Source organism: Crassostrea angulata, chromosome 4 (assembly GCF_025612915.1).
Source record: "Crassostrea angulata isolate pt1a10 chromosome 4, ASM2561291v2, whole genome shotgun sequence".
In the NCBI taxonomy this organism is placed as follows: Eukaryota; Metazoa; Mollusca; class Bivalvia; order Ostreida; family Ostreidae; genus Magallana; species Magallana angulata.
The window spans coordinates 5,802,995-5,947,173 of NC_069114.1; the positions used below are offsets into that span (position 1 = coordinate 5,802,995).

The 144,179-nt window shown below is 33.8% G+C and overlaps 6 protein-coding genes, 1 long non-coding RNA gene and 2 pseudogenes across 9 annotated transcripts; 3 read left to right on the forward strand and 6 right to left on the reverse strand.

Annotated features, from left to right (window-relative positions):
- The first annotated feature begins 6,964 nt into the window (after positions 1-6,964).
- On the forward strand, positions 6,965-12,250 carry LOC128180160 (transmembrane protein 256 homolog). Its single transcript, XM_052848048.1, has 4 exons — positions 6,965-7,269; positions 10,900-10,940; positions 11,249-11,329; positions 11,965-12,250. The coding sequence occupies exons 1-4, from the start codon at positions 7,050-7,052 to the stop codon at positions 12,106-12,108; spliced, it is 486 nt and encodes a 161-aa protein (XP_052704008.1). The 5' UTR covers positions 6,965-7,049; the 3' UTR covers positions 12,109-12,250.
- Positions 12,251-19,281: 7,031 nt separating this feature from the next.
- Positions 19,282-46,981, reverse strand: LOC128180155 (uncharacterized). The gene is made up of 10 exons (XM_052848046.1): positions 46,854-46,981; positions 28,589-28,790; positions 28,128-28,309; positions 27,139-27,270; positions 26,255-26,340; positions 25,597-25,717; positions 25,026-25,106; positions 23,762-23,883; positions 22,478-22,717; positions 19,282-22,142 (listed from the first exon to the last, which is right to left on the reverse strand). Exons 1-10 carry the CDS (start codon positions 46,876-46,878, stop codon positions 21,993-21,995), a joined length of 1,341 nt encoding a protein of 446 aa, XP_052704006.1. The 5' UTR covers positions 46,879-46,981; the 3' UTR covers positions 19,282-21,992.
- Positions 46,982-50,453: 3,472 nt separating this feature from the next.
- LOC128180154 (RNA-binding protein FXR1-like) lies at positions 50,454-75,933 on the reverse strand. 2 transcript variants are annotated; one of them, XM_052848045.1, is made up of 18 exons: positions 75,827-75,933; positions 75,631-75,729; positions 71,632-71,684; positions 69,724-69,820; positions 69,060-69,214; positions 68,461-68,526; positions 68,156-68,249; positions 65,875-65,991; positions 65,338-65,505; positions 64,970-65,048; positions 64,449-64,558; positions 62,711-62,797; positions 62,330-62,433; positions 62,016-62,122; positions 60,648-60,839; positions 60,157-60,216; positions 59,893-60,000; positions 50,454-53,858 (listed from the first exon to the last, which is right to left on the reverse strand). In XM_052848045.1, the coding sequence occupies exons 2-18, from the start codon at positions 75,679-75,681 to the stop codon at positions 53,341-53,343; spliced, it is 2,166 nt and encodes a 721-aa protein (XP_052704005.1). In that variant the 5' UTR covers positions 75,682-75,729; positions 75,827-75,933; the 3' UTR covers positions 50,454-53,340. The 2 variants fall into 2 exon arrangements, with proteins under 2 accessions (XP_052704005.1, XP_052704004.1); XM_052848044.1 differs by having other exon boundaries at positions 64,434-64,558.
- LOC128180153 (WD repeat-containing protein 44-like) lies at positions 75,917-94,606 on the forward strand. Of its 2 annotated transcripts, XM_052848042.1 has the most exons (22): positions 75,917-76,089; positions 76,858-76,894; positions 77,830-77,894; positions 78,792-78,867; positions 79,656-80,225; positions 81,525-81,668; positions 82,277-82,789; positions 83,862-83,998; positions 85,719-85,805; positions 86,117-86,190; positions 87,143-87,204; positions 87,405-87,479; positions 88,161-88,199; positions 89,026-89,161; positions 89,267-89,346; positions 89,544-89,648; positions 91,146-91,268; positions 91,662-91,844; positions 92,544-92,645; positions 92,771-92,886; positions 93,051-93,178; positions 93,407-94,606. In XM_052848042.1, the coding sequence occupies exons 1-22, from the start codon at positions 76,031-76,033 to the stop codon at positions 93,586-93,588; spliced, it is 3,093 nt and encodes a 1,030-aa protein (XP_052704002.1). In that variant the 5' UTR covers positions 75,917-76,030; the 3' UTR covers positions 93,589-94,606. The 2 variants fall into 2 exon arrangements, with proteins under 2 accessions (XP_052704002.1, XP_052704003.1); XM_052848043.1 differs by lacking the exon at positions 88,161-88,199 and having other exon boundaries at positions 75,918-76,089.
- A 136-nt stretch (positions 94,607-94,742) lies between these two features.
- LOC128180156 (uncharacterized) lies at positions 94,743-103,926 on the reverse strand (annotated as a pseudogene).
- Positions 98,044-101,090, reverse strand: LOC128180159 (uncharacterized; annotated as a pseudogene).
- Positions 103,927-107,022: 3,096 nt separating the features above from the next.
- Positions 107,023-110,801, reverse strand: LOC128179250 (uncharacterized). Its single transcript, XM_052846617.1, has one exon. It carries the CDS (start codon positions 110,491-110,493, stop codon positions 108,445-108,447), a length of 2,049 nt encoding a protein of 682 aa, XP_052702577.1. The 5' UTR covers positions 110,494-110,801; the 3' UTR covers positions 107,023-108,444.
- A 9,128-nt stretch (positions 110,802-119,929) lies between these two features.
- LOC128181523 (uncharacterized) lies at positions 119,930-123,401 on the forward strand. Its single transcript, XR_008243330.1, has 3 exons — positions 119,930-120,023; positions 121,323-121,402; positions 122,085-123,401. It is a non-coding gene; the product is annotated as an uncharacterized LOC128181523 (long non-coding RNA).
- Positions 123,402-129,319: 5,918 nt separating this feature from the next.
- Positions 129,320-132,912, reverse strand: LOC128181199 (uncharacterized). The gene has a single exon (XM_052849504.1). The coding sequence runs from the start codon at positions 132,586-132,588 to the stop codon at positions 130,537-130,539; it is 2,052 nt and encodes a 683-aa protein (XP_052705464.1). The 5' UTR covers positions 132,589-132,912; the 3' UTR covers positions 129,320-130,536.
- Between the last annotated feature and the right edge of the window lie 11,267 nt (positions 132,913-144,179).

A 144,179-nucleotide genomic window follows, 5' to 3' on the forward strand; every position in this document is an offset into this window, starting at 1 on the left:
TAGGGCAAGTGAACTCAAATTTAGACATGCCCAAATCTTAAACTTGGTTGCCCGAATTCAGTAAGAAGAAAAAACACACTGTAAATCAATTTTATTGATATAAACAAGTAGTAATATGCCAATAATGTTATTCTACAGCACATAGGCAAGTGGATCTTGATAATCAGATTGTCATTCATGATATCATAATTTTTGGCACACAGTGCATACCATACCTGTGTCAGTATCAGGTAAACCTACCAGGGTACAAATTCAGATTTCCAAGAATCAACAAATCCCCGTTTTCTTTTAAGTTCGTATTTTTTTTTAATTTTCAGTAGAATCTTTTGATTCTTTTGATTTACTTTCATTTTGTTTCCCTCCAAAGTATTTAAAAAGAGAAGTCTGCGATGCCATGACGTTTAATAAAACCAAACTATCTCCGTTTCCATTAACACAGGTGTTTGTGAAATAATTAAGTCGTACGACAAATGCATTCAGAATATCGTGACATGCACATGGTTTGGCTTTTTATCATGACAGCACATACCGTAATACGAAAAAGAACTGTCATCGAGCACATGGATATATATTCGCGCGATCTGTAAATCAATGTAACAAGAATGTCATATGGAACGACTTACTTAAAATTAAACGCTAAGGTAATAGAAGACTTAAGAGTTCCAATTCGGAAGGGATGTTGATTTTATGATAAAAATTATTTGTAACCAAAACAAAAGATGTACTTCTATTCAGAAATTTTACTTGCCCGATCGGACAAGGCTACCCAGAGTTTCACTTGCCTGAATAGAGATTTTACTTGCCCCGGGCAATCGGGCAACCGTTAATGTCGATCCCTGGGTTGACAAGCTATGAAGCTTAGTAATTCAACCGTCTGTCTTGGGTGGTGTCGTGATATTAAACCAAAGTTCGTGCTAAAAATTAGATTATGCAAACAGACATGTGCACTTACTCTAACCCGAAAAACCAGTCTAACACACCCATTCATTCACTGATCCATCCGCCAAACATAACCACGTGACCTCTCATACTACTGTCCTGTCATACTATGAATGATTGTATGAATGAATGAAGCGGCGTGAATGTAAACAAATGAACAATGGGAAATGAAATCATGAAATGTTGCAATAAAAGAATGCAAATATGATTACTAATTAACTAAAATAATTAATCCTGTGACATCTTGTTAAAAGATTTCCAAATTTTTCTCAACATATTTTTAAGTTAAACAGTCATTTGAAAAAAGATTTTGAACAGATTTTCTCTATTTATTAAAATGTAAAGATTCACCCCCCCCCCTCCAAATTGTAGCCCCACCCTACCTCAGCAATCATGATTTGAAGTTAAATCTACACTATCTGAGGATGATTCCACACAAATTTAAGTCTTCTTTTAATTGGTTTTTGAAAAGAAGACTTTTATTGATTTTTCTTTACATATGAGGGTTGTTAGAAAAGTTCGAGGACAAAGTGAATTACCGCAAAATTACTGTGTACTTTGTAGGATGGCGTACGTTTTATTAAATGACTGTCAATTAAAAATAAAAATCATATGAATTTGAATTCTTCTTAAAAAGATACAGAAATTCTTCAATTAAGTTGAAACTTTCACAAAATGACCTTCATATGTCATTGTGATGTCATATGAAATATCGATAATTTTTCTGCACATAAACCGTACATTTTCTTAATAAGGACAAATGTGTACAAAAAATATAAAAAATTAATAATCTGACATGCTCCATGAAGCATATCGTATCAAAATATTTAAGCTGTATATCTTTTATGGTGCATTTAAAACATACAAATCTTTACATATTTCTTACAAAAAAAGTTTAAATCTGAAAAGTTTCGCTGTTATCATGCGTATATAGTCCACTCACAATCGAATTTGTCTGCGAACTTTTCTATGAACCCTCGTATATCTTCTTATGTAAAAATTTGACTCCCCCCTCCCCCCACGTATCATGATTTTAACAAACTTGAATCTTAACACCTACTGAGGTCAATGCTTCCACAAAGTTGACTTTTCTGGGTAATTGGTTTTAAGTTAAGAAGATTTTTCAAAGTTTTTTACTACACATTTCAATTGAAACAATTTACAATTTACAGTCAATCAATTTACGATTACACAGGACTAATTTAAGTAAATGGTCTTTGTGGCCAAACAAACTTTCGCATAGACTGGCTATTCCCAGGATAATGATTTGAGCAAACTTTAACTCTACCTGAGGTCAATTCCACATAAGATTCAGCTTTTCTGAAAAAAATGGTTTTTGAGAAGAAGATTTCTGAAAAATGCTTTCAAATTTTCAATAATTCTCTAAATTTTCTCCTTTTCATTTGAACACAATTGAATTCCCTTTCCTCAGTAATGCTTTGTGCCAAGTTTGGTTGAAACTGGCTCAGTGATTTTGATGGAGATGAAAATGTAAAAAGTTTACAAAGATATCTCTAATGACGTAGATGCCACAGCAGACAAATTTTGATCAGGAAAGCTCACTTGAACCGTCAGGTTAGGTGAGCAATAAAAAGTGGTTAAAAGAGTAGTTCATAATATGTGCAAACATTAATTTCTTCTCCGATATTCAAAATATAAACTTTTTTTTTCTTAGCCATTTGAGATGCAATAAAGCCCTGGAGTCTGGATATTACATATAGCTCATGCAGCAATGGAATTCCTTAATTTTTACCTGGTTTAGAAGATCCAGGAGAAGATCCATCAACAGGCTTGCCTGAACCAGATGATTCCGCACTCATTGTTGGTTTGTTGTGTTATAGCTAACCATCTGCAATAAACACATTTTCATTTTGAGTGGTAATCTGCTTTATTTTTGTTTTATCATAAAGGGATTAATATTTTAAGATATCAGAATTCAATCTCTAAAATTAACATCATGTGGTTTTTTTTTTTAATGCTTATGAGATTAAAATGACTTGCAATCACTTTTCAGTATACCTTGCAGGAAGTGATTAAGGGTCCTCAACACCTTTTGGCAAGCCAGAACTTATAAATTACTTTAGGATATGGATATTTAGCATGTGTTCAACTTGATAATGACAGAAAAATATTTATTTTTTGGAGATAAGATGAACTTTTAAAATTTTACCATTATTCACAAAAAAGTCCCTGCAGTATTTGAACTCGGAACGTGCGGGTCAGTAGAGCGAAGCTACACTCATTGTTTGCTACATAGCTAGGGTACCTATATTTGGCAATTAAAATCGCCATGTTGGGATGTATCATCTTAAAAAGTCAGGGATTTATCAGTACCTTCTCAGAGGCCAAAATTCAGCCCCATTCCCAATGGAAAATAAGTTAAATTTTTTCCAGTTTAGCATTATTTTTCCCAAATGGTGAATGATGCTTTTATTTAATTCTCTTGGAAAAATACTTCATAAAATAATCAAAATGTCCTTAATTTTTCTTTATTTAACTCAATTAACACTTAACAATTAAAGTGCAGTAAGAATATATTAACTAAAGTTTTATAACACCCTGGAAACATTACCAGCAACTTTAATCTGAGTTCTCTGCTGTTTTTCTACACATTGTAATAATTCGTATCATATTGTAAATGTATCAATGTAATTTTGATCGATTAATATTTAAATAAAAGTTAAGCATAAGGAGTTATTTCAAATGGAAAATTATATTTTAAATGCATTTAAAGAGACCAAGGGGAGTTGCGAAATTGTGTATTAAAGTTCCTTGAGGGAGTTAAATTTTATTCAGAAAAAGACTAATTCAAATGACAGAAACAGGAATCTCATACATAACTGTATGAAGTTGGTTCATAATTTAAAGTCTAGCTGTTTGGTTGTACCAATTCAGAAGTCTCACGTTATGTGGATTACACCCTGCCTGAAATTATGATGTATGCTTAACATACACAATTTTTCCCAATTTCATCAAATTGTCAATAAAATTATTCCAAATTCCCCAAAAATGGAATTTCCCACACTGGGCTGATCAATCCCTGAAAGTAGAATTCACCGGGTGTCTAGGATCCTTAATACCTTATACTATAAAGTCTGTCCCAAGTTTTTGCTTCCATCACTTTTTGATGATTTTTAATAAAAATACATATACCTGTGAAAAAAATGCTGTTGAAATCGATAAAAGGGAAAATATCCAAGATATCTTCATTGACAAATTATCACTTTTCACTCATAAAAGTTCACGGGAACACAACAAATTTCTTATGGAGATTTATAATGGGAAATGTTTACATCTTTTTTCTAATCAGAAGTACTCGGGATACCTCGCACAATTTTTCAACGTTATCATCCGGGCTTATTCATAGCTGATGCAATGCAAAATCCCCGTACTTAAGACTTTCTTTTTTGGGATGTATATTGAAACCTGAAACGGTAAAGGGGGCGTTTCAAAACAGATATTCTGGACATTTTAAACTCAACGGTATTTATGATTGTCGAAAAGTGGTGAAAGCAAAAAATCGGGACAGAGTATGGTCTGTACTCTGAAAGCAATTTCAATTTTTAAAGGGTACCTGCAGCCCAGCCGATGTGAAACATATGTTAAAGAGTTTATTTACCAAAATTTAATGCAAAAAACCGCATCGAAATCGGTGCAAAAATAATGAAGTTACGCCCCTTCAAAGTGGCTATTTTTACCTGCTTTGGGAAATCTAATCAAGAGAAAACAGAATTAGGCGATAACGAGGCTTCAGCGGAAGTGACGTCACGAGGTCAACACGACGGAAATTTCCTTACAAAGCTATACAAATTAAATTCGATTTTTCAGCCAAAATGATTGATATAGGTCTGATGTTTTGACGTATTTTGTTAATTTAAGTATTGTAGATCTAGAAATTTGTATCCGTTATTATTTTATTACAATCTGATTTCTTTTTAAACGATTTTAAAATTTGTTATTCTCGTCGCCTTTTTACCGATAAATACGATATCTTAAAACGCTAACATTGGCAAATTTATGTTCATTATTCATTTTATTGATTACATAATATCCTTTCACACACGAGTGATCCGAGATAATGACACAGGTAAACAGGTAAACTAACGAAGCCACTGCTCCAGACACACGTGTATCTGGGGTAAGGTACACGAGTCTGGTGAACAAAGAGAGGGTTTCACACCTCTAGACTGGTAAATTGATTTGTGTATAATTAGCTACTCAATTGTTAAAAGATAAAACAGAAAAATAAATTAGACTGTGTAAAATCAAGCATTCGTCAGCTAAAACATGTGTATAGTCCGACAATCAGTGATTAAAGAAGCATGCATGATACTATTGAATAGTAAAACTAATGTTCAAAGTAAATGCCTTTATTGTTACTTATCTTATCACTTAAATAATGACAAAAATTTACAATTCTGCAATTGAAACCTTTTTTATGTGATCAAGTAATTATTTCGGATTTATGATTTGTTATTTAATAAAGTGCAACTTTTTTTCGAGCGCTATGGTCAGCAATTAAACGCTTTATAACTCCGTATAGCTTAAATTGTAATACTGACAACGAATCATTATGAAATCTAAATAAACTGGAACATTTTGACAAAGGATGTAAATAAATGCAAAATTAAATTCCATTATCGTATTTTTAAAAGAATACGAGACAGACATAATCATGCATGCAGCCATCTTGGACTTTCGCCTTGATCCGTTTATAATCCCGTGTTTGTTTGTTAAAGAATGCATACTATTTTGATTGTTATTGGTCCGATATCAATATTATTGAATAATCGGGCGACATCATTTGTAATGTTATGCCTTATACGAGGAATAGACCCCGAGTTACCTTTTACGAAATATCATTATGTATCATCAATATTATTATTATAATCAGTTAATAAGGTCACTGAGAAATCATTCGAAAGAATGACAATATTAACAAAATATGTTTCGTATAACAATAATGCTTTGATTAATTGTCATTTTGCTACATATGGTGTGCATTTATATGTAAAATGTGTTACACATTTGACGAAATTCATGAAGCAAACAATTGTCCAAATTCGGCATTTTTGTTCGATAAAATACGGGTTAAACTCAAACGACAGTATAATTAGTCATCCAGGGTTGATACGGAAACAAAATAACAGAAAAAAATATTCATATATCGATTAAACAATGCAAGAAAACGAACAGTTTTCATACGATATTCCTGTTTCTCATACAGCGGCGTTGACCCCGTGACGTCACAGTTCATCTCGCGCCAAAATGGCTTGATTCAAAACTCGTTCAGGTGTGAAATCGGGTTTTCCCCAAATATCTCGAAAACTACTTATGCGATCGATGTAAAAATTTCAGGATGATGTTTTTACACATAGATCTCCATTATATCAAAAATTGACCGGCACTGCAGGTACCCTTTAATCTGATAGGCAAAAACGAAAGTTCATTTTTATTTAAAGACAATCTGTTCATCATAAAAAATTGTAAAATTTCAATGGTATTTATAGAATCTTTGTTCAGTATTTTGTTAAACATATTACAAAGATAAATTTATTTCACCATTCCAATACTTTCGGGAATACCGAGGTGAAAACGAAAGTAAAGTGAAACAAATACTTTTTTTTCTTTAATCTTCCAGCCGTTTCGTGACATGGCATTTAGTTTTATTAGTCTTTGGCAAAATCATTATGATTTCTCCATATGTATGTGCTTTAGAAAACAAATGTCAATATTCAATTTTCACTATTTTCAAGTGTCGCCTACTGTACTTACCTGAACAAGTAGAGGGGCTACTAAAACTGGTCACCAGTCACATGCATCAAATCGCCCAATCAAAAAGAGAATCAAAACGAAAGGTGTTTTCGCGGAAAAACTTCATATTTAGTTTTTCGACAATTAAAAATTAAAAGGTCTTGTTGAATGGTTTAATGCATAGCCTATAAATAATGTACTAAAATATTTCAATATCGTTTTACTTGGCGGAAAATTAAAATAATCGGGTTCGACATTTCTGCCATAAGCCAATCTGAAAGTGAAAGTAAAAAGTCCTGTTGGTTGCAACAAAAATCGAGCTGAAATTGGTTCAGGAAGATATATGATGTGACACGATGACGGAGATCTTGAATCTGGGATTATACTACCTTGACAAAGCAGTAACAAATCTTGGCTATCAGAGGAAAGATTTGGAGCAAACTGCCGGCGAAGTTACGGAAACTGTGAGAACCAAAGCAAGCGAGGCCATGACTTTTCATGGATCAAGGTTTTTCCTCAGAATCGGCGGTTTATCCGGTGCTGCGGCTGTTTCATTGGCCGCTTATGGTGCACATGGTAAATCAAAATAACTCTATAATATGTAAACGGTGTGACCGTTGGACCGAGCGCAGATTTAACACAGTGCAGTTTTTTGTAGAATAAAATTTATTTGAAATGCACACAGTAGGATCCGCCTGCCTACTCATACCATTCGTCAAAGTTAAACTAAACGTCGCGTGCTCAGTCTACATTATGACGTCATATTTCAGACGTAAAACGTTCAAGTTTTGTCTTCGGAAATAGCCGAAGAGAGTTACGTGATTCCGAATTTTTTAAATTTCTTTATTTATTGTTCATCAATTTAATTCATATGAATGCCGCTGTAATAAAATTGCATACTTTGTTCAGTGTCTAAAAGATCAGTTCCTTGACGTTAATGTTTTTATTTTCTATCTGATAATTGGATAAGACATACATAGAACAAGTCGTGTTTCTTTATTGAAGCTCTTTTGAAACTTATCTGGTTTCCTTTTTAATTTCTTTTAATTCAAATTACCTTCTATTGAAACACTGGAACTTATTAAATCGAGTTTAGGGGCAATAAACATCGGTAAGTACCAGTCAATCAATGATCGAACTAACTTTTTTAAAACAAAATGGCTGCCAATATGGCGGCGCCCATGGCTGGAAGAATTTTTTTTTTGCCTTAGTACCCCTGATTCAACTTTCATTTTTCACTGATTTTCTTACATATACGTGTTACCATTAATCCTCGCTTCGCGAGGCGGGCTTCGCCCGCCTCTCGCTGCGCTCGGTATAAGGTTTCTGTCATTTTACTGGGTTTTACGTAATTATTACAGATGATATACGTGTAACCTTGAACTTTAAATTCGAACAGCTGAGCTCCTTTTCTTTTTGTGATCGGCTTCGGCCGATCACTGTTGTGTCCATATGAAGCATCTGGCAAATGCTTCCACGTGCCCACACAGTTCGCTTGCATAAGTAGTTCTTATAAAAACTTGAAGTTTGGTTTAATATTAATATGTAAACGGTGTGACCGTTGGACCGAGCGCAGATTTAACACAATGCAGTTTCATTTTTTTGTGATAAAATCTATTTAAACAGGCACGTAGCATCAGGGGGGGCCAGGGGGGGCCTGGCCCCCCCACTTTTTCTCGCAGCAGCAAATTTTTTAAAATTTACATATAAAAAAATGAATTATAATGGAGTTGGCCCCCCCACTTTTTTGGAAGTTAGTAAAAAATTGGTATGAAAATTAGGAAATGAGTAGTTAAATTGAAGTTACCCCCCCCCCCCCCCCCCCCGCGGATTAGTAATTTCATGATTTGGAGGGAAAAAAAATTTGGTAGGGAAGAATTTTTTTTTTTAGCTGAGTCTACACCCCCCCCCCCCCCCCCCCCCCCCCCCACGGATTAGGATTTTGAAGATTTTTGGAAAACTTTAAATTTCCCTTTTTTTGCTTGTCAAGATTTTTTGGATGGGTCTGGCCCCCCCCCCCCCCCACTTTCAAAAACGATGCTACGTGCCTGTTAAAACGTACACAGTAGGATCCGCCTGCATGGTTGCCTACTCAAAGTTAAACTAAACGCCGCGTGCTCAGTCTACATTATGACGTCATATCTCAGACGTAAAACGTTCAAGTTTTGTCTACGGAAATAGCCGAAGAGAGTTACGTGATTCCAATTTTTTTTATTTCTTCTTTCATTGTTCATCAATTTAATTCATATGAATGCCGCTGTAATAAATTTGAATACTTTATTCAGTATCTAAAAGATTAGTTCCTTGACGTTAATGTTTTTATTTTCCATCTGATAATTGGATAAGACATACATAGAAAAAGTCGTGTTTCTTAATTGAAGCACTATGGAAACTTATCTGATTTCCTTTTTAATTTCCTTTAATTCAAATTACCTTCTATTGAAATACTGGAACTTATTTAATCGAGTTTAGGGGCAATAAACATCGATAAGTACCAGTCAATCAATGATCGAACTAACTTTTTAAAAACAAAATGGCTGCCAAGATGGCGGCGCCCAGGGCTGGAAGAAATTTTTTTTGGCCTTAGTACCCCTGATTCAACTTTCATTTTTCACTGATTTTCTTATATATACGTGTTACCATTAATCCTCGCTTCGCGAGGCGGGCTTTGCCCGCCTCTCGCTGCGCTCGGTAATATAACATTTTACTCAGTTTTATTTCAATTCATTTACCGTAAGAGATGCAAACAAACATAAAATACAGTTCGACCTGTTAATCCAAGAATGCACATTTTGTCTCTCGCGTAAGAATTTCGATAGAAAGATTCATTCAGTAATGCAGTTGACCTCGATGAACTGACCTCAATCATAAGAAGATGCTCCATGAACTGACCCCGATCTACTGATGTTGCATAATAGTAGCTAAGAAGACGGCTTGATTTATAAACAAGGTTACGTTATAATGCAACCTCAGTAGCAAGTTATGATGGCATTCAATGTTTTTCAGTCGCATTAAATTATTTTGATACAACTCTTTCTTTGTATACGTGTTAATGCTCTTTGAAGAGCCCTACAGTATTCTGAAGAAGAAGAAGATACATTAACATTTAATAATTACGTTGAAAATATAAAACTAGACAAGATGTTTACGAACGGCTTTCCTTTAATTTATTTCAAAATTAAATTTGTTGACGGTTTATGATGATGAAATATGGTGTACAGGTTCAAAATATTCTATATTTTGTAAAAAAAACAGCACTTTTTTAATTTTTTTTTTTTACATCAAACTGATCATGTTGATTGCTTCTAGCTATCAATATATCATTATTGCCGATCATTCCTTTAAAAGGAAGACTTGTTTCCTCTCGTGTTATTTTTTGTAGTAACATGTATAACATAGAACACTTTATTTTGTAATAAATGATTATTCTGAATAATGATCTACAAGGAATGTGTGGCAATATATGAGGGTCTGTGATTTAGGCAGTTACATGTAGGCCTACCACCTATATGTAGTGTAAAGCTTATTGGACCCCCAAAAAGTCATACAAAAATATCTGCCCCTGACACTGACTGGCAACCGAGCAGGTTACACAACAATCTCGAGGCTTGTTGGACAGAGTTGGTTTAATGATCCCCTGCAGTTACATGTATTTCCAATACATAGAACTTGTAACATGTAAAATGTTTGCAAGTACATGTACTCTCAAATCCCTACACTGGTAACAGGTTTTATATGACTTTCCTATTATTAATTCAGAGGAAAATAATTTGGGATAGTAGCTCGGGTAACCTTCAGATATATGTATGTTTTAGTGTCCTTAAAAAGTAACTTTTTGAAGTTCTAAAACTCTTATCCAATCAACCCAATTGATATATAATGATAACTATTATGCAAGTCGGTGTGAGGAATCTGTTTTAGGTGGGACTGACCAGTTTATAGGGCATAGGGATAAAATTGACCAACTTTTGAAATAACAAGAAAAATAGTTAAATCAAAGTGATTTTTTTACATTTATTAATAAACAATATAAAATACCACTATCATTAACATGTCCTAGTTAGATCCCCAACAGCATGCACATTAAAACTGCAGCAAAATAAAGTAAATTTTTACGGTAGTTTTTGTTCCAGTATCATAATTATATCATGTACATGCATATTACTACAACTGTTTCTTATACAGATTTTTTTTTGCAATTTTTAGCATTTAAAGCTGAAGATGAGAAAGGAGAACAATTGAAAAGGGTTTGTAGCCAGTAACATGTCACATTGTCATTTTGCTGATTAAACTAGAACAATGTTTAATGTAACATCTTGACATCAATGTAAACTGAAAACATTTTACATCTTTAAGTGTTGTATGTGTTTTTTTATTATTCTAAAAATGCTGAAATGTTGATGTCTTGATCGACCCCTAGGATTAACATAAAACAATGACAATAATTAAGTTGGTTTAAAACGAATAAGTCATGTTTCAATTAAGAATTTACTTGGAACAAGTCACAACTTTCATAAAAATAAATCACTGGTTTGTTTTCCTCCCTGATTTGCAGACTTTTGAAACTGGGAACAAGATGCATATGGTGCACTCCGTGGCTCTGATGTGTTCCCCACTGTGTGGCAGGCCCTACTTAGTAAGTGTGTCAAATTCCTCTGCAAAGAGGGAAATAGTGGGAAAGGATAAATGTTGAAATGTTTGTTTATATGCAGCTTTCATGACTTTATATGTTACTTTCCTGATGTAAAAGAAAGGGGTTTTAGTTATCATCAGAAATTTACAGTTTGTGTTACATAGTTACACTTACTGACCGTGAACCAACTGATGAGAAAGCAAAAATCTTTTATCTTTGAAGGTAGAAAAGGTAGAGATAATTTTATGAATGTATTGTGTATGAACATGTTTTTACGAGGTCAATTTTCATTCAAAAAAGTATGAAGGAGCAGATTGCAATACTGTATGAATAAAAGTAAAAATAAAAAGATAAAAATAAAAATTCTTTATCATTAAAACATTCAATTCTCATATAGAAAGATGAGATAAGTATTGCCACAACAAATGTGAGAACAATTCAGTATAATTTGTATAGTACATCTAAATCTGGTTGTATGTACGTGTAATAGTATCTTAAACATGATCCAGAGGTTATTATATTGATGAAAAGGAGTATAAGGCTTTATTTATTTTCAGAAGTTAAAATGGTTTAAAATGATGTCATAATATACTTTCTCCAGACAGAAATTTTTTTAAGATATATGATGTCTATTGTAGACAGGAACTCTGTTGACGGCTGGAATCCTGCTGTTCTCAGGGAGCTGTTACATCCACGCAATGACAGGGAACACAAAGATACGATACGTCACCCCCTACGGAGGATTCACGCTCATTTTTGCATGGCTGAGCATGCTGTTGTGATTTTTATATTACCAGTAATTGAACTTTATTATGGACAAAAATGATTTAAGAAGAAATTTCTTAAGATTGACATATAGAAACATGAGTGATGTTTTGAGGTGTTGTTTATGCACTAAATAAAGAGATTTTTTTTTATTAATTTTGTGTAGTGTTTGTTTGCTTTGATTTTAATCAACTCTCCTATGCAGTTACTCAGACAAACCGAAAGTGAAACAGTGTTTGGACCTCAGCACAAATCATTACCGCTGACAAGATTTAGTTCTTGAAAATAATTGATAAATTTGATGTAATATATGCTAAAGCATTGTTTTTTTTCAAGTAAACTTATTCATACAAGTAAATACCTTGAAAAATAGTAAGATTTTATAAGGTACGAACAATTTAAATATTTTTTGTAGTTGTATGTATTCCTACGCCAGAGTTCAATGTAGTCTTGTTCAACTCGACGCTTGGCTGTCTCCGTAAATCCTTGTCAGAGATTTACGGTGTCGGCAGAGCGTTTGGTTGAACGAGACTAGAGTTCAATATTGCTTGGATCCATACAATTTTCGAGAAATATTTCTATCACTGATACATAGTTTGATTGAATTAATTTTATCTTTAAATATTATTTAACATGATTCATATGGGGGTTTGTCACGGTGTGAAATTCAATCTTTCGGACTATTTTTAATTATTGTGTAAATTAACTTTTTCGGACTTTGTGTTAATTGCTATAAAAACTTTTCATCTATTTCGACAACTGTTTTATAAACGTTATAAATTTCGCGCAGCATTAATCCCACCTGAGGCACAATCAGTGATGGACAGCTTATTTTTTAATTGACTTCTGTTTATGTTTATTGACATTTAATCTTCTTTCATCTTATTAATCCTTTTATGGACATGCTGCTAAAATGTCCCGAGTTACTCAATAGCTGTTTGATAATTGATTTACTTACATCTGTACTTATTATGTAAATCCTTTATTGTGTTGTTCCATTGTTCTCTATATATTATTATAGTCAGTTGGAATCAGACCTTCGGTGCTGATGCATACCAAACTCATGTAAAAGTATATTTCATGTAAAATCTATATTAAAGTCTCAACACTAAATCGCGTGTTGGCTTGTTAGAGGTTTGATGAGGCTGGGTCCAACAACAAGAGAATAAGCTCACGGTTGGCCCAGTGTTAGTACTGCACGGGAGAGAGACCCCCGTAATAAAAGCCTCAACTTTTCCTCTGAATAAGGACACGTATTGCTATACTTTCTTAGGCACATTTGGCCAAACATATGTTAACTTTTTTGCAAGAGGTTCTTTTATCTTTAACGAAGACACAGACAGATTGATTCCTTATACAATACATGTATATAAATTGTCCCTAGTAATGTTAAAAAGAGTAAAATTCTTTGGGTTGCCCAAAACATAAAACATATTGCACATACTTATTACTAATATATTAAGCTGGACGATATGTTGATCTCAGCTCATTTTGAATCACGAGCTTTTCCAGTGTATATGATGATATATTAGATTTATTTGCTAAAAAGGTATTAAAGAAAGAGACAGACATATACTAGAATAGTTCTTCATGTCGTACACTGTTCCTAAGTATCTGATTGTATCTACGTTATCATATAAGCTTTTGACATCGATGTCTTTAAAGCCTAAAAACACCAGTTTTATAGTGCAGAAATATTTCTCCTCCCTCACTCAAACTTTGATTTGTAAGTATTTGTTGTATTTCACGAACTTGCAGGTCGGAGAAATCGGTAAATTAAGTATGAGTAAAAAAAAAACCCAGAAAGGTTTAGGAACAAGACGGATATTGAAAAGCATGATCACAGAATGTTTAAATAAGATACCGGTATACGCCTTAATAAGACAAAACGGAAAAAATTAACAATTTTTAGTAAAATATGGAAATGTTCTTGTTCCTCGTTTAAGGGGCGTGGTCACGGTTTTGGTCAAATTCTATTTTTCTGTTTTTATTATTTACAATGCTTTAGAAATGCATTCCTAATGATCAAATGAATTTTGAGAGTCATTCTTGGATTTAGGGCTCACAATTCTTTTTCATGTAAACAAGGCTCGTGCCCTGTTTTTGTTTACATATTTTGTTCAATATACCAGTAAAACCTTTTTTCAAGCTGATTTGTCTACCTTCTTATTCATTTTAAGCATAAATAAACAGTTTCTAACTTTAAACACTTTCATTTTAGGTCTAAAACTGGAATTTTCACTTCAACATTCAAAATGTAAACAAACGCTTTGTTTACATAGCAAAGAATTTCAAGCCCTGTAACTTACATATTATTCAACGAATGATACTCAAATTTCGGTCGCCTATTAAAAATGCCTTACTGAAGCATCGTAAATATTAAAATCGAAAAAATAATTTTTGACCAAAATCGTGACCATGCCCCTTTAAAGTGTTCCAATGTAATTTTTCATGTGCATATTTGTATAATGTAATACTTACATTTTTCATCTCCGTAAACGGCTTTGAAAGAGAATTATGAATTCTGGCTGTCGGCCATTTTGAAACGCCATTTTGACCCAAATACGCTATTTTTGTAAAAGTAAGCATAATTATATCGTCAAACTCAGTATACCCTTATTATGAATAAAACTTTTTTTGGATTGGACTATAATTGTTTTAATGCTTTGTTTCTTGTTAAAAAGCTTAGATAGAAAGTGATGAAATCTGGCTATATATAGGCCATTTTAAATCGCCGTTTTGACTTATTTTACGGAATTTCCGTCATAGCTAGCATATTTCTTAAGACTGAGCTAGTCTTAGTTATACTGATAGACTTTGCTGGACCAAATTCAACTTGTTGGTCTCATGCTTTTTTCCGTTTTAAGTTTAAATCGCCACTTTGACCTAATTAACCACATTTGTGGAAAGCCAGAATAATTCGAAAGACTCAGCACACATTGGATATGATGAAATACTATTTTGGATCAATTCATAAGTGTTTGTCATTTTTTTTTATCCATTGAAGAGACTGTAAGAAAAAAAATTGAAGATTGGCTGTCCGCCATTTTGAATCGCTATTTTGGCCTACTTAACGCCATATTTTCATGAAATCCAGCATATTTTTTCAGTATCAGCATACTTTAATTATGATTAAAAATCATGCTGGACCAAAAAAAAATTATTTGCCGTTAAAATGTATTTCTAGAGCTCTTTTTAGAAATAAGGACTAGACTATATGCATTCAATTTGAATTCAAGGTCAGATTTTTAAAAAAAGGTAAAACATGATATGAAAAACATTGAAGAGTATTCACTTGTGAATGACAGCCAAAATATGTATCTATCAAAACTAATGCATTTTGTTGGACACAATAAAGACATTTTTTGCTGATTGCATTTAGAGTTTTCACTCTCCAGTGTCTGCCGATTGACACTTTTGCAATCTTTGTGATTCTCATTTTAAAACAAGCAAGGATTTTGTTTGAGTAAAGGAGAAAGTAAATAAATGAAAAAACCTAAATGATTCTGAAATATGTTATAATATCAGATAATTTTCTAAATCTTTACCCTCAAATGGTAACCAAAAAAATGAACTATTTGAATTACATGGATTAGTCATTAGAGAGACTTTACAATTTATAAAATGATTCTGTTTAGAAGCAAGTTGTTTTCCAATTTATTTAGTTGTACTTGTTTTTACATTTATTAACTTATCTTCAAAGTTATGTTCAATCTAACAAATGAATCATTTCACTGCGTGTCAATCGTAATGGGGACCTAACTTTAAAGAGGATGTAATTAATGCATGCATTTTCCAATTTTATGTGTATAGATGCAATAAATATGGAAATTATCTTACTATGGAAAACAATGTATAGACAAGTCCATGTTTTATTTGAGTTATTTTCTCAAAATTAATTTTTGGGCATATAATGTGAATATCTGCTATACCATGATTCAATATATATCAAATACTTTAAAAAGCTTAAAATTGTATAATGTACTACTTTGCGTAAATATTATTGAAATGAGATTTGAACGATTTTTAGCTCATCTCGAATGGGGGGGGGGGGGGGGGAGCGCTTATGCAGTACCAACAAGGTGGTATAATAAAGTCTGTCTCGATGAGCTCTGTAATCTTTGATTACCTATGTTTTATTCACTTAGAAAAGACAGAAAAGAAATTAAATGTATTACTACATGTAACAATCTAATATAAATAAAACTTCCATCAAAATATTGACGTGTTAAGAGCGAGTCGACTCTCAGGCCCTTCGGGCCTTTGATTGTAATTTTTTAATGGTTACCTTCAAAATATTCTTCCTTAACAAACACACATAATTGATGTTCAAAATAATGTATCTGATATAGCCAATTTAACATTATACACATTTTTTCCGGATTGAGTTATAAAGTCATTCATTTTGAATTGTATAATTTGCTAGTAGTACGAGTTTCGTTATATATTTGCTAATTTACTAGAACACGGGGCATATATATTTACTAGAGTGGTATTTGTCATATGTTGAGTGTGTTTTGTTTGTTTATTCATAGCATCAACACTTATGTATTTTTTCTTTGTTTTTCCAGTTAATCACATCTAGTCACATCACGTGTTGTCCCATCAAGTCACGTCATCATGTCAATGTCATAAATCATCATACTAGGTTTTCAATGACTGAATAAAGATGTGCATTTGCAACAAGTTGCCACTTCATTGATGGTAGTCAGTACAGTATCCATGTTTCATCACCTCTAAAAATTTCCGATAAACGTCGTCCATACCAATTTGTGTAGATTTTAACGAGGCCGGGTCTAATTTGTTCTGCCCTAGATTTTTTAAATTAAACTTTTTACCTGAATTTCTACTGATATAATTATTATTTTAAGATTAAAAAATAAGACATTTACCACACCGTTTGTTTAGGGGGTCATTTCAAAGTTTGTTAATCTTTAACATAGGACCCTATGGGATTTCGCTTGAAATGTATCAACTTTGCACATTTTTTTAAACTTCTGCCCTAGTGATTTCCTTTTCTGTTCTACATATTAAAGTTATTGCTAAAAGGCATCAAATGGTCAAATAAAAAGAAACTTTTACCTCCTGGTTTGTTCCAGGGGTCTTATCAAAGTTGATTTTTGTATGCCCAATTTCCCAGATTTTTCAGATAATGGCTATTTAAAGGCGGAAAAAGTGTTCTTTATAGTATTATTAAAGCATTCAGACATATTTTAGTAATAAAAAAATATATAACATCACATGTTAAGGTTCATTAATATAAAATACATGGTTACTGTCTTGAAATATATGAATTAAGCTATATTTAGCGGGTTAAGAAAACGTGACAGAGGGTTAGGCCTGCTGAACCCTCTTCACGTTTTCGACCCGAGCCCAAATATAGCTTTTATGTTTATTTCACAATATAACATTAATTTTACGCATTAAACGAGCCATTTTCAACAAATTTCGCTGAATATCTGCAGTTGAAACTATCACGCCATGGCGTCAACCAAGCAAAAAGATGACATCACAATACAAATAAAACGCTGCGCGAAAGCGTGCGTACTCGTTCTGTACTCGACCTCGTTAAGTAGTTTTCTAAACATTTCAACCCGCAATCGTTTTTTGTTTTTCTGTACGATGATGAGGTATCAATTTTGCACTAAATCTTTCGAAGGCCAGAGTGTTTCTTTAAAATTGTAAATACTGTCCCTGATGAAATGCCTACTTAATCTGCTGTAATTTGTTTAATGGTTAAACAACCATCATTAGCAATGATATCGGTTATTTTTGCAAGCATTGGATCCGTTGAAGCCGCACGAGGTTCTCAAGAACGTTCCTTATCCTTAAGGTCTGTTTGGCCTTTTCTGAATTTGCTGACCCACCAATGACATACACTTGTTTCCATACACATCACACAGTTCTTGAAAGGGGCATGGTCACGATTCTGGTCAAATTATATTTTACTGTGTTTATTATTTACAATGCTTTAGAAATGCATTTCTTATGATCAAATTAAATGTGGGTGCCAGTCGATAAGTTTTCAGCAAGATACAGGGCATACAATTCTTCGTCATGTAAACAGGGCTCGTGTCCTGTTTTTGTTTACATAAGTTCAATATACCAGTTAAAAATCTTTTCAAGCTGATTTGTCTACCTTCTTATTCATTTTATGTTCCTCTTCAGTTTAAGCATAAATAAACAGTTCCTAACGTTTCACACATTCATTTGAGGTCTAAAACTGGAATTTTCACTTCAACATTCAAAATGTAAACAAAAGCTTTGTTAACATAGCGAAGAATTGCAAGCTCTGTAACTCGCTTATAACTCAACAAATGACTCTCAAATTGTGGTTGCCTATTAAAAATGCCTTACTGAAGCATTGTAAACATTAAAATCGAAAAAATAATTTTTGACCAAAATCATGACCATGCCCCTTTAAACAATTTTTTCGAGTCTTTACTTAGTCTGACACAACCTTTACGTAGCCTCTGGTTTTATCTTGGATGACGACTTACCAGACATATTTACATACAATTCCTCGAGTAGGGGTTATATTTATACTTCTTAAAGGAGTATTCGATGATGAAACGTGGTCAGATAAACGGCCATAGAAATAGAATATGAACCAAATCATGCGCGAAAATAAATCTAAAGGTCAATTGAACCCTGTATTTTACGTAATCTACCTGATTAGTGATACTATTTATTGAACACCCCTCGTATATCGCTCGCTCATATCCGAGAGGCATTGTCAGTCTAATATAACAGTGGTATCTCTCTAAATGTTATTCATTTATTTGATTAGAAAGCAACATTATTCAAATCTAAATGTTTATAGGTTTCATGTGATTCTTGTGCATAAAGCCGTAATTTTTCTCTTTCTCTCATTCACACATTTATCCAAAATTATGGACCACACAACTGAAATGCTTGTGATAAAATTTCTGACTTACTGCCAGTTTGCTCTCTCTCTCTCTCTCTCTCTCTCTCTCTCTCTCTCTCTCTCTCTCTCTCTCTCTCTCTCTCTCTCTCTCTCTCTCTCTCTCTCTCTCTCTCTCTCTCTCTCTCTCTCTCTCTCTCTCTCTCTCTCTCTCTCTTCCGAGGCCCTTTCTATCGAATCCAAACGCAGAGTACGTCACAGTTTTAAATCTATCTGTACGCAGAGGTATTCTCTCTAACGGTTAGTAACAACACAACCATTGATCTATACTGACATAGACTTGTTTATTGACAAGTAATGCACATTCATAGATTTGAGCTTACAATACATTGATGACGTAGGCGCTACTGGAGATCACAACCATTACTATGAAAACCAAGACAGTTTCCATAGAGATTTCAAAGATGTCCTAGCATTCAGATACATTATTTTTTTCTAGAAGGAAGAGTTATTTCATTTTGATTTTTAATATGAAGTGTATTTTATTAAAGGTTCCCTTTTTCCCCCGAATGAATTTTGTAAACTAGAATTTGTTTGATCTCCAGTGGACGAAATGCAAATTAAGAGAATATTTAATTAATATAATTATTAAAGAAATAAAAAAAATTAATTAAAGCTTATTTCTTATGCCAATTGATATACAAAATATTCAACAATTATCTGTGAATCAACTACAGTCCTGTAATTAAACAAAACCTTACTGACGTCATTAACACACTGGTTATGTTAAAAATAGATATATGCGAGTTAAACTTGCATCTCATTTCTGGGGACTAAACGATATACAAGTTTACTCGATAGTGATCAAACAACCAAACAAGATCTCAGAAAATTAAGCGGTTGATCGATTGACCGTGCATACCATGCTTTAGTTATTTCACATACAGCATTCCGTAAATCATCAAAAATGCGGAATGTTACAATGCGCTTACAAAACGAAGAAAATGTAATACTGAAGATGTATTGCGTAATAAAAAAAAATCATAATAAGATAGATATATATATACGCTGAAGAATGTGCTTGTTGGGCAAGTATTTTCCCACACGCACTGGTAATCTAACCTCGAAATACATGCATGAAAAAAAAATGTTATACACAATTAATAAATAAATGAAATTTATATGGCAACCATACATGGACTAGTAGAAGTTGAATATATATATATATAATAAGGTAATCGTCTCACTACATTTTCATCACAAGCTACGGGAACACGGTTAGTACACAGTATATGTTTATGTGGCATATGAACTCTATGTACACAGCACGTTGATTTCTATACAACGGACAACATCTTCAACAAGAGCTTCAAACAGTAAGATTTAATGTCCATAATCTGTGAACTCCATGACAACACTTTGGCAATATAAATCAGAACTCATTTTGTCATATTCCACAACTACACCACGATCACGTGACATTTTTCCTTTAAAACCAACAAAAAATTAAATACTGAAGAAAAAACCCAAAACGAAACTAAGACCTTTTATTTTTACTTTTACTGAAAAGTCGTTCCTTTGTTTTTAGATTACAAACATATAAGAACTACTTATTCTTTCAATATAAATAATTACTACAGCACTGTTCAAAACTAAATACAACCTTTGCATTGCATATCACTGACACAACATAATATGGAATAGACTTAGTAAATCTCGCTTGTGTATGTTTTGATTAATATTCAGAATCAAACATTTTTCAATCTTCTTTGTTTACCCTTTGACATCATTTACAACAGAAAATTCAGTAGCTTTTCCTAATTTTCCCACAACTATAATTGTTATCTCAATTTTGACACTAATAATTTTATAGAAAATAAAAACAAATTGACTTAAATAACCGACAAAACAACATGTTCTTGATAGCTAAAGTGTAAGTGTATACCGACATCATATAAAAAATTAACAAAAATGATTCAATACATTTACACACACAAGAAGTAAAAAAGAAAATATATCTGTATAAAAAACGGGGAAAGAGCAAAAGTGAAATAAAGTCTTGATAAAAAATAAAGTTCAAGGCAGCCATTACATGTTGTAGCTTCATTATTTTATTTTTACAATACGTAAACAACAGTTGATCCATTTTTAATGGATTCTGAGCGAGAATGCGCATGCGTGACAGAGAAATGAAGGCAATCAGAAACCGGTTAACAACGCTTTCTCTGTGAGTAATAACAAAACACATCCCAGGTTACCATGGTTACAAGCTATTCAAACAGTTTGGTGACGCTTTCAATATGAACTGTATGTCTGCTAAGTGAGAAAACAATTTATCAATAACAATGCACAAAAGCTGTGGTTAATGAAAACAAAATGAGTATTTTGAGGAAAGCATGATCGGTTTTCCCGACACTGGGCCCTGTTATTTCGATACAGTCAAAGCAAAAAGTTCAGAACCCATATAACGTGTGGCACTGGGTATTCCGGATCTAACTGTATTGGTAAACAACATATGCAATTTTAACGCCCTTGTTTTGTTTAGATATTGCACTTCCGTCATAAAATGAACAATTTGGTGTAATAATCGCAGGATTTCAATAAACAAATGTAGTGACCAGGTCCATAATGACACCGAAATGAAAAATGTGAAGGGAAAACCCCCAAGTTTTCTTAGCACTTTGTTGGGTTTTTTTTAAATCTTATTTTTCTCCGATTGTACGAATAAAAAAATGCCAAAAAATAATCCATCAAAACATTGGTCCTTTTTTATAAATTGTATCAATTTATATTAAAATATATATATATAAATTATCTATGAAACCATGACTAGTGTTCCGTGTAGCATCCCACGCAGTTTGTGTCTGAAATATAAATCAAAGTTTTACCCCCATTTCTTCTCATCAAAATCCTTATACTCCCGCAAATTCGCAATTAATTCTCACAACGTTATCGAATAATGTGGAATCTTATCAAAAATATGTCATGGCTAGATGACTACTGTTACAAGTCAAATTGAGATGTCGAGATTTCCGTCTATTTCGCGGTTTCCTCCGGCTTTGGTTCTGACTTTTCCTCTGTCTTCTTCTCTTCCTGTTTGCTTTCCTCTTTCTTCTCCTCCTCGCCATCCTTTTTCTCTTCTTTCACGTCCTCAATTTTCTCCGACTTCTCTTCTTCTTTTCCTTCCTAAAATGAATGAGGAATAAGTATATGAATTACGTCCCTTTGCTCAATTGCATCACATTTTAGAATCACATTAGGTACCAAAATTTTATCGAAAAGCACGCTACAAAATTGGATTACCTATATTTTTAATGCATCTTAATCCTTAAGTTTACCAAGATTAAAGATTTTAAAAAAATCTTAATCCTGTTTGCATGTTTTTATAAAACGTATTTTATCTGTACGAATTATGACTTTGAGTTAATTAAGTCTGTGACATTTTAAAGATTCTATGGTATGACCTTAACAACAATATCTCGCCAGATTACGATCATCTTACTTGTTTACGATCATCTTACCTTCTTAAGATCGTCTTCATTCTTGTCTTCATCCTTGACGTCACCGTTCTCCTTGGGCTTGTCCTCGCCCTCCGTCCCCTCGCCTTCCTCCTTCTTCTCCCCGTCTTCTTCCTGTTCTCCGCCCCCCGGGCCCTTGTATTTCTTTGTCTTCTTTATCAGCCCGGCCTCGATCAGACTGTAGGCCATCTCAATCAGTGTGTCCTTGATCTCGTGGGGGGTTATCTGAAGGACGTCCTTCATCTGAAAAAAAAACCCCACAGAGGTCATTTCTGGAACACAGAGGTCTCCAATAACGCAATGAAGTTATACATGTAATAGCAGACACATCATCATTTGAAAACCTTAAAGACAAATGACATCATTATTAATTGTTTTTAAAAAGTTTTAAGTTATAACTATGTTAACGAGATTACATTTATCTGTCCACCACGCTGTGTAATAATTACTAATAAGTTTTCCACTATGTTTTGATCCATCCTCTCAACTATACTACTATATCAAAATAATAGACTCGAAAATTTGGGCTTTTAATACCGAGAAATCGAAAGAGCACTGTCTTTTGTTTTATATACTAGTATATTGAACGTCATTGGTACTTGGAGATTACCAATTTGTTTTTATTTTTTCTCAATCAAGCTTCGCTACTTAATAATCAACGAAAAATCCTTTTAAAAATCCGTAAATCATCTGCATTTTTTGGATTTTACAATCTTGGGCATGCGTATTAAATTCACGCTAAATCATTGGAGGATCTTTAGTTTATGTTTCAACAATATCACATCTGCATGGATGAACTCAGATACGTGTTAATTTTCATGCTCTACCTCAGTGCATGTAATATGAAAAATCCCGAAAGTTCCGAATGTACATCCTGTGTAAATTAGAAGCGAGTAAAAAACGTTGGTGAAAAAGTGTTGAAATCTTCATTAATACGTGTATGAACTAAATTTTTAAGATGAAAGGTATTTACAGCCTCACAATGGTTTGTTATGATAATTTGACCGCTGTTTTCAATGCAGCTTGATTAATTTTCTCAAAAATCGTTTCGGAGCGATTCTGCAATTTTTTGCTACATTACAGGAGGCTGTTTAATTGTGGTGAAGGCTGTCAACAATATGGTGTGTCGATGTATCTATTCCGTAAATGTCCGATATCATATGCAAAGTCAACCCATGCACGCACGGGTCAAAGTTGAGTTTTGTAGATTGATAAACATGACATGTTAATTTTGTCTAAACTGACCCATTGAATTTATAGATCTTTATTTTTTTTTTCATAACTTACCCTTGTGTTATCGAACTTGTAGACCTTCCCTATATCGGGCATCACCATCTTGATGGTTCGGTCAAACAGACTGGTCAGCCACAGGATGGGGCCGGGGCAGTTCGCCGTGGGCACGTTGTAACCTTTAAAAAAAAAAGGAAACTCAATAATTATATTATGATGATTCGATAGATGAGAAGAGTTATCGTTCCTTAACCACGCAGTCAACGTAGACTTCTCTTGAGAATTTTTTTTTCGGTATTGAACTAGATGATGTACACACCGGAACATAAAGATAATGCTATCCTATCTGAAACTGTGTGTGTTATGTGATACAAGAATATATATCTCAACGAAGATTAGATACACTCCTTTACAGTGACTATTTTATTTTTTAAAAGATAATTACAGTTTTAAATACACAGTTCAAATTCTGAAGATATTTGTTTAGACTTGTATCCTCGTAGCTGATATTTATTCCAGTTTCCAAACATTTTTATTTTGCTTGCAAACAAACTCTGCTTTGTTTCAAATATGCTGTACACACCACTTGAAATGAAGAAGTGATGCTTTATATTACGCCACACAGTCGTGCCGGCGGGCTTCGTCCTATCTACGATCTCGATCTATATACTGTTAATTTTCTTATCATGAGGATGTATTTTTACTACCTTGATAAATATTGCAAGCTCGAAACGTGGGCGATTCAACGTCTTTATATACATTCATAAGTGCCAAATTTAACAGACATTATAAATACATTTCTGTCTGTGTTTTTACTTCTTTTTTGTGAAAATTTGAATCACAGTTTAATAGATTGTTATTCAAGGAACCTTTAGCTTAGGGAACATTTTTTGCGATAAGCTTATTTGTATGTACCGTGATATTAGCGTTAAACCTTCTTTTTTCAACAGATGTTTGTATTATCTATAAGAACCCTTAGGTATAAGTAATTTGAACGCATGCCTCAAGTTAAAATAAAATCTCCAATTTTTTTTCCTGTTCGTTTTCGAATAAACAGGAAATATTTTGGTTTTGTAAGAAAAAAAAAGGAAAAAAAACCGAACATCAAAAAAAAATAGATATTGTGTTTCATATTTGAAATGCACATATACACCTCTTTTTCAAACTGGTGTAAATAAAGAAATAAACAATATATACAATCGCTTTACTCTTAAAATAGGGGCAGCATAAAATGGTTATATTCTTTTAATATATAATATGTAAATATCACTCGTTAAAACGACTTGTAATTGTGTCTGTGTTTCTATGGTGATCTGGTTACCTTGTGTTTTGAACTCCTTGGATAAGATGGTCGCCATCTCCTTCATCCAGACATTAGAATTAACTATAAGGTGACGTTTACCTACAACAACAAAACGCCGCTATCATAAATGTATCCACGTAATAATGCACATTAGTCTCATCTCTAATTTTGAACAATAAATACCAACTTTAATAATTAATTAAACTACAGTGTATCAGATATTTTTGTTGTTTGCTTCATGAGACAGCAAGACATGTATCTCTCAACATGGTTCATGTGTACATGCGATTTGTTTTAAACTTTATATGCATAAATCATCATGTGCGGATCCAGAATATGTTTCGGGGGGGGGGGGGGTGTCGGAGGCATATTTTTGGTAATATTTTAGTGAAAACTCAAAGAAATGTGGATTTTACAGGGATGAGGCCCTAACCCCTAGATCCGCGCATGCATGATTAAAATATTATTTCAACGAAAGTCCTGGAAACTTAATAATGTATAAAGATAGACGGTAACTTCTGTAAAACCAAAATTTTATAATACATTATTTAGAAATGTGATCTGATGACGTCATATATTGAGTACTCACCAGCAGCGTCATCTAGCGTCATGGCTTTGATATGCGCAGCGGCAACATCGCGCACGTCCACAACGGGAAAGTTGAGCTTTGCAACAAATGGTTTCTCACGTTCTAGAAGCCGCTTAACAACCTACAGACAGAAAAAATATATAAGTGAACTAAGTGACGAAAAGATATGTTTGCAGAAGTGCTTATAAGTTTACAAGTAATGTTGTTTTTTTACACAGATAAGTGCGAACTGCAAGTGTTGGCTCTCAAAAGTCTTTACACAAGTCAAAAGTGTTTACATAATTCCCCGAGTCCAAAGTTCAATGTCAAGCTTACTATGCTATATAATACATACATAAATATGTTCTGGTTATAAATCGTTATGGTTCTACACCATTTACAGTTTATATTTGTGTATGTAGGTAAATGTAAGGCCAATTTCGTGTTCACAATGTGTGCCATATGTAATACTTTAACAATTAGGGGACAATTTTGAAAGAATTTAATAATCAGGGACGATATAATGAATATAATGAAGAATGCTGTGAAAATGAGATATCAAAACTCGCCAGGAATGTGGAGGAAACACACCCCCATCGCATTAGATAAATGATACGACAAACTCGAGTCAGATTGTGATATACAATTTGTTGTTTTTTTGTTTTGTTGACCTACTTACTTCAGAACTGGTACTCATTGACCCATTTATGACGGGTCCCATCACATATGCCGGGTTGATGACGGCCAGTTCTATTTTATCCTCGTCTGAAAGAATGAGAGAAAGAAAGCATCATAAAGTGACAGATCGAAAAAACGAGAGAAAGAAAACAAACATTATATACTGAGGAGAGGAAAAAATGCCGAAAGTGGAGTGTACGATTCCTATTACGTAACCAGCCTTGACAAGCGCTCACGCGCAATTGTCGAGATGACTTCGTAGCTGCCAATTTCATGTTGTCTGGTATATTTTTTTTAATAAATTCATCAGCATTTACAAACATGCGTGCAGTGGGGGTCTGTTTCTGTAACATTACGGTATCTCATTACAGATTAATTCTATTTTTAGACAGAAAGTTTTACACGTGCTGATCACTTATCTGGTCTCATTTCTTTTTTAAAAACATGATGTATAAATATATCTTCATTTAAAAAATAACCAGTAAGAGTTAATAAAACACATCTTTGTCATTTATAACCGTTATTACCAAAATTTCTATTATTCCATACTGATGCTGGGGGCTTTATTGTTTATTACTTATCGGTATCAATAAATGTTTGTATAGTCACAAGCAATTTGTCTACCACCCAAATCATATATCTGATCCAAATGAAGGACAATGTAATTTACCATATTATCCCAATAATTGAAGATGGCGGTCTCATCGAATTTGCAGTTACATGTATTTCATACGCAGAGCATATACATGTAATGAAATATTTCAACAAAACATAACGCATTTGAAATTTTAAAACTGATATGAAAGGTTGTAACTATAGATATGTTGATAATAATAGTATGACCAAACTGAAGTTGAAATTGTTGCCTGTTGGCTTGTGACGTACCCGGAAGTTCCTTGACGTAATCCCATGCGGCCTTCTCAGCCAGGGTCTTGCTTTTGCCGTAGGCGTTCAACTTCTCCGGTTCCATCCAATCCTCCTCAGTGAAAGTCTTTGTGGTGTCTGCCCCGGGACCCCCTGACAAAGAAAGAAACGATTATACAGGTGTGTGCGTCACTCGATATATGACGTCACCGGTCAAAGTATACCTGTAGGTGAGGAGAAAACGTGAAATTATATATTGTGATTGATAAACATCCACTCTCATGAATTGGGCATTTTTTGTTATCAGTGAGCATATAATATTATAATATAAAGTTAAGTATAAATAAATGTTTCAATTTTGGGGCATTTTACCTATAAAGACAAATGCTTTGCTTGAATATATACATGTTACAAATACATGTGTAGCTGGTGATTGGTTTGCATGTATATGGTAAACAACATCTGAAAATCGTAACATACTCTTTTTTAAAAATGTTTGTACATGTATCATATGTTTCTCCACACATCAATACTTTGTACATGTACATATTTCTTTATTTCTCTCAATTTGATTTTACACCTAACACCTGCTATATGTGGACATTTTTTGTGTTTTGTGGCACGCGGTCCTATGTTTATGGACCATTATGAATAATTCACCTACAGTCACCGGGACTGAACATGTCGCCGACTGTATGGGACCATCGATTTGTCCGCTGTGACAGCCAGCTAGCTTGCGTCATACCAATCACTGAATTGGCGTTTTTATCTTAATATCAACCTAACTCTTTTGGTATTTTGGTTTTCCTCGCTCAAAAAACGATAATAATCCACCATTGTTTTGCAAATATTTGTGATCCATTAAGAACAGTGGATTCAAATGTAATAAATTTCCGATACGGATGCTTTTTATTTTCCTCCGACCTTCAACAAAAATTGTAACTAGATGTGTATCTAGAGGAGCGGAAAGGGCGCTTGGGAGTGTGGGATTCTTCATCAAAGCTACTCACATCCTACTGCTGCACAGGAACTGGTCAGAACAACACGCTTGACTGACTTGGCGGCCACGCATGCCTTGAGCACGGCCTGAGTCCCCTCCACGGCGGGTTGGATGAGTTCGCTCTCCTCTTTCGGAGTCTGGGTGGGGAATGGACTGGCCACGTGGATCACGTATTTCACATCCTTCACAGCCCTGTAAACACAATATGTAACAGTTTAAACTTCGTGGATTTCGTTAAAACTCAATTTCTATGCGAAAACGTCGCTTCGAATATAAGTACATTGATATATCTATTGTTTTTACACGTGTACGTATACATGTAGATAGAATACATATGCATTTTGACCCTATTAACCAAAACATTTTATTCAAAGAGCAAAAATATCTCCCAAAGGATGGGAAACAATTCCTAGTTGCTTCGTGATCTCCCTTATTGGATGGACACTGTACAATCAGAAACCCAGTACTCACGGCTCCCAGGATTCCGGTTTGGTTAGATCCGCCTCCACCAGCTCCAGTTCGTGTTTGGCGTCCGGACAGAGCTCCTTCAGTTTCTTGATCCGCTCCTCGTCCTCCAGGGACCGGACTGTGCCCCTCACGCGGTACCCCTCCTCCTGGAGCTGCTTCACGATGTGGGTGGCGATGAACCCCCCGGCTCCCGTTACCAGCACCACTGTGGAGAGAAAAATAAAATATAGAGAAACACTTCCATATATAGTTGGATAACGTTTACAGCAATGGTTCGGAATTATCAAAACAAATTATAAAGAGGACCTTAACACAGCAGGATTTATAATGACAGATCATTTTAAATAACAAGGTTTTATGTAAAACATTCATCCATCCATTCATTCAAACCAAGATGATGCATCCCACACATTGCTGCGTTGCCGCCATTTTAGGCATCTGACAAACTAGAAACCGTTTGGTGAGGTAGTATTTGGAATTAACGCGTCGCTTAGATCAACTAAATGTGTGTTTAAAACTGTGGATACCATTTTAGATGGTAGCTGTTTTACAAATAGTTATTTCCTTTACTTAAAATCAGGCCCCGTAACAGCAATATCTTAAACTAATCGATAGGGATTATTCTGCATAATTTCTGTGTAATTGATAAAGCCAATGTGTTGAGTTTATCTAACCGACACCTGCTGGTTTCCAATCCGAAAAACCCCGTATTCAAAAAATACATAAAATTCATCCGAACGTGCGATAGAACCGCGCCAAATCCCCACATTCCATGCGGATTCTTTAAAACTGACTATCCTCGGGACATTTGGGTTCAATAGTAACGCACTCGCGTCAGTCAAAAAGCAAGCTAAGGGCCCTTACATTGCATACAGGAGGTACCAGTTAGACCCTCCTTTGATGCACTTTCTTTAGTGGGTTAATTAAATGAATTTATAACGATTCCATCGGTACATCCCTCGCTTTTGCACTTGTCCCGATGTATGTAACAGAAGAGCTGTGTGGCAGCTAGCGCCGGGAACTGAGTGCATACATTGGAGCCGATTCCTTGTTGCTGCCTGGCTGCACTATGGATTTTTGCAGTTTTCTTGCTGCACTGCTTTCTAATCTACAGACCATCGTCCCCTGCAAAATCTGCAGCCCCAGACCGCGATGAATCACTCACATTATTGCGCGCAGCCAGTCACAAGAAACATTCCACAGCATTAAAAGACTGCAGAACGGCGAGAACAAACGGGCTATGAATGGACGGAACATATTACTGTAATGCATTTAGAACCGTTTTGAAAAATAAATGTCAACTCTTTTAATCTTTAAGTGAGAAGCCAATTGGCATTTTGGATTTTCAGATTTTTTTCTGCTTCTTTTTTGAAATAAAACTTATCAATGGGAATATGGTAAACAGTGGTGTAATACCTCTTGTCTAATCTGCTTGTTGCACATCCGTGTCAAACACATTGTGGGCAATTAATGGCCACCTTGTTGTAAAAGTTATCGGCTTCATTCATTGATTACAAACATCCGAGACACGGTTTCCATAGCAAACTTGTCCAGACGATCTTTATTTTTGTCATCATTCTTCACAAACAAAAAAAAAACCCTCGGAACTGCATTGAAGTACTTGTTCGTTATGAAAAAGCAACCAGCGCTTCTTTCCAGAAAGTTCAAAATCAATAACCGACAATCTGTCTGTTTGAATTCCGTGATCCCGTACGCCATTTTGCGTAGCGGTGATCGCCATTAGACGGAGTTCTTGCTTTTCGAGGACGCGACTAAAGAGACTGCGAATTGGCTCTGCTCGAAAGACTTATAATGTCTGCTGTCATTTAATATGGCATTTTGTTTCAACCGCATTATTTCAAGGTCTATTCCTCTCTTACACATAAATCACAATCAATATCTATTTATGTAGAACATTGCATAAGGCCTTACCAAACTAATCTTGAATTAAAGCGAAATGACATCATATTTTCTTTTAATTGTTCTCTTCTACATTTTACCTTTGATAATTTTTCAATTCGTGCATGAATGAGAGAGAGAGAGAGAGAGAGAAAGAGAGAGAGAGAGAGAGAGAGAGAGAGAGAGAGAGAGAGAGAGAGAGAGAGAGAGAGAGAGGGGGGGATGTCTACTTTTATTACCATTGACTATGTTCAGTAACATGATCTTTAAGTAACATTGGTAGGACCATTGAATGTCCCCGGAAATAAATTCACTATTTCATAATTGCATCCTCAATCAAACAGTTTTGACATATGCGCCGTTTAACTATTAAGTTGGTCAAGTATATTTAGTGGTTTTGAAAATGGGCTTGTTTCTTTTCCTCCAAACTTCTCGACACGTAATTTACTTGTACACAACCATTTCTTAAGTGTCCAGAATTTTTTTTGACTTGCGACTGAATTTAGTACGGCAAACACTTTTTTTCCCCTCAAAACTATTTTTGATGTTCAAATATTCATTTGTCTCCAGACTTATATAAATAGATCATGTACCGGAAATGACGTTTTAAAGGATGCGTCTCGAGTAAGCAGTTATTTGCATAATCTATCTTTGAGATTTCTGTTGTATCAAAAGTTTTTGCCTGTCGGCTCTGGTAAAATTTCTGCATCGCTTCTCAGAGAAATCAATACTCCTTAGTATTGCTGCATTCAGCATTGCACAGTAATTTCACAGCAAATTTTATTCATTGGGGATCCATTTTTATCACATCAGCGAGACAGCATAGTCTGATTTTCATATCGACCTCCATTAAACCAGACCGTGTCTGAGCGACATTCCATAATCTATACGTTTCTCTCTGCTGGAGAATCCAGCAACAGGTCTGGTCTTCACACCTGTGGATTCGATGTATACCATTCTGTCGGCGGTTTGCTTTAACTTCAGCGACTACTTCGCGGAGTTCAGTTTTTATTTCTTTTATTTCATAACAATAACCATGGTCTTGCACTGTATATTTTCGTTCTCTTGGCATTGCGAATACAAATTTTGAAATAGCTGAATACATATGCCATTTACATACATCAGAAAGAATCACAACCGTTTATAAGGTGTAAAAGATTTAATCACTGAAAAATATCTGTTTCTTAAAAATTATCATTCCAGACACAAAACGAGACATAATAGCACCGGAACGATAAACAACAGTTTTTGGTTAGCTTGGTATAAGGTTTTTTCTTCTTCCAACACAGAAGACACTAAACAGAAGAGAAAGGGTTAGAGAATAATTGACGAGCACTTAGAATCTGTACAATTAACGACTGCCCCTCTCGGAATGTTTATGGAAGTGTAATTGCGACAGGCGCAAAGAATAACACAGAAAGCGCCTCCGATACAGTGATGTATACTCTGTTGCTCTGTTTATCATGAACACTAGTGAGCAAAGATGAATTTCTTTATATTGTCCTGCCCCCCCCCCCCCCACCCGAAAAAAAAAATCTTAAAGGATAAAACCTCGAAGAAGTTCTGCTTTTTATGTCCCGTGCATTCTCACAAGTAAATAATTGATGAATAATAAAGGAAATCGTGTGTTTTAGCTGTAATGAGAAAAGACTTTCTTTTAGTGCATAACTACACGCTGAATCGTCCAGGATTTGAAATACGGACACCTAGAAAGTGAGAAAATTTCCGCAGCCCTTTTGTAAAATTGCAAAAAGGAAACTTCAAATTGTATTTGAATAAATGTGAGAGAAAAGGAAATATTTATTTATATTCCAATTCATTCCCGTGCTGTCAGCTGCTCGTAGCTGAGCTTTACTTAGAGGGTGAAAAAGGTGTACTTGATTCCCAACAATCGGAGTGTCAACTGAAGGTGTACTTGATTGCACTACATGGGAATCACCGACTCGCAAAAAAAGAAAAAAAATCAGTGTTTAGTAGCACGTACAGCTAAATTCTAGTGCTATGGTGCACATAATAACGCACACATAAGAGCGTCCCTGGGAACCCAAACAATACAAGGGCTTCACAAGAACGAGCGATAACGACACTTGTCAAGAACGGCCTCTAAATGTGAGAATGCTGGCAAAGAAATAGCCAACCGTCTTCACACTTATTAGGTACCTAAAATTCCTTCAGATTCTTGCCCTATTTATAACACTCACACATAAAAACATCCCCTACTTTACCACACGATGGGCATATTGTTCTCTGGGAGGAGACGTTTCCGCGTCTTATATTTACATACACTTATGATGTCGATTTCTTCTGGTTTCCGCCTCAGACCTGCAGGGTGGGGCTGAGATGTCCGGTCAGACTATAAATTGTTGATTAGTGTCTCGTTAATTCGTCTCTCGCGGGTTTTATTGGTCTCGGTTTGAGGGCCACTCAATGCTTGTAATGTTGTTGTTTTTATGCTTGCCTGGGCGTTATGTTTCACGGGGTCATGGTCAATAGATCGGATAAACACGCTAGTTTATGTACGGTCATCTGAGGTTTCTACACAGAGAGAGAGAGAGAGAGAGAGAGAGAGAGAGAGAGAGAGAGAGAGAGAGAGAGAGAGAGAGAGAGAGAACTGACAAAAAATGTGTAAGGCAATTATCCAAGCACTTCCATGACAGTCAATGCCAATAAATGGATTGAGTGAGTCCTCCGCTCCGAGGGCGTGGTACCACAGACCCTGTACCTCATCCCTCCAGGTCCGCATCAGTCTCTGTCATCAGTCTCTTGGTTTCCTTCTAGATCTATCGCGGCGTTGTGTAATAATTGAAATAATTAAGTTTTATAAAGGTTCAAACTTTTTAAAAACAGGAAGTTCACATGAGTTCATTTTCGTACATTGGTCCATGTTACCATGTATAACGACAATAATACATTTGTTCTTAGTTTTTATGAAGTCAGATATCAAATGTATTGACATGTATCATTCATGTAGGGCATTGTATATTTATGTTATTGTAATATATTGTATATATAAAATGTGTTTATTCGCCAATCAAGGGCCCTCGGAGAGGGTTGGGGGGATCTATACATTTCCGTAGTAATCAATGAATATACATGTATATGGTATGTATCATTATAGCGCGTTTTTGTAAATATACTACAAATATGTTGATTATATATATATTGCATTTTCACGCAAATGTTCATACATTACTTATATTCAACAGATTATATCTGGATGTATGCTCCACACATGTACGTGCACAGTTGCTATATTATAATGTACGTCCGTGTGTTATATTTTGTATCAGTTGAACTGGTAGTAAAGATATTTGAAAACTAGAATTCAACATTGTAGAGATATATATTTCTTATAGTTTTCTAATTGTAAAGTCATTTGTTACATTTTGTACGAATTGTATATTTTGTTAAATGTTTGTATAATCTGTTTCTGTATGGGTCGTCATAATTACACGTAAAATGACTCAAGGTAAAAGAATTGAAGTGCTGTTTTGAGCTCTTTTCTGTTTTCTAAATATGGTTACAACCGTGAAACTTTGACCGCCGTGCACTGTCCGTATATATAACGTGTGAAGAGCGCATCATGTGGGATAGCACCCTCTGATGAATCATACAGTACCGTCAACGCGGATCCCGTATTTGACCGCGCTCCCCCCGCGGTTATTTAATCCTTTCCGCGTTACACCATCGCGGTTCATTCATCGCGGTCCTCGCTGCAGCCATGTTTAAACCGCGGCGGTGTGACCTACCGTTGAACAAGGTAATCGGAGATTTTTACCTGTATGCTATTAGACAATAAGACGGCCACCTAACACTGAGAGTCATTCTATACTGGCCATGTCTGATGTATTGTTTTCATTTCACATATTAAAATGATTACGTATTTTTAATGCACGTTTTCAAAACTCCTTATCAATTGTTTTAGAGATATTTTAATTAAAGAATCATCTGCACCCGTAATAATTTTCATGTTTAAAAATATTTAATCATTTTTATAATGTAATCTACATGACGGAGAGGGTTAGAAGTATAACATATTTTTTAATGATTTTAAACATTTCCGACTTCAAAAATGTTTTAATCCATATAAGTTTGTAGCTCGTTTTACGGCACTCTCTCAGTGCTCAAGACAATTAATCTAGTCCGTGACAGGCACATGCTACACGGAGAACGTTTACCTACGGTCAACGGCATGATATGAAAATTTTACTCAACCTTTAAAATACTAAATTATATTGACATAATTTTATGCGAGTTCAATATTAAGCTACAACACAAATGTACATGTAGTATCAGCTGCGAATACCGTTTTTCGTAACCGCCCCCCTTCACCTCTTCAACGTTTTAATGACTTTGAAAGTACATGTAAATTGTACTTAACTTTAGTCCCAATTATTTAACACAAAGGTGTGAAACCATCGCATTGACGGGAAATCACTCTACGCTTGAATGCACAGAATACACTGGTACATGTAAATGAGACAAGTGGATAATCCGTGTAACGAGTGACCATCAGGAATTTCATTTGTTTTTCAAACAATTTTACTAACAGTAATAACAATAAATAGTTATTCATTTTACTGTTATCTGTTTAACTGTTAAACGTGTTTAAGATGCACCCCCTCCGCAAAAAACCTAAAACCTTCAATATAGACTAAAAGAGAGAGAGAGAGAGAGAGAGAGAGAGAGAGAGAGACTGTCGTTACTCAAGACAATTAACGTAGTCCGTGACAGGCACATGCTACGCGTTGTACGTATACCATACGATCAACGGCAAAATGTGAAAATTTTACTTTACCCTTAAAATATAAAAAGATATTGATATCATTTTATGTGTGTTTAGTATGAGGCTACTACACATGTGTCGTATCAGTAGCGAATTATAACGGTGATGTACCCCCCCCCCCCCTCTTTCCAACGTTTTAATGACTGTCAAAGTTAACTGTGTCACACAAAGGTGTGAAACCATCGCACTGACAGGAAATCACTCTTCGCTTGAACGCACATGAGGTATGAGGCAGGTGGATATCCCTTGCAACAAGTGACAACCAGGAATCAAACAATTTATCTAACAGTAACAATAAATAATTGTTTCATTTTACTGCCTTCTTAAACTGTAAAAGGTGTTTAACATGTCTCTTCCCCCGAAAATAGAGAGAGAGAGAATTAGTTTTCTTTTTAAATAACGTTGTATACGAACTTAACTTCACAAACACCGTGTCAAGCATTAAATTAAACATCATAAACAGTGTTAAATACTTTATTGTTAGACAAACTTCTTTTTTTTCCCTTACCTGAAAACTAATAGAGCGAAACTGTTTTCCTTTATCAAGGAAGGAGCACGTTGTACAGCTCGCGTGCTGATTTGATTGACAGGTGAAGCACGTGGACTCAGACTGAAACTGCACATTGGACTCAATCACAATGTCCCTATTCTTTTATGAATTCTACACTTAGGAAATTTTTATATTAGTATATTTCAATTGAATGCAGTGGCGTCGTGGGGGGGGGGGGGGGGTTAAAGAGCATAACCCCCCCTCTCTCTCTCTCTCTCTCTCTCTCTCTCTCTCTCTCTCTCTCTCTCTCTCTCTCACACACACACACATAAAGATCGTAGATAAAATCAAGATCGGCGACACTCAATCAAGAAGCCTCCTCTGTAAGATAGTTGTACGGTTAGACGAAGCCGTACGCAATTTGGAGATTTTCTTTTGTCTTGAATAGGTGTGAAAACCCCTAGAGCATGTAGGTTTGTTAATCACTATACACAGGAAATGATCGCGACTATAATTAATAAACACAGTGAAGGAAATGTGTACAAAAATAGTTGACATTCGAAATTTTTAAAACTACTCGAGATGAATGCATTTAATAACATGTACAACTTCCCATGTAACAACCTCATTCCATTTCTTGTAAGTAAAAGTCTATCTTCACGCACACCAGAACGCCCAGCCATTGTTTTATGAAAATCACAGAATATACGTGTATATATCTTTTTAGGGCAACACTTAGTTTAAAACTGAATAAAACCCGTGCGATGTGAAGAATCATACAATTTTAATTATGAGTACCTTTTTCCTTTGTGTTTTAAGTAGGATAACTGATTTTCCTTTGAACATTTAATTTTGAGCATGTGTTTTTATAAGGATACAACTAGTCGGTCTACAGAGCTGGCTGAAATCAATTATCCGAACAAATTATAAAATTTTTATCAAAACAATGACGCTTGTTACAGTAATTATAAAGTCGTAAATTTCCATAATATGAGCGATTATTCCACTTTTAAAATTTGAATGAATTTTGAACGGTTTCATAGGATAAAATGATATTGAAAATAAAAATATACATACATAATTATTTATAGAGTAAAATATTTAATTTAAGTAAATAAATCTTATTAATTTTACATTTCTTTTGTTAGATTTTAAAATTTAATTTAATCGTATATCGATATATCAATAAGTTAGTAAAGCATAATTTTTCAACCACCTGTGGGCATGGCTCATTTCACCTTGGATTGTACAGATAACAGCTTTAAACGATTATAATTCAAATATTACCCAAGTATTACCAGATAAACAGCAAATATTAAAAAATAAATATTTACCTTTAAAATATGTGATTTTCTATAAAAGGATCATGATTATCTTTATGCATTTGTTAACTTACATTTATGTTTAATGCATGCTATATTTTTTTTAATCGAGGGCGATAACTCGTGTTCCTTTTCGATACTTTTTAACGCCTGTAATCGATCGTTCAAACCGCGGGGGTATTGCCATTATGGGTGATTGAACCGCGGGGGCACGCGGTTTTTACCTGAGACAGGTGTTTAAACCGCGTTGCAATTTGGACCGCGGGGGTGCGCGGAAAATACGGGATCCGCGTTGACGGTACTGTAGTCAACGAAATGAATGTCAATCGGAAACAGAGACAGAAATATCTCATTTTTCTCGATGGTGCAATTATCCTAGTGAGTATACTGCTGTCTGAGTTATTTACAGATAGTATAGTATACAGAGAGGACTGATTTAGAACGCACAGGTCGGGGTCAAGGGTCAACAGACCATCAATGGCGCCGACAGTTAGGTGAAACAGAATACGAACCGTGTCTGGTCCGAGTCCCGGGAGAGGCCTTTGTCTCAATTAATGTTTATGGCAATCAATAGGTACAGATGCTTAAACACTCTTTGCATTATCCCTCGGGGATTTGTAATGAGGATACGTATATATGTAGATAAAGGGGAGGGTATAACGACTCCTTTTTGGTTTGCCGATTCGTTGGATCAACAGTGTATGGAGTAAAATTGCCCCTAATCGCTTAGCCGTTGGTCGTCTTTGCAATATGGCTATTGATAAAACTACCGATACAAAGTACATTAATTTCATAAAATATTCATGCAGCAATGTTCCCCCGTTTCGTCTTTGTTTCGCTGCGCTATGACTGCGTAGTAATTATTTTTAATACAGAGAACATCGGCGGCGGAGTCCTTTTGACAGAACCACGCTAAAACGCGCGCTGCATCTCCACAGATCGATTCCGCGACCAAAGTCTATTTATGAGGTTAAAACACTAGTTCTGCATATCTGCATGCGAAAACAGATTGATGTCATGCGCAGAGATTTGACTCAAAATTTGTCAGTGTGTTCACAGATTGAAAATGAATTCCATTATTCAAAGGAGTGGTTTGTTTATGATATTATATATACAAAGGAGACCTAGACCCCATTTATTAACAAGTGTAATACAGCCCCGGCGTACACACTGAATGACCACAGGAATTCCTGCTACTGCTATATATATGGCTCACTCATTCATCATATTCTTTAATAAAAGAAAATATTTAAGCGATAAAAATGTATACTTTAACCAAAAATATTCGAGGAATGGAATTTCACTACCCCTGATCATCTTGTCTTATCACGAACTATGACCTTTGAACCACATAGTATACTACATAACTTCAAATCTTGGCCATCGCAAGAAAACAGCCATAATATGATCTCTCCCCTATTTGTACTCTCTACGTATACCCCCACAGACATCTGACGTCGTTATATATTTTTTTCTCATATAAAAATATACCCACTACCTTAATCATAGACACGGTATTATTAGGTAGAAAGTGTTGATTTTTAATATGCATGTATATCGCCAGATGCCTGTGTCCCTTAGTATCCTATGTACTGACTCCCCAGCATTAGTCCATTGCATCAAATACTAAGTAAACGTTTAAATGAAAGTCGGTCTTGATATCTTTACAACTCCGGGCTGACACATGCCTGTGTTCTGGTAACATTTATGCTGTCCTGCTGCCGTATCTTTGAGAATTTCTCTCCAGATGCTGTGTCGAGGGATGGGCTCGTGAGTCGCTTCGCCGGGGAATAGAATTCGTGACCTGATTAATACTGTGTCTCGTATCATAAGAATGTTATAGTAACTCGAGAGGCTCTCTCTCTCTCTCTCTCTCTCTCTCTCTCTCTCTCTCTCTCTCTCTCTCTCTCTCTCTCTCTCTCTCTCTCATTCTGTAAGTGTGTAGCATTCAACGCGATGAAAAAAGTTAAGAATTTATGGGAAATAATTGAATAAGTATTTAGATTTCCATTTCGATTCAGACCACATGACTCTCTCTCTCTCTCTCTCTCTCTCTCTCTCTCTCTCTCTCTCTCTCTCTCTCTCTCTCTCTCTCTCTCTCTCTCTCTCTCCTCACCACCCCCCCCCCCACATTGAGGTCTCTGTCACACACTCTGTGTCCCGGTGATATTTTTCACTCATGCTCTAGTAGACAGCAGCTATTTTCATTGTAGAAATCTGACCCACTCATTCCATTGAGCCGGAGTTTCAAAAATGAATTTTTGCTCCAGTTTCATTCATCCTGACGGTGACCCAGTTCTGGTTTTTTGAACGATCTAAAGTTTGGCACTATCAGATGTTTAATCGTATACAAAAAACGGCCTCTGGAATTTTACAATACAGGTAAAATCTTCACAGGGGATTTTAGAGACAGCGACAGTTTTTTTTACTGAAACGTACAGTAACTGATTTCCAAAAATAATGTAGATGTGGAATATTAAGGACCAAGTCTGCAAGAGGCAGATAATAAAGATACAAACCCACAGAAATAAGAACTATATCGTGTATATAGCGGGTCAGTCGTTATCCCTGTATCGCTATGGTTAACGGCCTCCATGATTTCGCTTCAAGAGCCAGCATTACCCTGGGGGTACCACTGATCAGTGGGGAGTCCTCAACTTCTAAATCTTGGTATCAGTAATGATGTGTAATCTACATATATTTACTGGAATTCGCCTTGATATGAAGGGTCTATCGATAAAGGGGGACATTCTGTTGATAATCATAATGCAAAATGTTTGGCAAAAAGCAACTCTGAAAAATATTTTATTCTGATTCAAGGTCGTAGAGTTGAATGCAGATTGAAGTCGACTAAAGTTAAGCATACAATATAGTAACATTGAACACATAGTTAAACAGCTTGAACCGGAGCTGTAAGACGTTAAATGAAATTCACCCATCGGATGTATGAACGTTACGTAAGTTTCATTTAAATATTCTCTTTGATGAACGGAATCTCCCGAAAGTTAATTGAATTCTTAATTTGGTGGGGTTTTTGATTTCATACATTTGTTTGAAAATTCTACAGAACTATTACAAAAGCAAAGAGGACTAACAAAAGACATGATAATTTTTAGAAAGCTAAAAAAAGCCCTTGGACTGAGATACGGATCGTTTTCAAGAATCAATATTTTTGTTATGAATTAAGCGTCCCTATTTTCATCGTTGACACCAACTTGAAGAGAGGCTGTCCCAAACACGTGCAGCATGTGCAGGCTCAAATGGCTTTCTATTTCAATTCGCGGAAACGCAATCCAAGTCAAAGTGATCAACATAATTGGTCAGACTCGGGGAGAACAGAGCTCCGAACCAGGCAGAACAGCGCCAATTATTCTCTCTATTAAAATCCAACATACGCCATTGGTGCTTTACAAATACTGGAGAAGAGGGGGGTTCATTCATCAGAGTTCGTTGACTTATAATATTGATAATTGGGTTGACAGGAAAATAGGTTTATATGATGTAAAATTCTTTGGAAGACGCAAATAAGACCAAAGGATGGAAATTACGACACCCAGAGAAGTGGGTGTGTACTAAACATGCAGCGGCCCTCTATGAAGGCTGGCATACCGACCTACATGTATTCTCACTAAAGAATTCAACGAAACACTTCGCAGAATCAATGTACGTTCAAAAAAACGTAAAACTGACCACAAGCACTGACCTCGGTTTGATTCGCACGTGTGCGGGGGCTCATGCTGATGGAATCCGCTATTCATCAGAGGCAGAAGCAGAGACAGCGCGGGGTTTTGTTGCCCGAGGCCGCGGGCCAAGGAGCAATGCAATGCATTATCTGCTCACGGGAGCGTGTCACGTGGTCAGTGTTGACAGTGGTAATGGCCGCTTTGACAGGTATGTCACCGCGGTCGCAGCCAAAACAAATACCAGGAGCAAGGAAGGCAGTCCACAGGAATTTGTTGCTAGAATTCTGAGAATGTTTACATTTAATGGTCTGTGGACACTCAGAAAGTTAAAGAGAAAGGAGGCTTTACGTCCAATTCATTATACAAACTCCCTCCCAACGAAAAAAAAACCCGGATTGCTGACGCATCCTTTGTTCATGGGTTTTAAAAAATAAAAAAAGCCCTATATATAATCCTATGAACATTGATATGTAATGTCAGATCTGTCTCTCAATATTTAAAGTACTCCAAAAGGGAAGTACTTGACTGTCACACAGACTTTTTATTGTGTTTTACATCATTTCCCACCTTTTGCGTTTTACTAAAGAACCCCCCCCCCCTTTTTTCCCCCAAGTAACGATCCTCAAGAAAACACCTGCAACATGCATGCATATCCAAGCGGAAACAATACGACGTTTTCTTAAGCAAATACACACAACATCGCAATTGAATAATTTCCGTTTTACACAATAATTTTACAGTACTTAATAAAGCCTCGAGGAAGTTTGTGAACTTTAAGAAATACTTAGTGAGAATTGCGTTTTTATGAAAATAACATAAATCTCATCCTGCAATCTAACGCAAATTAAGAGAAAGTAACTTTTTAAAAGTGTGCATGCCCTTAAGCGGCCCCGGGACCGTGTGCCGGACACGCATCAGATGCCGCTGATTGAAGCGTCTGGCCGAAATTAGAATTTGATAAGATCCAGGAAGATGTTTGAGTTTCATCAGAAGCAGACGATTATCACCAGCTCTCTGGGGTCGGGGTGGTTTGTGTCCATGTTTGACATCTGACAGAGGTATTCCATCAATGAGAGACTCTCCACGTGATAAAGAGATCTCGCTCGCAGACACATGCGACATTTTCCTGCAATCATCGGACTCAGAAACATAATCAAATACAAGGCTGTGCTCGAAATTGAATTATGCTGAGAGGGTTATTACATTTCTAGCACACACCACGATGTGTAAAAACGCTGAAAAGGTTAAATGTTACCCTGTTCGTATCATCTGTGGAGGTTGACCTCATGGGTTCTCATGAAGGTTCTCAACAATATCAAGAGATGCAAAACTCACATCTGATTTCTCTTATAGTTTCATGTTTCCCAGGGAACTTTGGCTTATCTTTGGTCGTTTTAAAATTGGCTGAATGGAAGTTGACAGATATTGAATGGCTGCATTTAACCCACTGGTTTAAAGAGATGGCCTAGTACATCTCCCCAACGACGTTGCAAACCCCCCCCCCCCCCACCCCAACACATGATTTTAAGTATCACCGAAACAAATTGTTGACGTCTTATTTGTACAGTGCCTGTCCTTATCAAAACATTATTACTGTACAGATGTTAAACCCCTCATCCTACACAACCCCCCCGGTGCGGTACAGCTATCGGCAGGCTCTGATATCACAACCAGTAGATTACAGATCATTAACCCTCACAACGACTCCAGCTCCCGAACAAAGAATGTCAAAGCTGTCTGTCCCGTCAACCATAATGAATTAAGGGGTGGGACGGGGGTGTAGGGTTCGATGGGGAGGGGGTAGGGATTAGTCTTTTAGACAAACGCTATTATTTTTCTCTGAGAGAGAGAGAGAGAGAGAGAGAGGGGGGGAGAGAGAGATTGAGAGATTATTACTCTAATCGTTTTCTTATCACTCTCTCCCCCATGCTGCTCTCTTTGAGACTGATGAACACGCTGCAGTGGATGTCAGAGATCTGTAGCTCCCGGATCCTTATCGTGTGATAAGCGTGCCCCCTCCCGGTCTCCCCCTCCACGAGTTGACAGGCTACCGTAAACAAACCAATATCAGATACTGATTCAGACAGACGAACGGACATTTATACTGACACCTGGCTCAGTCATGTCATTTTTCATGAGGGCCATTTAAGTCCGATTTGTGAACTGATCGTTAATGAGGTCATCAAACGGGGCTTTCAAACTTCTTTCTTCTGAATTCCTCAGTAACCGATATCTAATTTGTATACAGATTTGTAAGGTAATTGTTGCTGAGGATAGGAAACACTTCGCCTAATAAATCTTCTGTTTTGAGATCACAGTCATCGAAAACATCCAAACGGTTCCCACCCAAAAATTCTTGTAGAGAGCAAAGTGTGTTGACCTAGATTAACCTTAACTGATGGACGGCGTGATTCATAAGACAGTTAGTCACATAACCATTGTTTTAACCCACTGAAAAAGTGATAATGACACTCGTACCTCAGCCGTTAACCCACCCACACAATTCAAGAAGGAGCAAAAACCCACAGGCCAGAATCCGAACCTGGCCAATGATTCAGCACCGTAAACTTTACGCCCTGACGTCATTTGACGTGAAAATTTTTCTCTCTCTCTCTCTCTCTCTCTCTCTCTCTCATTATTTATTCAGCATTAATTGGTTTAAACACAGGTTCACTCACTAAAACAAGTGACGGAGTGTTGTTACACAGCCTGTGGTAATTTAACGACACGCAATATGCTCCATACTCAACGACCCTGCCCCAGCGGCCTTGGCAAGCTCAATACATTAGGGTGAACCAAACACTGTTAAATTGCCCGGATGTACACAAACGTCTTGACAAACTTCATTGGAAAATAAACATACGCCGGGGGATGCAACATTGCATGTGTCATGGAAGTTTCAAATATTTATACAAGCGGTGTCTGATTGGACTCTGATGGGTCGGGGTCGGCCCGTGATTGATACGTTACATCATACCGTCTGATAGGGGGCTTTCTCCGGAGTGAGAAATGGGGTGGGGGTAACCCATGAGGTGAGAGAGAGAGAGAAATAGAGAGAGAGAGAGAGAGAGAGAAAGAGAGTAGTTTAAACGGGAATAAGAAACGAAGTGCCAAAAACGGGCAAAAAATTGAAAGGGAGGTAGATGGGGGTACTTAAATGATGGGGAGGGGGTGTTGTATCAATTTAATTTTTTAGCTGGCAAAGTCGGAGATGAAAATGATGAACTCCCTGTGTTAAGTATCCTGCCAATCCCAAGGAATGCATTTTTGTAAGAAAAAATACATAAACAAGAAAGGGTTACAGCGCTTATCGAAAAATACGATAACTGTCGATCCATCGACTCAGCAGCTGAGTCACTGTGTGTGAATCATAGACTTTTCTTTTGAAATGACCTGTATTCATTAATTGTTTTATAGAGATCTTCAGTTTCTTAGATCCCTTCGAGGCTGATTACTATAAGTATATGACTGTTAGCAGACCAGTGACGAATTACTTTTTTCCCCTATCTCTTTTAGTCATAATGCTACAGTGAATTATTTTACTTCGGCTAATGGAGGGAGAGAAAAAAATTCCGAAAATGAGTCATTCGCTCTATGAATCTCGCTTCATATTGATTTGTCTGAGATTTCAAATTCTAACATATTCCTGAAAAAAACCCTAGACGTACGAAGCTGGATAGGGGAGCACAGTAAACCGAGTAGCATCGATAACGTATTGTTTTCCTCTTTGCATTGAACTTGTTATAATGGATTCTACCGCCCAAGCACCAGATCAACGTTTGCTTTAATGACTAATTAAAAATTCTGTTTATTAGCCGAAAGATGTAAAGGTGAAAGAGGGGATTTGAAATGAAACAGAAGAAAATCAATCAGCTAAACGTGATTTTAATATAAAAATCACTTAATTATATGGTGTTTATAAATTAAACATTTTTAATATGTTGACAATCGCAAATATCACAAAGATTCAAAACATGTTTAAATATGTTCATTTCAGTTCATAAAGAACTGAACTAAACTGAACAGTTCTTTATTAACTTAATTTTAAGCTGTACAATTTATCAGTGCGTGTATTCGTATGTATGCATGTATGTATTAGGCGTTTCTTTGTCCAGTCCTGAATTACGAAGACGTAAAATTACAATGGCGACACTTCATTGAAAACTTCAGCATGTGACTGCGGAGGAGGGCGACATTTTTAAGACGATTTATAAACAGCTTAATTAAAACGCGGAAGGAACCGATGCATACGGTAGCTTGAGGTCTAACAGTAAGTATTAACGAAGCAAGCTTTTCAATAACACAACCCTCTCAGAATAAGAAAAGAAGGAAAAAACTTGCCGTAATTATTACAGGGATACTTTTTAAAGCTTCTGTTTGAAGTGCAAAAAGCCCTACTTTATAATGAGTGGCACTTCATTCTTCACCGAGGTAGCTAGGAAGCGATTTTTTTTCCTTGCTCTCAAAACCGAGCACTCAATTATAAGTGTGTGTACTGTTACATAATTGAGGCTGTCATCGCAAAACTTCGCAATGAGAGAGAGAGAGAGAGAGAGAGAGAGAGAGAGAGAGAGAGAGAGAGAGAGAGAGAGAGAGAGAGAGGAGAGAGAGAGAGAGTTGTTGGGGGGGGGGGTGCGCCTGTCTTGTATTGAGTAGATGAGGTAAATGATACGGCGGGGAACATGAAATTTCTTACACGTGTCTTTCGTTAGAGTCTCGTAGAATGTGTAAACACGTCATGTGGTCTAAAGCGAAATGGAATTCTAAATATTTATCCAATTCCCATAAATTCTTAACTTTTTTCATCGCGTTGAAGGCTACACACTCACATATGCAGAGAGAGAGAGAGAGAGAGAGAGAGAGAGAGAGAGAGAGAGAGAGAGAGAGAGAGAGAGAGAGAGAGAGAGATATTATTTATTTCTGTCACATAGATATATAAACATATTAAGGTAATTTGTCCACATTCATTACTTAGTGTACATGCTGTAGTATTAGTAGTAATATATGTGGCCTACATCAATGGCTGACAGTGATTTCTGACCGCGGGGCGTAAACACACCAACCGTGTACAAATGCGATTCGATGCGAAGCAAATTGAATTAGAGTGATGGTATTACACGGCATTAGTACAGAATTTGTAATGTTTACAGCCTCAAGAAATCACCACATGACAGAAGTGATTCGCACCTCTGTCATAGGATAAGGACTACCCAACACCTCCATGACAAGTGGGCTCGAACACGTCAAATATTTCCTCCTTTTTTTACAATAAAATCCCAGCTTACATTTTTATAAGATTTTTTTCTCGCACCTTGTAATGCTTTCTGCGCGATGTATTAAAAAAAATAAATTGTAACATCACCCAAACGCACACAATATCGCTGTGTTAACACTGCATCGAGTAAAAATAAAATCCATGCACAAATTTAAAAAAAGAGAAAAGAAATCCTGCATCGCGCCCCATTGAATGTCGCCGACAAAATTGGTTGCATGTGAAACTGAACGGGACGGCAGCACGAAGCATCGTGGGGCGGGGGCTCTGCTTTGTGGTCTACAGCGCATACGCGTCGCTTGCATTTTTTTTTCTCGATCTCTCTTTCTCTGTCTCTTGCAAATAAAATCGATAAGAAAGACAGAATTCATCATTTTCTTTCCATAAGGAGAACAAAAAATCATGCAATAAGGCAATACATTCGCAGTCGTTGAATGGGAAGAATGGAGGAGAATGGCTATTTAGAATAGCGAATATTATATTCCATTATCCATCTTATGATAATAGTTTCCGCTCCGGGAAAAAAAAAAGTTGAAACACATTCCAAGAGCGCTTTAAATGTTTCCGCCTTAGTTGAAATGAATTTAAAATTTCCGCTTGATTTAACGCTGGTTGTCTAAAACCCAAATTAGGATTTTTTTAAAGAAAGAAAGAGCGAGAGAAAGAAAAAAATATTCAGATCTTAAAATCTTCAAAATACCCCGATATTCTTTCACCGTTATTCGGTCCATTATATATCTATCTACCTCACAGACTCATCACTTTGTCCATTTTTATCAAAATAAAATTCTATAATGCTTAAAAAAATTAACTTACATGTAGCGTCTGTTGCTTCTGCCATCTTGTTGTACGGAGAACTAGCAAATAGACTATGCGTCTGCTGCGCGGATCGAAAACGAGGCCGGAATTCCTCGCGAAACACACCCCCTTTTCATATATTGACATAATCAAGAATTTCACTAAGGGAACTAACTGGAAAATTTTGTCACATATGTCTGAATGTCTCGTTTTATTTCTTGCGTGATTTCTGTCGAATTTTTTTCTCCCTCAATATTTTTTCCTCCATGCTTCCGTTATGAAAAAATGCACAGATGTTTCAAAGAAAGCAGACATAGTTAAATGTATCATGTGTCATGTTCAAAAGACATGACTGCTTCATTAAATATTTTCATGAAATAGCTTTCATCTAAAAATTTGAATCGTTATTCTTTGTTTCTCTTATTTAAAAATGAAAAATCCAAACAACAAATTGTTGCAACATGACTACAAGATGAATATTATACGACAAGTTACAAATATAATGTACACAATTAGTTTTGAGGCGCCTGTATCATTTTAATCTCTCTGAGGCACCCATACATTGATATATCGATGTCTATGGACACATATGCACATCTATAATAGTATTTAAAAATACGAGAGCATAAACGGGCTTAATCTTAATAATTAGTTTGATACTTTAAAAGGTAAATTGATAATGGGATATTTTTACCCTTTTGACGTTTGAATTTTTTTCACTCCCTATCTGTAATTAGAATGAGTGTAAACGTTTTAATGGACAACAAATCTACTTTGAAAGTTGGTTGCTATAGGTTTTTTCCATACATGGGAGGGTGAATTAATTTTTTTTGAATAAATACACAGAAGGCCTGGAAACATTTGATTTTTTTAACATATAGGTCTGGCCGTGTGCAATCCTTACTCGTTTGTGTAGCTAGTAAGCGAGCGGATCTAACATCTAATCTTAATTCGATTGTGTGCAATATAAGCTGCTTCTCCACTACAGCCAGTCTGACCATTGTCACTTCACTGAAAATAAACATCATCCCATACCTACAATCAACTATGACTCACAGTAACAATCCTGATCCTACAGTAACAATCAACGCCCATTTCTTATAGTAACAAGTTACCTTGACCTCATCTTAACAACCAGTGACCTCATAGCAACGATCAACCTTGAAAGTTATAATAATAATAAACTTTGACCTCACGCAGTATCAACCAATCCAGACCTCTTAGTAACGATTCGGAGTGCGTAGGATGTTAGTGGCGTAACATCCAGCGGGCAGGCCTGAACCAATCCAGAGTCAAGAACCCGGATAACAAACATTATGTTTTATACACATTAACTTAATTTGCACTGACTGTTCAAATGACGTAAGATGCCAATCTCTAAAGAGCTATCACCGTTCGGTAACGTGGCGAAATAACGTTCACTGAAGTCAATTACCTAACGGGTTTGAAAAATTAATAAGGTTTCTGTTTCAAATATGCTATAAATCCAGTAATAAATAAATTGAGATCCATCAATATTCATAATACATTCGTTTAATTGGAAAGGCACGGAACATTATGCATATTCCATAAAACAAAGTCTTTTAAAAACTATTTTATTTCGCGTTTGCATTGTGTTCTGGACAACGCAAAATATAATATTGGGATTTATTACATTACATTTTGCATTGTTATTACATTTCACGTTGCTGCATGCATTCATTGTTTGTTAACCTTCTATTTAAATGTACTTCAATTTATATGTTAACCCAGCACAAATCATTTCATCTTATTTATATAGGACGTTAAAGATGTATTAACGAATCGCATCAATGACGTTAAATTATCAGTTTAAGGGGGCTCGATGGTCGTGGCCATTTTTATACTAATAGTATATTTATCTCCTTTTAAAGAAGAGCTCTGTATAAAAATATAGGGAAAACACAACGAATTCTAAAAGTAAAATATAATGTTATTTTTTCTACTTAATAATAATTTATCGCTTAACAAATCATAATATGATGATATCATCATAAAATTTGAGGCGGATCTGATGGTTGATTTGTTGACACCTTAAGATCGCCACAAAGAGACGGTCTTATGAACTTAAAGCTGCTTGGTCCGATTTTCTTGTAATTACAGTATCAATTTTTTTTTTCATACAAATCATTTATCTTAAAAAGTTATGGACTTTCTCCTATTTACACCAGCAGAATCAGTCTCCTTTCAAAGTTATAAATATTCAAAGTAAATAAAAATAATTTCTCTTTGGGCAAACGAAAAAACAAACCAAAATGCATCACGGGAATGTTTAGAAAGGAAACCCCTTGGTTTCGTCCCCCGAATGATTGGGGTTATTCAACCCGCATGCTATGCATCGATTGTAAAGAAAGCAGACTTTAGAAATGTTAGCGAACAAAATGTACACATGTTTATTTGTAATTTGTCTGATCATTTCGACCTTTATTTAAGGCGATTTCAAATTCGTAATACAACTATACCCGTCTCGTCGTCAGGGGTGAAATTCAACATGAGGCGAAATAACAAGGTACCTTTTAATGTCGTTTGTTTTGTTAGCAAATTTTGTACGTATTTTTCTTCATTGAAATTTGGCATAATTGACGGGTAAAACTACTGCAATGTCTTTTATTATACATATACTAAGCATAGCCATCGTTTAAAAGCGTGCATAAAAATTGATATGAAATCGGACCAAGCAGCTTTAATATATAAGGATATAAACTGTTTATAGAACAGGATGATGCTGCAATTACTGTTTTTAGACATAAGCTACTATTCTGAACAGTTTATCATATTTCAAACAAAATAATCAAATTTATAAAAATTTCATAATTTATATTTCATGACGTCACTTTAGTGAGTAGCCATGTTTTTGTTTCAGTCAAGAATAATTTGATGTTATGATATCAGTAAAACCAATCTGTTGTACAGATGATATGTGATTGATGTATTAAAATATAACTTCATATGTTTAATGTCTAAACATCATTAGTTGATCTTTGTTTTCAAGTTCTTAAAGACACAGAGTGTATTAAACAACCCTAGGAACAATTCTACTGACCAAAAGAAACACGGCCTTCTAAAGAATTCAGGATAAATCAAGGTCATTAGGAGTTGTCTGAAAGTTCAGTGTTTACTTTTATGAATATAATCGGGTGGGGTGGGGTGCCATATTGTGACCTTTGTGTGTTGTCAAACAAGTTCAATCGGTACTTTGTGATGAGTGATCGACACTTGACAGCACACATAGTGTAATGTATCCTTATAATGTTCTGTATGCAGTACTGAGAGAGAGAGAGAGAGAGAGAGAGAGAGAGAGAGAGAGAGAGAGCAAGAGAGAGAGAGACAGAGACAGACAGAGAGACAGACAGAGAGAGAGAGGAGAGACTGAGAGACAGACAGAGAGAGAGAGAGACAGACAGACAGACAGAGAGAGAGAGAGAGAGAGAGAGAGAGAGAGAGAGAGAGAGAGAGAGATATTTTCCTACATGTATACTTGTGAAATATAAGGTCAATAGTATTATTAGTTGAAATATTTTGAGACTGTGTTGGCTTTTCCACAATAATGGTTTTCTTTGACAATACAATCACAGATAAATCAATAATAAACAATTTAAACAATCTTAGCAATGTTTTATTAAAAAAGAAAAAAAAGAGAGAATAATTCGCATTGGATGGAAGGAAAACTACAAATGAATGGCCTAGAATGAGAAATAAATTAAGAAATGTCTGCAATCTTGCAATAAATTCACCTCACAAACTAAACTTAAGATGTCTACCACACACTCCATTCAGAGAATACAAAAAGCAGTGTTAACAACCTCACTAGTGATTTCAACATTACAAGTGTAATCAATTGCAATCATGTAATAACAATGTAACAAATGAAACAACTTGGTAACTGTACAAAACCCTGGGGTCTTGTAACAGTAAATACCCTCTGGTATAAACAGGCAGCCAATATACAATTACACACAGCCAGCCATTTGCTTTGAAAAGTTTGTTCACTAACAACTAAGATTAAATAACAACTAAGACAGTGATATGCTAATTTTTAAGCAGTTCCAATGGATGAATTTGAGATATATTTGTTGGGTACTGCATGAGTTAGCTGCCCTTGGCAGCATGAGTTTATCTCAACATTTATTCCCAATTAATGCCTTTCTAAGACTATTTTTTCACTTGAATTTAAAAACTACAAAATTTACAAATGATATTGCCTATGTCTGTACATTTCAGGTATTATACATGTATACTGGAGTATATCATTCATGCATTGTTAAGCATATTGATTTTAAGATGGTGAAGCATTATATACATTTAGTTAAACACATTGATCTTAACATGCAGAAGAATGAACTGACGGATTTCGACAAATATATGCTTAAGCATAAATTGACCTACTTTGACATTGACCCATTTTGATCTTGATATTACATGCATATCAAAAGCACAAATCAACCTATTTTGATGCATCAATTTCATTATGTTGAAGCATGAATCAACTAACAATGTTACATTGAATAAAATACATTTGAACAAATATTTTTTTTTTTTCATTTGAAGTTCCTGATAAATGTATCAATTAAACGATAAATGTATCAATTAAACTAATGTATATTAAGTAGAGTATACAAATCATGAAGAAGTCAATACTTATATGAAAAATATAGATTCAAATAATTCATCAATCATTCTACAATAACTTCATTGACCTCAAATTTAAAAGAAAAAAATAACAGTGCATTGTCTTTGGTTTGGAAACATTTCACACAAACAATTTAATAGAAAGGTCATGCATGCAAAATTACACCCCAAAATTATCAACTCTTTGTTTGCACAGAGGTTTTGTGAAAAAGTATACATCAACAAGACTTTAGTATGAAATGAAATGAAATCATTCTTTTTACTAAAACAAACCATTTCGAGTTTAAACACAAACCAAAGTTTTATCAGTAGAGAGTACCATGTTGATAGACACTGTTCATCACAGATCAACAAATATTTTTCTCAATTCATGCATCAAATGTAAGAAATTTCACATGTTTAGAAATAGACAAGGTCACAGTTCAAGGTTAATAAGACAAGTTTATGGTCAGATTTGGCTAAGGTGACCTTTATATTCTATAATATGGGTAATTCATTTTTTATCTACATTTCAATCAACAATAAACAGTAGAGAATGCACACAGCTTTCACATTTTTGGTTTCCCATAAAGACAAAGCAAAATACATTTACAAGTCAAAACTAATATGAATACATTCTTCTTTTTTTTGGTTTAATGGTAAAAAAAAAAAAAAAAATGAAAAATAACATGTCTAACATAAGTCACAAAACTTGTGCCTCAAATTTCAATACATCAATCAGGAAAATTTTCTTTAACACATTAAGTGTCTGGAGAAAACAAGTTTGAGTAGAATTCGGTGCAGTTATTATCATTTTGTAAAAATATACCCACGGTGTACCACAACATCCATCTTTGTACAAAAATAGGACCCCAATCTGAAATAGTTTGAATAGGAAGATTATTTATAGATGATTGTCAATTCTGAATCTGTGTGTGTGTAAACAATCAAGAAAAGCTGAACAGATTGAATTTAAAAAATAAAAGTTTGTGAATCAAATCACTTTCTCCACCAGCTTTAAATGCATATTCATGTACATATGTTGACACCCATAATCAAGATTTAAGAGCTTGACATCTAACTGTTGAAAGGGTTTTTTTTAAAATCACTTTTTATGATAAAGGTGTAATGTGTTTTTCAAAATCCATAATTGGAAACAAAGAAATTCCATATATTTTTCATAAAAAGATAAATGTTTATCATGTTTATAATAATTTCAGCTGTGCCACTATGAAAGTGCAAGACTTTTAATAATTTTTTTTACTCTTTTTGGACAGATCTGACATAAAATATAAAAACAAAAATTATCTTAACATGTATCATGTGTATAGTAAAATATCAGCAGTCTTACTTTCATTCAGTGTCACAAAAGTCACAACTTCCATGAACACCATAACAGTATCATTGTTTCTTAAAAGTTGATAGCAATTCAAAAATAATTCAAACATTTTACACATCATTTCTACAAAATATGAATTAACAACTTATTATGCAAAAACAATACATATACACATACTTTGGGACAGAAATTAATTCGAGTTAAAAAAAAAAAATGGAATTCCACAGGTTCAGAGGATAACTCACAAATATCATTTACGTGACGGAACAGTCTTTTGTCTCTTCTCTACATGAATTAATCTAACAAGACAGCAAGTCCCTTGGTAGACGTAAGGACAAATATTGCATAGCAAACATGGCCTCCCAATCAGGAGGACAGGAACCACAAACTGTAAACAATGTCTCATCTGGTTAATCTAGGCAACAAAGCGTTCTCCTGTGGAAGGAGGATAAAAAGGTACATACGAGTAGATGGCATGCTCAACTGTAAGAGCTAAAAATACTACTAATCTCGTCAGTTAAGTATCTCCATGGCACTTTGTTACTCTCCGTTGACCATCTGCTCCTTTGGTTTAGTACTAGAGGTTGGTTTACTACTAGCGGTTGGTTGACCACTAGCGGTTGGTTTACCACTAGGGGTATTGTTCTTGTTTTTAGCCGCTTTGGAGTCGGATTCCGACCCACTCGTCCCGTTCCGTGCTGAAGCAGAGTACTTGGGCGCAGCAGGTTTCCTCTGTTCCCTGGGCGGGGCTGAGCCTGGTTTCGGGCTCGGTTTACTTGACTGGCTGCTAGACTTTGCACTATTAATTCTATCAGAGTTATCTTCCTTGGACAGTCCAGGCGGTTTGGATTCAGGCTCAGTTTTAACTTTTGAGGGTTCAGTTTTCACTGAATTCACAAAGTTTGAGGAAGAGTCATTCTGAAACTGCGGGGGTCGGCCCCCTGAGGGTCGGTAATTTGATACACTATTGTCTGTTTCCGTCCCCGAGGCAGCACTACCGTTACCATAGGGACGGTTTCTATTCTTTCGTCTTCTCCTGGGCCTCTGATCTCTTTGGTCTACAGAGAAAAAAAAAAAACGCTTTTCAATCTGTATATCTAGAAGATATCGTATATCATTTCATTTTTTTTATTAGGATGAAAAAAAGAAAATGTAATGAATTGCGTCTACATTTTAGTAAATCAATGTAAGTATTTACACTATTATATCGTGAATATATTTACATTATTTACATTCCAATATTCCAATATTTACATTCCAAATATTTTTTGCATGTAAAGTGTGTGAAAAGATACTGCAGTTATAAGACTGCTAAAAAAAATTGAAAATCTGCCAATTTTTATCAACCTCTAATTTTTTGGTAAATACCAAGCCCCTTTTGTTGTTGTACCTGTAAGAAGATTTTTCTCTATTCCTATATACCCCCCCCCCCCCCCCCCCCCCACATTTCATGGCCCCATTTTTCTCTAGGGAATCATGGTTTCATCAGACTTAAATCTGCATAACCTTTGCTTTCACACTAAGTACTGAGTTTTGAACCGAACACTTTCCCAGAATAGTTTTAAAGATTTTCTCTTTATATTCCTATGTAAAAATTCAAACCGCCATCACGGTCCCGCCCTACCACTAGGGACTGTGATTTTGCAAACTTGAATTTACACTACCCGAGGATGCCTCTACACAAGTTTAAACCCTTTCTGGCCAAAAATTCTTTAAAAAGAAGATTTTTAAAGATTTCCTCTATATATTCCTAAGTAAAAATTCATCCCCCATTGTGGCCTCACCCTACCCCTTGACTATTATTTAAACAAACTTGAATCTATATGATCTGGGGATGCTTCCACTCAAATTTGGGCTTTCCTGACCTAATAATTTTGAGAAGAAGACTTTTAAAGATTTTCTCTATCTATAAAAATTCATCCCCCATTGTGACCTCGCCCTACCCCAACGGACCATGATTTGAACAAACTTGAATCTACACTTCCTAAGGATGGTTACATGCCAGTTTGAGATTTCTTGGCCAAATATTTTTGAGAAGAAAATTTTTAAAAGATTTCCTCTATATATTCCTATATAAAACTTGATCCCCCAATTGTGGCCCCACCCTACCCCCGGGGACCATGATTTGAACAAATTTGAATCTATACTATCTGAGGATGCTTCCACTCAAATTTGAGCTTTCCTGGCCTAATAGTTTTTGAGAAGAAGATTTTTAAAGATTTTCTCAATACAGTTAAATATCGATATCTCGAAGTTCGGGGGACCACGGAAAAACTTCGAGATATTCGGGTGTTCGAGATATCCGAAGTCGAAATTCTTCGACTCCATTAGCGTTTTTGTTTTTGTCCTGACATGTTAACACAGGAAGTCCTTATATGCACTATAATTTGAGAACCGGTATGAACGGAAAAAAAGACGGAATATTGAAACGATGTTTTATTTATAGACATTTATAGACATTGCACATATACACTTAAATAAGAATTTATATGAAACGTTACAATTATTTTAAATAACAGTTAATCAAACATACAAGCATAATGTACATGTATACATGCTGTGTTGAGACATGTTGTTGAATGATGTACAGAATTCTGTACCATCTTTCATAGCCAAAGACAAATGTGTTAATTGTTTGATTTTTGTTCACATTAGAAATAAAATTTGTTATATTTAAATCAGCGCGTTGGTAATTTATTATGATTTAGTGTGTGTTATTAAGGTCTTCCGTTTCCAACGGAAGACCTTATTGTTTTCGTTCGGTTTCTTTTTCCCTATTATTATTATTTTTCTTTTTTTTTCTTACAAATTTTGTGCACGCGATTTCTCAAAAACGGCTCGACCGATTTTCATGAAACTTTCAGATCTGATAGATAGTCATCTGAACCTTATAGGTTTTTGATTTTATTGATGACGTCACTTCCGTTTTTGAGAAACTGACGTTTTAGCGATTTTCAGAGGGGTGGCTTGTCCCTCTAAGTTCTCCTAAACTATAAAAGATATTGAGTTCAAACTTTCAGGGATAGTAGACGAAAGATTGTAGATTTGTAATTCTATTTTCATTTTGATCTAGCTTTAAAGGCGCCGAAGCTCGCCTGGACCCGAAAATTGAGATGAAAAAAACGTCGTAATTTTTTGTGGTTTTCTATGATAATCTCTTTTCTGAAAAATATTTTGTTAAAACATGTAATGTAAAAATAGTTTTTATTTACAAGACCTTTCTTTTGAAATCAAGAAAAAGGGGCTGGCCCCTCAAACAAGGGGACTAAAGGGCTCTAAATTCTTTTATCTGTAGCCCTTTACTGAACGATATTTTGTGAAATGTTATAGAAGGAAATATGTTTATCTCACAGTTATGTATCTACGCAATGTAATGATTTTATTATGTGTTACGTAATTAAGGGTTTTTAGGGGCCGAAAGTCCAAAATTTCGATCACCCATATCTCAGAAAGGAAAACTATTTTGAAATGCAGTACAGAAGAAAAGTTGTTCAAAATGATGTTCTTAACAATATGCAACCTTCAAAATTTCGTTAAACGGCCCCTAAAAGGAGATAAGGGATCGGCCCCTAAAACATTCTTTCTCATATATCTCCAGAACGGTAACAAATTTATAAACACTTGTTGAACAAAATGTGTTTAGAATTAAGTGACCTTTTATTTGATATCAAGAAAAAGGGGCTGGCCCCTAAAATTAAGGAACCAAAGGGCTCTAAAGTCTTTTATCTATAGCTCTTTACTGAGGGATATTTTGTAAAATGTTATAGAAGCGAATATGTTTATCTCACAGTTATGTATCTACGCGATGTAATGATTTACGTAATTAAGGGTTTTTAGGGGCCGAAAGTCCAAAATTTTGATCACTCATATCTCAGAAAGGAAAAATATTTTGAAATGCAGTACAGAAGAAAAGTTGTTCAAAATGATGTTCTTAACAATATGCAACCTTCAAAATTTCGTTAAACAGCCCCAAAAAGGAGAACGGTAACAAATTTTTAAACATTTGTTGATATAAATGTGTTTAGAATTAAATGACCTTCCATTTCATTTCAAGAAAAAGGGGCTGGCCCCTTAAATTACTGAATCAAACAGCTCTAAAGTCTTTAATCTATAGCGTTTTACTAAGAGCTATTTTGTGAAAGGTTATTTAAGCTGAATTAGGTATTATACGCTTATATATCCTAACAATATAATTATTTTCTCTTGCGTTACCTAATTAGGGTTTTTTAGGAGCCAGAGGTAAAAAAGTTTAATCTGTTCTATCTTAGTTTGAAGAAATGCAAGTATTTAAAAAAGCAATATAAGAGAAGTTATAAAATGCGATACAAAAAAGCATTAGTTCTTCACTCTTTTCCATATCATGTTTTTTTGTCGAAAATCAAAGTCGATGACGTCAAATTTCCTTCTCAAAATCGGACGGAAGACCTCCTTGTTGCTCGCAACGAGATCGTGTCTAGTTAAATATATATTTGGTATATTATTCATTAAGTAGAAGTTCACTTTGATCATGCATCGATATCGATTATATGATAATTTACGCTGCGCTATTTGGTAATTGAGTGACCGTGAACTTGTTTGCTTTATAAGTAGCGTGCATCATTATTCATATTATCGGTAATGTTAGGGGTGCTTACTTTTGGGAGCTGTGAACTTGTTTGTTTTATCAATCACCGGAGTATATACCCATGCTGTTATAATAATTACCGTGTCATCGATAGCTGCACTGGCTAAGCGTGGAGTTAATAGACTATCAGTCTTGAGAAAAGGTGTGAATTGCCGCGGGCGAGAATAACGAGGACACGACATGCGGGGTGCGATTAGCAGACCGGAAAATTGACTTCACTTCTACACTACCTGAGGATGCTTCCATTTTAATTTGAGCTTTCCTGGCCTAATTGTTTTTGAGAAGAAGATTTTTAAAGATTTACTCTGTATATTCCTATGTAAAACTTGATCTCCCAATTGTGGCCCCAGCCTACCCCCGGGGATCATGATTTGAACAAACTTGAATCTACACTACCTGAGGATGCTTCCATTTCAATTTGAGCTTTTCTGGCCTAATAGTTTTTGAGAAGATTTTCTCTATATATTCTTATGTAAAACATGACCCCCCTATTGTGGCCCCACCCTACCCCCGGGGACCATGATTTGAACAAACTTGAATCTACACTATCTGAGGATGCTTCCACTCAAATTTGAGCTTTCCTGGCCTAATAGTTTTTGAGAAGAAGACTTTGGTTCAGGTGAGCTAAAAAAGGTTAAGTTTACAATACAATAAGTTGTTAAAGTTGGTTTCTGGAAGAAGAGACTTTGAAAATGTTCTTAATAAATATTGACAATTTTTTTACTTTTTTAATCTTTAGTTTTTAAGATCTGTGTACAAACATAGAATTGTGAGCAAATCTCTGTATCTTGCTTATAATTCGAAGCTTAACACTCAAATATCGTTAGTAAATAGATATTGTAAACAATTAAAACACAAGAAACATGCACTATAACAAATAAAGAACACAATTTATTTTTTCGAAATGAATCATATATATACATGTACATGTATATACCTACATATTTCCGACAGCGATATCAAACTCTATTTAAACTGAATAAACTCGAGAAAATGCCGAGCATCTCAACAAAACCTATTGCATTAATCTACCATTACACAAAATATAATGCCGAATTACCGATATAATGAATTGTATTTCAGTACTTTTTTGATACATCAGATTTTGCTTAATTTGCGCAGGTAAACAGTTAACTGTTTGATTTACCGAAGTCTCTGTTTGATTTGATACGTAAAAATCACGAAATACAGACGATAGTTCCCAGGTTACAAAGCTTAAATAATGAAAACGAAACGAAAATCAGAACAAGCTAACACCAACGTCATGTGTGAAAACTGTCAACGCATTGAAATATTTAGCCTCAATTTACTTCACAAAATCGGCACCAATATATTTTGCATGTTTCAAAAATTTCCCTTCATTCGCGAACTGTTGCACAACAAGCAAATTCATCATAGTCAGATCGACCCTTTTTCGTATAATGTCATGGCTGCTTTAAACAAAGAACCTCGTTTTAGATGTATGGAATACAAGTCTTGGTAAAATGGGTATGCAAACCCGGGCCGTGGCAAAATAAAAGCCAAGGCAGATCGGCAATCGTCAATTCCAAATCAAATTATTTTGCAGCAATATTTACAGCAAATACAAATATACTGGTCCATCAAATATCCTGAAATTTTAATGAGATTGGCAGATTAATAACTGCCAATCTTTTGTTTTGCCCAGGCCAAGTCTTGTCTACCCATTTTACCGGATGCCGAATCCAAAGCTATTAAACTGATTGAAACACGCCTTTCCTTTATTATTATTTTCGTAATAACTCAGATTTGAAACAGAATTATACCTTAATTTTTGCAATTTTTATTTCCCTTCCCATAAGGATAATTTATGCTAAACTACGTTGAATTGGAATCAGTAGTTCTTGAGAAGAAGATTTTTTAAAATGCACCCCCCTTTTTCTACAGTTTCAAGGTTTTCTTCGCTTTGAATATAGATCGGACTTTTATTTCTGCAATTTATATTCGCCCTCCCATAAGGATGCTTTGTGCCAAATTTGGTTGAAATTGGATAAGCGGTTTAAGAGAAGAAGTTCTAAATGTAAAAAGTTTACAGACGGACAGACAGACGGACGGACGGACAGACAGACGGACAGATGGACGACGGACAAAAAGTGATCAGAATAGCTCACTTGAGCTTTTAGCTCATGTGAGCTAAAAATGTAAATATAATTTTTTGAAAGATACAGTCTCATAACTGCAGCGGTGTGTGCATACAAATTTTCATAACGCGATAGTGCGCGTTACTCAATTTGTTGCAATTATGAGACTATTTCTTTGAAAAAATAATGATTCAATGCTTAAATAATTCTATATAAGTTTATCAAAATATCAATATCCCTATTTGTGTGGTAAACTCTAGCTTAACTGGAGAGTGTTCTCATTGACTTATAACATGATGTATACTAGAAAAGAGAAAGGCCCCTCTCCATCCTAATATCAAACTCTAGACTTGTCCCTGTGTCACCCACCATCTTGGTCCTGACTGGTGACGCTGGCGTTGTCTAATACTGTATCGTCGTCATCCGTCATCCTCCGCCGCGAACGAAAGTCCCGTGATTCATCTGTATCGTATGCCACTGAAATGACAAGGATGAGGGTTGATATATGTCATCATCTGAACTCTACTTAGTATTCAAGAATGACATTTTAAAATTTAAGAATTAGTATCCTTTTTAAAACAAAGACTGATTTAGTTGACGACAGACAAGACATAAATGAAGCATGCCACGTACTATATCTGCTAGTGGAATAACTGGGTCTATCTGATCTATATCGACGCTGATCGTAAAAATCTGTCAAAAAATAAAAGGCATGCAACAGTTACAATCAAATTAACATTCCAAAGCAAAGCTTCTACGGATGTGCTGAAAAATTAAAATCAATTTGATATTATAAATGTACAGCATACATTAGGAAAATGAAGAAAATGTTAAGATACATGAGATGTTTTTAAGAAGTATCAATGTTAAAATATCTTGATCGGATGCTTGACTAATGAATAAAATTATGTTGATGAATCATGATGATGAAATTCCTCCTCATGAAAATATTAGTTGACCAGATGAAATACACTTATTTAGTACAAGGAAAAACAAAAATTAACATACAATGTGATATCTTCTACAGCTAAAAAAAGAAGGGATTAAACTAAAAAAATAAACAATTAAAAACCAAAAATAAAAAGCTTCAATTTGCAGCTGACGATCATGGTCGATTTCTGTACCTGATGACCTGTTGGAGGAGTAGCCCGATCCCCTGGGGTACCTGCCCCCTCTCCCCCGGGGCCGGTATCCCCCACCACCTCCCCTCGGTCCACGCCCGGTCAGGATACTGTCTGTGTAATAGCCCGACTGTCTGTTGTCCTCAGCGTTCATTTCTTCTGACCAATCAGCGATAGGGACAGGGGAGGACTCATCTACAGAACACAGTCAGCTTTGGTCAATATAACTTGTACTTGTTCATGAATCAGCATCAACATTGTTAAATTAAATTAACAAAATAAGTTATTATAAAAACATTATAAAGATAATGGTAATACTCATAATTTGTTTCTGATTTCAAACAAACATTCAAATTCAAAGTATCCATTCAAATTTCATAAAAATTCATATCATACAATTGGATACTTGATTCATACTTATATTTTTTGGGAGAAATAAACCTAACTCAGTTTATAGTGAATATCTATCAATCCCTCGGGTGAAAACAACTCCATTATATTGTACATCATATCATACATTTTAAGTCAACCACTTTAAAGTTTCGTCTACCGCCTACCGCTTTTATTAGAAAATTTACCCCTTTTATTAAAAAATCTACCCCTTTTCTTCAAAATATGTTCCTTGTTTTGATAGACAGCCATTTAGGAAGCCATTGTGGTCCAACAATCTCATCGAGTTCGAAATAAACATGTGACTTTGAATCGGAGGCACACAAAGGCTTTTTTAAATCGGGTGAATGATAAGTTTTCAAGCATGTGTTTTACATTGAACAATGAAAAAAGTCATTTCCTGTGATTATATTAATTACAAGAACATGTTGATATTATACTCGCCAAGGAAAAAGAGGGCTTTGCAATTCCACATGTGGCTTTAATGATGAATATGTTATAACTTGGCAATTACAGTTAAGGTGACTTGCATTTTATTGCAACGCTGCATGATTTTAAATACGAATTTAAACATTGATTTTGATTTTGAAAAAGAATAAACAATGTCCTTCTAGTTCTTTCTTCTCTTACATGTTAAATTTGGGAAATTTAGCCTATCAATACTGGACAAAGGCAATTGTGAAAGTCTCTGCACTCAAATATTTTTTTCCTCAAAAAAAATAACTTCATCAATTTGATATTAATTGACTGCAAACTTTTTTTATTGCATGTGTTGATGTTACTAAATTTCAAAAGTCTTTTAAAAATTTAGTTTATATTGTTAATTACTAATCAGAAACCCTAACTACATAAAGAATACATTAAATCTACACAAAAAGGCAGTGCAAAATGCTATCGCTTTTTGGTTCTAAATTTACCATCCTTTCACTACTGGAGGTTAACATGTATGATCATATAAGATAAACTCCCATTGGTCCCTACCTGTGTTGTAAGTGCGTCTCTCATTGGCCCATCTCCTCCCACCTCGGCCACGCCCCCTTCCTGTTCCTCGCCTCCCGCGGTCATCAGAAGACGGCTCATTACTTCCCCTGAAATCCACAAAATAATTCAATTAAACTTCAAATTTCTGATAATAAAAATTTTACTTATCTTTCACAAAACTTTTTTGTTTAATATAAAAGTTACAAATCTAATAGCAACTCATAATAGCATTTAACAGTGTTAATGACAAATTATAATTAACTGATTTATATCAGATTTGCCAGTATCTAAATCGTCAATGCTGATGTACTGACCTCCTTTCTCTTGGGGGTGGGAAGTAGGGTCCCGCCTGAGGTCCCGCTAAACTCTTCAGCTGTTGGTCGATTTCTAACTTCTCCAGTCGTAGCTTCTCTACCTCCTACAAAACGTGGTCAAAAAAATATAAACAATAAATTAAAATGTACAATCATAAACATATACAATAAATAAATGGAATTTGCAATGGGAAAATTGGTTGTTATAAAATAAATACTTTTCCTAACTATGTAAACATATCAAATGTGCATGAAAGAATAATTTGTTGATTTCGTCGGACTTCCCCCTTGTTCAATGAGAGAAGTGAGCATCAGATCATTTGTAGTCTATTGAGAACCAATAAGGTTTACAAATATTTCATAAGAACAGAATACATGTACCTTTAAATGGTCCAAGTTGTACTCTAGCAAGATTTTGGCATTTCCTGTACTCTCTTGTGTCCCAACAAATATAAAAGGCACTTGTCCCTGAAAAAGAGACCAAATATAAGATTAGGCTACTGGTATAACTGGAAGGTTAGATATATTGTCCAAAAGATCAGTGAGATATGTCCAGTCTGAGATATCTTGGCAGGAGGAAGAGATACAAAGAGTATAGGTGTTTATGTCCCTAATAATCCTGAAACCTGAGGCCCACTCTCAGATTGTAGGGGTAAGGGTTGAAGAGAGAGGATGTGAGCTTATCACTGTATAAAGTCTTTGATGTCTTGGAGTCTTTTTATGTATTTGCGAAGTAAAAATCAAATGAAGTCATTGTGGGTTTTTTTAGGGGTGGGGATGGGGGTCTTAAGGAGTATATCCTATCAGTGAGCAAGTTGAAACCATTTAAATTAAGATCCACAGTGTATGAAATAAAAAAACAACTTTTTTCTTTAAATGTTTCTTATTTTTTTTATCCAAAAGCCATGCATATAAAAAAGATCAGCTTTTTTATGCATGCAAAGCAATAGAATAAACGATTAAAAAATGGTTATAAAAGAACAAAAAGCAAACAGAAAAGGGTAACTCTATGTATTCTGTACTGTAAATTAGGACCCAAAATTCAAATATACATACATGTCATAAATACTATATTTATCATATATATATAAAAGGAAATTATTGTTCATATTCCAGAAATCTTCATATCAAACTTCGTGTTTGAAAAATATTTTCCATTTAGTGATAACAATATTACCGGTAAATGTTTTTATAGGAGTGGTAAAACTTAGAAAAGTTACTAGTAGAAATGTTAGAATTCATCCAAAGCTTAATGCATGTTACAGTGTTAGAAAATCATTAAATGCATTTGAAATTTGTGAAATTTTAATGTGAAATAATGCAAGATCCATCACATGGGTAGAACACAAAAAGAAAAACAAACTGACACATCAACTCAAAGGGAGCATGAAACTGTAGAGAACAAATCATTCCGAACCGACAAGACGCTCCAAAGCAAGACACATGTGACAGTATTCAATATCTGTTCAACAAGGCCATTTAGAGAAATTAAAATTAGATTTTTGTAAAAAAAAAAAAAAAAAAAAAAAAAAGAAAAAAAAAAAAAAAGAAATTTTAAATAACCCTGATAAAGAAAAGAAGCTCATTTATCAGAAAAAAAAAGACAATATCATATTTGAATAAAAATTCAATTTTGGAAAGGATGAGTGTCAGTTTTATAAAGATTTACAAAATACAAATTTCAGACAATTTAATTTAGCACAGTTTTGCACAAAACCGATACATTTTATTCACACCCATTTCAGCTGCACAATAACTCACAAGGCATTAGTTATTAGAACTGAAAAACAACATGCTCATCACTGTTGGCTTTTGTTTCATATACATGTATTTTAATATCTTTTTTCCAAAAAAAATAAATCTCAAAGATACAATAGTTAAAACCAAACTTGGTAAGACCAATGTTTCAAACAGTAATTATCCTAACAAATAAATTTCATAACCCTTGCCTGATGAAACATTATTCTTAAAATCAAATCCTACCCCTGAATCAAGCTTATGCCTTACCAACTGAAAAAGTTATGAGGTCAGAGATAACTTGGGTATTGTGCAGCTGTGATTGGTTGTTAAGTTTGATTGACATGTATCTTACTCCGCCTCTTACCAGTGACGCCATTACCTCCTGCCGAGGCGTCTCGTTTTCGTTATCTCCCTCGATCTTGACTCGCACGACTCCAGACTTGTCTACGATGTCCTGTATATTGCGACCATTTTTACCAATGACCTTAGCTACAACAGAAAATGATAATCAAGTTGAACATTAATTACAGGTAGACATTCAAACTCAGAGATATACAGATTTACACAGTGTTCCTGTCCTGATGGATGATAATGTTCCATTATCATATCATTATACATGATAGATTAAACAATGTACATTGTTTAATTTTGTATATCCTGACTTATTTACAAAAGGGTTTCAAAAACTATCAAGTTTAAACAAATAACAAACTGCAAAACAGTTTTGTCATATGATAAGACTACATAATTTTTTGAAAATCATATCAATCCATTTTATGCAAGTTTTTTGTGACACAGGCAAACCACTTTAAACAATATGAACTTTTTTTTAAGCCAATCATATAGCACATTACAGATTTGTTTGGGGCATTCCGCAAACTCCCAAGCCAAGTTACGTACCTACAAGTTCCCTCGGCACCTGAAAGGTTTCCTCCACGTACTCTAACAGGGCTCTGGCTTTCTTCACGGCTTCCTGAGACTACAATACAGATTACAAGAACTACATGTAGTTGCACCGATATACTATGAAATGAAACCAAGTTATTCTGACGAAGAATAAAATGAAACAATTAATTTACAGCAAAGTTTACTTTACATACATGTATGAGAGAGAAAAAGAAATAGAAAGAAAATCAGAAAGCAGATACTTTATATCAAAATAGAACCCAATAAATAACATTCCAGGGGGGAGGGGGGGGAAAGAGAACAAAAGATGATAAATTTCAGTTTCCAAGACACGGAATGACCTTGACCCTTCTATGACTGACCTCTCCATGAACTTTAAAAGTACATGTGTCCTCCTCCAGCTCTATGTTGGTGATGCCCTGTACGTGCCTGGCCTGCTGAATGTTAGCACCGTGGGTTCCGATGGCCAGGCCCATCAAGTCGTCCCGCACTCGGAACTCTTCTGTGTACCCTGAACGTATCTTGGTACTCTGGGGAGGTAAATTTCATCAAGTCATTTCATGACCAGTAAAGTTGCCTAATTCAGTAACTTGATATGTTACACAATGCATCATGTCATTGTTGTAGAAGCGAAAATTCAAACCAAAACAATATTTACCTGCATTGTCTAAGTCCAAAATTATTATATCTTATGGTTTACAATTTTTTTTCTCCAAAACATGCATTGGATGGTCCGAAAATAAAAATAAAAATAATTTTTGAAAATGTACTCACTTCCATATCAAATAGTAAGTAATGATTTGTTTTTATTGACACTGATTACCTTTTACATATTAAAGAGAATATACTTGGGCTTGGTGGTGATATTTCAGTACATCTATATACACAACAACCATTACCTGTAACCTCTGAACGGCTTCCTCTGTCCTCTTCTTCAGCATCAGTTTTTGACGGACATTTCTGAGGTGCATGTCTGCTAACATGGAGGCTCTCTTTATCACAGACTCGCTCAAAGACTACAAACACAGCAGACAGAGAATCAGTCTAATAACTTGAGTCAAGTTAATGCACAAAGTAGTTAATGAGGTGTGACCACCCTAATCATGTTTAGATAACAATTGAAATAGCCCCAAGAAGGATCTATTAAATCAGAACAATTATAAGCTCCAAACACAATTCATTGATTTCATTCAAATCATGAAGCAAGGTTCCCTCAAAGTTCTTTGGCTATTGCCGATGATATGATATATAAAATTTTAATCTCATTCCTATTGTTGAAAAATTATCAATAACAACAGAATGATTATGATGTTAATGGTGCAAGATTTCATACAAAGTCGTTAACTTCCAAGAAAAAACCTTTGTTTTCATAATTTAAATGACAGAGCTCTCTTAATAATTGCTTAATATGATTTAAATAAGCAGTAGAAATGATAAAATGTTATCTTATTAAGATTGAAATATAAAGTCTGAAATGTTCATATCATTCATATAATGAAAATACATTTTTAATAAAACCAAATTAACTTGAAGAGTTTATATGATATGTTCTGAAGAGGTACTATGCACATTTTAATGAATTTTTTTTTAAAGTAATCAATTATTAATCGACATGTTATAAAGTAATCACCGTAATGTCGCGTGTATAACACACACTTTTTTTCAGCCAAAATTTGATCAAAAGTGGGGGTTGCGTGTTGTACATAGGACAAAAATTTTACCCCATTTTTCAAGCCGTGATTCTTGATACCACGGGAGTAGTGACTGCCGATATAGCGTGTTATGCAAATTCAATGAGTGTATACTAAATTTACTGCATCAAAAATACCTTGTTCTTAGGTTTTTTTCCATATATTGAAATATTTATCCTCTCTTACCACTATTTCTTGCATCAAACAAGTTTAAATATCGCCAGTGTATTCGCCATTACGTAAGCAGCCACCTGTTGACTCGGCGCGTGGTCAATGTTTGTTTAACAATTTCTGGTGTCAGAAGCATGCTTCTATCTCGTGTCGGACTTCACTGGGTGTTTTCAAGTGCATGTAGATAAGCCAATTATTCTGATTTTATTAAACTTAATTACTTTGTGTCCAGTTATGCAGTTAAATGTTATTGCTTTACATAGACACTGCTAAAATTACATCGATCATTTGTATGACTTGATAATGCGATATACGACATACATACATTTCTTCACAATGTTTATTTAAACAACAATCAAAGGGGTTGACAATATTTAATCAATTAAATCATTTCTTTTGAAGTTTTTTTGGTTTATATCTGCAAACATTATTACTTTTAAGCACTAAGCTCGGTTGCCGTTCTTCTCTACGTATGATGATCCTCTACTTCAGAAACTCTTTACGAAGTCTCAAATGATATTTGATACCGCCCAGGTAAATCATGCCATTCTTTTTAAGTAAAATTGTAAGAACTTTGACCCTAATATCACTTAGGCCATGTTCCGATCACGAAATTACACTAATTACGCTTGGGTTATAAAATTATCATTAAACATCGATAGTTTTGGGGGAAATGGCGGCCGTTGATTTCGCTATGTTTTGGGTGTGTGTTTTTTGTTCAACTTTGGGGGTGCATATTATACACGAGTGCGTATTATACACGAGACATTACGGCAATTATAATGGATTACTGGACAAAAACGAGTGTAATCGATTAATTATCGATTACACAAAATTGCCTTATGTAAACGATTATTAATCGATTACATTTTTGAGTAATCAAGCCCATGCCTGAACTTGACTTGTTGAAAGACTAAAAACAAAGCAGACAGAGAATCAGTCTCTACACAAACATATACCCTAAACTGTTAAATAAGCAGCTTATGATGAGCAACTCTTGAAATTAAGCTCCTTATATTAGAATACAGATTCTACATGAAGTTATCATACACTTGATTATAAGCCGGTTACATGCAGATTCTGAGAAAATGACATGCAATGTTTTTATAATGATAGATTTTCTCTTTTGTTGTTCTTAAGGCACTAAGGTTTTTGGCAATAAAGCTTTTCAGCTTCAACTTTTGAAACAAATATTAAGACTAAACTTTATATCTATAATCAAATCAAACATTGTGATTGTAATTAAATCCTGTGAGAATTTTAACTTTTACCACGCTGTTTTGAACTTTCACTAAGATATGAAATGCAGGCGTCATACCAAGACATTGAGTGTTCCCTCCTGGTGATCAAAGCACACACATCCCCCTCCTATATGTTTCTTAAATTCAGCGTGTTCATGCTCATCCTGGCACCTAAAACACAAAGTCCAAGGTGTTAATGCAAATACATGTATCTCCAAACTATTTTTCAATTAAAGTTTAAACTTCTTATCTTCTAAATTTCTTTTCTTCTAAATTTCAAACATGACTTCTAATAGTTTTTCAGATCTTTACTCTCCACATCCTCACAACACCTAACACCCTGATTAAACTTGACTGACTACCCAGCTATTTGTATACTCACACTTCTCGTAGGTCTACAGGTACTTCTATAGAGAACTTATGAAATGTGTTCTTGTCTATGGGTGGGCTGAAATGAGGGAAAAACATGAACTACTAAGGCATTCAATTTATCAAATATATCTTCATTTCATAAAAATAATTCAATGTTCGAACAAGCACCCTGAACTTAAAGACTGAGCTTTTTTAACTTTCAGTTAACAAGTCTGAGTTCTTGAGGGAGACAATATGTACTTGATCGTCATAGACTTACTTTGAGTTGTAGACTTACTTTGAGTTGACAGGTCTGACCCTCTCTAAGAGGACTATGTGTACTTTGAGTTGTAGACTTACTTTGAGTCGTAGACTTACTTTGAGTTGTAGACTTACTTTGAGTTGACAGGTCTGACCCTCTCTAGGAGGACTATGTCTGTGTACTTTGAGTTGTAGACTTACTTTGAGTTGACAGGTCTGACCCTCTCTAGGGGGACTATGTCTGTGTACTTTGAGTTGTAGACTTACTTTGAGTCGTAGACTTACTTTGAGTTGTAGACTTACTTTGAGTTGACAGGTCTGACCCTCTCTAGGGGGACTATGTCTGTGTACTTTGAGTTGTAGACTTACTTTGAGTTGACAGGTCTGACCCTCTCTAGGGGGACTATGTCTGTGTACTTTGAGTCGTAGCCACTGTATTCTATCACTGCAAACTCGCCCTTCAGCATCTTCAGCAATGCCGGCCACCAGCCCATCTGTTCCTTCTCGTTGGAGCTTGTGAACACCTACAATGTTCAGAAAAAGTAATGTACGCTTTAAAAAAAATTTATGTACAATTTTTAGAGAAAGACCAATTTAGATATGGTTAAATATTAAGCTTATAAAATATCATTGCTTAGCAATTTCACTATACATTGATACCAAGCCTAAAGTAAAAAATTTTCATAAAGCTTTTAGTCAAATTAGTGTCATCAAAATAAAATCACCACGACACAATTATGGGTTCTACAATACTTCAATGCACCCATCCTATAAGAAAATTTTCACTTGATGACCTTTTGCCTTATATTCAGGAATAAATCATATCAAATATTTTATGCAGATCATCCTGGCTCAAAATTCTGAATGGAGGTTAATTTTAGCAAGTTGATAAAAATACAAGGTATTATTCCTGTGAGAAATGCTTCTCAATAATAAGTTAGTAGGTTAGCCAGTGCTCAGGTGAATATTTGACCATTATTTCCTTTTGATGTTATTGGTGTAAACTGACCCCCTCATGGTTATTTCCACAAACCTCAACGTTTTCGCCATCCCTGTAATCACGGTGTTTGCCCTGGTCGGGGAGTGGGAGGCGCGCGTTAGTAAACTTGACACGCTGCTCTGGTTGCCAGCTGTAATACAATGTAATCAATATGTAATCTTAAAACAAAAAACATGTAATGCATAAATTGTAACCATGTAAACATTAATCAGGACTCAATAGCCTAATTTAATGCCCTGCATGTATCCAACATGAAATCAACTTGATAGATCATAACACAATAGCTTGATGTAATATATAACATTTACCAATGCATTATTGTAATCTTCACTAATAACATGTAATACTTGACATGTACCTATGTAATCAATATGTAATGTAATGCAATTTTAACACAAGAGTTTCATGTAAACACAACATGTTGCTATGCAATCAATATAATTATTATAATTATGTGAACAGAGTTTTCTTAATAACTCATCAAAACTATAAAAGTTTTAAGAATTCACAAATCAATTGGCCACAGTATTTCCTATGGTGGCATGTACTTTCAATTACTATGTACTTATTTCATATACATCTCCCTGTCCATACTTGGTGCATCAAATACAACTAAATTGTGTACCCTACATTTTCTTATCATTTTCCCATGAGAGTTTTCTTTTTGTATGAAATGATTGCTCTAATTTGTATCCTCCTAATACTGATAGGGACAAACCAATAACATATTGTGGTTTGTCATATACCACAGTGTACAAGTCCGGCTAATTGTCTAACGCCCTCACTGACTACGACTGACTCGGTTCTTGAGATGACAGTCAGGGCTGCATTTTACAAAAGAACTTGCAACAAAGTTGTAAATATTTACAGTCTCATAAAATGATGTTTTAAGAACAAAAATGACATAAAACCATTGTTTACAAATATTTCAATTTCCCATCCATAAGAATAAATCATTGATTAGTCGGTGATTAATAAGCATTCACAAACTTGTCGTAAGTCCTAAGTTCTTTTGTAAAACGCAGCCCAGGTATTTTAGCATTATTTACTCCATCTCTACAATACTCGTACAAACTCTGCATTCCTCCCCCCCCCCCCCCCCCTTGATTGTATCTATCTACAGATAAGTACAACACCAATAAAATCCCTATAAACAACACTGTCAGTCTCCCTCCCTCAGTATCCTCATACTGATAAAGAGCCTCCCGAATATCTGATCCTAATTAGATAATTACCCAAAGAATCAACCTTCCATGGTTTGACATCATCCGTACGGTTTGTGCATAACCAACTTTGAGGTTTTACACATAGGATAACAATGTTTTTCTCCTAAGAAAATCCTTAACTTTGCTTCTTTTCCAAACATAAATACCCCTAGACTGGCCTAAATTATGTATTTCCTAGATATACAAGAGGTGGCTCTTTTGACCTTCAGCCTATTATCCTAAACACTCTCATTCCTGTCCATAAGATGGCTAACTTGTTTATGATATATGAATCTTTCTTTAACTGCTCGTGTGTATTGTCATACCATACAAAAGAACAGTGGACCCTCTACCCCATGAATGATAGAACACCATTCCCTTTTTAGAATGATAAAAGTGCATGCTCATTAAGCTATTTCATGATATATACTGACTGCTTAATGAATATAGTAGTATAATAGCATTACATAATTCACTTTTATATATAAGAAGTGTCCCTATGATGTAACATGTGTATCAATGTGTTTGTGGAATGCACACGTTTGCACTTTAGCCAAGAGGGGTGACAAGATTGAGAGTATACACATATATCTACATCACTCTGATCACCCCAGACTTTTACAGCCCCCCCCCCTTTTTCTCCCACAGGAATTCCCCCCAAACAGACAGATGCACTCTGGCTGGACGGCCTCCAGTGCATTTCCTGAATTTTACCATCAGACAAACAGTGACTCACTCGTTTTCAAAGGAGACCAGGATTTCATCTTCATGTACATTCTTCACAAATGCCTGAAAGAAAAAAAATAACATGTTATAGATACAGACATTGGGGTTAAGGAAGCTGTAAATATATCAACATTCCTATTTCTCTATATATATAAACTTTTAAAATAGCTCACTAAAACCTTGGTGAAACACATCAAATGAAGATTTAATTAGAAAGGGAAAATGTGCATTGTAAATGTTTCAACATTTCATTTTGGAGCCCCCTCTCCCTCCAAAAAAAAAAAAAAAATAAGGGAAAAAGAATAGAAATGGATGAGGGTCTCATTATTTTTTGCCTCCGAGCAGAAACTGTAGAAGCATGGTGAACTGGTGATGTGTTTGCCAAGAGGCTTATATCTATGAGTTGATAGTGATTTTCTGTTTATATACAGATCATTTAGAGATATTCAGGACACTCTTAACTTCTGGTGCTATTTATAGATCTCCCCAGCTGATGATTCTGACTCGGCAGAATTTCTCTTACCTCTCATTAATCACTGCCATCATCTTGTGTAAGCCACAGATTCACTTGATGAAGAATACACAATTACTGTTTCTTGCTAAGCAGATCAATCAGTGTTTTGTTGAACATGTATAAAACAGTAGTTTCTGGACTATATACGACCTCAGATTTCATTCCTCCCCCTCTCCTCTCTCTCTCTCTCTCTCTCTCTCTCTCTCTCTTGTGTAGAAACAACCCCTGCTCCAATTATTTGACCTGACAAATTCAAATTTACTTAGCTTATATGCTTCGTGTTTTAAGAGACACTACTGTTCACTCAGAACAGTCAATATATCATAAACAAAGTTTTTTAGTAATATTGTTACCCTGAAGCGAAATAATTAATGTCTCCTTAGTTTGATCTTAAAATGCTTCTGAATCAGATAAATTCATCATCTTATCTAGAATTACTGAAATACACCTATCCATCCACCCACCAACCAAATCAAAAAAAGATTAATTCAACTTTCTGGTAATCAAGAAATTAATGCCTGTGAGAGAAAAGCAGTATATTGTGTTAAAGTTTCATTTTATCTGCATGCATAAAACAAGCGCATGCATTCTCGCGAGCACATGCAACATGTAGGTGTACCTTAAAAATTGGATATCTTGATTCCACCACGATGTTTACTTAAAACATTTCATTATTCCATTATCTTGATTCTTCCATACACAGCATCACATTTCATGAGAACTTAATCATCAACTAATATCAGAGTTCCCACTCTTAAAACACAATTGCATTTTTCATTCCCTCCCTGATGGATGCAAAATCTCCTCGTAATATCAACACACAAACTTGCAAATATTAAAATCTCAGACTGGTATCAAATTTTCCACACCTACCCTAGATCTAGCCACCTGACCGTACTTTTTATTATTTTTATCACTACCAGGTACTTCTATGGTAATTTTCTTTTTTCAAATTACACATTAATTTACCCCATAAATGAAATACAAGTCCAATACATTAAGAAAACAAAGACTAACCCAACACATTCCTTTATACAAGTTGGGACCAATTGCCTAAATGGCATATAATAGCCCGTTCAGGATTTTATAGCCCAAATTTTAAGTGCAAAAAATAAAAAGAATTGATTTGTTAATTTTTGATATGAATCCGCATTATCAAATGCAACAACTTTTGGTTAACAAGTTTTCCTATATGTCTATATATATATAGTTTGATCCCCAAGAAGGTTTGGATATACCGAGGGATCAATCTCTGTAATAGTATGTTTACCAAAAAAGTTGTTTACCAAACGTTGTAACATTTCATCTATTCTAATGCTGATTTACCAAAATTTTAGCAAAATAAAAACTTTCTATTTTTTGCACTTCAAATTTATATTCCATTTGGGATATTATTTCCCAAGCAGGCTATTATAGCCCACTTGGGAGATTGGTCCCAATCTGCTATAGTTATACAAATAGGAAATCACTTGTTTAAGGCAAAAATTAGCAACCTCTTAATCCCTTGTTAGCAAGCTCAATTCCAACAGCTAAATTCCTGTAGATTTCAGTCAGACACTTAAGACATCTAACAGATGATAAACACTGCAGAATTTAGATTATCTACCATCACACTGAAAAAGTATTTTTCTCTTTGAAAATTCTTATCTTTCTTGAAGTGATAAGGTCTTGAGCAGATATCCACAATATATTCAAATTTATATCTTCTTGTTAATAAACTATATGGAAACAATCTGTCACTAATTGATAAATAAATAGATTGGAGTTTTCTGATCTAAAAGTTATTTCATTCTTACTGATCAAACATCACAAGGTCATAGGCAAAGTTTTGAATTTAAGCCGTGACTTCTGGCCAATTTTACATGAAAAATTAACTTTTTGCACTCTTTGTGTAGAGCTTACATACTTGCAGCATATGTTAAAAATTTGCTTAAGTGTTCTATTAGAACAACTTTGCTACACTTCAGTAATTCATTTTTTCTAATTTTCCTCTGTTAATAACTGAATTATCACTGTTGTTCTAAAGATTTTTTTTCCCTGTTGTATAAAAATGTAATGAAGCTCTCGATCAGTATTCTTAGATGACATATTTTTAAAAAACAAAGATTTTTGCTGATATTCAATCATCCTGAATCGCAAAAGCTGTATGTCAGATCAATACATTATTTTTACTTTAAAGAAAGGGTGGACTAGTTCACGACAAAAAAATTGATATTCAGTGAAATATATAGTTTCAAGATAACCAACATTACTGGGATATTACCATATATTGTCAAACTTTAGTGTGAATGACCTGAACATGTCTGCAGTCTATTTGAAAGCTTTTTTGACTACACAGGACATTCAGTCCTGTGTAACCAATAAATACACAGGACCGAACCAAATTTTGTCAGACGGAAAAATTTGATTTTGCGATCAGAAATTGAGTGACATTTTCTTGACTGAGTAAATTCTGGTCAGCGATGATTATTATCTGATTAAAATCGAAGTTTAAGTTATTTTTACCAAACTCTCGGTCAATGTTATGTTTGATAAATTAACTTATGAGTAAGTAGTTTAAATAAAGTGTCCCTAGGATTTAGATTAAACAGTGACAGCATGACGCAAAAAAAATAAAAAGAAAGCCTACATTATTGCAGTTTGGATTTACGAAGAAAAGAAAGAAAACTCGCAGCAATAAAAAAGATGGAGGATAAAAGTAAAAATAGTAAAGCTCAAGACTGGACACTGAGACATCGGACATTCCGGTCCGGTGTACAAAATGATGCATTGACCAGAGGCACTGCACATCGGTCAGGTTCGATATCTTTCGCAAAGACTGATGTCTTTCGATTCTTCTGAATAATCTAGTGACTAAAACTATTTCATAAAGTTTACAAATTATGTTTTATAATGGGTCTAGATCAAGAGTTAAATTATCCAGATATCCTTTAAGAAACATGGTCTCTTTTTCACAGGCATCGTTCAGAGCAGACTTGTGTTCGATATTTTGAAGATATAGAGGTTGTTATGAGCAAGTTTATTATCAGATAAAACTGAAACACATCATGATCTCCTTGTGTTTGTGTGCCATGAAGTGTGCATCACAGGAGCACCAAAATGGAACATGTTAAGACTCGATAAACAATGATAAGAAAACCATCTCAGACTCAACACCATGACTCACGCCTTCAACACTCTTGTAATCCCAACTATTTTGTTATAAAACACAGCCATAGATACTTTCGTAACCAAAACAATATAAAATTTCTCAGGAAAATAATTCGACTTGATTTTTTTCTTCAAAATATAACGTATGGATTCAGTGCGAGTGAAACACAACATTATCGACGGCAAGAAACGCACATGTATGAAAATCGGCATGTTTCTAAGAAATTTACTTTCAATATCAAAATCATCATAATCCATAATATGTCTTTAATTAACTCGCCTCTTGCTTCATTGTCTGTTAAATTTTCTTTTCCTGTGTGAAATAAACAATAAATAGTGAAATACCTTGTAATAAGTCCCGTTTGGACCGCAAACTTCGACCATAAGGTCCTCCATGTTGAAAAATATATCTGTTGAATTCTGGGAAATATTTTTTCTGTCGATCATGAGATTTCCATATAAGTTATACAACATTTGACAAGGAATTAAAACAATCCACAATAATTTGATTCGTTCAATAAATATATACTTCAAAATTTACCTCACAACCCAGAGTAAAATCGCATCAGGTTAGAAATTCTCGGATTTTCCAATATATGATAAACAACGAAAACTCTAGAGGACCCTCTAAATCATTGGAAAACTCCCGAGGCTTATTTACTCGAATGGCAGTGGGTTGTTGAGTCAGACAGAAATCCAGCAAAAATGACAATTTTTGGTTTTTCTTGTCGTATCCTGAGTTAGTATGTCGTCGGATAGCGAGCTGGATGAGTTTTATGATGCGGAGGACGCCACACCAAGACCGTAAGTTGTGAAAAGTAGCGTAGATCTTATCGGAAATGTAAATGCATAGTCACTGACTGAAGCAGCAGATGTAAATGGGAGGTTTCCATTTTACATTGGTATTTCTTACAAGTTTATGTGTTCAGTAGTTGTATGAATAGATATATGGCTATGGCTATGATTTACTGATACATAAATCTGTCTTATCTTGTTTTAGCCTGTAAAAATGTTGAAATGACGTTTTTGTGAAATATCTCCCTTATAAGTACATTTCTTTAAACTGTTTGATAGCCTATATTTCAATATTCCTCTTGACTATTTTTTGTTTAATAATTTTGATAAATCAGATTCTATTGGCCTCTATTAATCTGGTTAAATTCAAACTTTTTATAGAACTGTACTTTACGCCGAAACCATGCAGGACCTTGTTTAAAGCTGACGTTACCATGCAATCATAATCTTAGTCAGAGCTAGGCTATTCTACTCCCCAGTCAGCTTGTATGAGCACTCTTTTTGATTAAATTGTTTGTAATTATTAAAAAAAAACCCAGCCAGGCTACGTAGCTGTAAAGAGCAGTATAAAATAAGAAAGTGCATTTTTAGTGCAGTTCAGTGCAGTTCATTGGATAGTGTGGCAGAAAGAATTTGTTTTAAAATTTATATGTTTATTTTTATTTGAATCAATATCCACTGACATACCAATAATCACTGTATTTGGGAACTGAGTTTTTGTCTGAAAAATGAGGAGATTTTTATCAACTGTTAAATTATGTTATATGATTGTTTCAGGATACTCAAGAATATCCCTCCTTCCAAAGATACACAGGTTAGTAAAAATAAGTCTAATATGAACATCTAGTGAATTGTATACTACAGTCTTAGAATATATGTTCAAGTGGACACATAAGTGGTAAGACAGTTCCTATGGATTACAGCTAGTTTGTGAAAGGTCTAAGTGCAATGTATGCATGGGGTTCCTCTTGTTTGACCAAGAGACCTATAGGGCCATAAAAGTTAGACATGCAAGCTCATTCAGTCCCAGTCTTTCTTTTTTATAATTTGAATGTTTCAAAGTATTATAGTTTTGCAGCAGGTCATACAATTTGAGTGTTGTGATGAAGCTGTACAAAAATTCATTATGTCTGATTTAAGTCTATTGATAGACAAGGATTAGTCTAGGGGTGTATTCGTTCCTACCTCCAGAACTGGTCCAAGATATCTTCAGTATCTACCTGCAATTTGGAAAATAGACAATGAAGTAGATCTACCGGAGATCTCCATACTGCAAACGAGCAAATTAGATATTCTTCTGAAGAGAATCATTCTCAATCTGAAATTGAAATCTAGAGTGGCTAAAAAAAATCTACATGTGTACATTATTAATTTGATCTTGAAGATGAACCAATTTCATACATTTTTCATGTTTATTAGTTTGAAGTCCTTTCATTTGAACTTTTTGCTGTTAAAGATTATGAAAAATTATTTTGAGAAGGTGTATGTTTTAAGTACAAAAATGAATATACTGTGATATGTCACATACATTGTACGGTAACAATGATTATTCATCACATGTTTCAGTTGGGTTACAAAATTGAAGAAACACGAAGTGAATGCCCAGTAATCCTTATATCTATAGCACAATTTTATTCCACATATCAAAGAGACAGAACATGATAATTGTTAAATCAAAGTACACATATAATTGTTATCTTTTTCAGTATTACCTAGGCTACTTTAATTTGTAATCTCTTTAATTTCCAGCTAAGAAACAGTTTGGAGGAACAAGAGCGGAAGCTGATAGAGTTCAAAAGGAAACAAGAAGAGAAGTAAAAACATAATTTATATTAACAATGAAATATTTGTTTCATATCATTTTAAAAGCAGATTGTGAAATTATTTTCCATAAAGCTACGAAGGAGACATACACTAACTTGATTTATTTTACAACAACATGAACAATTAATAAACAAGTTCTACAACTTATACGAGAACCATTTTAACAAGGCCTTGGACTTTCGGTATGATATAAATATCTTTTTCTTCTGTCAAAACAAGTTAAAAATAACGCTGGTTTCAAGTGAAATATATATATGCACACAGATTGCGTAATCTTAACTCAAAAGCCAGACAAATCTTGTTGATTTCAAAGAGCCATGGCTGAGTGGCCAGCAATGAAATAGACAGGCCTACATCATATTGCTGTTTGACACAACTACCCTAAGTCCAAGCTCTTGTTAAAATGGTTCTAGTATCGCTCATTGGCACGGATGTTAGCCTGAGGGGGGGGGGGGGGTCAATGATGTACATACACTGTATTTGTATGGGGAAACTTTTGTGAAATTTTTGATGACTTGCAGCATGTAAACAAGCACTGTTAATTTTACATTACTGGCCAATTGTCCATAGACTGATCAAATCCAAACTTGTACATTAGCCTGTAAACAGAAATCATTTCACTGGTTCTAGATTAAAAAAAAATTAAAGTTTTGTAAAACAGTGTTTTATCTAGGGATATTTTTTGCTTGAAAAGATTTCATTTCAAAAATGCTTTAAAAATTATTTCTATGAAAGCATGTTTAGATTTTTCTTTTAATTGACATTCAAATAAAGTCCGATAATATAATTTCATTTGACCTTGCAAAAGTTTGAATTAAATGAAAAATGTACACTTAATAGCATGAGGAGAACTTTTTTGTAGTTTAGCAAAAAAATAATTTTTTCAGGAGAAGACGAGAAGATGAAGAATTTCAGCGACAATTGTTGGAGTTGGAGGAGAAGAGACTGCTGGAAAAAAGACAGGTAAATAGGTCAAGGTGTGGAAAGTTGAAACATCAAGGCATTGTCACTCACTAGCTGCTAAAGTTGAATTGGGTATTTGGAACTGCACTTGTCAAAATTCCCTAGCCCAGTAACATAAGTTTTGGCAAGCCTTCATGAGCACCCTCTCTTCTAAACATCCCTCAGATGTTGGGTTTGAAGTTGGGTTTGAAGCCAGTGAAACAGAGAAAGATAATATTTTTTAAAAAACTTATTTAGGGGTCCTCCATTGGTCTTCTTCATTCTGTTTTTACACCATTTATGATGGCACAACTCAAAATGAAGGGATGAAATTCTGTATGACACAGCGAAATGATTTGCCTAACTTGTTCCACAGTTAATAGTTACATGTTCATAATTTCTATAGTATAGACCAAGAAGAACTCCTGAACAGGTTTTGAGTGTGAATTCAGCAGAGCTTTCTCTTAGATTATTATATTACATGCACTAGATATTGTTCACTACCATATTTCTATAAAAGCCTGACTTTTTTTCAACTTTAATCAGTTGTAAAAAAATCTAACTTGGTTTAACTGATTTGAATTGATAGAAGTCCCCTACAGGGATGTTCTGGGTATATTTTAATATGAGTAGAGATTTGTTATTAGAGACTACAGGTTCCTTTCAGAATTGGCTGTTACTTATATATATTGTATGGCAGAAATATCAGACATGGAAAAACTCTTACAATTATCTGATTCACTTAGATGTTAGAATATACTGTTGATTGTAAAGGACCAATGCATTTGCCGTTTGTTGTTGTTTTACAGGAAGAAGAAAAGAAATTGAAAGAGGCTGAAAAACGTCGTAGAAAATTGGAGAATATGCGTCAGAAAATCTCGGATGAGAATTTGAGCACAGAAATTGAATCAGATTTGGATGACAATGAATCTGATAGATCAGACAGAAACTACCATTCGGATTCATCCAACGAGGCTGCGGACTCCGCAGTGGATGAACCGGATTCTTACCACCCTTCAGAAGTCAGCAAGAGATTAACCTTCAGTGAAAACATGGACACATCTCACCCAAACAAAGTCAAAATGGAGAAAGACATCCCAGCACTAGATGTGGATGACATTTTATCCGAGTCGGATGACTTTGTGGATAAGTTGTTACAAGACAATCAGGTGTGTAGTGACAGCAATGAACCCGACATTGTACGCAGCACGCGAACTCCGCCAAACACATTGACATCACTTCCTCCCTCTGTGATGGAACAATTAGCGTCCACTTCCCAGAATTCCCACTCACTCTCACTTCCTCCTCCAGCACAAGCCTCACAACCTAGGGCTCCACCTCGCCGTCGGAGAAAAGAAACAGAACAGCCATTCAATGAGGTAATATCTTAATCAGACCTTTATATGTTATATGATATGCAATGAATACATGGAATGAGATGGGATTTTTATCCTATAGGTTGTGTGGGTTTTTTTATTGTTGAGTTTTGGCTAAAGAATTGAAAACATACAACTTGCTAGATAAAAATATATCTCATCACAAACATCGTTTGAAGTTTCTATTACATTTTTAAAAATTACAATTTGTTCAGAAAAAGTCTTCTTTTTTTTTTTATTTATACCACACACATACTATTGCATCATTTTCACTGTGTTGCATAGAATTCATTGTGATGTTATCCCAGTGTCATCTAAAAAACTACACCAAATGTTTAGAAAATCCTCTGATATTATTTGGACAAGAACCTGTAATACTAACAGTTACACAGTAGTCTTCAGTTGCAAATGAAGGTAGTTTTCATACACATCTAATCATTACCTTGCAATGGTGTTATTAACCAGGCAAAACAATTCCATTTCAGTAAATATCAACAATGTTAAACTTGTTGATGCTGTTGTTACATTTCAGTAAATATCAACAATGTTAAACTTGTTGATGCTGTTGTTACATTTCAGTAAACATCAACAATGTTAAACTTGTTGATGCTGTTGTTACATTTACTAGTTGTGATCAAGATATCAAAACCTGATTATATTGTGTCTGATATTAATCATATTTTTTTATTATATAAAACAAAATAGCAAACAAAAGTTATATCAAAGTTACACATGATATCAAAGCATGATATACAATAGAACATCTTTAATGTACATGTTTATCAGTTATATTATGTATATGATATACAATAATGTACATGTATATCAGTTGTATTATGTATATGATATACAATAATGTACATGTATATCAGTTGTATTATGTATATGATATACAATAATGTACATGTATATCAGTTGTATTATGTATATGATATACAATAATGTACATGTATATTAGTTATATTATGTATATGTATTATATTATGGTGTGTATTATATGAAATTTTTATGTTTATAAAGTGCATGAACTCAAACTTACAAATGTTGCAGATGACATCAAGCAAAATATATGATAGCACACACCTGTAATGTATGCCAATCATGTGATGTAAAAGAATGTCTTATGATATGACATATTAAATAATGGATTTTTTCAATTATTATATGTATTAAATCAAATCTGCAATGCGTTATTACAAATATAAAATGTACAATATCAAATCTATTGACTTTGATATCAAATGTATATTAATGAATTATAGCAAACTTTTAATATATGAAACCAACTGTAATTACTTTTAGCTTTCGAGTGCAGCTAGTACCCCTGAGTGGGACAACAGAGATTCAGTGCCCCTCCCCTCCCCCTTTTCTGACAGTGGGCCAGAGGCGGACAGGTTTCTTGACCTGAGGGACTGTTTGGGGGGCAGGCGACACATCAAGATGGAGGTCAGTTCTACAGTGTAAACAGTTCCAATGGTCGGGATTAATTTAAAGCAATATGAGCTGCAATTTGCATGTCAGAAGTTTTGATTGTAAAATTGTAATTTTAAAATAGAAAAAATAAATAAATTAGGACTTATTTTCATTTAATGAAACTTAAAACCCATAAGTGGTATCCTCTTTTGAATTGTATTCAGGTCTTTTTGAATGCTTTTTTAAGGCAAAACTTTTTGTGGCTTCCAATGTTATTGAGAGGTGATACATGTATTTATTGGTCACAACTGTCATACCATTGAGATTGTAGTTTTTTGAGTTTCATCAATTGATTTTCTCAAAAATAAGTTTTAATATGTTGCTCAAAGTATATGAATATCAACAAATTTAAAGAAATGATATTGTAGGATACAAAGTTATATGCTCTAATTCTGACAACAGTCAAAATATGAAAACTTATTATATGAATATGAATAAAGATAAATATTATATTATTTAGAGTTAATATGAAATTTTATAGAAAGAATGCAGATCAAGTTATATGCCGTAAATTCGGATAACACAGAATGTGACATAAAGTATTATGAATATAGATAATTGCAGTAAGATAATTTCTGTAGGATGCAGAGTTACATGCTGTGAATTCTGACCACACTCGCCCACGATCAGCCACAAGTGGAAGATCGAGTTCACTCGGACGGTCTGAGTCACGCTCAAAACCTGGGGCAGGGGGCAGAAACTCAATGAGTGCACCATCTCAGGGCAGGAAAACGGCCTCTCTGGGACGAGCTGACGGCAAGCCGAGCTATCTGGCCAAAAATGAAAGCAAGTCTGCATCTGGTTCATTGGGACAAAGTGAAAGTAAAACTAGTTCTGTTGGGAGAAGTGAAAGTAAAACCCATAAGAATGACGAGGGACAGTATCAAAGTAAGAAATCCTCTAGTCTACCTCGGAAAAGTTCCAATGTTTCCAGGAAGTCTGTGGACAGAGAGAGAAGAAAGTCTGGAGACCGGGATAAGAAGTCTTCCAAGGATTCATCCCGCTGTTCCTCTCCAAACACGGAAGATCCGGAGGGGGAGGTTCCAGTTGCTTCAAGGCCAAGGTCAAACTCTGGAAGAACGTTAACAGATGAGGTAATCCCATCTCAAGTTGTAATTTCAGTATTTCATTCTTTCAAGGGGTAGATATGTATTCTAGTTTTGGTTAATATTCCTCTTATTCTTCATCATTCATATACTGTGCATTCAATTACACACGTACCTGAGAAATTTAAAAATATATGAGTAGACTGTAAAATTTGAGAAATGAAGACAGAATTTTGGTTTGAACATTTGGCATTTAATTCATGGATACAGCATTTCCCATTAGGAAATCCTTCAGCAGGTCTATATAACATTGGTCCTTATTTGGGTTTGGATCATTGCAAAACAATCTTTTAGCAATAGTCTGATTACTGTAATTATCCAGACATTAGATTGGAGTCATATATGGTGAGTTTGATTGAATCTTGTGGCATTCATTTTGCATATTCATCAATATTAATGCATCATGGAGACTAACAGTTTGTGATGAATAAGGAAAATGGTTTGGAGTCCAAATTACAACAAATAAATAAATTTATAAATTTTTTTACACAAATGTTCACTTTTCATAGGACTGTACTTACATTCCACATATTTTTTGCTTGTAAAGTTAGTGGAAAGCTACTGCAGTTATAACACTGTAACACACACAGGGTACTGAAAGGTTAAAATGTTGAGTTTTATTATGATGTCACAAACATTGAATGCTGTAAACTGCAACGTCACAAGCGAAAATCAAAGGTCACACTTGTGGCTGTTACAGTGGCTCTTCCATTTATATGAATTTACCTTTAGAATGTAGAATAAACTTGGATTTTTAATGTATAAATCACATTTGCAGACAACGCAAAAAGTTGAAAAAATGTAGATATAAACATTAAATCATTACAGTATATAGTCTCATAACTGCAGCGGTGTGTGCATACCTCTCATATCTTTTTCAAAAAGTAATGATTCAATGCTTAATGAGTCTATGTTGTTGAAATGCCCCATAGGAAATACTGGAGTGTGTGTTGTTGTTTCTGTAGGATATATTCGAGTTTGTGTTGTTGTTTCTATAGGAAATACTCGAGTCTGTGTTGTTCTTTTTAGGAAATACTCGAGTCTGTGTTGTTCTTTTTAGGAAATACTCGAGTCTGTGTTGGTGCTTAATCTGGATACTGGGGAGAAGGTTCCTCTGAATATTGCTGAGGATAAAATCCCTAAAGGTGTCAACCCCCTCACTCTACACATCATGAAGATCACCCAGGAAATGGAAGGGTAAGAAATAGACTCTCTTTCTCTCTCTCTCTCTCTCTCTCTCTCTCTCTCTCTCTCTCTCTATAACTTGAAACACAATCTACAGACTATTTTGGTAAATGATTTTTAACAAAAGTTTAATACTTTAGATTAGCTGCCAAAATTAAAGTTTATGTAGAAATTGACAGATGACCATTTCAATAATATTTTTCTATAAAATTGTATTAGGTTTTAGGAAGCAACCTGTTACTACTATAATAGATATGTGAATAAAAAAACCTGAATGCAATTTATAGAGTTATTAACATAGTCTTGCATTTTAATTAAACATTATCAGAAGATTAGTGCTTGTAGGAGATTTCCTTTTTAAGTAAACTTTTATAACAGTTTTGCTGAGATTATAATTAACAATTTTTTAGTTTTAGTTTTGTTTTTTATTTTGTTGAATTTTTAGATAGAATTTGTCATATGCCCAATTAATAATCTATAGCCGAATAAATATTACTGTACAATTTTGATATATAAAGAACCCTATATAATAGTGTACATCTCTATAAATGTCTGTGCTTATGTACCTCTTTTGACAAATCCTAAACACCTTGCATGGTTGCCCCCTCAGATTACACAAGTCCGGCTATGGCCTTTTCTGGATACCAAGGCAAGTATGCTAATGTAGTGAGAACCAGTCTATATATTGGGTCACGGTCTTCCTTCACATTTACTCAAAATCATCCAATAAATAGAAAAAATGAGGAAGAAGCAAGGTAGAAATAGAAGTTAAATTGTAGAGATTTATGACTTTAAGCATAAATAAAAGGAAAAAACGTGCTATATTCAATATTCAAGTTGAAATTTCAAACTACTTTATGTATAGTTCTGTAAAGCGCTGATCTTAAATGCATACTTCTATTCCCCCTAAAACATAACCTTTTAAATTTTAGGTACGTTGGCCCTTTAATGGAAGTAGCAGTTTACCCTCTCTGTGATTAATTATTATTTCTTTGAAATTGTGCAGAAGTTATAACTTAGAGTAAGGTTTTTGAAAAATGAATGCTTTAAAATTTGAAATTAGTGTGCAGTTCAAACATGATAGAGAATCTCTGTGGAAAGTGATTAAATGTAGTAACACCCTTCTTGGAATAACATTTAAAGTTGTGTACAAGATGGAGAGATTCTTAGATTGACTTTAATACATTTTGAAATAAGATTATTTGATTCATTCGCCTCATTAATATGTAAAGAAGGATATGCATATATTTCATGTTAGTTACTATTAGAATCATTTTACAATATCTGCTAGAGATTCATAGTTAAAAAAAAAAAGAAACTGCATAGATAGAAATATGTTTCTATATACATATACATGTATATATTGTAATTGACTGAATCAGATTTGATTTTGGAACAGCTTGTGGCTTCAAAGGAAATTTTCTTCTATACATCTAGATCTGATAGTTACATTATTATTTTTCAAAAAGAGATAACTTCACCAAGTTGAAATAACAACTAAAAACTATTAACATCATTTTGAATTAATTTTATCCCTCAAAAGAACTGTTTTTTCATCTTACCTGTATTTAATAACATTATCAGTTTTAGAGTTTGATTTATCCTTTATAAGTTTGTGCATGCACTGTTTTGCATGTAATTTGTTTGTAATCCGTATGTAGTTGAATTTCTCCCCCTATTTTGTGATAATTTTGGGACTTATTTTTGATGGGCTCTGACCTATATTTTGTAGGGAGGGTAAGGAATCGCTGGAGGAGGGAGCCCGCGGAGAGGAAGACAGCAAATCCCTCTCTGAGGAAACGGGGGTCAAAAGGAAAGGGCAAGTAACTCTTTTCTAATGATAACTATTATAGAAAGGGCAAGTAACTCTTACATTAAAATAAATACTATAAATAATAGATTTACTGGGCAGAAAACAATACTGCTTTTGATTCAATGCTTATAAAATAATGTGAACATTTTTAAAATTAAATAAAAAAAATTAGATATGTAATTTTCGCAAAAACTGCATCCAGTTGTTAACCTCGAAAGGTAAACATTTTGAGACATGGGCGTCACCAACTTTTGAAAAATGTACAAGACATTGTAAAGAAGCAGGCTGTAAATATCATTTATTATTCCTTAATTTAGACTAAAACTTAAAAAATTCTTGGAGAAGAAAATGAAGAAAAATGTTGACAAACTGAAAACAGCAGCAGATCAAGGTATGGATTGTAATAACATTACATGCATATTATATATTATAAATGTAATAACATTACATACATGTAATATATCATAAATGTAATAATGTTACATACATGTAATATATCATAAATGTAATAATGTTACATACATTTAATATATCATAAATGTAATAACAGTACATACATGTAATATATCATAAATGTAATAACGTTATATACATGTAATATATTATAAATGTAATAACAATACATACATGTAATATATCATAAATGTAATAACGTTACATACATGTTATATATCATAAATGTAATAACATTACATACATGTAATTTATCATAAATGACATATACATGAACATACTGTAATATTGGTTATTTACGTGTGGGAAAAATTTACACTAGTTAAGCATATTGTTTGACCATAGAAAATGGGTGCTTAACCTCCAGCGTAAGTAACTACTTAAATAGTATTGTAGATTCCTAAATATCCATGAGGAATTGATTCCACTTAGAGTTATGAGGAGTATCCCTTGCAGATTTTAAAATATTGATTCAAATTTTTCTAACAGTTGTGAACTACATGAAATTACATTAAATTTGCTTGTGATTGGCAATGTATGTTTTCATGATTTAATGCAAAATGTCAGGTACTCAGGTAATACAAGGAAGCTACAGTAAATACTGTAAACATATTATATATAGCGTGTACGATATTTGGCGGAATATGATTTTTGAACAAGTTAGCGTAGATTTGATTTAGCGCATTTCTAATTGTAACTATTTATCTACTTACATTTTTTACATTTGGTGATGTACTTGATTTAGCTGACGCCGTTTTCCGCCAAAAACGCTAAATAGAATACACAGCCAAATGAACAGTAATACATTTATATTTATAATAGCATGTATGTTTGTCATTTTAGTGCTTTTCTTAGTTGAAACTATTGTGGTGTAAAAATTATAATTTTAGTAATACATGGAGATGAGACTGGTATTGAAGAGGAGGTAAATGTCGATGGGAAAATCTTCAAGGTTTGTAAAATGGAGAGTTTTTGTTCAAATAACTTTGGATACAAAAAAAAAGTCACAAGGTATCTTTTAACGTTTTTGATTTTGATCAAAATTGGCTTTCTTTCCCTGCCTTGTAAAGCAGTTTTGTGATATCTCTATTGATTGTCTCTCTATTAGTTTCAATGCAAACTGCATGTAAGCTGATGTGTTGCTTTTTTTAGTTGAAGGCACATCATAAAGGCACCAAGGAGTTCAACCAGCTCAAGATGTTACAGGATATGAGTGGTGTTCATACGGTCAGTAAAGCAAACTGATTCACAATACTGTGAAATAAGAGTACACTGATTCTAAATACTGTAAAATTAGAGCGCCTGTAAACAGACTTGTTCATATTGTCAGTAAAGCACACTGATTCACAATACTGTAAATTAAAGGCACCTGTAAACACAGACTAATTTCAGTTTAAACAAAACCCACTGTTAACAATGAACAACTGCAAAAAAAAGAAATCCTGTAAAAGAAAATTGTAATGTATAAAACAAGAAATCACTGTTTAAAAAAAACTGCTGTAAATAAAGACATGCTGGAGATGAAGAAATGCTGCAATCAAAGACATGTTGTAAAGAAAACTGTAAACGGGAAAAAAATGCTGTAAAACCATGATGTTAACAAAAACATGCTGTGAAAAGGACATGCTGTAAACAAAGACCCCATGTAACTTACATTTTATTTAAACCAAGATATATTGTAAATGAAAAGAATATGACAAAAATTTGTAAACCAAAATTTCTGTAAACAGGGAGATTGCAAATTGATTCATATTGATAACCAAGTCATAACTGTAGACAGAAACCTAAAGATTGTGATTTAATGTACTCTGCACATAGTATGGGAACTTCTTGTTTATTTTGCCTGAAGAAGATTTAAAATAATATTCAGTATAATTTTGTTGACTCCTGAATTTTTTATTCTGCTAGGAGGTGGAATGCGACTCTGATCGCACCATGGCAGAAGCAGTAGGATTTTTCACTTAATAATCCTCTCTATATAAAACAATTTGTCTCTTAACTTCTTATCTTATACCTTGACTCAGTTTTCCTCTTCCGAAAGACATATTTACACAAACTAAAATTAGCTTTTAATTTCCTGATGGGCAATGGTAATTTTATGAATCATATTATACATTACACATTTGTCCTTCTTTGATATTCCAATAATTTTATTGTTAACTTCAGAATTAGGAGTATACAAATACGAGTACTTATGCATGATTTTATTTACAATAATTTCTTCACCTGACTCTAGACTTACAGAATGCATGAATGCAATATTTACGAAATCTATACTATTTCAACATACTATGATAATGATGTCACTGTAACTTGGCAATGCATGGAAACCTTCAACTTGACCTATCCATGACAAAAAAGCATCAGCAAGATTGGCTTTATTTGTAAATTCTCAACTGTACATTACAGAATAAAACATTCCGAATTAATTGCTATTTGCACTACACTTAATGCTTGCAAACAAAGAAAACATTAGTGTAGCTAAAAACGTTACATATTTAATGCAGAGATTCTCCGTTTTGTTTCCATAGACTCAATGCCAGTAATTTAAAAAAATATACTATTGCAAAAATGCTATGGTAGATTTCATTCTTTAAAATTAAGTTTTTCTGTTATAAATATTGCAATTTTTTTCTTTTTTATCAGTGTACCAGAAAATAAGATACTGACACATCTCAAAGTGATTTTATAAAATTAAAAAAAGTTACTTTTAAGTTTTAAGAAGAAAGTTATTTGTGACATGACCTTGAACATTGACCTTTTGTCTGTTTAGGGTGCTGTATGGACAATGAAGTTTTCTCCATGCGGTAAGCTACTGGCAACTGGAGGACAAGACAACATGCTGAGGATCTGGGTCCTCAAGGCGGCTTATCCTCATTTTGACGACATGAGGACAAAGTATGCTGATGGTAGGTCTATGTCATTCATTGATTGTCGCTAAGAGAGAAAGTTAACTTTGCTGTAATATATTTAATATCAAAATTGAGTTATCTATAATATGTTACTGGTTTTAGTGCGCGTCTCCCCTGCCCCTTCTCTTGAGAGCCTCAACTCCATTGTGTCCGAAAACTCAGTCGGAGATTTTCTCACTCAGGTAATGATGTGATACAGGTAAATCAACAATAACAAATTATGCTAGTAACAAATTTATCAGGTAAACATATTAAATTTTTCTCTGAATAGATTAAATATTTTATTTTGCAGGCTAGTCTGATGATGTTGTAATGATATTGCAATAATTTGTAGATATTTTCTGTCTCTAGATCGAGTATATTAATTTTATGTTTACAGGCCCAGACGATGTCTGATGAAGACAAGGACGCCCCCTTTATGTCACGCCCCCTATGTGTTTATAAGGGCCACGCCTCAGATGTTTTAGACGTGTCATGGTCAAAAGTAAATTCATGTTTTTTACTTCATATGTGTTCAATGTTGAGAAAATCTTATTTTGATGTAAAGTTTGCTTAATTTATAATTCTGAAGTGAGAAAGGATAAAAAAAAATTTGAATTGTGAACACTGAAACTTTTTTCTTCATATTCTATCTGCCATTCATATGTTCAATTATATATATATATATATATATATATATATATATATATATATATATATATATATATATATATATATATATATATATATATATATATATATATATATCACATTAGATAGCAGAGTTAATGTTCAATGAGGTGTGTTTTAGATTTGATAGGTTTTTAAGGTGTAAAGCTAATGTTGAGAGTTTTCTAGCGATCGTCCAGTTAGCAATCGTCCAGATTTTTCTTCTGCACTACCATCTAAATGTGCATAAGAAATTAGGTCCTTAAAGTATTAAAAGATTTTTTTTTCCATTTATTCAACTAAATTGTACACAAAAACCCAACTTCGCCTTCTTGATTATTGAAAACTCATTGCAAAAGTATAACTTAATAAAGAAATGGCGGATGAATACAGCAAGGTGTAAAATAAATGTAAGCAATAAACTTATCTTGGGATTTTGTTGCAACAAGTAAACATGATATTGCAGCTGGTTTGGTTAAGCATTATAGATATGGCAGATGTTGTGGATTTGTTTGTAAACAACAACACCATTGGTTATCTTGTTTCAAACATGAAATGAAATAAATAAAAGTATATTTTATCATATTGAGGGTAATACTGTTAATGAGTTGTATCGTCGTATTCAAATAAAGTTTTGATAGAGGATTGATGAGATTTTATATTTTAAGAAAAAAGCGATTTACAGTAGCTATAGCTATAAACCTGTGAAAATTGTTCAAAAACTGTTTATTGCAGAAAGAAAATTATAATTTGTTTTGCACTTTGAAATTTCTTCGATTTTTGTAACCGTAATAAGTTATTGAGTTACAAATGCATCACTTCCTCTTTTTATAAAGAAACATAATGAGTACACAATCAAATGGTGATGTTTAACATTGCAAAGAAATATTTTTTTTACACAAATTCAAATTACACAGAACATTATTCGTTTAATTTTTTATTCTGATATTTTCTGATGTACCACTTTTTGTATAGAAATTGTCAGCTTGACGCTTTTGTGGCTGTTCCGGCCTTTGAATTTTATATTGTCAGTATCTATTAATTATTTAATATCCATCAGAATTGTATGAGGGTCATTACAAATGTATTTAACTTCATTTTCAATGGATGGGTATATGTATGTAAAATGTGTATTTTAAAAATGAAGTTATTTCCCTGTAAACACAAAATCTATCATAGCAAATATTATACAATGGTAAGATATCTTTTTAGAATGTAAAAGTGTTTAAAAAACACAGAGCAAAAATCATTCCTTATACAATATCATACATTACATGTAATTAATAATTTTAAAGTTCAATTATAATTAGATATAAATTTGTAACCTTTGTAGAATTATTTCATACTGTCCTCATCGATGGATAAAACCGTGCGGCTATGGCACATATCCAGGAGAGAGTGTCTTTGCATATTTCAACACATTGATTTTGTGACTGCCATAGTATTTCATCCAAAGGTAACTATAAATATACTGCAGATTCCAAATTAAACATAAGGAAATAATAAGGATTTTGATTAAATCTTGCTTTTATTGTTTGACAGATGTAAACAAAATAGAACTTTAATCAAAATTTGGCATTTGCGATTTATATTCTCGCAATTTGATGCAAAAGGGTTGAAATGCAGAATTAAGTACTCACGTAAATTAAGGAATTTATAGTACCGGTAGATGAGATATGTCCATTTGAAGATTTTTTTCCTTCTAAAATTTCCTTTTCTCAAAGATTTTTCTGGAAAAGTGTATCCAACACATTTTAAACAAGATATGCATATTTTTACTGATAATATAAAACTCAAATTTTGCTCAGTAATATGCAGCATTTCTTATTTTTTTGGGGTCAATTTTCAGGATGATCGGTACTTTTTGAGTGGTTCGTTGGACGGTAAACTCAGACTATGGAACATCCCGGAAAAGAAAGTCACCATGTGGAACGAGGTTTCCAGTCTCATTACCACAGCTAATTTCTGTCACAACGGCAAATTTGCTGTAGCGGGAACGTACGATGGGAAATGTATCTTCTATACAACAGAGGTAAATCTCCTATGAACAATAAATCATGACATTTTATATAAAAATCAAGTAATTGTCTTACAAATACTGTTGTGAATCATTAAATTTCGTGGTGGCTCAAGTTTCATGGAATTTGTGGGTACCTCTCATCCACAAATTAACATCCCCCACGAACTAATAAATAAGGGTTAAAAAGTCATATTTTTCTTTGTAGTTATACACAAAATTACAACCCCTGTAAAATTTAAGCAATCCAAAAAAATTGGCCCCCAGTATTTTAATGATTCCAAAATAATGTTAAGCGGGAAAATTCAGTGACATCAAAACAATTGATTAACGGGAAGATTTGCAATACATTTTCACGTCAAGATAGTGTATAAATCTTGAAATTTTATTTATAAACTTGAAAGTTAGATTTCCAACAAATACTGAGAGCTGCAGCTTGTCACACATCAGCAGGGTGATATAAATGTAGCAATTTTTCTACAGTATAAATGGCAGTAGTTTTACCTCCTTGAAACTTTTCCTGTATATATTACTGGCTGCAGAAATGTAGCTTTACGGGAACGGTCAACCAAAATTTCCCATAGAGCTACATGTAAAGCTGTGCAGCTAGTTTGTTTGTGATGATTGCAGCAACTGTTACATAATTTTATAGATATAACCATATTCTTTTTTGTTCAAGAAGTCTATTACATGTATATGATTATCTATTTTAAGCAATTAAAGTATTACACACAAATTCATGTTCGATCAACAAGAGGAAAAAATGCCAAAGGCAGCAAAATCACTGGTGTGGAACCACTACCTGGGGAAGATAAGGTAGGAGAGAGAGAGAGAGAGATGGAGAGAGAGAGAGAGATGGAGAGAAAGGTGTTATTAATTCTATAGGCCAGAAAAAAATTGAGTGATGATAGAATTACTGTTGTGAACCTTTTCCATTACAGATTTTGGTGACATCTAACGACTCTAGAATACGATTGTATGACCTTAGAGATTTGACCTTGACCTGTAAATACAAAGGTTGCACTAATAACAGCAGCCAGATCAAAGCCAGTTTTAGGTAAGGAGAAAAAATCAAATCAATATTTAGATTTTATGATGATTTTTTGAATTCACCTTAAAATAATTTTTGGTTGTGTTTTTATAATTATGTGATTGAGAAGATTTTCTATTTTTTACCTTTTTTTTCGCCATGCATTTTATTATCCTTTTTTTCTTGTGAAGCCCAAAGTCAAAGTATCTGATCTGTGGCTCAGAAGACCATTTTGTATATATCTGGAAAACTCAGCACGAGTTCTATAAATTCTCCTCGGCGAGAAGGGATCGCAATGACTACTGGGAGGCCATTAAGGGTAGGGAACTATTCTCCCTACAAATACGTGTTTAAAAACCCTTATTAATAAGGAGTCTTAAAATGCAATATAACTTTCAACATCTGATATTGCTCATTTTTATCATAATCTACTGAATCAATGAATGCTTAATTTTAGTATTATTTTTGTGATCAATAAACAGTATTACTATATTATTTTAAATTAGTTGTTTGAGCTTTCTTTAAGGGATTTGCTTGTCTATTTCAGTTCACAATGCTACAGTTACGGCCGCTGTATTTGCCCCCAACCCATCGCTCTTTATTCGCTCCAAAAGACAAGAATCGGATTCCAGCAAAGAGATAGAAGAGACCCCCCGCCAAGTAATGGTGACTGCAGATTTCACAGGTGCTATCAAAGTGGTACTTAATCTTGGACCAAAGCCAACGTGAAGATTGTTCTCTACAGCACTTCATGGAGTTCATCCGTTCCCACGTTATAAATGCTACAACAGGCCATAGCATTCTCCCATGACGGTGTCTACTTATAAACAGACGATTTCTGTGTTAAAGCAGCTAATGAATATAGATAAGCCAAGATAGAGATTATATGATCCTTTATTTCAAACATTATTCCATCATAGTGTTTTACAAAGAGGATGACAATTGTACCTTTGTTTATGAAATAATTTTTTTGTTGATATTGTGTGTATGAATAGTTTACTAGTAGATACTTCAATTGTCGATGTATTTACACAGTCCCTGAAACCTGTATTATTATGTTTGCTTATAAACGTTACATTTTATTTTCATTCATTAATGGGGTGCTACTGTTATTTAATGAATGTGTAAACTAAGTCTGTATTATAACACTATATTTCCTTTTAGTCATGTCCAATATTTATGCTTTAACAATCTAATATTTGATTAAGAAAAGGTTTTTCTCAATAACACACTGGTTAATATTTTCTCTGAAACAACAACTATAAGTGAATATTTAGTTCCATATTCAAATGATAACATTAACTGATATATTCATTCCGAGGTTTTACATGTTAAAGTGTTTATCAACATCATATTTTTACTATAAGTGGTTTCCTATTGAAATTAAGGGGATATCATCATTAAATGCAAGTAGTGTAATTATCCTGAGGAAATGTACCAGTTTTTTATTTTTCTATAGATATCTAAAAAAAATTGCAATTTTCAATTGTCATTAAGTGATTATTCAGAGAATACGAACCATTTTGTATAATTCATTTTGTTTGATTTTTATATTTACAAAAAGGTCAGTTTTTGATCGTTCAATGATTGTCCAAAGAAAACAAACACGTTTACATATTTTGAACAAATTTACATACCCCTGTAAAATTAGGATTCTTCATTTCTTTACATAATTCACACAACTCAAATTTTTACTAAAATAGATATGTATGAATCAGGTAATAAAAATAAAAATGATATAAAGAAAGTAGTGATTTATATATGAAGGAATATAATGAACTGTACAACATTAAGTAGCGTTACAGTCTGATAAGTAATCGTTGATTCGGTGTTCAATATTTCATTTATGAGTTGGCTTTCGAAGCGAGCGAGTCCTTGTTATCATAGCCGTTAATGCAAAAATTTTGCACTACATTATAATTCACATGCTAAAGAAAATAGTGCGTGCATTAACAGCTTCGTTTTATAAATGTTTATATCAGTAGTTGGATTCATTACACAGTCGTCATTCAAATTTATAATTTTAAAAAATCCAAGGCTGGTGTATTCACTGGCTGGAAAACAGTTGTGTGGCGGATGAAAGGGACAGGGTATATAATTATATATTTCTAAACATTAAGGAAATATACCACAAATTTACGTTGCCAATTGTAAATATTATTTAAGGAGGATATGTTACACTGCATATCCTAAAGATGACAGCAATAAGTTTAAAACAATCAATTATATAGATCAGAAAATTGCAACTAATTTCTTTCATTGAAGATATCATTTATTGATTAAGAATGAAGGCTATTCTGTATTTTGAGGCATTCTGTATTTTGTGGTATGGTTCCTGTCTCAGTGACTGTTGATAAGACTGTAACGCACCATGTAGATCCCCGACAACGTGCCGACAGATCCCCAGTATCTGCCACGAGATGTCTCTGAAATGTAAAGGTACGTATTTCCCGACATCATAGAGCATCAGCGTCTGTAGGTCTGTCAGTGACTGTAGACACTGGGACCGGTTACCTAGTCTGTAGTACCATAACACACTTAACATGTCTGTCTCTACATAGGGTGAAATATACAAGGCAGGGTTACCATTTTCTTTGCTTAATTTCTGTTCTAATTCCAGTTCATGGATGTAATAAACATAACTATATAGGCGTACATGATTTAACCAAGCTTTGTTCATACGTTTAGACAAAGACCAACCAGCCACACATTTATTCTACCTATCTCGGTCTACTGTGTTATACATGATAAAGGGCTTTGTGAGTCTCGATTTAACCAGAGCTGTAACATGAAGCACCTCTCTATATCTACATGTTCTGTTGTAATACATAGCAAGGTACAACAAACGAGACACATCACCCACTACACCTGCCAGCTTCAACAAGTTACCAATCAGTCTGTCTGATCTGTAAGCTTTCTTACTTGTATTAACTGTTGAAGTATTGAGGTATAAGAATGCTGTATCAACCATAACATCTGCTGTGCATTTCTGTAAAGTTAATGTCTCGTATTCTGTAATTGACTGATTTGACAAAACTATTCTGAACCTCAGAATAAAATAGTTATCCTTTATGTTTCTTTTTGAAAGCTCATATCATTATTTTCTTAATTAATACAAGCGTCTGTATCAGCAGCACTCTTGGTATGTCTAAGAAGTGGCTCTATTCTAACAAGGTTGTTACATATTACAGGTTAAATCATTATTAACCGTCGAACTTTGTAGCAAACAGGTCACGCCCATTTCATAATACCTGTTCAGTTGTTCTAACAGAAATGTACACTCTCCTGTGCGCACACCTTTGACTGTGGACAGTTTGCTGGCAAACATGTTGTTCTGTGGAATAAAAAAAATTGATAACATACCTCGATGGACACAATATGAAAGAAATTTGAAACATTTTCAAAAACATTCCAGTAAATTATTTGGACATCATGTAATTTGCCCTATTTGTATCAACCAGAACATCGTTGTCTTCACGAAATACGAACAAAAGTATGGTTCCTACATGCCACGATTGACGACTTCCTTTAGAAATGTTTTCAAAGGTCCGTAACATAGAAACTGTGTGTGAACCAAGGAATACATTAGTTTTTGTTTTCCTTGAGCAAAGGACAATCTCCATTCCAATTCATTTTCATCACCTGCAATTTTAAGTCCAACGGGTACAAAATGACAACCATTTCTTAAAATATAATCAAACACGTGTTTTGGAGGCCAGTTATGCCGAATACATCTTTGTTTCCAACAGCAGGTTAATCGTGACCAATATGAACAATAGAAACAAAGAGCGAAGTCAGTTTCTCTTTGATACTGCTTGCTTAGAACCATGATTTATTTTTATTTATTTATTCACAAACTATTCATGTACAATCTTAACACAAAAAGTTGAATGAAATTGGAAACTCAAGTAACTAATATTTTTGAGATGATCCGCCAACTATCCTTGACCTCATTTTCTTTATGTTTTCTCATGCTGCACAACCCCACCGCAGCTCGGTTTTCGCTGTCTGATAAATGAACCCAACACTTGTGCATGATGAAATATGTCATTTATTAAAAATGACGAAAGTAAAGAAAAATATAAACAACATAGTAGGGGATCAGACCCAAAGCTGTTCACACAAAATGTTAAATAACTTATCAATATGCTGATCCCCTTAAAATACAGAAAAACAATATTTTGTTCAAAATTATATACAATATATACAAAACCAGCAAAAAGATGGCACCTCAAAAATAAAATATGCCAATGAAATATGCCAATGCAAATGAACAATATTTTGTACATGTATGCAACTTTCGAATATTGGAGTGGTGAAACGGGGATGGTGGTGGGTGTATCAAAACATTACTCGTGCTAACACTATCAGAGATGAAGACAGAATGACCCTAATCTCACCGGTCAGATACTGACCGCATCAAACCACGTTACCGTATCGCTTAATTTGATTGGCTATTAAATTAAATTTGGGGAGAATTTCACCATTGGATTTTTATCAATTACATGATAGGTCACTTGGAGGTTTTTAGACTAAGAATTTGGGCTAAAAATAGACATGGACAGTGACCACTGCAGGGAAATTACATAATATGGCCTACGACCACTACAATGCCTGGGAAAGAAATGCAACTTATCTAATCAAACATATACATGAAAAATACAATAAATAAGCAAATAAAATTATAGCATTCAACACATAAATACAATTATTAACATAATTGTTGTTTTATGTTTTCTCATGCTGCACAACCCCACCGCAGCTCGGTTTTTGCTGTCTGATAAATGAACCCAACACTTGTGCATGATGAAATATGTCATTTATTAAAAATGACGAAAGTAAAGAAAAATATAAACAACATAGTAGGGGATCAGACCCAAAGCTGTTCACACAAAATGTTAAATAACTTATCAATATGCTGATCCCCTTAAAATACAGAAAAACAATATTTTGTTCAAAATTATATACAATATATACAAAACCAGCAAAAAGATGGCACCTCAAAAATAAAATATGCCACCAAATGTGAATTGCATAATGACAATTGGCAATTCCATTAGGCAGGAATTGTGGCAGCCGCAGAGGCAGGAATTGTGGCAGCAATTGTGGCAGCGGCCAGTATAGCTTCCCCAACTACTGGTGCATTATCCTCAACAGAATTCACCATCGGAGGTTGCCCAACACTTTCACTGATGTTTTGTTTCTCACTATCAGCTTTTTGTTGGTTTACAATTTCTTTTGCCAGAAGTTCATAATCAATATTTGGTAGCACCTTGACAGTGTCATTCTCCGACTGTTTTCGGGTTCTTTTTGGCCCTTTTTTCCCCTTATTTACTTCAGTTTGTGGTGTTGTTGGTGGTAATCCTCCAGTTGCCACATCATCTCTCCTGGCTCTCTTTTTGGGTGGCATAATGGCTAAATATATAATAAGAATAATAGGTATGGATCCTATCCTTTCACATATATGATTAGCCTAACCCATAAAAAAAAATTTTTCATAATCAACTTTTGCATTAACAGATGATTTCAACCATGTACTTGGTATTTTGACCTGATCAGTTAAGCGCATACCAACAAGATTTTGATCTACATGTACCTGTTACAATAAAATTCATAATAATAGGAACATGTCCCACTGACCATATGGGTAACACAGACCCAATGTTCCTACATCATTATTAGTAATTCATAATTGTAAGGAACATGTCCCACTGACCATATGGGTAACACAGACCCAATGTTCCTACATCATTATTAGTAATTCATAATTGTAAGGAACATGTCCCACTGACCATATGGGTAACACAGACCCAATGTTCCTACATCATTATTAGTAATTCATAATTGTAAGGAACATGTCCCACTGACCATATGGGTAACACAGACCCAATGTTCCTACATCATTATTAGTAATTCATAATTGTAAGGAACATGTCCCACTGACCATATGGGTAACACAGACCCAATGTTCCTACATCATTATTAGTACATGAAGATTCAAACATTATGTAACTAAATAGTCCCAACATGACTTTAATTACATAACATTATTAACATTAAATTCATAATTGTAAGGAACATGTCCCACTGACCATATGGGTATCACAGACCCAATGTTCCTTCATCATTAACAGTACATGTAGATCCAAACATTCATGTAACTAAAAATTCTCAACCTGATGTTTAATTACGAGGTAACATTATACATATATTACATGGCTTCGAGGGCGACATACCAGAATATTTGACCCGAGGTGACAGGAAAGCCCTGGAGTGTTATGTCGCCCGATGCCGAAGGCAGAGGGCGACATAACACTCCAGGGCTTTCCTGTCACCGAGGGACAAATATTCTGGTATTGTCGCCCGAGAAGACATGTGATATATGTTATATAACATTTTTAAACAAATCAAACTCGGGTTATCAACATATTATTTAATTCACAAGGCAGAGGAAATTTTTTTAAAACACTAATGCTTGAGTTTTTCTCTTTTGTCGTATTTGCCGAATTTTTTTCATCAATTAAACTATCGAGTACATCTGAATTTAGATGAACAAACCGCAGACGTTGGCCTGACATGTTTAAAATTCGCGGATCTGTTTACGTTTGCTTAGCAACTGACTCGTTGAATTTCGAACCCGACGTAATTAATATGCAGAATTCTTGCACGCGATGGTGATATTACAGTTTCGGGAGGGCAATATAACTATTTCCTGTGAAATATAACTGTTTCCGGGAGGGCAATATAACTGTTTCCGGTGTGATTCAGCAATTTTCAGGGCATAGTAATAAAATTATCTCATTTGTGACATAACGAGAAAACTTATTCAAAAATGTTATATTAAATTCATAATTGTAAGGAACATGTCCCACTGACCATATGGGTTACACAGACCCAATATTCCTTCATCATTCTTTAGTATGCAAACTCAACAAACATAAAATTTATCAGTTCCAGCCAAAACGCTTAATTAAAATGAAAGGTAGAATTTGAACTGATGCTCATCAACACGAAAAATCACGCATTTAAATTTCAGGGACTTAATACATAAAGTGCCCCTACACTGTCTTAATTCAAACAAATAAAATGTAAATATATATCAATATGGATATATACATACTTATATTATTGAATATCATTATTCTAGAGTGATAGCACATAAGATCTAAAATCATACTGGCCTCAAAACTTTCGAGTGCAGGATCACCGCATTCCTAATGCTGCGGCGAAACTTCCTCATGGGCTGGTCCTCGGCAGGGGTACACAGCAGATGGACACCATCCGGGCCTAAATAATGAAAATCCTTCCAAAAACCCCGATGTCCCCAGAAATAAATTCCACCAAGTGGCTCAGCAAAACGTTTCAAATGTTCATTAGTCTGAACCACAAAGACGTTAAAATTTTGGCATGATGCAAACTGCATTCGGCGAATTAACTGGCCTATTATCACTACCTTTACTCCAACCCCATCTCTTAAATACTGTCCCACAGATATAATATCCCTAGCTAATTTCTCACTGTTTGTATTTTCACAGATATCATTTCACCAATCTGTAAAAACACCACATCGGGAATTGAGTCAAAATGCAGAATCTCCGATCTGAAGGCACGCTTGTTTAATCTCAAACCGCCTTTTCCTCTAAATGATACTTTAAACACTTCAGGGTCCAAATTTAGATTGTCTGTTTCTGTCTGCATACCATAATCTCTTAATCTTCTGATGTGAGAATGTCCAATCACGCACACATTTAAAATCCTCATTGTTTACATATTGTACCCCAACCGGAACCAGCACAAATAATCATGCGATATCGCATACAACAAAAAACTAGAAACTGCGTTTCAAAAACTTACTGTATCAAAACATTACTCGTGCTAACACTATCAGAGATGAAGACAGAATGACCCTAATCTCACCGGTCAGATACTGACCGCATCAAACCACGTTACCGTATCGCTTAATTTGATTGGCTATTAAATTAAATTTGGGGAGAATTTCACCATTGGATTTTTATCAATTACATGATAGGTCACTTGGAGGTTTTTAGACTAAGAATTTGGGCTAAAAATAGACATGGACAGTGACCACTGCAGGGAAATTACATAATATGGCCTACGACCACTACAATGCCTGGGAAAGAAATGCAACTTATCTAATCAAACATATACATGAAAAATACAATAAATAAGCAAATAAAATTATAGCATTCAACACATAAATACAATTATTAACATAATTGTTGTTTTTCGTATGCTTAATGAATAGGACGAGTAGATGTCAACATATCTAAAACATTTAATGTATTCAAACAATGATTTTGTAGAAGGTACAATATACTGACATATGTTAATACATGTATATGTATGTATATTCATGAATAAAAAAAACTTCTTGCTAACAATATCAATAGATTAAGTGCTCTATGTATACAGGATTGGCATGGTTACACCGAAAGATTACTGTTTGTTCATTAAAACATACATCAATATCGCACAAGTTCTTTAGTTTTTCGTGTATTGTAATCCAAATATTTCGTGCATGCAGACAACCATAAAAAAGTTGACTTATTGACTCCTTAGTTTCATGGTAAAATGAACACATTCCAGTATCTAATATTATAAATATAAACGAGAGTTAGTGCACATAATTCTATGTAAAATTTGTAATTGGAAACTTATCAATTTTGTGTTCATTGTTACATTATGAGGAATAGTAAAATATTGTTCCCATGCGTTTTCTACAATTTCCTTAGACATCCTCTCTTCCCATTTATGTTTTACGTTTACAGGGGTTTCGGCGAGCCGACAGATGATAAAAATATAGGATAAAAAATGTTGATACCTTTTGCGCCTTTTTTCATTTTTCAAAATTGCCATCAAATATTTCCTCTCTTGGGACATTCTTTATCAATTCTTTCCAATATTTTTGGATGGCTGATATTAACCCATAGTAGGCAACAAAAATTGTATTAACATTAAATTTGTCTTGAAAGTTTTTGAATGAAAGAAAATTCCCGTCGTCATTGACAAGATCATTAATAAAAGATATCCCCTTTCTGATCCAATAAGATTTAAAAGCGAGTTGTTTATTAATTAATATTTCATTATTGTTCCATAGTGGCTGGCGTAGAATTCTGATGGAGCTGTGGTAGAATGCTGCATAATTTAACTCCAAGCGTGCATTACGCTTTGCCAAAAATTGTAAAAATCTTGCATGGCAATCGACAAGCCTTCTTTACGAAGTTGCCATATTTGAGTACCCCTAAAACTTTCCATGAGGATTTACATTGTGAATCCAAGCATTTTTTAACCCACGTCAGTTTAAGACTTTTTGCAAAAGAAAGAATAAGAGGAACTTTGAATCCCCACCCCCTTTATGCTTGTCATTAATCATAATATTTAGGCGGATTTTATCAATTTTACCAACGCAGATAAAATTAAATAAAAAAATTATTTTTTGGATTTCTTCAAATTGTTTTGTTTTTGGATCCGGTAGGACAGATAAACACTGTACTAGTATGGGTAATGCCACTGTTTTGACTACAGTGACCTTACCAAAAATTGTAAGATTTCTAAAAGCCCAGTCATGCAGCAGTTTTTTTTCATAGTGTCACACTTACATTTTCACTGATTACATGTTTTTACATATTTTCATTCAGTTTCATATAAAGCATATATTTTTATAATTCAAATGAACAGAAAGAGTTTTATATCTGTAACTTTTCTAAAATTTAGAAAACTATGTGAAATTTTATAAGTTTATGTTTTTTATTCTGTCTATTTGTAAAATCAATGGTTTGAAAAGTGTGAAATGCCTTAACTATTTTTTAATGGCCAAGACCAATGTACTAAACTAATTCTTTTTATTGTAACATTTGGCATTGTTTATTTAGGATAAGTCATTTTGTGTCTTCTTATACTCATTTTTCTTTGATGTCACTAATTTCTTTGTTATCCAATATGTGTGAAGCAATTTACTGTCCAAACACCAGGTGTCATACATGAGACTCTTATTTACTCAAGTCAGCTATTGCCCCTTTAGCAGAAAGTAGTTTTTTTACTAAGTGTGAATTATCATTACGTGGTAATTGTTTTTTTTTTACTTACATTTTTCTAAACATACGCAATTGTCACAAATTTCATTGGTCAGTTTTTCAAGAACTAAATTTTTACGACAGGCGAGAGGTTGGCTATGCGCGTCACTTACTCGATTGCGCTCTTCTTATAGATACCTATTTTCATCGCCCACTCTCTGCCTCTTTTTCAAGCTTCTCGGATCCAACCTCTTTAGAATTGTCCAGTGATATTGTCTCTGAAAGGATAGGGCAAAGAATTTATGTTTTTCTACCCAAACCGTGCGAGACAAGAAAAGCGGTTTAAGACACAGGAAGCGGTTGAGACAATAGACCTAATTTTTTTGTAAGATTATCTTCAGTAAAATCAACTTTTTGTAATCATACATGATACTTTCCTTCGTGATTCCAGTATAGCTGTTGGTTAGATAGTTTTCCTCACCAGAGCCCGTTTTTACCCTAATAAACAATGCTTATGTTTTATCAAAGTTGAATCTATACAGTCAAGAGCGGCATTTAAACTATCACGATCATCAGCCAACGTTAGTGCTGAATCAAATGCGGATTGACTACTTAAATATTCGGTGTTATTTTTATTTATGTACCTAATTTACATTTTACATTATTGAAAGATTTTATTTCCATCATTTTACTTAACACTGTCTTTCTCCATCTTTCACTTAATAAGTACACGCCGTCATTGAATGGAACAACTGACGATTCAATGTGTCTATCTCGTGGTGGCGTCAGAAGCTGTAGTCTGACAAACCCTGGTGGTGTATCAGTATCCTCCATGAGAATAATGGAATGTTTTGACAGATCATATCACCTTATGTTTGGTATACCACAACATTTTGTCTATATCAGAAGATTGAAATCTAAAACCCTCCCTATGACTACCACTCTTTATTACTCTAAAACCTTGATATATCTGTAAATGTTTCTTCATCAACTCCGCCATGTCCATCACCTCCCTACTTACGGTCATTTCTGTCGGTGTTTAAAATTTAATCAAAAGAACTACCAATTTTCATAATCAGTAAAGACTGAAACAGTAGTTTTTTAACATAGTATTCAGGTTTTAAAAACGTATTAATCTCAGACTCCAATGTAATTTGATCTTTCTTTTAATAGTTTATAATATGAAGATCATTTTTTGGTCGTACTTCTGAATTGTGTATAATTTATTCTCTATTGATCAAACCTAAAAAAACGAGCTGTTATGCACACTGATGACTTCTTATATACTGACATTAGACATCAGATGGACAATGAATTATTTTTTTACAGCAACACCAACTGTTTCAACTGATAGTACACAAAAAAGGATTTATATGTGATATAATAAATATCTAACTCATCGTGCTCCCAGTTGAGCTTTTTAAATAAAAAATATTTAGATAAATATCAACTTATTCAAATAAATGTTTTGGATCTGCAAGATTGGATTAATATGCATATTCAAACAATATATTTCAAACTTTACTGAATACTGACAATCTGAACAAGAGGTTGCCTGTCTGGCTGACAGGATGATAATCTGCTATAAATGATTATCAATCACAGAATCTTCAGATTCATTCTAATTTAATTACTTTTTTTCAATTTCTAATACCACTTTCTTATGTACACAAAATTTCTCAAAAACTCCATTAACCAATAATACAACATATATGATCTTGTACATTCTATAAACTTACTACTTTGTTTTCAGGAGAGGGTTCATACACTAAGCTATTCAATAAAATATGATTTTAATAAATTCACTTTAATCTGATAGTGCTTTAATTCAAAATCATCATTTGCATCACTATCTTGTACGTGTAAATAAATCCTCTTCCCTTCCTCTGTTTACTATGAAGCCGATAGCTGACTATGTCATCTTTGACGAATAACGCACAGGGGTTTCTTATCTCATTAAAGATCGGCAAAACTCGGAGATCTGTTGCAGCTGGGATTTTCAGCACACTTAATTGAGCTGTGTGTTCTTATCTGATGCTAGTCAAATGGAAAAATTGTTTAAAACTGATTTATATTTATCAAAGAAAATGTTTTTAGAAGAAAATGATTTTGTGTCACCTGTCCTTTAATAACACAGACCCACGTACAGGGCCTCAGACACTCGGCATACCTTGGCCGATTCATATCTCATTGATGTAGGTTACGGAATCGGCCGAGGTTTGCCGAATGGGGCCTCAGATACATGGCAATTGTCAGGTGGCAGGGGATAGTTTCGAAGGAAAGACCCGGTCAAAATTTTGAAATAAAGGGAGAACCTGGGGTTTGGCTGGTTATTTGAGGGGTATAAATTGGTAGAATATTTATTGCATTCATTTTCTGGATAGAGGAGCTCATGTCAATTTCATTGATATATGACACTTTAATACTGGTAGCACTTTTCATCAGATATGGAATGAAAATGCGAAACTGTGGCCAAAATTTTCACTTTGTGCTTTGTGCTTGAAAAGTAGGGTGGGTTCAGAACACGAAATGTCACTCGAAAAGAAGGTGATTGTCCCCCCATCAATTGGTGATTATTTGCATGGGTATACATTAAGCTACCAATCCTATGGTAGTTTATGGCAGTTGCTCGGGACTGGAGCGTGGTTCTGGACCCGTGAAAATGTGAAAAAAGGGCAATTTTTCAGAAAATTTTGAGACCGTCCCTTGCTATTCTTTAAAGTGCTATATGTAAGTTGTACTTGTTTTATTCTGAAATGTTTAAAAATTTTCAAGAGACGGGACCATGTGTCCCCTGCATGCAAACCAATTTTAGCAAATTTAAAAACCCACTGAAAAATTAAATCTCATATATGAGCACTATCTGCCTCACATTTCCTCGACCAAAAAAATTATCCCCTGCCACCTCAGACATTATGTTAATTAAACAGTTGTCCAAGTACGTTTCCATTTATGATATCTAACCTATAGTTTGGCAATACTCATTTTATATTACAAACACACTCGGATAAGTTTCGTATTTACATTTGCCCGAAAAATTAAAGCGAAATTTCAAAGTCCGCGAGATGTGCTTCTCGCGATTTTACACGGATATTAATTTCCTCTCGTTTAATTTTGAATTAATAGAATTACAAACAACATCAGTTTTCGAACATAGATTGAAACACAGGCACCATGTTCATACAAACTACGAGCATATTCATACATATTCGAACATATACGAACATGTTCATACGAACTCTGATGAATGAACCCCCCTCTTCTCCAGTATTTGTACAGCACCAATGGCGTATGTTGGATTTTAATAGAGAGAATAATTGGCGCTGTTCTGCCTGGTTCGGAGCTCTGTTCTCCCCGAGTCTGACCAATTATGTTGATCACTTCCGCAAATTGAAATAGAAAGCTAATTGAGCCTGCACATGCAGCACGTGTTTGGGACAGCCTCTCTTCAAGTTGGTGTCAACGATGAAAATAGGGACGCTTAAATCATAACAAAAATATTGATTTTTGAAAACGATCCGTATCTCAGTCCAAGGGCTTTCTTAGCTTTCTAAAAAAAATTATCATGTCTTTTGTTAGTCCACTTTGCTTTTGCAATAGGTCTTGAGAATTTTCAAACAACTGTATGAAATCAAAAACCCCACCCAATTAAGAATTCAATTAACTTTCGGGAGATTTCGTTCATCAAAGAGAATATTTAAATGAAACTTGGATTACGTAACGTACATACAACCGGTGGATGAATTTCATTTAATGCCTTACAGCTCCGGTCCAAGCTGTTTAACTATAGTGCCTCTCACCTGCATGTGACTGAAAATTTTCATTCTAAAAATAAAGGTATGGGAAAACATAAAGTTCTACTTTTGATTTAGATACTGTTATGACTCTTATATAAAATTTAGCTTCGTATCATCTTAAGCAAATCAAGATGTATTCCAACAAAATTCCAACTATTTGCAATTTCCGTTCATTTTCTTTGCATATGTTTCCAAGGGAGGGGAGATAAGTGTTTTAAAAACATCTCTTGTTTATGAATGTTTATATCAGTAGCTGAATTCATTACCCAGTTGTCATTCAATTTTGTAATTTTTAAAAATCCAAGGTTGGTGTTTTCACATGCTGGAAAAGTTGTGTGGCGGATGAGAGGGACAGGTTTAAGCCTTTCGTCCTCTTTTTCCACTGAACGTTCAACTCAAACTTAGGAATAACCAAGTCCAATTGTTGGTTACCAAGCAGTTTATTAACAAGCGTGATCGTATAGTTTTGTCAAAGTTAAAACATCAATAAAATGCAGTACAAATCAAAGATCTAAAATGAAATTCTAAAATTTCACATTCAAATGAAATTCCTAAATAAAAGCTGAAGCCCAAAAATATCAGATCTAAAATAAAATTCTGAATCCAAAAATTAAAAACCTATCAAAATCCAAAATCAAATAAAATTCTATAAATCTAAAACCAAAATTATAAACCCCAAATGAAAAAATCTAAAATTCAAAATTATAAAAATAAAATTCTTATAAACCTAAAAATTAAAGATCTTAAATCAAAACCAAATATAAAATTCTTTTTACAAGGGATTATAATACATTTTACTTATGATTGACAGTTCTGACCAGTTTGGCCCACCTACGATGAACGTGTAGTATTCAAACTTCAGAGTTATATTTTATTTCTAAATAAAGCAACAAAACTGTCAAAACTGTGTATCAAAGAGTATGGGTGCAGGTTTTGAGTCTCTGAGTCCCCTACCTGTGTATGAAGCATCGCTTACACATAATACATTCATTCATACATGGCTATAAGGCTATAAAGGTTAAATAGATAGAAAAAACAATACATGGGTAACTTGCAGTATCAGGGCTTTCATTGTAGACACATGATCGCTAAATATGACAATTTGTTGATAACTTGTTTATAAAATTGTTTATATATTTTCAATCTGGATTTTACCCTAGTATGACGTACAATATTAGAATGTCATTATAAAAGTATACATGAATTCATGGTTAAAAAGGTTATATAGAATACGCAATACGTGACTCAATAAAGAGTACCAGAGGTATCGATGCAGACACAGAATCGCCGAATATGACAACTTATTTATAAACTCCCAATTTGGATGTTTTTGTGCCCGCATTCTGTACCTGGTTGTACAACATCATTTAGGAATACTACGCAGTGCCAAAAGAGTCAAAGAGTCCATTCTGTTAGTTATCATTACTAATGTAATATACCAACAATTCAAGGTCATAGCATGGCTATCTGTTTACACAGGTTATACCATTATATATTTTTAAACATTTCGCATATAAACCACTTTATTACGTTGCCAATTGTACGTATAATTTAGGAGGATATTGTACATTGCATATCCGAAATATAGCAGCAATAAGTTCAAAACAATTAATTATAAAAAAAAAAATCAGAAAGTTGCAGCTAATTTTTTAATTAATCGATTAAAAATGAAGGCTATTCTGTATTTTGAGAATATGTAAATTAATAGTACATGCATTATTATGCAGTTCATGATTTACCATCATGAAGGCAACTTAATAACTCGTATCGCTCTTTCCTTGATTTAATTGATTCAAAACCAGTGCACTTCTGAATCTAATGGCATTCTGTATTTTGTGGTATGGTTCCTGTCTCAGTGACTGTTGATAAGATTGAAACGCCCCGTTTAGATCCCCCACAACGTGTTGACAGATCCCCAGTATCTGCCACGAGATGTCTCTGGTATGTAAAGGTACGTAACTCGCGTTATCATCATTGAGCATCAGTGTCTGTAGGTCTGACAGTGACTGTAGACACTGGGACCCGTTACCTAGTCTGTAGTTACATAACACACTTAACATGTCTGTCACTACATAGGGTGAAATCAACAAGGATGGTTGACTGTTTCCTTTGCTTACTTTCTGTTCTAAATCCAGCTCATTTATATAATGAACATCTTTTTTAAGACGTACAAGATCTGCCCAAGCTTTTTGCATACGTTTAGACAGAGACCAACCAGCCACAGATTCGTTGTACCTTTCTCGGTCTACTGTGCTAAACATGATATAAGGCTGTGTGAGACTCTTTTTAACCAGAGTTGTAACATGAAGCGCCTCTCTATATCTACATGTTCTGTAGTAATACAGAGCAAGATACAACAAACAAGAAACATCGCCCACTCTACCTGCCAGCTTCAACAAGTTACCGATCAGTCTGTCTGATCTGTAAACTTTCTTATTTGTACTAACTGTTGAACTATTGAGATATAAGAATGCTGTACTAACCAAACTATCAGTTGTATATTTCTGTACTGTTATTGTCTCATATTCTGAAAGTGACTGATTTGACAAAATTATGGTGAACCTCAGAATAAAGTAGTTCTCCCGTACGTCCTTTCCTAAAATACTTAGCCAATTAATTTCCTTTTTTAAACAAATATCTGTATCAGCTGCACACTTTTCTATAATGTGAGCTCTCTTATATATAATGGGATCTATCCCTGAAAGATTGTTATATATCAGTGTCGTGAGCGTTGAACTTTGTAACAAACATGTCAAGCCCATTTCGTAATACATTTTGAGTTCTTGAAAGAGACACTCGCGTGCGGATTCACCTTGAGCTGTGGACAATTTGGCGGCAAACATGTTGTTCTCTGGGATGAAAAAATTCGGCAAAATTCTGCGACCGACGTTATCTATTAGAAAGGCCAAACATGCCGTAAAACAATTTATTAAGTTTCTTGGACACCAATCAGTGTATTCTATTTTTTTCATCATCCAGAACATCGTTGTCTTCAAGAAATATGAACACAGGAATGGTTCTTCTTTGTCACGATTGACGACTTCCTTTAGAAATATTTTTAAAAGTCCATAACACAGAAACTGTGTATGATTCATTGAATACACAAGTTTTTGCTCTGCTTGAGAAAAGGACAATCTCCACTCCAGTTCATTTTCATCGCCTGCTATTTTACTTCCGACGGGCACAAAATGACAACCATTTCTTAAAATATCATTAAACACGGTGTTTGATGATATTTTTTTCAAATCACTGGGAAACCGTGACCAGTATGAACAATGGAAACAAGCGGCATAGTCATTTTCTATATCACCAATAAAACCGTTGGCACAAGGACCATGATTTTTTGCATTTTTGAAAGAATTGTTTTTTACCATCAACGTCAACATGATTTGTCTCCACTTTACATTTGATATATACTTAGTGAATGGGACAAAATATGTTTCAAAGTCTTTCTCTCGTGGTGACGTCAGAAGCTGTAGTCTGACAAACCCCGGTGTATCAGTGTCCTCCATGAGAATGAGGGAATGTTTTGACAGATCATAAACACTGAACTGTGATAAGTCAGTTATCACTTTATGATTGGTGTACCATAACATCCTATCTACGTCAGAAGATTGAAATCTAAAACCTTCCCTATGACTACCAGTCTTCATCATTCTACACCATTCATGTATCAGTGCGGGTTTCATTATCATCTCCTCCATGTCCATCACCTCCCTCCTGGCGGTCACTTCTGTCGGTGTCCCTATATAATCACACAGACCCACGTACAGGGCCTCAGACATATCGCAATTGTCAGACATTCCGTGATTTACACTTTGTCCATTTATATATTCTTTTGATTATGTCCAACCGCCTTTATGGAGATAAAGTTTCCACTACGAGGTTTGTTCGGAAATTATTGAGACATTTACTCTAACTTCCTTGTGTAATTAGATAAATCATTGAAATTTCACCAGGATATAAACCAGGATGTCCTTTATTATCGTAAAAATGTTGAAGTTGATGACATCATTTGTTTATTCCTGGTAAGCTAACAAACTTGCCTACATCCAATGACCCGGCGCAACCACAAAATCATCGCAATGTTACTTTAAAGTTTTTCCTTGGCCCCATTTTTTAGAACACCTTACAAACGAAAGGAAAACATAAAAAAATTCTTTATTTTTCTTCTTTTCTTTTTAATTTAAAATTGCAACAGTCAAATATATTTTCCATTTTTGATTTTTTGTGAAAAAATCAAGTTATTTCTTCCCAAAAGTAAACTTACTGTGAAATTGCTCTTACAATCAATTTGTATATATCTTTTAACTGTTAAAATCAGTTTGTGTGAAAAAATAAGTACTTGATACATGTATCATCGCAATGTTACTTTAAAGGTTTTTCCTTGGCCCCATTTTTTAGAACACCTTACAAACGAAAGGAAAACATAAAAAAAATTCCTTATTTTTCTTCTTTTCTTTTTAATTTAAAATTGCAACAGTCAAATATATTTTCCATTTTTGATTTTTTGTGAAAAAATCAAGTTATTTCTTCCCAAAAGTAAACTTACTGTGAAATTGCTTTTACAATCAATTTGTATATATCTTTTAACTGTTAAAACCAGTTTGTGAGAAAAATAAGTACTTGATACATGTATTTAGTCCCTTTGTTTTTAAGTCTAGTTTTTTTTTTTTTTTTTTTTTTTACATATATATATTGTATTCAATAAATTACATTACAAACGAGGCAACATCTTTGCAGAGACCCTCAGGTATATCGTCACCTGGGGTGCCAGGGGCCCCCTGGATCCGATAAGTTATAATTGATATCAATAATATATATATATATATATATTCAGTTTGAGTTATGTCAATATGTATATATATATATATATTCAGTTTGAGTTATGTCATTCATACAAGCATATAAAGAAAAATATTAATTATACAGAAATAGTAGTTTTTCTAAATCATATCGCAAGATGACACATTTAAGTATTTATAATAGTAACAGTAGAACAGAAAGAAAAATATATAATGCAATGATTGACATATTGTAGAAAATGTAAAAGTATACGTATGTAACGAAAAGACTATCTCATTGAAACAAATATAATATGATGGATGATTTTCGTCCTTGAATTAAATAATGACGTTCATATAATGAAATACATGTACATATGTTTGCTGCCATAGGGGATATCATCACACATCTTACAGAGTCCTCGTTTTCCCCTATAGCAGCTCCACTGGAGAGACAGAAACCCTCCAGTAGCGTGGAATATGAAATTAATTTATAATTGGAAATAAATACATGCATAAGGGAAAAAAAGAAGATACATGAAGACCAGACATCCAGAAGATGTATACTTGTACTCATATTAAACATAAGCCCATATCAGTTTTTTGATACATTGTTAATCATAGTTCAAAAATAACATTACAGCTTCTCAAATAAAAGCCTAAGCATATCTATGTTAAAATTACTATATTTTGATTTTTTCAGGGCTAAGTAAAACATTTTTGTGGACGTTTTCACGTGCGAAATTATGTCTTCTGGTTTTTCAATATCATCATTTATTCTACAACACATCTTGTATTTATAAATTCTAAGTGCTACAAACGATATAACATTATTATAAGCGATAACTTTGTTATTGATTTCTTTATATAGTCCAACAATTACATGTTTCCATGAAACAACAAAATGTAAGATAATGCTAACAATATTCCATATTTTTTTGACATTTGTACAATCATATAGTAAATGTTTAATTGTTTCATTAGATTGTTTACAATACAAGCATGTACTAGAATCGTTTTTCCATTTACTGAGATAGTCTCTGCTTATAAGTATGTCTTTGAATAGTTTATAGTTAAATTCTGCGATTTGTTTGTCAAACATGTTAACGACTTTGTTTATATAAATGTTTTTTTATCCATTCTGATCCTTCAATATTAAGGTCCTTAAGTATTTTCTTGATATAGTATGGCTTTTCAAATTTGTGATCTCTAAAAATCTTATAGTAAAATTTACATTTTTTATCACCTATCGATTCATATATGTTACCATAAAATAGAAACTGCGGTATGTGAATAACAGTCGTATGTTTAGCCAGACCTAGGTCAAACTGTTTTTTAAATTTATGAAATACGTTTTTCATTATAAAATATTCACAGATTAAATTGTTCTTTTGGGCTAATATATTCGAAAACAATTCCAGTGGTTTTAGTCCGTTTTCGTCAACAATATCTTTGACATATTTAAAACCTTTATTAAACCAGTTTTGAAAATAAAGTGTTTTGTTTTTAAACATGAACATTTTATTGCCCCAAATATGCTGTTGTAAAAATTCAGGGGTTGACATAGCATTTGCCTCTTTAGTGGTTTTGGAATAGCTAAATGCTTCAAATATCTCTCTGTAAAATATCGGTAGCTTTTTTAGGAGAAAGTGGTTTTGCAGATCTATTTTATTTGTATGTAATATATAAAGTATGTCATCATCTTTCAGTTTGAAATTTTCTAGAAAATAGAGCAAGTTATTTTCACCGTTTAATATATAAGATATCCAAGATGATTTAATAGCTTTGATTTTTGATTCTATATCTACTATTCCTATTCCGCCATATTTTACATCTCCGATAAGTGTTTTTCGTTTTATTCGATCCTTTTTATTCCAGATAAAATTGAAAATCAATTTATTTATAGATTTAATAATATCACAACTTGGGGATGGTAATATTGATATATTGTAGATCAATCTGGAAATAGCTAGACTATTAATAATACATGTTTTTCCGAATATAGTTAATTTTCTTTTTTTCCACGATTCAAAAAGTCTCTCTAGTTCTTTCAGTTTATCTTCCCAATTTTTTTCAATGCACTTTTCTTTGTTGTGTCCAATATATGTACCTAGTACTTTTGTACAATCAAAGTTGATCTTAATTCCATGTATTGTGTTTTCTGTTCCTTTCAAATCACCAAGAAGCATACATTCTGTTTTATCTATATTTAACGACATGCCAGATATCGTACCAAAACTATTTATACATTTTAGCGCAGCCTTTAGTGATTGTTTGTCTCAAAGCGGTGATGTAGCGTCGTCTGCATTTGAATCAATTTTATTTCTTTTGTCATATATTGGGTTTTGAAACCAGCAATTTCTTTGTTTTCCATAATGGTTAAAGATAGTATTTCCGTCACAAAAAGAAATATTAAAGCGGAGACAGGACATCCCTGCCTAATGCCTCTATACATAGAGCATGTTTTTGTAATCCATCCGTTATTTTTTAATCTAAATTTAGGTTCGTTATAGAGTATGAATATCCAGCTGAGGAAGTTATCACCAAAATGAAATCTTTTGATAGTTTCAAAAATAAAATTCCATTCAACAGAATCAAATGCTTTTTTAAAATCAAGGAAAAGAAGAATTTCGTTATAATTTTCATTTTCGCAAAAGTCAAATATATCATGTATGGTTCGAGCATTTATCCCGATGTATCTCCCTTTGATATAAGCAGATTGATGTTTACTTATAAGACGGTCTATTACTTTTTGAAGCCTATTTGCTAAGACAATAGCAATAATTTTATAATCCGTGTTTGTGAGACTAATAGGTCGATAATTTGCAAGATTTGATTTGTCCCCCTTTTTAAATATAAGCGTGATTAAGGAGAGCTTTTGTGAAGAAGTCATATTTTTATCATTAAAAGTTTGGAGTAGACAATTATAAAAGCGAGTTCTAAGTACTGACCAAAAGGTTTGATAAAATTCCCCCGGTAAACCATCAAGTCCAGGGGATTTATTTAACTTTAACATTGTAACTGCTATATCACATTCATTTATTGTAGGGAATTGTTCCAAAGATTGTTTTTCTTCATCGTTAAGAATATTTACAAAGTGTACTTTATCGAGATAGGTCTTGATATTATTTTCATGGATGCCTATAGATTGATAGAGTTCTGTATAGAAATTACATAGTTCCCCTAAAATGTCATTACTATTAATTATGAATTCTTGTCCTTTTTTATGGATTTGATATTGTTGCTATTCTGATGTGTTGCCTCTAGCTTTAGAAAATAAGAATAGTTAATGCGTTCATCGATCTACAAAAAGCTTTCGATACAGTGGACCGTGACCTCTTAAAGTTCTCCCTCTTAAATAATGGAATCGACGGGGATTTTTACAATTCAATAAAATCTATTTATGGAAACACAGTATCGTGTGTAAGAGTCAGTGAGCTGTGTACTGACTGGTTCGGGGTACGACAAGGAGACAACTTATCACCGACCCTCTTTGCTCTTTTCATCAACGATCTCGCAAAAGAAATTAAAGAACTGAGGAAAGGTATAACGGTGGGCGAAATCAATTTAAGTATTTTATTGTATGCTGATGATATTGCTATTTTATCCGACTCAAAAGAAAATTTGCAAAAAATATTGGATACTGTGTCTTACTGGTGTGGAAAATGGCGTCTTCAAATAAATATGAAAAAATCAGGAATTATTCATTTTAGGAAAAAAGGATCCCGAAGCGATTTTCAGTTCCAAATTAACAGCGATATTCTCCAGTATAATACAGATTATAAATACCTTGGTGTAATATTTCATGAAAAACTGAATTTCCAAAACAACGCCGATACTTTATCAAAAGCTGGTGGACGCGCTCTCGGAGGCATGATTTCCAAAATTCGTCCATATAAAGAAATAGGAATTTCAACTTTTGAAAAATTATTTTTAAATTGTGTAGCACCAGTTTTGGATTACTGTAGTGAAGTGTGGGGCCTCCAGAATTATCATTCTATTGAAATGGTACAGAATCGAGCCTTACGTTTTTACTTAGGCGTTCACAGATTGACACCTTTACCAGCGCTACACGGGGAATTTGGATGGAAACTCTGTTATCATAGACACTGTATTAACGCCGTGCGATTATGGAATCGATTGCTGACAATGGAGGACGATCGGCTAACAAAGCGTGTTTTCCTGTGGGACTTTAATCAAACTGGTTTATCTGGATGGACATCACGTATTAAATCACTATTTGAATCCATGAATCTGTTACATATTTACGATAATTTATCAATCTGTGATGTTAGTGAATTTGAAAACAAGCTGTTTCTTACTTATGAAAATGAATGGTTAGGAAAGATAAATCAACTACCTAAATTGCGATTGTATAAAAGCATTAAAACAAATTTTAAAACTGAAAATTACCTTGAAATGAATATCTCAAAATCTCAAAGATTTATTTTGGCACAATTCAGATGTGGGATACTCCCAATTAGAATTGAAACGGGGCGATATAAGGGGGAACCTCTTGATGAAAGAATATGTAATTTTTGTGTATTAAATGAAATAGAAGACGAGAGTCATTTTCTGTTGAATTGTACAATCTATTCTGATTTTAGAAGGGAATTATTTAATAATATAGGACATAATCCAACACTGGTAATGTCAAATTTAGACTGTATTATATTTCTACTGTCAAATTTTCCTAGACAAACCTCTAAATATTTACTTGATTCTTACCTTTACAGACAATCATTATTGTATAAAAAACGCAATGCGTAATATGTGTATATATGTTATAATTGTATTTGCAGTGACATATAGGCCCAATGGGCCGGGTGTTTCATTAGCTATTTTGTATAACATTTTGTAATTGTTATAACATATGTCACTATAATAAATTATTTACTTACTTACTTACTTACTTAAGGTAATGGTCCATACCCCACTAGATAAATAAAATGCGTACAGAATTTTTTCATATTTTTCAAACATGTATCTGAGGATATGTTCTCATCAAATTTTACCCTGTTGGGTGGTCCATCGGTATTATAAAAGCTAGGGTCATTGCTAAAAATAGAACCGATTGCGGAAAATGGCGCTTTTTCATACATAAAGAATATAAGCATAAGCCTGAAATTAGAATTTCACAAAATAATTTTTTGACTTATATCCTATGTAAAAAAAAAGGAATTATTATTTCAAAACAAAATTTTTTATGTTACACTTGCTTATTTATCAAAAATAGATAAATCTGCATACAAATGAGATAAAATGAAATAAATTTTCAAAGAGAATTCAAGCTCTTATAATTTTATTTACGTACAGAATTCTCTAAAATTTTGATATTATTTACACATTAACGCCCTTAATCAATTGGAAATAAAATTACCCAAAGGACCGGCCTTTTCAGGATCACAATGGGCGTATTTTGGGTAAAAATCATTAAAATATATATTTTGAAAAAAGATCCGTAAAAATTAAATTGTGCATAGGTTTATTATTTCATCACTCTAAAAAATATGTTTAGATTATTGTTAAATAGAAAAGATGATTTAAACAAACTGTTGATCAATTTGTATTATCTAATCCGCAAAAGATTGTATCTTTGGATATCGGTAAGTATTATGGATCGAGATCGGTATTTAGAAATTGCAGTCCCACGCGTGGATAATGCTAACTACCTGATATATGCCTGTAAGACAAAACCTCTATTCAACCTTTTTTTACTGGTTTTAAAGACTGTTCTTAAAATGAAATAACTTTTCTTAAGCGCATGATTTTAATTCTAAAAACATTTTTTGTGGAAAATATATCTATGCTCGTTGCTAAGCGAATATAGGATATAGATGAAATAGTCAAATTATTTCCCCTTGTGTCTTTATCTCCCTTATCTCCCTTATGCACTGGAATATAGATCTCGGTCAGGATGTTTATGCACTTTCAGGGATTAACGTTCAAAGAATTGGATTAAGTTCAACCTTGTTATGAATTGATGTTTATGCAGGACAAAAGTAAGCGGTCTGTATTTTCAAAACGAGTACTCAATCGACACAACCCAGTCAATTTTTCATTTCGCTGAGTAATAGGCTATAATTGATTGCAGTTTTCAGGATTTTTAATAGATTTGTTTTGAATTAATTTCTAGGTCAGCTTGATATTTTTGTTTTGAAACACATGTACACCTTTTAGCGTTAGGTCTCGATTAGATCGGGCACGGAAAAGACGTAATAACGCGTGAATTACGTCAGACGTTGTTTTGTGACGTATGGATCATTACCTTAATCTCTCCTTCATCGATCCACTTTGCGCGTGAACGTATTTGAGCACCTTTTGCTTTCTTATCAATAAGATCTTTTAGTTCCTTTTCTAATTGCCGTTTTTTGTTTATATCTATTGAATTTGTGTTTGATGCATCTATTTCACTCAGTTTATTTTCAATTTCCTTAATCTTAATTTTGCAGGATTTATTTATCATTTTACTTTGATTTATTGAGAATTCTTTAATTTTGCTTTTTAGAGTATCCCAGTCTGCGTGAGCATTGTTACTTGTATCAAAATTCCGTATAAGTTGTTTCATCCCATTTACAAACTGATTTTCTTTTAAAAGAGAGGTGTTCAATTTCCAATACCCGGGTCCTCTTTGGTTAGAATTGATATCAAAAGTTACTTTAATACATTTATGATCAGACATTCTCGTTCCCCCAGAGTGCGTACCAGGTATTTCCCGGAGTACAATGTTTTTTACTTGATATGCATAGGAATTTGAGACAAGAGCATAGTCGATGCGGCTTTTGGGTATGTTTTCCCCATTACACCAGGTGTATCCTATATCCCCTGGTCTCCGGTTTGACCATGTATCAATTAAACTGTTACCTGTAAGTACTTTTTTAAATGTCTTTATACTTTGATCATCATTAATTTTTTCTAGGTTGCAATTAAAATCCCCTGCTATAAAGATATTTTCACTATTTATAGAGAATTTTCGAATCCATGAATTTATTTTTTCAAAAAACGTTTTTCGATCATTTTGATTTTTTGGGGCGTAAACATTTATTATTGAAAAAGTTTTGTCATCAAAAATATAGTTCAAGAAAAGTATCCTTCCATCATTTGATTTGTGAGTATCAAGAATTTCTATTTCAATATTTTTCTTAAACAAAATCGAAGTGCCTCTGCTAAATGGCGAATCAGAAAAATTGTGTATCGAGTTTCCAAACCACCTTGTATTATACTTAAATTCATGTTTTTCGATAAAATGCGTTTCCTGTAATAATATTATATCAGCATCAATGTCATTTAACCATGTGTATAATTTTGTTCTTTTTTCTAAGGAGTTAAGCCCTCTACAATTAAGTGACAAAATATTTAAAAACTCCATTGATTACATGTCTGCATTTCTGACATTTAACGTACAATATAATTACATAATAATGCAATATTATAATTAGGATCTGTTCTTCTGGTTTCTTACCGACTGTTTCCGCTGCGGTGCATTCGGACGTCGTGATCGGCCAATGTCGGTAAGTATTTGGCCCATGATGTTTTTGCCTGGCCACGCCTTCATCTCGGTGTACATTGTGCCTTTTTTGTCGAGCCCGGATCCCCAGTAGTCGTCAAAAGCGGCTTCCACGAGTAAAGTGGATGACCCAGTTGCAAACAGTTGAAAAAAACTCGACTTACTGAAGCTTTTGACCGTTTTCCATCGTATAGTTTTTATTTAGGCAACTTCTTGGCCCAAAATGTCTTTTTCCGAGGTTCACACCAATTTCATGTGTATTCGCTGCGCCGCCTTGACGTCAAAATTCAATGAACCATCTCAGTCAGATTTCAATTGCTTGGTAAATATATAAGTACTTTTCTTGCATTTTAAGACCAGTTCTCTGTAACTATCAAAATAGGTTGGCCACACATAGAGAAAAAAAATAATTTTTTATGACATAATTTTGTAATGATAGGTCAATGATTGTAAAATGTAAAATTGGTTTTTGATATTGGTCCTTTGTTGCTATGGAAACGGAGAACAAACTTCCGCCATATTGTCAACTTTGAAAAATGGATATTTAGGATGAAATGAACTGTTTAAATATATTTACAAGATTTAAAAAATGTCAAAACAGTTATTTTATACAACTTGAATTGAAAATTATTAAATTGCTTTAATTATTTTAATTTCAAATCTATTAGATGTCATATTTTTAATTCCAAATTATTTTATGTGGGGTAAATTTTGTTAAGTATTTAAAGACAAAAAACAAAAAAATCGCAGCCGTTTTAATAAAGTGTGACAATTATATATGAAAGACCAATGTGTGAATATTATAAAACATGTAAATTATTGGTGGGCAAAAAAAAAGATGTAAAAGGTATACAGACCTAAATATTCATAAATATTGAATATTTGAAGCATTTCTTGATACCTAGTTACTCCCCTTTATAAATTCTCTCGTGTCTGGAGGTGCAAATTGTAGTTGTAAACAATGTGTTTTGACTTTTCTCCTGTCATCTGTTGCGGTTGTTGGTGTTTACTTGATGAAAAGAAGTCACAATGAAGAAAGAAGGTAATTTTCATTTACAATTACTTGTTCTGAACACATTCACAATTATCCTAGGTCTAACTGTACTGTTGCAAACATATATTTTAATTATTTTCTTTCCCAGGCAATCCCTTATGTAACATGATACTCCATATTTTATAATGAATTGTGATCATAAAATGTAAGACAGGATGGTACAAAAATTAATCAAAATAGATAATATTCAAATAAAACCAGTATTGTAGGCAAAAAAAAGACCCCCAGAGAGTAAGACATTGCCTGTACATGAATATGCATATGTAGGTCTAGGAATTTATTGTGTCTTTTACTGATACAAACTACAAGTATAAAGAGTTCCCTTTAATTTATAATTTGAATAATGTTGATTGTTTATTTAATAAAACAAATTATCTGGGTTTTTTTTCGGTCAGGACAAATACATGCATGTATATTAAATAAACATACATTGCAATGACATCATAATCGCAGCTTTTCTGGCTTTTCCAGCAGAGCTCAAAAACATCTCAGATGTATTAAATAGGACTTTATGACAACCTCCCTTTATAAAACTAAATATAAATATAACACATTTTATGATCATGCCGTTGAGATGCGAGCTCGATTTCATTAAATTCAATGGTATACTCTAAATTATACTCCAGAAGAAGCTAATATAAAGCCATTGGCGTCGGAACCGGGAGGCTAAAAGTTAGACCTGCAAAGTTAGACCTATATAAGCATCACAGATATAGCATCAGGGAGGGGCCAGCCCCCCTAATTTTTCTCGCAGCAAACAGAATTGTTCCTAAATTTACCATGAAAAAAAATCAAGTGATAATGAAAATTGAAGACATAGGTATACTAGTCCCCCCCCCCCCCCCCCCCCCCCCCAACGGATGAGGAATTTCATGATTATGATTTTGGGAATTAGCCTTTTTTTTAATGCTTGTCAAGATTTCTGATGATTAGTCTTGCACCCCCCACTTTCAATTTGCTTCCGACGCCACTGACTAGTCAATATACTTAATTGATTGGGAGTGACTCCATTGTGTATGAAAATTGAACATCTGTTAATGTTGATACATTCAAGGTGTTTTCCAAGCTCTGTTCGATAGGTCCGAGAAGTTGCGATTGACATCACGTACAATCTGACTTCCCATATGACCATTAAAGAAACCATCACATCAATTCACATAAGGAATTAAATTTTCAAATGTAATTATAGGTGCATAAATTTTGCTCATTGAACACTTTTGGCTGTTCACCTATTACATATAATGGTGTTTATTGCTACATATTTTAACCATAAATAAATCATTACAGGATTTGGAGTGTTCAACCTCTGATCTTAAGAGAAAGGAAAGCAGTTAGATGACCTTCCACCTAAAAGTTTAATGACAATAGTGGGTACAGTAAAAAAATATCTATTTGACATGGTTCTCAATAATTGCATACTTGGATATAAATAGCAAGGTAATATCTGTTACATGTATATAGAAATTTATTGTAGGGCATTGGTTAAATGTCATTCAAATTTGTCTATCAATTTGTTAAGATCTAGTTGTAAATTAGATCTATCTACTAGGCTAAAAAACAAATATATACAAAGAAATTCAATGGAAAGCTGCTTTCTTTCTTAATTTTCTAATGGTTATACTGTTTTTGTCAATAACTTGTATCTTTCTTTGCTAGCCAAGTGCCTGATAATTTATTCTCATCAGAAAACTATGAATCTAATACTTGGTTAACAAAGATGAATTGTATTTGACCCCCAAAAAACCAAATTAAGCATTGGATATTATAGTGCATGGCTACCAGAAGCAATAACTAAGGGTTCAGAGTTACATTTAAATTAAAAAAAACTAAACTCTCTCTCTCTCTCTCTCTCTCTCTCTCTCTCTCTCTCTCTCTCTCTCTCTTAATATTAAAATAGTAGTAAAAAGCAAATTCATACTTGTGTAAGCTGAAATAAATGAAAAGCTATTTTAAATATCAATGAAATAAATGTTCAGAATGTCAATTATGTTTACTTACAAATTAACTCATTCACATACTTTCAGCACTTTGATATTATTTATTCTGTAGAATATGAGTTATGCATCAAGCCAGTCAAGTCAGACAAGTCAACAGTTGACAGAGAGCCAGGAAACAGAGGACTCAACAGTTCAACAAGATGATAGATTTGAGAAACTAAATGACTTTCTATGTGTGGAGTAAGTCTGGTGAAATGTATGTTGAATAGAATGCAGGACTCAAGATACCATGCAAAAGCTAACCAATGTGTTTCTCTAGTACTTACAAGCCAGCAAATTTCCAGTTTTTATTCCAGAGTTACAATTAAGGAGAAAAAAAATGGACAGAGACGATGTATTAGCAGAAGAGGAAAGATTATTTCTGTTCAAAAATGAGATCTTAAAAGACCTTTCATAACATGCATGTCTTTTATTAAGAGTTAAACAGCTATACATGTATTGAAAAGTTCATAGAATATGAACTTGGTTGTTACAGTATGATCAGTTCACATCTTGATGAACGTTTAAAGTTGTCATTTATGAGCTATGTTTATATTTGAGGAATTATCATAGTATGCAAAATTATAAATAAAACCATTTCATGCAACAGTCTATAGGCACAACCATGAGCTTTAACAATGATCATTGTGATGTCATGAATATGAAGTCTTGACATTTCAAAAAATCGCCTAAAAATTAACATCTTGCTCTAATTTTGTTAATATAAGGGGAAATATTTTCCTTATAAATATCAATACAACTGTAATTGTGACTCAGTTTTATAACAAACTGATTTTACCGAGCAGAAATGGTTTATTTTATTGTATCTATCAGTATATGCTTTTTTTTATACCATTGTTATTTGTATTTCAGAGTACAAATTCCTGTCGCTAGTCATTATACATAATTATATGTTCTAACTTGATCTACTGAGGCTTGGGTGTGTACCAAAATTAGTTTACAATGCCCTTATTTATTATTATAGTATTTCGATTTGTGTTTCAAATACTGTCGTAGTTAATCAAGTTACTGGTATGAAGGTTCTGTATGCTGCGCTACATGAACCATGTATGAAAGCTGTTATTTGGCATACTGTGGTTTCATTAATTTTCATGGGTATCAATTTTCGTGGATTTTCTGAAAATCACAGTTTCGAGCATACGTAAATTCGTGACCAATGATCCTATCATTACAGAATGTAAGTTGAAATTGAACTTTAATAAACATTTAATTTCGTGGATTAACTTAACAATGAAATCCACGAAAATTGGTATTCAACGAATATTGATGAAACCACAGTATTAGTGAATCCAGATGGGGGGGGGGGGGGATGTTCTAGAATAATTTGATTATACCTGCATTTATGATTATATTTTTTCAGTCTGTTTTTAACACTGTCTGTGAAAAGATTTGGTATGCTGCATTACATGATCCATGTATGAAAACTGTTATTTGGCGTTTTCATGAATTCAGTGGTGGGGGGGGGGGGTGCTCCAGAATAATTTTATTATACCTTTATTAATGATTATTATCATACTTGTTCAGATGTGAAGCTTTACCTTTAGTTATAGAAATATTATTTATGACACGCTACATGAAACATTTGTTAAATGTATTTGGCATATTGGTGAATCTATGGGGGGGGGGGGGGGAGGGGGGAGTTGGATTGTTCCAGAATAATTCTATTTTACTTTCATTTATGATAATATTTTTTCAATGTGCGTTTCAAACACTTACATATTTGTTCATTTGTGAAGCTTGAATTAGTTTAATTACAGCTATAGGAAGATTCTGTATGATGTTCATAATCCAAGCATGAAAACTTAAGTTTGGCAAATTGCCAGTTTAACGATTTTTCAATTGGTTGCAAACAACATTTGTAATTATTTGCCCATAAATATTTTAAATGATTTTTATTATATGTGGCCTCTAGTTTTAGATGATATGAGTGATATCCATTGATGATCCTGCATATTCCTTTTAATCTTAACAAACTTTATTCAATTTTTCATTTTTTTCAAAATTTAAAAAAACCCATGTATTTGCAATTTTATTACTTTGTATTACAATATTTCAAAATATTCATGCAAAATATAAAATATGTCATTTTAAAGTGTTGTTATAGTAGTTTCAAAAAATATAAGTAATCAGGGTTTAGTTTGATGCAGAGGTGTAAAACAAATGGTGTAAAAAGCACAGATTTTACCAAATAGCTATGCAAAAATCGGCCAAATTGGTCAACAATTTTGCATTACTGTTACCATGGTAACGGGAGTTGCTAAGAAAAAAAAATATGTCATAAATATTAGTTCTCACCTAAAATGATACCATATGACAAGTTTTAAGAAATTCTGAGACATGATGTGGCCACCCTATTTTGAATATGTTTGATTTTTACAGAGAATTGGTCCTCAGTCATACACCAGTAAAACTTACACAAAAGTTAGTCACAATAAAGGGCAGAATGAACATACATAATTTGATTTCTTTATCAAGAATTGTAAGTCTAACAACATTTAAAATCAAGATGTTTAACTTTTTTTTTTAACTCCGAGTGTGTGCCTGCGCCGGGTACCCCGACCACAGACTTGTTTATGTATTGTCATAAACAAACTATTAATTTTTTTGTAGCATTACTTAGATCATTTATTCAGTTATGTTTCTTCAACGTTCATACCAATTTTCATTAAAATCCGCCGCTTAGAAAGAGAGATATTTGTGTTGTCTCAATAATTTCCAAACAACCCTCGTATGTTTCGATTTATGGTGAAAAGCACAATCGGTAACATTGATGTCAGATACAGACACAAATTTGATGTATCACTAGGTCAGATTTACCATTGTACATTTAGTTGTACCGTTTACTGAACATTTTCAGCCAATTAATAGACCGAGATGCTGGGTTTTTTAAAGACTGTCTACTTTCGTTTAAATATTAGGTTCCAATAAACCTGTTTAACCCATTTATCCCATAATGCGTAACATTATATAAATCGTGCCTGTTTGGGAGGGTAGCTGTTGAAATTGACACCCCGAGAAAAGCGTTGTCAACCGACGCGAAGCGGAGGATGGCAATGGTTTTTGAGGGGTGTCAATTTTTATCTCCATTCCAGTTCATTTTCATCACCTGCAATCTTAAATCCAACGGGTACAAAATGACAACCTTTCTTAATATATAATCAAACACGTGTTTTGGAGGCCAGTTATGCAGAATACATCTTTGTTTCCAATAGCAGGTTAATCGTGACCAATTTGAACAATAGAAAAAGAGCGAAGTCAGTTTCTATTTCTCTTTTTGATACTGCTTGCTTAGAACCATGATTTATTTATTATTATTTTTTTAATTTATTCACAAACTATTCATGTACAATCTTAACACAAAAAGTTGAATGAAGTTGGAAATTTAAGTAACTAATATTTTTGAGATGATCCGCCAACTATCCTTGACCTCATTTTCATTTCGTATGCTTAATGAATGGGACGAGTAGATGTCAACATATCTAAAACATTTAATGTATTCAAACAATGATTTTGTAGAGGGTACAATATACTGACATCTGTTAATACATGTATATGTATGTATATTCATGAATTAAAAAAACCGTCTTGCTAACAATATCAATAGATTAAGTGCTCTATGTATACAGGATTGGCATGGTTACACCGAAAGATTACTGTTTGTTCATTAAAACATACATCAATATCGCACAAGTTCTTTAGTTTTTCGTGTATTGTAATCCAAATATTTAGTGCATGCAGACAACCATAAAAAAGTTGACTTATTGACTCCTTAGTTTCATGGTAAAATGAACACATTTCAATATCTAATATTTTAAATATAAACGAGAGTTAGTGCACATAATTCTATGTAAAATTTGTAATTGGAAACTTATCAATCTTGTGTTCGTTGTTACATAATGAGGATTAGTAAAATATTGTTCCCATGCGTTTTCTACAATTTCCTTAGATATCCTCTCTTCCCATTTATGTTTTACGTTTACAGGGGTTTCGGCGAGCCGACAGATGATAAAAATATAGGATAAAAAAATGTTGATACCTTTCGCGCCTTTTTTAATTTTTCAAAATTGCCATCAAATATTTCTTCTCTTGGGATATTCTTTATCAATTCTTTCCAATATTTTTGGATGGCTGATATTAACCCATTGTAGGCAACAAAAATTGTATTAACATTAAATTTGTCTTGAAAGTTTTTGAATGAAAGAAAATTCCCGTCGTCATTGACAAGATCATTAATAAAAAATATCCCCTTTCTGATCCCATAAGATTTAAAAGCAAGTTGTTTATTAATTAATATTTCATTATTGTTCCATAGTGGCTGGCGTAGAATTCTGATGGAGCTGTGGTAGAATGCTGCATAATTTAACTCCAAGCGTGCATTACGCTTTGCCAAAAATTGTAAAAATCTTGCATGGCAGTCGACAAGCCTTCTTTACGAAGTTGCCATATTTGAGTACCCCCACTTTTCGAGTTTATCCGCTATTAAAACTTTCCATGAGGATTTAAATTGTGAATCTAAGCATTTTTTAACCCACGTCAGTTTAAGACTTTTTGCAAAAGAAAGAATAAGCGGAACTTTGAATCCCCACCCCCTTTATGCTTATCATTAATCATAATATTTAGGCGGATTTTATCAATTTTACCAACGCAGATAAGATTAAATTAAAAATTATTTTTTGGATTTCTTCAAATTGTTTTGTTTTTGGATCCGGTAGGACAGATTAACACTGTACTAGTATGGGTAATGCCAGTGTTTTGACTACAGTGACCTCACCAAAAATTGTAAGATTTCTTAAAGCCCAGTCATGCAGCAGTTTTTTCATAGTGTCACACTCACATTTTCACTGATTACATGTTTTTATCTATTTTCATTCAGTTTCATATAAAGCATTTATTTTAATAATTCAAATGAACAGAAAGAGTTTTATATCTGTATCTTTTCTAAAATTTAGAAAACTATGTGAAATTTTATAAGTTTATGTTTTTTATTCTGTCTATTTGTAAAATCAATGGTTTGAAAAGTGTGAAATTCCTTAACTATTTTTTAATGGCCAAGACCAATGTACTAAACTAATTCTTTTTATTGTAATATTTGGCATTTTTTATTTAGGATAAGTCATTTTGTGTCTTCTTATACTCATTTTTCTTTGATGTCACTAATTTCTTTGTTATCCAATATGTGTGAAGCAATTTACTGTCCAAACACCAGGTGTCATACATGGGATTCTTATTTACTCAAGTCACCTATTGCCCCTTTAGCAGAAAGTAGTTTTTTACTAAGTGTGAATTATCATTATGTGGTAATCGTTTTTTTTTACTTACATTTTTCTAAACATACGCAATTGTCACAAATTTCATTGGTCAGTTTTTCAAGAACTAAATTTTTACGACAGGCGAGAGTTGGGCTATGCGCGTCACTTACTCGATTGCGCTCTTCTTATAGATACCTATTTTCATCGCCCACTCTCTGCCTCTTTTTCAAGCTTCTCGGATCCAACCTCTTTAGAATTGTCCAATGATATTGTCCCAGAAAGGATAGGGCAAAGAATTTATGTTTCTCTACCCAAACTGTGCGAGACAAGAAAAGCGGTTTAAGACACAGGAAGCGGTTGAGACAATAGACCTAATTTTTTTCTGTAAGATTATCTTCAGTAAAATCAACTTTTTGTAATCATATATGATACTTTCCTTCGTGATTCCAGTATAGCTGTTGGTTAGATAGTTTTCCTCACCACAGCCCGTTTTTACCCTAATACACTATGCTTATGTTTTATCAAAGTTGAATCTATACAGTCAAGAGCGGCATTTAAACTATCACGACCATCAGCCAACGTTAGTGCTGAATCATATGCGGATTGGCTAATTAAATATTCGGTGTTATTTTTATTTATGTACCTAATTTATTACATTGTTGAAAGATTTTATTTTCATCATTTTACTTTACACTGTTTTTCTCCATCTTTCATTTAATAAGTACACGCCGTCATTGAATGGAACAACTGACGATTCAATGTGTCTATCTCGTGGTGACGTCAGAAGCTGTAGTCTGACAAACCCTGGTGGTGTATCAGTATCCTCCATGAGAATAATGGAATGTTTTGACAGATCATATCACCTTATGTTTGGTATACCACAACATTTTGTCTATATCAGAAGATTTAAATCTAAAACCTCCCTATGACTACCACTCTTTATTACTCTAAAACCTTGATATATCTGTAAAGGTTTCTTCATCAACTCCGCCATGTCCATCACCTCCCTACTGACGGTCATTTCTGTCGGTGTCCTTAAGTAATAACACAGACCCACGTACAGGACCTCAGACACTCGGCACACCTTGGCCGATTCATATCTCATTGATGTAGGTTACGAAATCGGCCGAGGTTTGCCGAATGGGGCCTCAGATATACTGTCAGACATATTATGGTTATTAAACAGTTGTCCAAGTACGTTTCCATTTATGATATCTAACCTATAGTTTGGCAATACTGTTTTTATATTACAGACACACTCGGATAGTTTTCGTATTTACATTTGCCCGAAAAATTAAAGCGAGATTTTAAAATCCGCGAGATGTGCTTCTCGCAATTTTACACGGATATCGATTTCCTCTCATTTAATTTTGAATTTACAGAATTTCAATCACATAAAGACAACATCTTCAGTTTTCGAGCATAGATTGAAACACAGGCACCATGTTCATAGTGCCTTTCACCTGCATTAGATTGAAAATTTTCATTCTAAAAATAAAGGTATGGGAAAACAGGAAGTTCTACTTTTGATTTAGATACTGTTATATACAACGCTATCGTTCTCTCACATGACTCTTATATAAAATTTAGCTTCGTATCGATTTCCTCTCGTTTAATTTTGAATTTACAGAATTACAATCACACAAAGACAGCATCAGTTTTCGAGCATAGATTGAAACACAGGCACCATGTTCATAGTGCCTCTCACCTGCATGTGATTGAAAATTTTCATTCTAAAAATAAAGGTATGGGAAAACAGGAAGTTCTACTTTTGATTTAGATACTGTTATATACAACGCTATCGTTCTCTCACATGACTCTTATATAAAATATAGCTTCGTATTCCAACAAAATTCCAACTATTAGCAATTTACACAGTTGTCCATCAATTTTGTAATTTTTAAAAATCCAAGGTTGGTGTATTCACATGCTGGAAAAGTTTTGTGGCGGACGAGAGGGACAGGTGTCAGCCTTCCGTCCCCTTTTTCCACTTAACGTTCAACTCAAACTTAGGAATAACCAAGTCCAATTGTTGGTTACCAAGCAGTTTATTAATAAGCGTGATCATATAGTTTTGTCAAAGTTACAGCATCAATAAAAAGCAGTACAAATCAACGATCTTAAATGAAATTCTAAAATTTCACATTCAAATAAAATTCCTAAATAAAAGCTTAAGCCCAAAAACTACAGATCTAAAGTAAAATTCTGAATCCAAAAATTAAAAACCTATCAAAATCCAAAATCAAATAAAATTCTATAAATCTAAAACCAAAATTATAAAAATAAAATTCTTATAAACCTAAAAATTAAAGATCTTAAATCAAAACCCAAAAGAAAATTCATTTCAGAAGGGATTATATAACAGTTTACTAATGATTGACAGTTCTGATAAGTTTGGCCCATCTACGATGATCATGAGTGAACATGTCGTGTTCAAACTCCAGAGTTATATTTTATTTCTAAATAAAGTAACAAAACTGTCAGAACTGTCTTTCAAAGAGTATGGATGCAGGTTTTGAGTCTCTGAGTCCCCCACCTGGGTATGAAGCATCGCTTACACATAATACATTCATTCATACATAAAGGTTAAATAGATAGAAAAGAAAAACAATACATGGGTAACTTGCAGTATCAGGGCTTTCATAGTAGACACATGATCGCTAAATATGACAATTTGTTGATAACTTGTTTATAAAATTGTTGATATATTGTCAATCTGGATTTTACCCTAGTATGACATACAATATTTAAATGTCATTATAAAAGTAAACATGAATTCATGGTAACAAAGGTTTTATAGAATACGCAATACGTGACTCAATAAAGAACACCAGAGTTATCGATGCAGACACAGAATCGCCAAATATGACAACTTATTTATAAACTCCCAATTTGGATGTTATTGTGCCCGCATTCTGTACCTGGTTGTACAACATCATTTAGGAATATTACGCAGTGCCAAAAGAGTCAAAGAGTCCATTATGTTAGTTATCTTTACCACAATTCATTGCGAAGTATCTAGGTATACATAAGTATCATAGTGACCAATGTAATATACCAACAATTCAAAGTCATAGCATGGCTATCTGTTTACACAGGCTTTACAATTATATATTTTTAAACATTATGCATATATACCACAAATATACGTTGTCAATTGTAAATATTATTTGAGGAGGATATGTTACATTGCATATCCGAAATATATCAGCAATAGGTTTAAAACAATTAATAATAAAAATCAGAGAGTTGCAGCTAATTTCTAAATAATTGATTCAAAGTGAAGGCTATTCTATATTTTGAGGCATTCTGTATTTTGTTGAATGGTTCCTGTCTTAGTGACTTTTGATAAGACTGAAACGCCCCGTTTAGATCCCCCACAACGTGTTGACAGATCCCAAGTATTTGCCACGAGATGTCTATGGTACGTAAATGTACATCCTTGAGCATCAGTGTCTGTAGGTCTGTCATTGACTGTAGACACTGGTGCCGGTTACCTAGTCTGTAGTTACATAACACACTTAACATGTCTGTCACTACATAGGGTGAAATCAACAAAGCTGGTTGACTGTTTTCTTTGCTTAATTTCTGTTCTAAATCCAGCTCCTGGATATAATAAATATCTTTTTTAAGACAAACAAGATCTGCCCAAGCTTTTTGCATACGTTTAGACAGAGACCAACCACCCACTGATTCATTGTACCTTTCTCGGTCTACTGCGCTAAACATGATATAAGGCTGTGTGAGTCTTGATTTAACCAGAGCTGTAACATGAAGCGCCTCTCTATATCTACATGTTCTGTAGTAATACAGAGCAAGATACAACAAACAAGACGCATCACCCACTCTACCTGCCAGCTTCAACAAGTTACCAATCAGTCTGTCTGATCTGTAAACTTTCTTATTTGTACTAACTGTTGAAGTATTGAGATATAAGAATGCTGTATGAACTAAAACATCTGCTGTGCATTTCTGTAAAGTTAATGTCTTATATTCTGTAAGTGGTTCATTTAACAAAATGGTGAACCTCAGAATAAAGTAGTTCTCCCGTACGTTCTCTCCTAAACTTAGGCGATAAATTTCCTCTTTTAAACAAATATCTGTATCAGCTGCACTCTTATCTATAATGTGATCTTTCTTATATATAATAGGATATATTCCTGAAAGATTGTTACATATCAGTTTCTTGAGCGTTGAACTTTGTAACAAACATGTTAAGCCCATATTGTGATACCTTTTGAGTTCTTGAAACAGACACTCACGTGCGCATTTACCTTTAGCTGTGGTTAATTTGGCGGCAAACATGTTGTTTTTTCGGATGAAAAAATTCGGCAAAATTCCTCGACCGACTTTATCTATTAGAAAGGCCAAACATGCCATAAAACAATTTAGTAAGTTTCTTGGGTACCAATCAGTGTATCCTATTTTTTTCATCATCCAGAACATCGTTGTCTTCAAGAAATATGAACACAGGAATGGTTCTTCTTTGTCACGATTGACGACTTCCTTTAGAAATATTTTCAAAAGTCCATAACACAGAAACTGTGTATGATTCATCGAATACACAAGTTTTTGCTCTGCCTGAGAAAAGGACAATCTCCACTCCAGTTCATTTTCAACGCCTGCTCTTTTACTTCCGACGGGCACAATATGACAACCATTTCTTGAAATATCATCAAACACGCCTTTGAAATTTGGTATTTTTTTCAAATCACTGGGAAACCGTGACCAGTATGAACAATGGAAACAAGCGGCATAGTCATGTTCTATATCACCAATAAAACCGTTTGCACAAGGACCATGAATTTTTGCATGATTGAAAGAATTGTTTTTTACCATCAACGTCAATATGATTTGTCTCCACTTTACATTTGATATATAGTCCCTGCCATTGAATGAAACAACATATGGTTCAAGATCATAGTCTTCCTTTCGTGGTGATTTCAGATGACGTAGTCTGACAAACCCCGGTGTATCAGTGTCCTCCATGAGAATGCGGGAATGTTTTGACGGATCAGAATCACTGGACTGTGCTTTATGACTTTTTCTTTTTTTTCTTTTTAAGTTAGTTATCACTTCATAATTGGTGTACCATAACATTGTATCTACGTCAGAAGATTGAAATCTAAAACCTTCCCTATGACTACCAGTCTCCATCTTTCTACAACATATATGTTTCTCTAAAGGTTCCATTATCTCCTCCTTCATGTCCATCACCTCCCTCCTGGCGGTCACTTCTGTCGGTGTCCCTATATAATCACATAGACCCACGTACAGGGCCTCAGACAAATAGCAATTGTCAGACATTCCGTGATTTGCACTTTGTCCAATTATATATTCTTTTGATTATGTCCAACCGCCTTTGTGGAGATTAAGTTTCCACTATGTTTAGATTTATGGTGAAAAGCACGATCGGTAACATCGATGTCAGACACAGACACATATTTGATGTATCACTAGGACAGATTTACCATTGTACATTTAGTTGTACCGTTTACTGAAAATTTTCAGCCAATTAATAGACCGAGATGCTGGGTTTTTTTAAAGACTATCTACTTTCGTTTAAATATTAGGTTCCAATACACTTGTTTTAACCCATTTATCCCATAATGCGTAACATTATATCAATAGTGCCTGTTTGGGAGGGTAGCTGTTGAAATTGACACCCCGAGATAAGCGTTGTCAACCAACGCGAAGCGGAGGTTGACAATGGTTTTTGAGGGGTGTCAATTTCGAATGTTATCCTCCCAAACAGTCATTATTTATTTTATTACACGAAATGTCTCAATTTTAGAGAAATTTTTACTGGTTTCATATAGAAATGACGTGAATTCTACGGCGAACCGTTCGCGCATAATTTACGCGCATGTAACAATTCGTTGTGTTACCCGTTGCCAAGTGTGTTGCTTACGCTGAGGGTAATAGACGGATTATCAACAGCGTCTAAACCAGTCAGATTTCAGTATTTATCATAAAAGGATTACAAAAAAAATTGTCTTGCTTAATTTTACAGTGATGGAAAATATTACGAAAATTGCATTCTATTTTACTTACAGAATTTTGTAATAACGATATATCTAAGATTCAATTGACTTAACGCCGCGCCCTGTATGTGCATACCAGGCTTGGGGTATTGCTAAATGTAATGGTAATGCATTATATATTTTCAAAGTAATGCTAGTAATGTGTAATGCCACACTTTTAGCATTACGGGTAATGGTAATGTAATGTATTACTTCCAAAACTCTAGTGTAATGCTGGCATTACATGGCATTACTTTGCATTGCTATGCTTTTCTATGCTTTTCTATGCATGTTCATTTGTAAAATCGTGATGAATTGAATTACTGAAATTGTATTTGATTAAAAATTGTTTCAAAGAAGAAAAATAATTCCTGAGATAAAAATTTTTAAGTTGTAAAATTAAGCATGTTAAACAAAATCCATTCTTAAATTGTCAATATAACTGGCTAAATCAACACAATTTCATAGCATTTTAAGAGTGTTGTTATTAAGAATTTCAAATCATTTGGAAAATGTACAATTAGTTGAACATTCAATGAATTCTTTACTGGGAAGAATGTGTCAATAACACACAATGCCCCCTGGATAATCTAAGTATCGAAACAATCTATTGTTTTAAGAGGTGCTAAACACCCCAATCACCACCATTCTATTTACTTCCAGTATAATTATAACCCATTTGAAAATAATTTTACTCTCTCTCTCTCTTTCTCTTGTATGCATGTGTTAAGTACAATAGTTTGGACTGATAGAAAATACAAGATTCATGTATTTTTTCTATTATTACCTGAACATATATATCTTAGATTTTCACACCCGATTGGATACAGTTAAAAGATTAAACCTGTGAAACTTTGATGACCATAAAGTGCAACAGCAATCTTGTATAAGCCATTAAATTAATGTTAAACAAAATCCTGATAATGAACATGAACCTGTAAATATGTTTAAGCATGTTTCTTTTATGAAACATTTACCAAAACTCTTGTTTAAGCTTTTAAATTACTTTTTAAAAACTTATTGACTTTTCACAAAGTAATGGTAATGGTAATGCATTACTTTACTCATGTAATGGTAATGTAATGCATTACTTCAAGAAAATTAAGCAATGGTAATGGTAATTTAATGCCCTAATTCATAAAGTAATGGTAATGTAATGCATTACTTTACAATGTAATTCGCTCCAAGCCTGGTGAATACAGAGGTCTTGGTCAAATGTTAACCCACACTCTTTAACAAGTCCAATATTGAGAGAAAAAAAAGATAATTTAATTATCAAGGTTCTTTCGTTGTTTTGACACGAGAAAGAATAAGGTTTGAGCTGTGGATACCGAATCTTTTCCCAACAAATCTGTTTTAAGTTTAATTTACTTTACACATTTTACTTAACACTCTGCTATAGAAGTTGTGTTTTTTTTAAATACTACATGTTACAGGATAGGCAAATTCTACATTCGCCATGTTCACTTCCCAAACTATCACGCGAGCCTTGACAATTTTTTAAAACTCTGTTTAATACCAGTAAAATATGTCGTTTTTTCTTTGATTATTTCCTCTTGATAAAAGAGGAAAGCTTTTTCATACAATTGAATCATATGTAATTGTGGAATCATAAGAATTCGTGGTGGCTAATTTTTTCGTAGAGTTCGTGCACGTGGGTACCCCTTTCCCACGAATTTACATCCTAACCGAATAAAGACACTGAATTTGTACTTTTTTAAATAAAAAATCACTATATGTACGCATAAAGTAGAAGTAAAGGCATTTTTAATTTTCATGTTCATATTTCAATGCAAAGAACGCAGAGTACTCATAAAGATAACGTTTGTATTTTACAGCAAAAAAAATTAGAACGCAGTGTGAAGAAGAGAAGTTTTATTTATAACATTCGATATTTCAGTTTAATCTTAATTACGACTCATTACAATCCCACTTTTTGGAAGCTGCCCTTTATAAGCTCCGGGTGTTTTGACAAGTTATAATGAGTGTTAATTATCCAGTTAACGTGTAGAGGCTTCGTTGTCAATGCTCTTAGATCAATATTGGCATTCCTTGGACCATCATGGTCAAGCGATTCTAAAACTTGTGTGGAATACCATTCGTGGAATTTTGCTTTTAACGTTTCCTTGTAATCGTAGTTTACGGCCAAATCCAACTGCTGGAGCTTGTCAGTGCACGCGCCTGGGACATACAGGGGCTGAATGTTGTGGCTCTTTCTTTTTCAATTAAAAAAGTCGTGCAATGAGCAGCAAAAATCTCGAAAATGTTCTTCTGGATTATTCGGTCTGACGGAAGTTCCTCTCTAATCAATTAACATAGGGCACGATCACTTTATCCACATATCGCAGCATCGAACTTTCGTTGCTCCAGTGAGTTTCTGTGAACGTATTATCCCAATCAGAAGGAAGCTCTATATTTTGAGGTAGGCAGCGCTATGTTTTTCATGCTTATATAAGTTGCGGGGGAAGCAAAGTTCCCGATTTCGTTATTCCTAAAAGAAGTTTTATTTGTCGTTTATCATAAATTCCGGCGTCTGTAACCTGCTTTGAGCCTTTTTCCTCCATTGTCCACTCACCCCCTGGAACGAGCTGACAACTAGTTTGATCTTAGATGATAATAAGAGAATCAGGGACAAAATACTCACTCACTATTTCTTTTTCTTTTCTTTTTCTTAAATTCACATTTGAGGTCGTCAAAATCACTTGGTAAAGTTTTAGCAGCCTTTGTCCGTTTCCTAATTTTTTTTGTCGAACTTGGTCACAATGGCCTCCGCCCCCAACATAACGATTCTCAAATTGATAACACTCCCATTGAGCCGTACTTGGCAGATCCAGTTTTGTACCTCACTATCCATGGAACCAAGAATCAGAGTGTTTCCTCAAGGGTATTTGGGAAGAGCAGCGAGATGTGAGTCCCTTTAAAAATTAATGCATGATATGTATTGCGTATTTATATTATTTATTGCGGGGGAAAAAGTGCGACAATGCTTAATGTAATTTAATATATACGTTTTATGAAAGTAGTTAAATACTATGACATACCAGATGCTTTTCTTGCTCTTTTAGATTCCGGTCTCGGATGCTTCTTACTGTTGATTCAGACACGTTTATACCAGAATTGGACATAAAGCGCATTGTTTCCCATGTACCACCGTCTTCAACAGCGAGTCTGCCAATGTTAGCCATTTGTTCTTCGTCCAGGTTGTTATATTCACACTTTAAATTATTAGATTATTTTGCTTTCTGGCGAATTTATTGCTGAGTTTTTCCTCAAGATTTAAAACCTAGTATCGGTATAAACAGCATGTACATGTACTGGCGCAAAGAAAGATAACTCGTGTCAGCAAACAAATCAGAGTCATCTTTCTTAATATAAAACTGAAAAAAGAAGAAATCCACGAAATAATGTCCCCATGAACGAACAAAAAAAATACAATTCACGAAAGATGCCCCCACGAATTAAATGATTTCACAGTAACTGATTTAGATATAAAAGAAATAAACATCGATTTTTACGTTTTCTCGGAAATGGGGCAAAATCTCCGTCATATTCATGATCAGATCAGGGTTATAAAGTACAAATAACAATTCTAGAATAATTTCAAGATAGTTTTATAAAAGGTTTAAAAACAATATACCGGTATCATGTAACATCATAGATATGTCAGATTAAAAATGACCAACGAAATCAGGTATCGCATGATTTCGGCGAGACTTGCGAGAGTTGCATATTCCGTTAGTATATACCTCCCTGCTTTGATTTAATAGCGTTTTTTAAAATACTTTTTTAACGTCAATTGTTATGGAAAACTAAGCAGATGTATGTCTTTCCCTTTGTCTTTGTTACCTTTCAATCATTCTTGCTTTTCTAAGTTAAGTTACTTCAGCAGTAAAGAAAAAGAATGCACACTGTGACTTTATTATGACTTCACAATATTGTACTCTGAAAAACAAGAAAATGAATCATATCAGTTCACTGTCATATTGTAAATGTTAATAGATATTACATAACTCATGAAAATGCCTTTTCTTGCGATAAATAGAATCATTAAATGTACATACTTTTTTAGTTGTAAGTTGCTGATTTTTATAGTTTTCAATTTTAGCCTTATAAATTTGATTTTAAATGTATATGTATTCATCTAAAAAAACTGTGGATTTTTCAAAAGTTCAGAAGAATTAATGCAAAATTCAACATCAAACTTTAAAGATGAATAGTGTGACTATCTTTATTAGATTTTACTGCCCCAGTATTAATTAAAACAGAAAAATAAACATTATAGATTTCAATTATAAAAACAATTAAAAAACCCATCAAACTTTTTGATGAGTTTTTAAATATTGACAAACGACATCAAATGAATGGTCTCGTACATTATTACAGGATCTGTCAACACACCCCACAAAGTTAGAAGAGAATGTCTGCACGTAGATAAACAAGATGGGCGTGTACATGTGTTTTATGTCTTTTTTACTGCATATTGTAAAGTCGGAAAGGAATGCAGTGTACATATTAAAAAGTGAGTTCAGCTCAACAGCTTTGACAAAAAGTCTTTGCAAGATAGATGAAATAATGATAACATATTTTGGATTTTAAAAAAGAAATATTTCTGAAATATAAAGAAAATATATTTTCGAACTGTGCATGAAATGGGAACTTTATTCAAATAGGAACGAGATTAAATTAATAAATGTTGTGTCTTCTTAAATTAAATGTTAACTTTAATTCCCGGCTATTATTGCATTGTAAACACAACCTAGTTATAAGCTAGACCCCAGACTCCCCTTGGTGTCCCCGAGCGATAGTCGAGTACTAATTGGCATATCTAGTTTAAATCCTTCAGATTTAAGGGTTTTTTTAAAAACATCTATAATGATGAAATGTCTTTTAAAATCTTTTTTCAGATAAATCTGATAATCGCGTTATCAAAGGGATCCACAAAATATGACAGTGCATAAGAATCATTTCATAAAAAGCAATTTCACCAAATATTCATTCTAGTTTCTTGATATCTCGGATGATCGCATTAGAAATACTGGGTCACCATTCTAGCTAGAATCTTCTCTCCCTCAAACTAGTCCTGACCAGCGGTGGAGATAAGACCCCACCCCCTCTTTGTCTCTCACACCAATCCTGACCAGCGGTGGAGATAAGACCCCACCCTCCTCCTTGTCTCTCACACCAATCCTGACCAGCCGTGGAGAGAAGACCCCCCCTTTTGTCTCTCACACCAATCCTGACCAGCGGTTGAGATAAGTTCCCCACCCCACCCCACCCCCACCCCCTTTGTCTCTCACACCAGTCCTGACCAGCGGTGGAGATAACACCCAACCCCCTCCTTGTCTTCCACACCAGTTCTGCCCAGCGGTGGAGATAATACCCCCACCCCCTCCTTGTCTCGCACACCAGTCCTGACCAGTGGAGATAAGACCCCAATCACTCTACAACCCCCTCCTTGCTGCTGCTGTTGTTATGGTTTATTGGCAAAGTTGTCTTCTTCTTAATTAAAAGAAAAAAGAGATTTTTGTTTTTCAGAAAAGAAAGATATTTGCTATAAAACTTTTGTAAATTATGGCTTTTTTGAAAAGAAGAAACATAGGTTATTACAGATTACAAAGCTCACCGAGATGAGGCATCATCTTTATTAGGCATCACCTAATGAGACCACCTTTATCATATTATATAAAAATCATTGTTAATGATCTTTGATATTCATGGATACTGTTTTGACAAAATATCGTATATCATATATTATAAAATTGTGTGATAATCATATGTTCAGTTCATACGTTTTATAATATATAACGTTTATCAATACAATAATATAAAATACATTATGATATGGTTGATTAATTCCTAGCTCTCTGAACGTTAAATTCACCTGCACGTGACCTAGGAGGTCAATGTAACATTTGATTTTCTCTAGACTAAAAATAGATCGTTTAATGAAATATTGCATTTCTCAGTTTGTTCGGCGATGGTTTCAAACTAAAATCTTCGAAGTACAATATTCACTTCGTCTCCAGCTCGGTGAATATTGTACTTCTTGGTAGCAAAATCATCAAACTGACCTTAAAAACAGCAATAATTGTATAATGTTGCATCCTATGATACTTACAATCTACAGCATATACCAGCAATATAAAACTGTAGTAAATAATGATGCAATATGGTATTGTAACACATGATTTGACATTGTATAGTGTTATACATTATTGTATTTGGTCACATAATACGAAATCATAATAATATAATTAATATATGATACAATATAGTATAATATGATACAATATCATATCACATTATTGTAACATATGATATTAGATTGTATTATATAGTATGGTTTTCTGATAAATGATATCATTTAATATTTATTCGTTTGATAAGATATCGGCGCTTCTGATTGGTCAAAAATTTCTTTGATACTTGCATCAATAAAATTTTTGCCGGATCTACTTTTCTAAACTGTTCTGATCTAACACTATTTATAGAACGGGAATTTCCAAGATAAACACTGTCAACAAAATGTAAAGTTGTGTCTGTTTTATTGTCAGCAAACAAAATGCAACCTTGTAAATAAATAAAACTTGAAAGTTTAACCTTTAAAATTATATAAAACACATTATTTGATTCACGAAATAGAAAATTAGGCGTCTTCTCACGATTTCGTCTGCTTGAGATCAATCAACATTTACAGCGAGGCTGGCTGTTCCTTTTCCAGGAATATTAAAACGAACATAAAGGCTTATAAACTTTCACGGTAACACTGCTGTTCAAATTTGGTAACGATAATTTTTAAATTTAAACACGTACATGATCGGTCATCAGAATAAGCATTGTAAAGAAAAGCTATGAGTATAATGCATCAACTCCTTTGGCGCATTCCAAGCGGCAGATATACCATTTAAGTACATCACTGGCTATCTAGTTACCACAACGTTTACAAAAGTCGCTTATACATACTATTCTTTGTCGACATATCAGCTATTTTCGTCCATGATCGCCTTTCCTTGGATGGTTATGTCCAGTTGCATATTCCAGCGATCTCAAATGAAAACTAGTTTTATAACGAAATTTTCTGCACAGTGAATAATACCACAAGCTATCGCATGTATTTTCCTTTCGTTTTCAATTCAGCCGGTTCAGATTTTAACTCACTAGTTGTGTTTAATCCATTAAATTCAGCTCAATAGCTCTGCTTCCAGTGAAGGCGCATCCATTTTGAATAATGTTGCTGTTGTTGTTTTGTATTCATACGCGCCGCTTCATTTACATTATTAACATTTTTGATCAATGACACTTTTTTTCTGATTTGAAAACGTTTTATTAAATGAAAAGAAATGAAGATAATATTTTTTCTATTGATCGACGTACCAAAGAAAAAATTGACCGGAAAACTTTATGAAGTTTTCCGGTCAATTTTTTCTTTGATACGTCGATGAATAGAAAACTTATCGTCTTCATTATTTAAATAAAATGGTATCTTATGAAACAATATAATTTTATATAATATGCATCATATCATATGATACAATATTTTGTGATATAGTAATATATTATATAAACAATATCATATGACACAATATTGTATCGTGTGATGCAATATCATATATATATATATATATATATATATATATATATATATATATATATATATATATATATATATATATATATATATATAAAATAACAGAAAGCCGATTCAAAAGTTTTGAATCGGCTTTCTGTTATTTTTTATTATTAATTACTTGTGTGGATTAACTTTACTCATTTTGGAATATGTATATATATATATATATATATATATATATATATATATATATATATATATATATATATATATATATATATATATATATATATATATATCAGGCTAGGGGCGAATTACATTGTAAAGTAATGCATTACATTACCATTTCTTCATGAATTTGGGCAATAAATTACCATTACTATTACCTGATTTTCTTGACATAATGCATTACATTACCATTACATGAGTAAAGTAATGCATTACCATTACCATTACTTTTTTTTTTAATTAAAGCTAATAAATAGTTTTTGCAAATGTTTCAAATATACAACACTCTTTAACATATCTACAGCTTCATGCTCAGTATCAGGTTCAAATTAAATGAATAAACAAGAGTCACTCTTTTTTTGCCCAATATATAATCATATTGTGGCAATATGAACAACATATTAAATAAGTAAAATGATATTTATAGACATTTGGCATGATACAATACCAGATATGAAATAGAGACACAGGATAACATGCGTAACAAAAAACAATTTATGAAATAATATTGCAGTTTTTAAAAGCTAAATATAGATATATCCCCAGATTACACAAATCTTTATAACTTTGGACACTTAATTTTATTAATTTATAAACAGATGATTTTTCCCAGTTATATTTCTTAATATATTTTAATCGTATTTCTTTTTACGGAGGACACTTTCAGACAGAAGATTGCTGTTGCATTTTATGATCGAAGTTTCAAAGGGTTCATCTTTTAAATGCATCGATCTTCCGGGCTATACTAAATAAATGTTTTGCAGGAGAAGTCAAAGCTTGGACTGGAAAATACTGTTTGACGATCTTTATCTTAGGATATATTAAGTGCAATAATAGATTAGAACCATTTTAACAAGACCTTGGACTTTCGGTAGGATGTAACTATCTATTCCTTGCGTCAAAACAACGTTAAAATAACGCTGGTTTCAAGCGAAATATACACCGATTACGTAGTTCTTGCTAAAAAGCCAGACAAATCTTGTTGATTTCAAAGAGCGAAGACTGAGTGGCCAGCAATGAAATAGACAGGCCTACGTCACATTGCCGATTGACACAACTACCCAAAGTCCAAGCTCTTGTTCAAATGGTTCTAAATACATAAATCTATTAGTCCAAACTAATGTACAGTGTAATTAATATACGAGAGAGAGAGAGAGAGAGAGACCGACAGACAGACAGACAGAGAGAGACAGAGAGAAAATAAGTAAGATTATTTTCAAATAGGTTTATATAATATTGGAAGTGATATTGATTTTCATCATCGATGGACAGTGCATTCATTTTGCTTTTAAAGGTGCATGTCTGTCTCCTATTCTATTGTAAGGGGATTGGGGTGTTTAGCACTTCTTATAACAATAGATTGTTTTGATATTTAGATTATCCTGGGGGCATAGTGTGTTGTTGACACATTTCTTATTGAAGTGCAAACTAATTGGAGTAAATTGTTTAAATGATTAAAAGCTATTAATAATAACACTCTTAAAAATGTTATGAAATTGTGCTGTTATCTTCAGTAATATAAACAATTCAAAAATGAATTTTTAAAAAACCTTTTTTGATCAAACATGTTCAATTAATTTTTTTTTCTCAATTAGAATTATTTCTTTCTTCTTTAAAAATAGATTTAATCAAATTCAATTTCAACTATTCATTTATTCATCACATTTTTTAAAGTGAACATGCATAAATATGCATAGTAATGCAAAGTAATGCCATGAAATGCCAGCATTACACTAGATTTTGGAAAGTAATGCATTACATTAGCATTACCTGTAATGCTAATTTTGAGGCATTACACATTACTAGCATTACTTTGTAAACATGTAATGCATTGCAATGCATTACCATTACATATGAAACAATATCGTGTGATAAAATAATATCATACAATATTATATCATAAGATATAATCTTATACATAACAATATCATGATACAATACCATAATGTACAAAAAATTGATACAACATCATAACGTTTCATATAACATTTTACAGTATAATATATGATACAATATTGTGTCATGTAAAATAATAGTGTATTTATCATACTATTCTATATCATAGGAACCATGTTATATCATCTAACAACAAACATATCTATCAAGAAGGTTTCAATGAGGTAGAAATTTTTTTAAGGATCCTTAATAATGGGGACTAGTCTCTGCATCTGAAGCTATCTCTGCGATTCATTTATATTATAGTTAAATCAAGTATGCAAGTTTATAATAGTACTATTGTCTTTAAAACATATGAACTGTTAAAAAATGACTACACCTTATCCAGTATCCAAAACCTTTAGCTCATATTTAGCATTCAAGCCAGTCAGGTGCATCAGTATCATATTAGATGCATCATCCATGCAAGTTTGGTGAAGTTTGGGCCAGTAATAGCTAAGATATAATCATCAGAGGGTACCTGCTCCAAAAGCTTTAACCAGCTCTTAAAGCATTCACCTCCTCCATTTGATATCTTTTTCAGCATACTTGATAATGGAGATCAAGCCCTGCATCTGAAGCTACCTCTGAGATTCATTCATAGTCCAACATCTGAAAACCATGGCCAAGATTCATCACCCAAGTCATTGAAGCCCATACGTGGGTACAGATGCATCATCCATGCAAGTTTGGTGAAGATAGGACAAGTTATAACTTAGATAGAGTACTTGCAAAGAAAACTTTAACCAGGTCCGGACGCCGACACTGGGGGTATAGCATAGGCCCCCCCCTCCCGACTTCGTATCGGTGAGCTAAAAAAGTGAGCAAGCTAACCTACCCCGTGCTCCCCCATTACTTGACAGTGATACCCATAATGAATGGCAAAGTATGCATTAAATTCATAAAATAATTTGAAAGTGCATAACTTGCAAAAAACGTTCAGCAAATATGCACATCTTTCGCTTTTTGCTTGTCATTTAAAACTTAAAACATTCTAACTTTAAAAGGGTCAACATTTCCAGAAAAAATATATATCAAAACTTCCTATTAATATGCACATCTACACATTGTAGGCTGTGTCCTTCGTGCCTACAAAGTTTCACATAATTCCAAGCAGCAGTTTTAAGAGGAACAATCTGTTC

Coding starts and splice junctions, on each gene's coding strand:
- LOC128180160 (XM_052848048.1), top strand. CDS start 7,050: ATGACGGAGATCTTGAATCTGGGATTATACTACCTTGACAAAGCAGTA. Junction 7,270..10,899: donor GGCCGCTTATGGTGCACATG/GTAAATCAAAAT, acceptor TGCAATTTTTAG/CATTTAAAGCTGAAGATGAG. Junction 11,330..11,964: donor TGTGTGGCAGGCCCTACTTA/GTAAGTGTGTCA, acceptor TGTCTATTGTAG/ACAGGAACTCTGTTGACGGC.
- LOC128180155 (XM_052848046.1), bottom strand. CDS start 46,878: ATGGCAGAAGCAACAGACGCTACAT. Junction 28,791..46,853: donor AGAAGCAACAGACGCTACAT/GTAAGTTAATTT, acceptor TTCTCTCCACAG/TGGTGCTGGTAACGGGAGCC. Junction 22,718..23,761: donor ACAAGTTCGATAACACAAGG/GTAAGTTATGAA, acceptor TTTTTTTTTCAG/ATGAAGGACGTCCTTCAGAT.
- LOC128180154 (XM_052848044.1), bottom strand. CDS start 75,681: ATGGAGGACCTTATGGTCGAAGTTTGCGGTCCAAACGGGACTTATTAC. Junction 62,798..64,433: donor AGGAGGTAATGGCGTCACTG/GTAAGAGGCGGA, acceptor TCTCTTTTTCAG/GGACAAGTGCCTTTTATATT. Junction 60,217..60,647: donor CTCCTCCAACAGGTCATCAG/GTACAGAAATCG, acceptor ATTTTTTGACAG/ATTTTTACGATCAGCGTCGA.
- LOC128180153 (XM_052848042.1), top strand. CDS start 76,031: ATGTCGTCGGATAGCGAGCTGGATGAGTTTTATGATGCGGAGGACGCC. Junction 89,162..89,266: donor GAGGACAAAGTATGCTGATG/GTAGGTCTATGT, acceptor TACTGGTTTTAG/TGCGCGTCTCCCCTGCCCCT. Junction 91,269..91,661: donor CCATAGTATTTCATCCAAAG/GTAACTATAAAT, acceptor GTCAATTTTCAG/GATGATCGGTACTTTTTGAG.
- LOC128179250 (XM_052846617.1), bottom strand. CDS start 110,493: ATGTCTGACAATTGCGATATGTCTGAGGCCCTGTACGTGGGTCTGTGT.
- LOC128181199 (XM_052849504.1), bottom strand. CDS start 132,588: ATGTCTGACAATTGCTATTTGTCTGAGGCCCTGTACGTGGGTCTATGT.